Source organism: Calonectris borealis, chromosome 12, assembly GCF_964195595.1.
Source record: "Calonectris borealis chromosome 12, bCalBor7.hap1.2, whole genome shotgun sequence".
NCBI classification, from domain to species: Eukaryota; Metazoa; Chordata; class Aves; order Procellariiformes; family Procellariidae; genus Calonectris; species Calonectris borealis.
The window spans coordinates 13,499,897-13,644,075 of record NC_134323.1 but is presented as its reverse complement, the minus strand read 5'-3'; the positions used below and the strand labels follow the sequence as shown (position 1 = coordinate 13,644,075).

General features: G+C 38.4%; 1 long non-coding RNA gene across 1 annotated transcript; it reads right to left on the bottom strand.

Moving 5' to 3' along the window:
• Positions 1–30,958: 30,958 nt before the first annotated feature.
• LOC142087323 (uncharacterized) lies at positions 30,959–124,465 on the bottom strand. The gene is made up of 3 exons (XR_012675416.1): positions 124,407–124,465; positions 31,449–31,739; positions 30,959–31,169 (listed from the first exon to the last, which is right to left on the bottom strand). It is a non-coding gene; the product is annotated as an uncharacterized LOC142087323 (long non-coding RNA).
• Between the last annotated feature and the right edge of the window lie 19,714 nt (positions 124,466–144,179).

The window sequence follows — 144,179 nt, the reverse complement described above, 5'->3', positions numbered from 1 at the left end:
AAAAAAAAGAAAAATGAAACAGGAAAAATGAAGACGGATAAAAATAGAATAAAGAAAAGAAATGGGAAGTATAACAACTTCACTGCAGGTGTGAATTGCTGTTCCTTGGTGTTACATCTCAGTAAACAGAATAAATGCTTGGTGGTGTGTGACTGCTTTCCAATCAGTGAGAGCAACGTGCTGTGACTAGTAATGGGTCATCTTTCAGCCTTGCTTTCTATGGGGAAAAAAACAATTACAGCGATTATGGTAGATCTGGACTGAAAAAAGGATGGCTGGTCCATGCATTAAGTCAGGAAACTCTCTAATTTCATAAGTTAAAATCATCATTACAGTTTAAACTGGGTTTCACAATGGGTGTGACTTGTTTGTAAAAAATACTATAGACGTTAATTAACCCTTTGCTCACATCCTTCAGAGGTAGAAACACTATCCTTAGCATTCCCCTGACAGTTTTACTCAATTGTCATTTATGCCATAGTATAATAAAATCTTAGCAGAAACACTGTGTTTCCTGACAAAGACATGCTAGAGAATCACAGTTAACGATGTCTGCAGGTGCTCTATACTCTCAGTAACTATGCAATTTTGCAAAAAAGGCATTTAAATAGATGAAACTGGCACAAGCATTTACATGCTTAAAAGAAATCTAACATGCACTAACAGTATAAACCATCAGCTACAATAACAAACATGTTGCAGAGGGCCTGATTCCATGATCCTTGTCCACCATAGATGAGTTTCACTGTCAATATTTTTTATTTCTGGTAATGGCGACTTTACATTTCCTAGTGGAAGGCCCCTTCTTTTACCATGGAGAGCTGCATCCTTGCCTAGAATGGTTAATGCCAACTCACATTGCCAACAGGTGACAGGAATTTACAAAAAAGAAAATCAGTTTGTGCATTTGATTCCTGCATGAGCCAGCCCTGAGGACTCAGAAACTTGAACAGGGATCAAAGGAGGTAGATGTAAGTTTTATCTGAGTATTGAACAGTTATGAGCTATGCTACCACTAGCCATTTCTGATCTGCTCAGAGTCCTCATCCCCATTTTTATACTACTTAAGGTAGCAGTTTCATTTCTTCTCTTACAAAAAGAAATTCCAGTTACTGCAGAGCTCTGAATGATATTGAATCAATGTCAGGTGCTCAAGTTCTTTTTCATACACCAGTGTGACAATCGAAAGAAATGGAAATTTCCTTCTTGTGATCTCACCAAATCCTGATCTTGTTTGAGGGCTACAATATTCAATTTTGTGATTTTACTGTTGAGTTTTAAGTTCTTCCTATAGACAATATAGCGTAGCCATTCTCCGAAGCCTACAGAAAACTTGGCAATCAGTAGTCTGCCCGAGTATTAGGGTACGTCTTATCCTGCTGATCAATATTGTCTTACTATTGCTCTCCATTTTGCTTGTTTTGTTTCTCTGTATCTGTAAAAGTAGGCATAGAATTATGTGAAACCAAATGCTGTTTTTCCATCATGGCAACTTACTGCCTCGGGTTGCCACCTTAGAGAGAAAAATTGGATGTAAATAATGTCACTTGATGTACCAAATAACATTTATATGCAGTAAAATCCTCCCTTCAGATACTAACTGCCCACTCTCTTTTATAGGCTAACACTTAGCAATTAAGCCACTGAACATCTGGGCTTCCGATCACTCAGTAATCATTTAAATCAAAAAGAGGATCCACTGAATGCCTCGATGGGTCATAGTGTGGAAGATAAGCCCAAAGCAACATACCTATGGTACATGCGGAAGGGCACATTTTGAAAACAGCTGATGCCTCTTATTCAAAATTTACTAAAACAGTGTTGGAAGCTGAGCATCCTGATGATTTCTGTGGATAAATAACTTAGTGAGATGCAAAGGTTTGCACATCTTTATTACAATAAAACAACACCTGGTGCCCTTTTGTTACCATCTGCATGTTCAAAATAATTTGGTCAGCATTATTGGCTTGGAAGATAGCCAGCGAGTCAAATTATTCACTAAATGGTGTGTATGAACTGAGGAATTACAAGCAGGTTTTTGAAGTATGCTAACAACAAAACTTTACCACATGTTGCCCTAGCTGACAGCTTAATGGCACCAGGAAGGGAAGGTCTCCATTTATTTATGGAGCTTACTTAATAACTGCTCCACGCTGTACCTCACCTACCCAGATTTCCCATAGGAGGAAGAGGACATAGCAGTCAACACTTGTCCCTTACAACTGTATCATCTGTTTGTAAAGCATTCTATCCCAATAAGATCTGCATATCTGCATGTCTGCACTTAAGATTCCTAGTCTTTTCAGAAAGAAAAAAAAAAAAGAGTACTAATTAAAGCAACATTTTTTTAATGAAGCTTGCTACAGCCAAAACCTGTTCACAGACCTTTACCATGCGGGCAGATCTATTTGGAAAGGAGCTTAAGGAAATGGCAGTACGTTGAATGGAGGACAAGCTCTAGTCCAAATTCTCATGGAAACTTCTCCAACACTTCTATGTTACGAGCAAGCTGGCTAGAACTGAGGGAATCAAATAGCACACCAAGGAGCTATTCATTCTAACAAAATTTTTCTTCAGAAATTGTGAAAGACATACTTCCTCATTATAAATGCATTTCTTGGTTATTCAGGCATTGGTCTTAATCTAATACGGAGGCTCTTTAGCAGTTGGAATTCCACCTATTTGGACTGGACAGATGGAATTTAGGCATTTCTGTTCCTCGGCAACTGTCACTGTCAGAAGTTGTGAGCATTCAGAGGCGCAACTTCAGAAACCACCACCCATGGGCAGTGGTAGTGTTCTGCACCTCTCCCTTATGATTGCTGTTTCATTAAACGCATTTTTCAGCAATTTACCAGATTTTCACGCAAATCAAATGCAAAATGGTAGAAAGAGTCTGTGAAATGTCATTAAAACCAAAATACTTCATTTAATCTATAAATATTTTATCAATTAGACTGACAAAAAATCAGGAGATGTACAGAGGTGGGGTGTCCAGTCTGGGATCTGGCATCTGGCTCACCGTGGTTGTATTCTCCCTTTTTCCTTACAAGTAAATTAAGCAGCTGTGGAGCAACTCTGACCCTTTCACAATCCAGCCACAGTCAAGCCAGTTTAGAGACATTACAGTATCTGTAAAATTGACTTACCTTTTCTTTTCTAAGCACATTTCATGAATTACTGCCCCATCTGCTTCAAAATGCATTGACCTGAAACATGGAATACAAGTTAGTAGCCTAGAAGCAATGTTTCATGTTCATATAAAAAACACTGTAGTGAGGCTATTTTAGAGTATAGAAAACCAAAAAATCATAATTTCGGTTTCCTTCAAGTGCTCTTCTAGCAACCATTTCATAATAAGAGGTGCATTTTTATATTCAAAATCTAGTCCTGTAGTTCAAAACTTAGTGTTGGCTTATCCCCTGAAGTATTTGAACACAAAAGAGATCTAATATGAAAATTGGCCTCTGTGAATACAACATAACCAACACTAGATTTTTTTTGGAATTGCTGAAAATCCTACCAAAAAGGAAAGAACGTTGCAATATCTGCCTTTCATAACACGATGTAATTCTAGAAATTCGATGGAATCAGAAATTGGCTTATAGTGAACGTTTCCCATAACTATAAGCCTTCCTTTATTAACGCAAAAAGGTTATTTACAGTAAATGTAAATAGTAACAGAAGAAGACATAACAACAGAATTCTTGGATATCCTGGGGATAGTTTCTGCTTACACAGAATTATTTTAATACTCTAACAGGAAGCGAGAAAGGAAGGAAGAAAAAGAGAAATGCTTCTTTATTATTAAAGCATGGCTCCACTGCCCAGATGGAGGATGTAATTGAGCAAATCCACAGTTAGCATCATTGTAAGTGAGCTTATTTATACCAGCTAAGGATTGGTACAATAAATAATACATATAAAAGACTCAGATACTGCTGGACTATTCAAATTTCATTGAACTTTTTTTCTTTAGATTTCTGAAAAATACAGAGTGGAAACAAAAGAGCCACAGTCTTTGTTGCCATGATGTTCTACATAGGAAACTTGTCTCTCTTCCAGTAGCTCCACAGGAATTATATCAAAAAATGCTCAAATCTCTGATGTTCCTTGTTCATTTTCATGAGAACAGACAATGTTGGGGAAATTTGCCAAAGACAGAGTTAGCATTTCCTCTTTTTTGTTGTTTTGTTTTACCCTTTGAAAAAAGGGGCACTCTCAACCAGTGTTCCCTGTCCAATGCTGTTAAATCACACTGCTAAATATGGTTCGTGCAATTTTCCAGCACTGCACTGATCCTGCTGTGCACAGTGCCCATAGGCACTTGCTCTGCTTGGAAATAAAATTCTCTAAACCAGATTAAGGTAAATTTACAAACTGGAATTCACACAACGTCAAACCATATGATTTAGACGACACCACTCTCTAAACAATTATAAACCCTAATGTGAAATATCTATGCTGAGGAAGAATTCTCAAACTTAAGCAGTTTCAAAATTTCTCAGAAAACATTGCCAGATGTACAAATAATATTCAGTAGGTGTAACTTGGTACAGAATACAGCCCATATGGGTTCACTTGAGCTTAAGTGGAAAGTCTGGACTCTAGCTTTAGGTTAGCGAAAAAAAAAAGTGAGTTCTACATTGAAACTGGAAAGGATGTATTTATAATTCTATTTCAAAATCCCTTCCCCATATTAATTTGTCACACAGCAGTTTTCTGTTTACATCATAGATACTGTTCAAGACGTTTAAATTTTTTTTTTTTTAATTGGCCATGTACTGTGGTTTTTAAAATAACCTTTGGAAAATCAAAGTGGTTTTATGTTTTCATATGAACAACAGTAAAATTTGCTATTTTTTTTCCTATGGTCATTGACATCTGAAGGTTAACTTCATCAAATTTTGTCACTTGGTTTATTGACAGGTCTGGCATGACAGAATTAAAAGCTTGAGTGATTCACTGATGTTTAACATTATCAGAACCAATCCTGTGAAATAGTAGGGAGCACTTTTTATTCCCATAACAATGACCATGACAACAGCCTGTAGGATGACGATGAACTGATAATATGAATGAAGACTTTCAAAAATATTTTTATATGAAAAAGTGTTTGTGTCTTGAAAGCATATAGTACGTTAAATGACATAGCAAGCACTTCTCGAAACTGACTGTACCTAATACTGGCTTCCAGCTTACTCTAAAAAACGAATTGACATTTTCATACTAAAATTGCACCTGATATTCTAAGCACTGCTAGCACTTCATTGCTATCAGTGGGGTTTCTGGCTTCCAGAAGGATTATTTGTGGAGATCTTGATAAAATAGGCCCAGTAATCATAAGATACCTATTTACTCATGAAAGTAAAGATAATACTATACTCACTAGCATAGGTTTACCTGTGTGAGTAGAAGATGAAGAAAAAGATGTGTTTACAGGATCAAAATCCATAAGCACCTACCACCTACTCGCAAACAGTAAAACCACTGTGGTTTTTTTCTATTTTAAAATGATAATACAATTCACAAACATATGACTTACATTATAGAACAATGAATCTCTGGTGTCACACTAATTAAAAAGCTAGTATTACATTACTTCCTCAAGGGCTTATTTTATAATTTTTAGGATTATAGCACATTGATTAATTTATACAAGTTTTTAATCCCCTAGTATTTAATGAAGTCTAGGAACTTGGGAGTGTGTGTATAATTTAGATTTGTATAATTTTATTATATAGGAGAAAAGTTAAACTGGTCATGTACTACTTCATGTAGAAAAGTGTCTGAGCACACCAGTTCAACCATCAGCCTATTAACCATTTGCAATGAAAACATTTGAGTCTAAATTAATTCTAGGGTTATTAGATTATTTTTCAGCTTGCTAAGGACTCCAACAAGCATCGCTTGTCTTATGTGCTTGTCAACTGCCTTTTAATTAGCTACTGTGTAACAACTGAGCACAGTGGGAAACTAATATCTGTTCAAGTTATCTTCCATATCATTTAGAGCGCCTTGAAAACGACATTGTCATTATCCTGTACAGCCTCAGATTTACCCATTCTGGCACATCGAATTAGAATAGCATGCTGCAAAGAGAGGTTCATAAATGCATTGCAACTAAACACAATAGGAACTAGCAAAATAAATTGTTGAAGACAAAATATTCTACAAAGATAAAATGCTGAGTTGTGTTTTAGACTGGTGTCTGGTTCGTTTTTACAGCCCCAAAAATGCAGTTTGATCACCTAGTTGTCAAACTGTTAGACCCACCCACAAATCATAGGGTCACAAACAAAACAAATTTATTTTAAGTCTTCTGTATACAGTGTAAAAATTCTCAAAAGCTACAGTTTCAGGAAACATAATCCTGAATCTAAAACCAAGTCTTATATGTACTTCATGGAGGGAAACAAAACAAACAAACAAAATCAAAAAAAAACCCTAGGCACTGAATCCTGAAGTCATGTTTACCCAGACCTTACAGTAGGTCAGGGACAGACTCCAACTCTGGGCATTAATCAAGAGAAACAGAAAAATTCTGGATGCTTAGAGTATATTTTCTGGTCAAGTGATGGCTACAGAGAAACATTACTGAATCTCCAGCTCTCTACAAAGTGTAGATACAAAGGAAGGAGACTGATTATTTAAAGCACTGAAATAAGATTATTACGGAGGCGGAGGGGGGCACACAGTTCTATTTATAATGGCACTTCTAGACTCTGAAATCTTTTCACTTAGGGTGCTCCAAGTTGTGAGAAATAGAGAGGAGGAAAAAAAGGAAAAAAAAGGAAGAAAAAGGAGTAAACTTGCACAGTCACAAGTACAAGTTGAGCCTGACCAATGAATCTTCTTAAAGACAAGATTTATGAACAATCCGTTAATGACATGTTGCACAAAATTTTTCTTGTTTTTGTCATTTGTTGGTTTTACAGACCAGCCTTTTCAATTTTCTCCTTCTCTTTAATTTGGATTTACTGGATTTAGATGATAATAAGTAATTAAAAAGAGACACATGAATGTTGGTTAAGTAATAATTAGAATTGATAAGCACGTTGGTCTGCACTCTGAGAATTTGGGATTTGTATTCTGCTTCACATCACTTTTCTTTTTGGCAGCATCTCAACACTCCCTTCACATAGATGTAACCAACTAAACATGGCATCTGTCTTGATGGGTATTGACAAAGACATTTTCTGTTGTATTTATGTTTTCCAAACAAGTGAGCTAGCATGATATAAACCACTACTTAACACCTTGCACAGATACAACTTAACAATGTTGTTACTCAGGAGAATACCTACAGTAAGATAGGAACAGCTACTGTGTTGCTAAAGGTGGTAAGTTGTCTCTACTATGTGATAAAAGATGTTCCAAAGCCTAATAATTAACTTGAGTTAGCAGATTATTTAAAAAAAATTCTTTTTTGTTCCTATTTTAGAAAGATCTAACACTGACAGCAATGCTAAAAATTAGACTTTGGTGCTAAAAAGTACTCAGCCATAAAACATTTATCACCTCTTGCAGAGGAAACACCTTTAGATTATTAAATATCTAGGTTTATTTCGATGCATAGTGTAGTGCTAGGCAGAGAGGTAATTACGCAGCAGGGAGAAGTGTCTCTGTGAAGGCTGTGGGAAGAAAAGGTCTTATTTATTTCAACTCCCCACAATTATATTCATTTTCTAAATGTTTTTGAAAATCTTACTGGCCTGTCATGTTTCCACCTCAGATGGCAGAAAATGATTAGGGGTATGTGTAAGAGTCACGTTTTTCTTTGACAGTGAGGTGCACACTGTAAAGACAATGATAATTTTGGGCTCGGTGTCTTGGGGAGCTTAGGTACAGCACATGTAACAAGGCTTCCCTGTAACAGCTTTTAATTGCTTTTTAGTACTTTTAAATTGCAATATTTATATAGATTAAAAATTAAATTCTCCAGATATTCTCTCTTCTTTTGCATTTTTCAAATGCAGAATTAAATGCAAATAATTTTTTTTCAAAATAATTATTTGTAAGATGGAATATGCAGAAATGACACCTGAGCAATACCATAAAGCCTTTCATCACCTACACATATTCACAGGAAGGAATCTGTTTCTGTGGTGTAATTTAGCAAATCAAATAGAAAGAGTATCTCCTTGTAGACTGCACAAACTCTTTCTAATTCAAAAATTATTCAGTATTATTCTTTAGATTTCCATTAAAAACTCCATACGTTCTTTTGTAGTGCTATTACCATGACACTTCCAGCATCACCATAACTCACTATTCTCACTAGTTATCTACCCTTTTGCTACCTCTTATTGTCCAGCCATGTCCAGTCCATTATACAATAGTGGCCTGATGTTTTATGTCAAGTAAATGTATGAAGAAGCTGGAAAATTTATCCAAATTTAGACAACTTACGAGTTTGGGGAGAATTGCAGATAGCATGCTTCAAAAAGAGTGAATTGTTAATGCTACAAATTGAAGCATTCAGAAGTCAGGAGTGGCAGAACTAAGAATAAGCAGCAGCTTTCCCCTGCATGTAGGCATTGTGATTACATATCATATAGCCTTGTATTTCATAACTCAGAAGCACAGGTGACTGAATTAAGGTTGCATATCTTGCATTTCCCAAGTTCCAAGGGTTTTGTGTTGGTTGTTTTTTTGCAAACTACCTCATTCTTTTAAACACTAGTTGATTTTGTTTTGTAGTTTGCAATAAAATAGAGCTGAATGCAACATATACTTACTTCAAAATACAAATCTAGGATTCTCTGCCTAAACTCTGTTGAAAACACATAAAGGTTTCATGCTAGAAAAAAATCTAAAGCAGACACTTGATCAAACAAGCTATTGTTGGGGTGGATTGCCTGGGAGGGCTTGTATAGCTGAGTTTAGCAACATCAGGAATCCTGTCTGAAAGATGTGTTCAGCACGAGGATCTCTAAATGATTTATGAACAGCTGAATCAATAAGCAACCACTGGTGTTGAAAATGTCTTTTGAAGTAAGGTATCCCAGTCTGCTTTTACAGTGTCTGTCTAAAGTCCAAAATAAGGAAGCAGGTTGAAGATTAACATCTCAACAGGCTCTTGAGGAGTAGGATTTCCTAAGGAAATCTTTCGTAGTCATTTAACTGCTATTGACCCTCAGACAAAGGTTCTGTTAGAAGAAAATTGAAGAAAGTGTCATGTTAGAAGCTGTGGGATCTCTGTAGCACTGGTGATACAGGAGTTTCCAGTCTGCAGCTGAGAAGTGCTGGTTATTGCTTGTACAGACGCAAACAGGATTATTTTCAAGAGGAAAATGCCAACATTTTGAAATGCTTAGATTTTGCATCATGCATAATTTTTTGCTTAGATTCTGAATAAAGAATGTTCAACAAAAAACCCCACTAAAAATATTAGAACACCAAGAATACTTACTTTCCTGTTTCCCATTTAGAAATGCCACAGCCGTTGGGTGTGAACTTCAGAGGCTCTTTGGCTGTCCTTGAAATACAGGAGCAAGCTGAGAGCACTATCCCCAGAGCCAAGGACTCCCCACACACACACAGTAGTGCAAGAAGCTCTGAACAAATTGGTGGAAATCCAAGGCTTTGGAGCTTGTTGCTGAAGAGAAGAAAATCTGATGCTCCTAACTTGAGTTAGGGGTCCAAGAGCTGCTGGGTTCACTGTCACAAAGCAGTAAACTCAACATGAAGAGAAGGCTCTTCAGCGTGCAAGATTCCTTATGTAAAACTAGGATCAGGCTCCCAAGGCTTCTGGGCTACCAATCTTAGGACTAAGAGCCTGGGGCAACCATTATTAAAATCTTATCCTTCAGCTGTAAGTTCTGAGAAAGAGGACAGCAAGATCTATCAATGCACATTTCCATCCAGAACAAGGAATTGAAGTCAGAAATTCTGAGTCTTGATGTTCTTCTGCTAAGAACACCTATAAAATCTCCTACCAGAAGTTGTATCACTCCACTACCAAGAGTGACAGAATAGCAGTTTTACAGTACTAGCAAATGTGTCATATACTCATGGTTTCAACCAATAAACTGTGACAGACATCCTTCTAATAATTTTCTGAGAAAAAACTTACTGAGTGAAAATTCCTGACCCAACCATAATAATTATGTTCAAAGCCATGAAAAGTACCAGGTATCTGAACGGACTTTAAAAGTACTGAACTTCACTGACTATCAACTTCACAGATTAAAGATCTTCTCTGATTTTTTTTTTTTTTTTAAAAGGGGAAATAACACCAGACATCTGGCTGAATTTTAACATTTCTTAGTAGGGACTTGACAAGACAACAGATTCACAGTTAATGAATTCAAAGCTTCATGAATATATAACAGCTCTAGCTTTGCGAGTATAAGCACTACCTCCAGAGAGCTAAGCTACAGAGCAGTGATGCTTTATTTTGTCAGGAAGGCTACCCAGCTATGTCACCATAAAGAATCAGCTGATTTCCTTTGGGATTGCCACTGGTTCAGAACAGCTCTATCTAGTTAGGATAAAACACACCAAAAACATAAGCAAATAACATAAAGCTGATTATCTTCCCTTTCAATGAAGTTTCAAATTCCTCATGACATATCAGTGATGGATGCAAAGTTTTTAAAAGACCCTGTGGCAAGAATGAAAGCACTCAGAGTATAAGGAGAAAGGAAAAGCTCATCACAGCTTACAGAGGGAAAAAAGCTGGCACACAAAGAAGGGGTCTCTGACTCGATGTCTGAACAAACTATTCCAAACGGCAGATGGATCACTGAAAACAGAGAATTTTTGTGCTGCCAGCAAGTATTTTTGCTTAAAATGTACTAGAATCTGGAAACAATAGGAAATAAACCAGAAGAGCTCAAAATGTCATGAATAATGTAGGCATGTGTTATAATTACGCTGCACGAATACAGCAAAAAGTTACATAAATATTCACTCTGATATTTATAGACATTTGCTACGGTCACACTGACTCACCTTGCCATTAGCATTCAATAGACTGGCACAAATATTTGTAGAAAGCAATTTAGAGCCATAGAAACAAAACTCCATCTGCCTGGGTATGTTCCCTGAATTGTTTGCAGAGTCAGTCATTGTAAAGAATCAGTGCAACAATATACAATACGACACTCCTGGTCCTCTGCCACAGACACCACAAGCAGCAAGAGCGCAACCCAACTATGCATTACCACCATTTGCATTTGTGTTCAGGCAAGTGCCAAAGCATATTGGGACATTGCTATTATGAAATTTTCCTAGAAAATGAATTTAAAACAAGTGCGGCACATGAATAAATGTAGTAAACATGGATTTTGATATCTAGCCTTCACAGAAATTACAATAATAATGTTAATAGCATGGCAGAGTTTAGGACCACCAGATCTAACGGCACTCTTGACATCCCTCCTTCCCCTTTCAGAACAGGGAAAATGAGAAGAATGGTACCTGCAATACTACTTCTAAATGTCTTCCCTTTAACTGTCCCCTGTAAAGGAGAGATCTTTCACTCTACTGTTTATTCTGGACAGCAATGGGTTATACAGGGAGTGAATGGAGAACCAGATACAGATGCCCTGTCCCAAAATGTTTAAGCTAGCTCTGTGTGTACATATCCCTTCACAATGAAAAAATAAAACAGGAGCTGTCAACAAGATTATTTTAGAGGAAATCAGATAGCAAAGCATGAGTAATTACCTCACTAAATCAAGTAATCTCTTTAATCTTAAAAGGAAATTTCAAACCTGCCTTTTAGCAAGCTTTATTTCAGTTTCCATACCCAATTTAGGTGTAAAAAATGTTTGGTTTTATTTTTAAGAAATGCATAGCAGGACTGAACTCTGAAGACCGTGTCTTGTTGGGTGTGAAGAAATTATTTAAGACAAATTATAGTGCTGTCACACTCATTCCTCATAGTTTAAAGTAAATCTTGTCATCTAATTATACAAGAACTTGAGTTTGTTTAACAAATTTCTCAGAGGTATTTGTGTGGCACTACATTTCCCTTCGGCTTTGATTATAGCCTATCATTTCAGTCTTTTCCCTCTATAGCTTTCTATGTTTTATTGTGGTGTTTAACAGGTTGCATTTATTACATCTCTTCAGCTGGGCTAAAGCAGATAAACCCGTGATGTCTCAGTACAGTTCTTGGCAGTTCACAATTAAAGAATTATTTAAAAACAAAGGCATCCCAAAAAGGGATTTCTGCTCCCAAACTAAGAACTTCAACAGTAAGAAACTGGGTCTCTGAAAACAGTTTTGATGTCCCACCCACAGGTCTACTGAGAAAATTAAGGTAAAAGGAAAATTCCCCTTGTGTTTAAAGTTCCTTTCGATAGTCTCAAAATCTCAGGGCAAACTTGACTAGAATCAGCCAAGTCGTGATAATTATTTCAAGAAATTATAGTCTGCAAAAGAATCTGTCTCTTCCCTTCTTGCTTATCACTGAAGTTGGATAAGCTGTGAATTGTTCAAGAGTAGTCTTTATTGAAGCAACAGGAAGAGGGGCAAAGAACAGTCATCAGAAAAAAATAAAGTTAAGCACAGCTCCCTAGGAAGTGCTTAACCAACTTCATGTTATATTATTGCAAGAATTTCATTGACCAAAACATTAAAAACAAGTCTAAAAAATACAATAACCGGCCTCCATACAAAATGTGAAGCACTTCAGAAAGTTGGCAAGGGTCTAAGTAACTAGGCCTGATTTTGAAAGATGACATCTCATCTCACAGATGTTATTTACTGTAAGCCAAGAATAATATTTATGGCTTAATCACCTGATCATCATAATCTGGTTTCTTAGTGACTCATAACGGCAAGTACTTGTGAACATATGATTACACGTCGAGAACTGGAAGGCTGCATAAGGCCATCTTAAAACAGGTCAATTAGTGTTTTCCAGTCCATATATTGCTAAGCCACAAGTTAGGTATTTTCTAGTTCTCTGACCAATCTAACATTACATATCTCTTGAGATCAAACTCGTCCCCGTTGGTGGTTCTGGAGATATTGTATCATAGCTTGGTTCATGTGCTCACTAATTAAAGCTACCTTACAAAATGCCTCAGCAGTTAAGCTGCGGTTGACATTAACAAGCTGTTAAATTAATTTTTGATGCAGTTTTGAGGCCTCCCCTCAAAACTCAAATGCAAATGTGCCCATTTCATTAAGCAGTTAGAGATCATGTGAAGGGGAATAGCAATTTTAAAAGGGCAATTGTATTTGCTTCATTTTTTTCCTCAGTATTTTCTGACTGCTTCTTTTCTCTCCAGTGGAAGAACTGCAGCTGCTTCATCACTTCTTTCAGACAATTATGACACATTCCTATTATTGGATATATTCTGCAGGTATCACAGTCATGATATCATTGCATTCAACAATATCATTGCTGAATTCTGTAGTTTATTTTATCAGGAATAAACTGACTGTAGTTTTCTTGCTGAAGGCTTCCAGTATGGAAATTTAAACCAAAAATTGAAAAAGAAGAGAGGATATCACAGTCCCAGCTGTTTAATCTACAGTTTAATATATCCATCAAAATCAGATTTTGATGGATATATTCACTCTTTCTATTATACAGGATCTAATTCAAGATTTTTTAAAACACCACCTTTATTCCAACACTACTTCAGAATTAGAAGTAACTGCAAACTTTACTTACCATAATAATTATTAGAAACAGATCTTAGCAAAAAAAAGAGCAAATAAAATCCTAAGCAGCAAGCCTTACCCTACTACTTTAGGACTTTGAACGAAAATAATAAACAAAGGAAAATACGTGTATTTTCAATAATCAATCATTCCGCAGTAAATTTCTTTAGTTTTTAAAGAAGAATTTCCACTGAAGTCCATCTCCATCTTCTGAAGGAGTGAGAACCCAGCTAATGACTTTATTTCAGAACAAGAAAGATTTGCCTTTCCACTTTCTGTTCCATGCCTCTCCAAGAGACTTTCTTCATGTTGTTGGCGGTGATGAAAGAAGCTATTTGCTTGTGACAAGAACAAGAAAATCTTACTGATGAAAAGTGAGGCAGCTTTTTTGTTTGTTTCTCGATTAAATCAATAAAACTCAAAATGTACCAGTTTCACTTTCCATTTTGAAACGCATTGGACAGCTGCAGGGCAGAATGTTATTCCTTCATTATTCTCTCTATTAGTCTTCAAATAATGCTATTTGGGATCAATGATCACCTCAGACATGCTAATATAAACACAATTTGTTTCCATAATAATTGGCATGCTGCTTATAAACGCATTATAAACGGCTGTATAAATTAATCACAGATTCATACACTAGCTATGTGCACTGCAATTTGTCTTTACAGAGTTACTACTGTCAGATCAATTTTTTATCTATTCTTAATTTTAAGCATTTAATTACATTAGTATTCATACTATAAAACATACAAAGAGGTCTTAATTACCATTGCCCTTCATGAGATGAATTAATTTAAGTCATAAATCCACTCTCCTGTAGAAAGGAACATCCAAAGAATCACTGTTTAGTTCATGGACTATCCAGTGTTTTCTTTCTGTCTAAATGAAATATCCTCACTGTTACTCTTACTGGAGTGCACAAAATGTCCATTTGTCATTGCGCTTTTCATTTGCTTTCAAGTCAGAGGAATGACCCTTCATCTATTAGTTTATTTAAATGTCACTGAACCTTTTTGGGGATTCTGCCCCATAAGTAATGGTACACATCCTGTAAATCAAACCTGTAAAAACATCTCTGGCCTTCACGTTTTGCTAGATTACCCTTTAAAAAGAACCTTTTCTCAAATTATTGCCCTCTGTGTTTCAGCACATTTCACTTCCAGAAGCTGTAGCCATGATGGAAAAAAGCAAAGGAAACAATAGAAAGAATTCGGCATTAGCAAATTTTACAAAGAGATCTTTGACCCCAAAGTCAGACTGCCAGACTCAGAGCCTAGACCAGACTCTGCACTTTGTCTTTCCCCCAGCTGCTGTTCTCTTTTCATTGACTTACTGTACATTCCCATGCCATGACTGACTACATACAGATTAACCAATTGCAATTTTCACAATCCGCCAGACCATGCTAACACTCCTCTGTATATAATGTTTATCACTGCTCGTCTGCCTGTGCATTATGAGATGCCTTCACCTTGCACTAAGTGTGCACTGCCCACTGCCTTCCTCCATGCCTTTAGGCAGCTGCCAAACTTTAGGTGAGTGAGTGAGTAACTTCTGTGAGTATATCCAGATGCACATTCTCTTCATATACTCATTCTTCTGCATCAGCCCAGGCTTAAGAGTTGCTGACTTTTCTAAAGGGACTTATGGGGAATTATGTCTAAGTTAAGGAGGGGATACAAATAAGCTTCCTTCTCTTGTGAGAGAAAGAAGAGACGAGTTTCTAATGGTAAGAGGGAAAGTTGTGCAAGACGAAACAGAATTGGTGAAATGGATGCAGGAAGGGATTAGGGAGTGCAAAGGGTAGAGTCTGGAGCTAGCAACATGGTAGCATAACTTCATATACTGGCAGGGAAGCCAAGAGACAATATTAGCAGATAGTGGATGAGAAAGGAAAGGAAAGGATTGATAATTCAAAGCTAGCTTATAGTCGCTTAGTCTCCATGCTCAAAATACAGATAGAAATAGTGAACATTCAAAAAAGAGCCTTCCCTCCAGGTCACAGAAGTGCACTTGTCAGATACCACAGAAATGTAGAACAAGTATTTCCTCTTGACTTCCTTGTGCAGCTCATAAAAACGATTATCCAATGAATAGAAAGGTTTGCCCACCAACAGGTCTATTCTGCATCACAGACACCCAGCTAACACTCCAAAGCGTGTCTAAGAAAGAGGAGAGCAAAATTATTGCCACGCAGCTAGAAATCTTGATCTTTGAATGGTAGTTCCATGGCTGTGAGTGAGAGGGCTGCTGAGCCACGGCAGGTCCTTAAATGAGAAGCGTGACAGCTTTTCTCCTTCCCTTAGCAGGAGTAAGAAAATAAAGTTCAGCAAGCTCTCTGCTCACTATACATGACATGTTTTCTCAGTACCACGTGGTTAATCCAGGTGTCTTCATATGAAATGTATTTAAGAGAGCTTTCACTGATGCCTTTCTTCCAAAATCCCTCTAGGCAGCTATTTTGCCTCTACCCTGCTGAGTACTATTAACAGGTTTGCCATTAAGCAAGGGGATTAATTTCTCCCCCAAATAGGAGACATTGATCTAAATTTACACATAACTTATGTAGTCAATAAAGAGAGAATGATGTAAACTTGATTCATATTCTGTAAGCCAAATTCATATTCTGCTAGCAAAAGGATTTGCTACCTCTCCAGTGGCTACTGATGGTGCATAAGAAAACAAGACTCCTTTAGGTGTCTAAAGTCAAGTGAGAACCTCCAACCTCAGTACCAAAATCACTTTAAAATTTCAGAGGTAGTCCCTGAATTACTCCAGTCATAATTATAATCATAGCTTTGGTGTTGGTCTTCAGGAATTTTCAATCTAAGCAAATAAGAAATTCAAGCAACAATAACAAAACCAGCTCACAAATAAAGTAGCCTAGAAATATGTCTCAGACGATCTAATTTTTTTAAATGCACCAAGTCATTCCCTCATTTCCCATTGTTCAGATGCCCTAGTCAGCCATAAGAATGATATAAAAAGAAAGTATCCTCTAGCTATAAACTCCATCCATAGTTAAGTCCTGAAAAGAAAATATGTATACTAATTTTCTCATCATCAAGTCACTAATGATATTGAAAAAAACTGCAACACATTGATTTTTTTTTCTTTTGCCCTTGGGGAAAAAGTTTGTATATAATTATCAGTTTTCTAAGACTTTACTTGCCCTTTTGTTTTAATAATGAAAGAAACTCTTTCATCTGTCTGCAAAATAGTATCACAATGAGACAGGCTGGAGGAAATATGAAACCCAGCAATGGTTCAGGGCTCTGGAGAAAACAAGCAATATCTATTCCTAACCTCTTATTGACCTATCACTGGCCTTAGACAAACAAGTTAAACATTCAATTAGCAGAAAAGAAATGGACGTGCTGTTTATTAATTTGGAAGAGAAAATGCAATGTTGTGCATATTAATTCACCTAATATGCCACGCAGCATCTGAACTTCTGTTAGATAAATCCCATCCAGTTTCAGATACTCAGTCCTAAGAGGCAACTTGGTAGCAAAATGTCTTACACACAGGACTCTGCATATTTGCATTACACAGAGGAAATTTGAAATTAATGATTTCTCAATTTCAATATGTCTTGAACCTTGTTTATTTATCATAGATAGAAGCTGCCTAACTCCTTGATATCTATTCATTTTAACTTGTTTTCCATCCCGTATCTATCTTCCCATACTCCCTCATTCCCTGCTCTTTGCTTTGATCTTTAACTTCTATCTCTCTTCTGATTTACGTCTGTATTTACAACCACCGTCTTATAACCCCATTACAAAAAAGCCTCTTCAGCTCAACTGCCTATCGAGCTGCCTATCAAACAGCAGCTCCTTCTGCCCTGTCACCGAGTATACTGCCTTGCATCAACCGCTCCACATCTCCATTGGGCCACGTCCTCCCAGTGCAAATGCCACCAGTGCTGCTCGTGCCCCCTTCCTTCCTATGTCTTATGACAGGCTGGTATCCTTGTAGGGGCGATATGGACTGGATGGGTGGACTACAGTGGCTGTAAAACCTGGCTGGATCATCAAAGCATAGCGGTCTGGTTTGAAGCCCAGCTGGCAGCTGGTTAGCAGTGGTGTTCCACAATGGTCTGATACAGTTTAACATCTTCATCTGGAGCGTGGGGCAGAGTGCATCCTCCACCAGTTTGTGAGTGGAACCAAACTGGGGGGAGAGGGCAATATGCTGGAGGACAGGGCTGCTGGGCAGAGGGATCTCAACAAGGTGGATGAACAGGCTGACAAGGACCTTGTGAAGTTCAAGGGCAAGGGCAAAGTTTTCACCCTGCTCTCCATTGCAAGAAATATAATCTCAATGCATTCTATGCATACTGCAAAAAAAAAAAACCTACACAAAATTTTCACTCCGAAGAGTGGAACAGACTAAAACTTCTGTAACTGTCATGTAAGTCCCTCAGCAATCTAGCAGCAGTGTTTCACTACTGCTCAATAAAATATGGATATTGCTGATTTGTTATTCTATTGTCTGACCTTGAGAATATCTGATCACCACCCATCCACACAGCCTGTACAGAAATCCTCTTCCAATCTGTTGTGCACTACTGAAGTTAAGAAGTTAAAGTTCAGACTGGTTAATAAGATGTAAGAAAGAATGGGACATAGATATCTAAACTCAATATAATTCATTTCTGGAGACAAAGAGGTCAAGTGTGCATTACACTTGAGAGCTTATACAGCTTTTCTGGGTATTTATTCAATACTGTTAGTCTGAAGCTTCAATAGGTAGGCAGCAACATCCCATTTCAACGATATGCTAGGACCTGTAGGTACTTCTGGAATGACGCCACAATTTACAGTCAAAAGACAGTTTCAACACAAAGAGCTCTGTCCCACAGTTGGAATTCCAAGTATCTGTCAGCATGAAAGGGAAGCTGAATGAACAATATACGTTTCTTCCCTTGGCCTCCAAGCGAAATTTAAAAAATAATCTAGTTGAAATATATTTATCTGTCTTGTCTAGTTGGTAGCCGGCATTTGAAATATCCCACTGTTTTCACACAAACAAGATGTACTACAGGTAGACTAGGCTTGGGGCCCCATTTCACAACACCTCAGTTTTAAATGTTCAAAAAGAGTTCAAGACCCATATTTACAAATGATAAACAAAAGTCAGACTGATTCTGTTAGTCTTTGGATGAAATCCAGCACCCCATTCCTTTAGGAAAGCGAGGAAGTATAGAAATCTGACTCCAAGAAGCTAAATATATTCATGTATTGACATGAACATTTTTCACAGCAAATATGGAATCTTTTTACAATGACAAATGAATAATAAAAGTTTGTTTGTTCTTTCCTATTGTATATAGATGTTCTCTAAACTTGTGATCGTGCATATTTCGCTGCATCACCCTGCTATGAATACTGGGTTGTATTGAAAAAGATGTATCTGCTCTTAGCCATAAATTGTTGTAACACCCAAGCTTTTTGTTCTGATTTTTTAACTGCAGAACAGCATTTTCCCAGACTCCCAGTTGCATGTTTCCTTGTAATGTTTTGATATGCAGCCATTTATTTCATTGCTATGTTGCTAATTCACATTTCCCTTAGGAGGAAGGTCTGAGGACATTTTTGCAAGAATAAATTGCATTAGCTAAATTTGTATTTTTTCTCCAGAAGACAAAAAAAGTACTGCAGGTGGTTTTGTGTATACAGTTAATGTTAGGACCAATTTTTTTTTACGAAGTTCTATTGTTGCAGAGAAGTCAAGTGGTCTTGCCTTAAATTTAAAGACAATGCAGAAACCTGATGGTTTACTCAAAACTGTAATAGTATACACTAGCTGGCGAGGAGGTTTACAAAGTGTCTGTGTAACAAAGGCCAGCAACATGGAGTTTCAGGAGATCTAAATCTGGAACATTTCAACTTGACATTTCATTTGTTTGTATAAATCACTGTGGAGGATGGTTGAGTACTCAAGTTAAAGCAACACTTAGATTATCACATTCTGAAATCATGAGTAAGAGTAATCAAATTGTCTAAATAATGTGAAGCAGTCTTACTTGGTGCTCTCCTAAAGTAATTCCAGTGCCTAGTTGGTAATTTTCTCGATGCAGTAACCTCACAAGCAACAGAAGTATTTTTTTAATAATAAAAGCATACATGGCAGGATAACAATAGGTATTTTAAAACAAAATCTATTTGCAGGAATATTTATATGCTGTCTGTATTAACACTTCTTATTTTTTAGAAGATTGTCTATACAGAACAGTTTGGAACAAACAGTTAAATTTCAGAACTGTAACAGTCGTATTTGCTTTCTGTTTTGCTTTTAACTAGGTTTTGGCGGTTTCATTTCCACACTGTTTAAGTCAATAAAGCTACTTCTGTGTGTAAGAACAAGAAAGAGTTTGAGTGAGTAGGACTCACTACATGGAAATATCTGCTTGATAGTAATGTCTATAGCACAGGAACTATTAAAAAGAGTTTTCAGAATATTTTATTTACACTTGGGCACATTCTGTGGGAATCTAACCTTGGGAGCCATTGAAAACCTTGGGAAGGAGGTAAGGAAGGAAAATTGAACCATGCAGCTGCTCCACAGCCACTAGGCACTGGGCTAGCTGGACTAGAGAGGATGACAAAGACAATAACCCAGATCCAAGTACTAAAACACAAAGATGTGATTATTGTCAGAGTATTTTACCGCCATCTCTTATCTTGCGCAGACAAAATTACAGTTTGGGAAAATAAGATGGGAGGAAGCAGGAAAGATGAAACTACTTTTGCCTTATGGCAAAATTGACTTTAGTGAAAATGCGTTTTTGTCTGTGAGATACAAAAAATAAGGAATAAATAGAAAGTTCAGCTTTTCAGGGCTTGGCTGTAGATGAAACACATCTTGTACAGCCATGAAACTATACTGCAGTAAGTGCCACTGGGAAAATTAATAACAGGAACAAGTGATCGCATGAGCACTGGAACTAGTGAACCCTGGGTTTTATAGATTTAAATTGTGTGCTTGGATTCTCCGGTGTTTAATAAAGTAGAAGCTTTGCTTGCTTGTCTGAAGTCCTGCCTGCTTCAGCCTTTCCCTCCATGGTGGCATTAAACAGGCTTCTCCACTACTCCCTGCCCACATTCCTGACATCTTTGGAACTTGATAGTTTTTAGAATCTTATTATTTTATTAAATTTAGTTCCAGTTAGCCAACTGGATAGACAACCTTCCCTACCCCTGCCCCATACTCAGGGTGAGATGTTGTAAGAGTTGATTTCTTAAGAAGCAAGACTAAAAAAATACCCGCAAGCATCTTCCCATTCTACCACAACTGAGAGAAGCTTCCATAAACATCTGCCCAAGTAATGCATTATCCCCCTTCAAAACCTGCTTTAACATTCTTCTTTTCTGCGATGCTTACAAAAAAAAAGTTACAATGATTAGTTTGCTAGTGTTCTGAGACCATTGCTTATCTCACAGACCAAAAGTGCCTGATTTTTTCTTGTAGTTTTCAGTTTGTCTGTCCACTGCCTCGTCTTGGTTGCATTTAGACTGCAAACCCTTTGATACAGAGATCACCCTTTTACACCATTTGTTTCTGCAGCAAGAACAAAATTATCCATTTCTATAACCAAGATACCAGAATATTGTAATCATTCAATTAATAGATAAAAATTATATTAATAAAATGACAATTGAGCAGGATACTTTTTAGAATCATATAGTACTCATGACACTGACCTGCTATCATTGATGAGGGACTGCCAGTTGTTCTAATGCACTGAACGAGATATTATTCATATGACAAACGAATCTGTCAAATGGCTTTACCAGCCTGCCCAAATTCTAAGTGTGTTTATCCAAAGCAAACCACTGCTTAAAGTTGGCAGACTCATTATTTTTCATATTAATATGTGTACCAACTTGAGGGTTACTACTAAACTATTCTAGGCCTCCCTCTACAGATGGATTGATGATTGCACTTTGATTTATGGCTCATCACCAGGACATTATTCACAAGGCCTTGATATCTCATTTATATCAGTCAGCATGTGCATTTGACTTGACAGAATCATTATCCACATTATCACCAGAACTCACACATGGACCTCTGCCTTTGCTCTGGAATTGGTATTGGATTTGAAATCACTAAACACTATTCAATCCATTCCCCCTCCCATACCATGCTGCTCACATTGCACTGTAGTCACATAGTATCTAATGCCCATCACATTCTTTTTTACACATCCAATCTATGAACAACACTAACTTCTTACATCTGTTCTACATTACCTGATATTTGAGATGTTACATCTGTGTTTAAAGTGTAAAAGACAAAACCTTGACAAAGTCTGCCATACTATCTTTATTTGTAGTGACTTTAAAATTCTATTGCACCTTCAGGGCAAATTGTATTTTTGCATTATTTTATGCAGACCACCACACTCTATGAACTCATACTTGGTCAAACTTTTCCAAATCAGAATAAAAACATCATTTCTGAAAACCAAATTTCTTACAATCCAGAAAAACCCAAGTTCTACTCTAGCCTGTGAGGCTTTGGCTTCCACACTCATAAACACTTCAAACAGTTAAATACTGAAATGGAGAGGGAGCAGAAGAGGATGAAGGTTGTCCCTCTTCTACTATTTAACAGATTGCCTTACTGCTTTAGACCACAGGAAAGAACCAGGTATTATAAATAGGGGCTCATAAGCATATATATTTCATGTTAATGCATTTCGTCAGACAGTCTAGAAAAGGTAATATTATCTTTAAGCCGTTAGCAGCAAGAAATAACTAGACAGACTTCTTTCCCTTTCAGGCATTATTCACATTCTGTTATCAAGCTATTCAGTGCTTAAACACAAATACAAACAGTCAGTAAAGATTCGAGAGATCATGTGAGAAATTACCTTCAGCTGAACAACTAATTCTAAGCGCTCATTTGTACAACCACAATGGTCACTTTTCTATTGCTTTAGTCCTTCCTCCTGCTGCCTCTTTCAGTGATAAAAAAAATGAGAGGTGAGAAAGAGCCAAGTTCATTATTTGTAATTCTGAATGTCACAAGATCATTTCCAAAATTCAGATTATCACATCATCACTTCAGCTTCTAGAAACTCATTTATTTATGCCCTGTTTTGCATTTCTGACCTGTTTTGCTATTTATGTAAAAAGATGAATACTGTTACCTTAGCTGCCGCTGCTTCTGTGTATCTGTGCATAATATATATTTCAGTTTCAATTTATTATCATAAGCCCTAGGATTATAAAGATTTTGTTTCATGTGACAAGTTTTGCACCCATATATTTTTATTTATTGTGCAAGTTAAACTATACAGGGACTTAAACTAACTATACATATATTTTCATGAAATAACCATGGCAACTGAACATACCCCACACTGAACATATCCATCTCTTGAACATCATCTCCCACTAGATCTTCTTTAGCTAACTCAGACGTCACCACAACATTTTCAGTGTGCAAATAAACTATGTATCATGTTAATATATATTCTTAAAGTTCTAAGATAGAAAAATGTAAAAGCTAGTTTCAAATTACAATCATACAGGTATGTAAACATTCATTCCAATATGTTTAAGAATCAGGACTTCATCATGGTAATAGCTCAGTCTAAAAAAAGATACGTGAAAATTACAGCGATGGGATTTATAGAATGTCTGTGTTGTTATTTAGCAGTACAAACCAAAAATGCCAGACATGCTCTATATTTACTATAAGATGGTCTTGCCAGATGTTATAAAACATAGAAATGTAATACATGTCAAACATTGTTTACTTCTCTTATCAAAAGAAATTACTAATTTAGATTTAATATGTCTAACTCTTCTAATTATTTTACTAGTGACTGCTAGGAGAGTCCATCTAAAGCTATTAAGATTCAAAAGATGCATTCATCACAGGGCACTTCAGCAGCAACCTGAATTACCCACACAAGACAAAACCTCTGCTCATTTTTGGAATATTGTAATAAGGGAAGTAATTGTTTTTTCTACTAATGTTGATATAAACAGTCTTGACTATAACTGACTAGAGTAACTATTTTTGCTTTTATTTTTTGTGGTGTTCAAGACAGGCTCAGAAGCAAAACCCCTCATGATAATGATAAAAATTCCAATGCTACCTTCATATGAACCTGTTTTTTTACAAGACTGAAAGGGCTTTTCTCTTGCACAGGGTTATGCCCTTATATCTGGCAAAACCAAAAGAGAATTGTTTTCCAGCAGGCTGAGCCATTAGGATGAAAATCCCATCTTTTGAACAAGGCTGATACCTAATCTTTATCACTGTATTGATTGAACAGGGTTGTGAGATTTACCCATATTCAGTTTAGTTGCCTGACAGACAAAACAGAAGAGAGAGAAATCTATGCCAATCAAACAACATTTCTTATGAAAAAAGATTAATCTGAAATTAAAAACTAAAACACAATATTTTGGTTGTCTACAGAGAGGTAGAAATCCTGAAAAGTACATTTTAGGAACTAACAGGAAATTAAAGTTAGTAGTCTGTCTTAGTCCCCAGCTCAGCAGTTCACATTCTCAGGATATAGACTCAGGACCAATTTCTATGACAGGGTGATCTGCTAAAGAACTAGTATATGTGATAAAAATGGGGGAAAAGACAGTGGGAAAAACTGTCTTTCGTATTTGTGTTTCAGCCTGAAGCCTCCCTATTATCTTAACACTATGTCAGTCTTTGAGAAACAGCCAGCTAGACTGGTTTTGTAATTAGCTGAAAAGACAAAGGCTAAAGGTCAATTAGCCTAGGAGACAAAGGCTAATTGCACACATGTCTTTGGGAGACCAGCTGGGAAAAGTTAGAGCCAATGGCCAGTCAGAAATGCTCCTCCAAAGTTTGAGAGGGGATTTAGCATGAGGAGGAGGAAGAAAGGAGTGGGAGTTATTGCTGGGGTCTTTTTTTCCTACTTGTAGAGTTAAGTTACACTGGGAGTTGAAAAAAGCATGACTCATCTTGAAGGATTATTTTAAAATGAGACAGATTCACAGCTCAAACCAATCTTATGACAATTCCTTTCTCAGCCTGAAGAGACTGAATCCTGAATGCCTGAGGAGAGCTTTCACCTTCACAAAAGTGTTCTAATCATCATTTTTGCTAGTTTAAGGGATTATAATCTTTCCATTTTTTCTTAGGCAATCAAACATTTACTGGAGCAGAAACTATAAATTGAGTATTCCACTTTTTAGGCGAGAACTCTTACTATATACCTGCAAGATTCATTCTCTGGATCCAGACAAACCCAAGTGGTCCATACAAAGTAGATCAGGTTGCACTTGAGGAAGAATTAGCTAAAACACCATGGTATGGGAAGCAGGTCCCAGAACTCTGGTTGTTCATTTATAGTGAAATTGATACAGTGAAACCATTTCAACAGAAGAGTTTAAGCACTGAAAACCAATATCCTGTACAATCTAGTGCGTTAAGCAATAAATGTTGGGAGTGCCCTAAATGCTGACTTGTTGAATTCTTCCCTTAATCTTGACCTCAACATCTCTTCCCAGCTGAGTTTATTTGGCAGGCTCAAGTAGTCTCAAACTGAACAATACTTCATTTTTCTAGGAATTTGCTATTCAATACACTTAAACTTATTTTGCCCTGCTGTATTCCATAGACTACTTTTCTGCAGTTTCTAAATGTTTAACTTGCCTGTCAGGCCTCAGATGTCAGCAGAACGGTGGAGTCGTTTCCACAAGAACATGCTCTTCTATTGAGGATACCTCTCTCTCCATACCCAGGGAAAAGGGCATTATCAGATTAAGGTCTCTGCTTGGTTTTCTAGGGTTTTTTTGTAAGGCTTCACCTGCATGATTTTGCACCAAAACTGGGTCTCTCTGTTGGCATCATCAACACCATTCCTTTTCCTGTCAAAGAAGTAGAAGATATTTCAGTAGGGAATCTTGATCACCAAGATTTTCCCTGTACTGTGTAAAGATTATATATGTAGCAATTGTAGCTTAAAATCAATGAGCTTCCATGTCTTCAATTTTGTCTACTGAAAGTTTTGATCAGTTCAACATTAAGCACAGTCACAGAGTCACAGAATGGTTGAGGTTGGAAGGGACCTCTGGAGTTAATAGTAAGGAAGAAATGTACTGTAAGACCTGCCAGGTTTCCCCTTCCCTTCTTTTACTGTATGATTAGCAAAGTTCAGTGCCTCCAAACCGGCATGAAGGTGTTTAATGTCAGAGCTTAATAATACAGCATACATTAAAAGTATAAATACAACATTTTTGCAGCTTAGAGAAAATATTTGCCCAAGACAAGTTAAAACTATGTAGCCGTATCATCTAGTGTTTTGCTGGATATAAAATGACCCTTTAAAGCCTTCTGACATTCTCCTTGAAGCTGAGGATTGAGGCTATGACCTTTTCAAAGCCTTCCAAAGAGCTTCACAATCAACCAACTCTTATAGAGAAAGTTTCATTAGAAGCCAAAGACTTTTTTGATAAACATGGTTGCACAGTTGCCCTCTCTCATGAAAAATGGGCAAAATCAGTTCTTGTTATTTGAAGAACAAACAGCTGTTGGTGCTGAATGAGTTCAGACGACTTGTTTTATAGTTTGAATCCAACTTCCAACACAGGAAATTTTGATTAAATGCAAGGGGGGAAAAATTACCGTAAGGGGCCCGGGGAGGCTGTGGAGCGTCCATCCCTGGAGTTACTAAAACATGACTGGAGAAGCCCGGAGCAACGTTTTCTGCTTGGACCCACTTTTAGTAAGAGTTGGGCTAGGTGACCTCTAGAGGTCCCTACCAACCTAAATTAAACCACCAGCTGAAGTCAGCATCCCTCTTCTTCTGTATTTGCAATGCTAGGACGGGAAAAGACTACTCATAGCTGTTGAGTTGCTAAGGATGACTGAACTGCAGTAAAGGAATCTGTCAAAAATAGGATAGGATAGGATAGGACAGGACAGGATTAGATAGATCTGAAATCTGAAACTTGACACTACAGATGTCATCTGACAAAAAGGGAGGGGTTTCCACCCAAATGCAAATAGAACGGAGTGATGTGGCTACTACTATGTTCTAGTACAGATGTAGTAGAAGGGCTGTCAGCCTCCAGAGTAATGGGTGGCTTTGACTATATGCTATCACTCCCAATATACCATCCCGTTTTGCCAGTACTTACAGAATCTTTTAATTGCTATTTGCATAAGACCAGGAATAAATTGCTATCACACTGGAAGCAAAAGGGAACACAGGAAGGAAACTGAATCCAAATCTCTATATGATGGGTTTGTTGCAGTGAAATTTACAGCATCTGCTGCTCAGGTCCATCCTAAAGGCATGAACTCATCTATTCTAAATACACAACAGATAGTTACTCACATCTACAGTGGTACTGCATCTTGTGGTTATTGAATAAGGAAAAGAAGTTACCACGTGTTGCCAGTTAAACAAATGAACATAGTCATTCTCCTTCATATAGGGATTTAAACTTCCTCCCTATGTTTATCATTAGTATCGGCTAAAGCATTGCCCAAAAACAGAGACCTACGATGGGCAAAAAGGGAATCAGATCATTCTAAACAAGAGCTGTTGAAGGCCTCAAGCACCGAATCTACAAAGTAACTTCAATGCTTTAGAAGGCATTCCTGTGGGCTGCTTACTTAAATATCAAAATAAACCACTTCTCAAGAAGAAATGAAACAATCTATTTGGTAAAAGACAGCATTCAATAAATAAACTTGTGCAATAACACAGCAAATAATCTGGAAGATCATGAAGTAAATATCAGTCATCATTCTGTTTATTTTCTCTCACTTTCTGAGATCTCTCTTCCTCTCCTGAAGACTTTTTTCCAATCTTTAGTATGCATCAGACAAAGCCTTAGATCCCTAGGCTTTAACAGAGAAGCCACAGTCTCATTTTTCTATTAACAGTATCATTTTTGTTTTTGTCAGCCCTTCGGTCCTGAAGATGCCAGACCAGAGCCATTCATTTCTGCAAAGTCATTTGTGGTGGCACAGACCAGCCCACTAGGCACAGCGCGCAGTGTTTGCATGCTAATGGCATTTCACATGTACGCTGCTGTGGCTGCCATTGGTGGCAACGCCATTCAGAATCCCCTTCTTTTATTCTCTACAGTTTTGTCAATCAAAGCAGTCCATTCTGTGCCATGATACTGAGTGCCAACCTGCCTGGTTTGTTAGAAACCTGGCCAGCACTCACCTCAGTGACGCTTCTTGCGCTAATATCCTAGAGAGGCTTCTCCTCCTTGCCTCACTGAGGGATTGCCAACTCTAATTCCTTTTCCCCATGCAGGATATGTATCTAAAGTTTTTCGCTTATCATTTTTTAGAAGACGTGCTTTTATCAATAGGACACTGTCATTAGTGGTACTATCTATCTGTATCGAAGTGCAATTTCCCCAGGTAGGAAACATTTTCTAGCTGGGGATTGCTGGAATATGGCACATTATAGCTGCTTCTTGCACATCCACAGGTCCCTGTGTTGGTGGTGAAAATAGATTACTACAGTGCTGTTCCCACTGACAGTAACAGCATAGACTCAAGATAATACACATTCACTTCTTTTTATTGGCATTGCTAATTGTGAAAGAGAGTTGATTAAGCAGTTTTGCTCTCTATGTTAGTTCAACCCTTAATAAATCTAGTGAGAGTGGCAAAGCAAGCACCAATTCACTCACATTATAATAATTTCACAACCACTGTCTTCTAGAAAGAGAATCACGGCTACTCAGGGGAAGAAACAGTCATGGTAATTTTTGTTCAATGAAATGGCTATGGAAAATTCAGCTACAAATGATCATTTTCACTCTGTGACTAGCTACATCAGTCTTCACGATAGCGCCCTGCCCATCGCTGGGGCAGTGAGCTCTCAACTCTGCTCAGACTTACTGCTCACAAAGAGCTTTGAAGAGCTTCCACAACAGAAAAATAACTGTCATATGAACATCTTAGAGGTCTAACCAAAGAAAATAATTGAAAAAGAAACCTAATATGAAAACATTTCTGTGAGGAAAGAATTTAAACACAGAGAGGGCTTCTGAGTTTATTAACAGGTCTTGTTTTATCTCCCTGTTTAAATAATCTCCTTTACTGTTTCAAAAATACTCTTTCAAGAAAGATTATAAGATGGGACTGCTTCCATAGAGCAAATTACCAGTCCTAGTAGAGTAAAACTTTGGAGACAAACAGAAGGGGTTCCATCAGGGGGAAAACATAGTGATCAGTAGCACTGCATAAGGTCTGAGTGCAAAAGTGCACAGCTGCCCTCAAGCACATCCAGTGGTCTCCTGTGACTCATAGAGACTAAAAAAGAGTAGATTCAACTTCTGAAGAAGGTTGTTTGAATCACTTAATCCCTGTTCCCAGGTTCATGATCAATGGAGACTAACAAGAATGACTCAGGTAGTGTCAGGGAGGTTACGAAGTCTGGGGTGTTTCACGGCAGTCGGTTCCTTGCTGGTAAACCAACTGTGAGATGACAGAGACATTTTATGGCTTCTTTTCTCACTTAAGCACAGAACCTATCATCATTCTGGCTCTCTCCACATTGCTTTGTCATCTGTCAAGAACAGGGAGGTTCCCAGGAGTTTTTCCTTCTTGCACAGCACTGGATGAAATGGTCTCATACCAGTGCCAAGGCAGGGCTAGAAGTTTGAAACATTTGCTGAGGTCTTTAGGACTGGTCTGATCCTGGTAGACCCACCCTTAAGACCCGCTCAACTCTTTTGCTTTTTTTATATAATCACTGGAACCAGATTTAATGGGAGTAGCGAAAAAAGAAGAGGAACCTTTCAAAAGGTTTTGAACAGTCCAGGGTTCGTTCTTCTTTTTTTTTTCCCCAGAGTTTAGTAGTATGAGAAGAAATTTCTGTAAACCTGAGAGAGATGTGGCAGATTCAGTCAAAAAAAATTTTTTTTTTCTTTTTAAAGAAAGTTGTATAACAAAGGAGAGTGGTGCATAACTCTCTGAGCTACTGGCTGGCACTGAAACCTGGGACATTGATCCCTAAATCCCAGACTCTCAGACTGCCACAGAGAGTAGAAATGCCCTCCCATGGAGACTGACACAGAGGGGACTGAGAACTGCCCTTCACCTAAGTTTCCAGTACCCCAAACCAGCTCCTTTACAGATGCATGCATATCTCTGTATTGCAGTCTGCACTTTAAATATACCCTAAAGGCAAATTTAATCTCTTTCATTTAGCTTTTCCTCAATAATTTAGTCACACACATCCTTACACAGCACATCCACTCACTCACACACATAAACAAACAAATGAAGGAATGAAAACCTATGAATTAATCAAGCTATTTCCCTGAAGACTCTGAAAGAAGAAAGCAAGAGAAATTGTAAATGATATTTCTATTTGGGAGGCAGCTGGATTTTATCATGATGGGGCCATCCAAACATATAAATATCCGAGATGAGAAGGAAGAAGATGAAATGAAATGCATGGAAACATTTGTGCTGTCAGTAAGATGAAAGAATTAAGTTGTGGGTGCAACAGAAAACGATTCTTTAAATTAGACCCATATCCTCAGCATCATATTTAATATCCTTTCCACTAACCTGCCCAGAAACTATTCCTGCTATTCTCAAACTTGAACCTAAGCTTTTATTTTCTACAGCAACAGTGCTTCAATGCATAATGAATGTGTTACACCCAGCAGTTAACTAATGTGGTTGACAGCAGCCTAAGGTGAAGCCAGTACTTGCATTTCATTTGTTATTTGACAGCACTGCCCACTTGAACATTGATATACCTATTTACTGACCATTAAAATGGTTATATATATTTTAATTATAAGCCCGTGGCTTCAAATTGTATTTATAAAAAAGACATTCATTTCTATTCTATATATGACCAATTTAGTCTCAGAATGAAGCTCCAGGCAGATACTGCATTTAAGCACAACAGGATTCTGATTCTTCAACTCAGACCTGTCTCATTTTATCAATATTCTCTAAATGGCTATTTTCTGCCCTCTACACTTTTAAATTACAGGTACACAATGAATGTTTAAAATGAGCAAACGGGAGACTGAACTTGTTTTTCTAGTAAAGCATTTCCTGAAGAAAGAACAGTAATAATTTCAAATTATTCCCAGGAAGTTAAACTAAAAAAAAATAAAAAAGAAGGAAAAAAAAATGTTCCCTGAGAATTTTTCCAGACTGCAAAATTCACAAAATATCTCAGAAAAACGGATTTGGGAAAAAAAAAACCCCAAAGAATTGTAACAGTTTTGTAAGTGACTGTGAGTGTGAAATAGACAATTTATGGCATATTGCATATGCTTTGGAACTAGAAAAAACTCTTTTTTGACCAAGGCAGTTACAGACTTTTCTAGCAACAGAAACAGACACTTCACCAGAAAGGCAGATTTCTCTTTGTAGGTAGGTAGAAGACATAATTTCAAAATCGGCATCCAGATGGGTATAAACTTGAGTGAGCCTTCTAAAGGAGCCAATGTTGTGATGTCCACCAACCACCCATTGTCTGATGTAGAAATACATTTATAAATGTTGTATTCAATTTCTGCCTGCAGAAAAAAACAAGCATTTGGAATTTATCACAATTTACACACAGATCCCCAAATATTTAGTCTAAGATTGTATTAGTTACTTCTTGACTGTTAAACAAACAAGAGCCAAATTACTCTAACGGTTCCATTAATTTTATTCTGCTTCTACTGGACTACAGAAGTGAGCAAAGGTTAGAGTGCTCTGCATCTGAATGTTTAGAAGTTTGGTTATGGAAATAAGACAAAATGCTAACAATCATGAGGTAAGTTCAAACCTTTAAAAAAGATAACACTCACTTATCTCTTTATTGTGCATGCCTCTTTTTTTCTCTTTCTTATATCAGTCCTTTCCCTCTATGATCTGCAGAGGTGATCTTTTCACCTTGTTAAATCATCCTTATCAAGTCTTCTGAATGCAATAACCTCTTTGGCACATTACCTATCTTTTAGGATTTGTATTTAATATATTGTGTTCTTCTTTCTTTTTTTTTTTCCTAGTAGGTTACTCCAGAGCTCAGAATTGTTGGATTACTGATTGATTTCACAATTACTTTGTGCTATGGGTTGTTTTCATCTGTGTGACTCTCTCTGTTGCAAAATGAACACAAAACATTCAAAAAGTAAAAAGAGAGGAAAAAAATCCCTTTCTCTCTCTCACATGCACACATATATAGACAGGGTTTATTTAATTAAGCACACATTATTTCAGATTGGAAAAAACTCAGCTTCCTAGACATTTTTATAAAACAGAAGAGAATTCTGCACATACCAGATTCATCATCAGACAAATGACCTTAAGTCCTCTCTCTGTCCATCACCCATTTTGTTACAGTGTTTTAGGATAAGTTTTGTCCACTATCTGTGGAATTAAGACTGTCTACCAAGCCCTAACAATGAGCTGTACTTTTATGAAGTATAAAAACGATGCTAAAAACTGTACTGATGGTAGAGTACACCCTTGAAAAGTGAACCCTCCCCTACTGTAGTGCTGTGGTTTTATATGTGTGGTTATCAGGAAAATATGTCCCCACTTTCATTAATGCTCAATCCACTTTACAAGTCTTCTCTCCTCTTGATTTGATGCAGGTTTAGAAAAAAGAAAAATCTAACGTCAGTCTGGGATTGGTACGGGTGGACTCCAGGAGAGACAGGGGTGTGTCCAGTGTCTCATTTCTCTCTGCCTCTGCGCTGTTCATTATAAACAGAGCTAAGGAGGGACGCTGTGGCGTTAGAGAGTGAAGGTCAGTGTGACTTCCCCTGATGAATACAGGGATCAATACCTAGCTGGGTGAGATGAAGTTGGTTCTCTGCAAAAACAAGATTTCAGACTGCAACTAGTTACTCAAAATTGCTATTGAATGTTTCCAGCAGGAATATTTTCTTGTTATTTTTAAACACTTAATTGGCGGTTATAACATCAAAAACATCAGAGTGTTTTTATTTGAATTCTTACTTGGGGAAAAAATAGGTACTGGCTTTTAATAAAAAATTCCTTTTCACCAGAAACTTCATTGTATTTTCAAACTATTAGCATGAAACAGCTAAAATAAGCAATATAGAAACAGCTGAGCAATATATCTAGCTATACTTTCTTTTATATATATATCTTTCTATATGGATATGCATATAGGCAGTTCTTTGTCTAAAGGCACCCTTATCCTTCAAACTCTTATGTCCGTGCTCAATTTTAAGAAGGTAATGAGACCTAGTGACTCTGTGTCTTCCCAAGATTGCTGTATAAAATGTTTAAATATAGATGACTGACAAAGAAAGGGGAAGTTAGCTGGCTGATATGAGCATGCCATCCCCTGAAACTTTGCTTCTGTAGTGCTTTTTTTCCACTTCCACCCATATATTCTTATAACCCTCATTACTCAATCTGCTTGCCCACTTAAACCCCTAATTTCTACAGTACCGACACTCCTCAGGCATCAGTTGTTTAACAGTGGACCTGCCTGCTGCTCAGTATCTCTGCGTAATTTTTACCTATTTTCTGATGAAATACGATCTCTATCCTTCCCTTCTTTATAGCGCTTATTTTGGACTAATTATTATTTTAAAGACTTGATTGTCAGTTGAGCATCTGTCTTTACAGGAGCACTATCCCAGCAGACTGATTTGTTTCCAGTTAAAAAAAGACACTTAATAATACTACACTGCACAAAATCTCCCAACACGGTATGATTGGCACAGGTTTTTAGTGAGTGGATCAAAGCTGTTCTTTATAGAGCAGTGACTCACCATGGCTTGCATGTATGAAACCCTCCACTGGAGGGAACCAGTTCTGTGCTTGTGATAGTAAATTTATGCTGGCCAGGAGAACCATACTTTTAGACCACTATTATTCCTATTGTTATTGACATCTACAAAAAACATACAGTAAATTTAGCTGTAGAGAATTAAAGCTCATTTAATACAAAGCCTGCTTCATTGTAGACGGGTCAAGTAAAGAGTTAACTGAAAAATAGGTATATGAAACAACTGCTATAAAAGCATTTTTGTTACTATCTCTAGTTCCCATATTTAAGAAAGCTTGCAAAAAAAAAAAACAAAATGCAAGGAATGTTTATAAAAAAACAGAATTTCTGAAAAAAATCACATATTTGGGTGGAAAAAGAAGAGGGATACTGGGGAATAAAAAAAATATTGTTAACACTTGAATTATTTTTCTGTATTAAATTTGATCACTGCTACAGGCAAAATGGGGCCTCTACACCTGAAGATAAAGATGATCACAATCTCTGAGCCTACAAACAAGCACCCCAGAACACCAGAACACTCCAGCCATCCAGGCCCATTTCCAGGAACAGGACTTGACTTAATAAAACATACCTTAAGGCACTTGCTAGCTCTGACGCAGCAGCTTTCATTCAGTGGAGCACTAGTCCTGGCTGATCCACATGCTGCCTTCCATTACCCACTCACCAGTGATAACACCCAAATGTTTAGGAGCTCTCTAAAACTGCAAGTTACTTTGTATAGATTTAGTTAGTCCTTCTACACATTGGAGAGATTTTGCCCCTCATCACAGCCTCATAATGGCACCAGAATGAATGTGATATCTGAGATCTGGGGACTTTATCTGACCCCGTGTATGGAATACAAAAGCAGAAGAGAGGCCAAAACTCACACGCTTGAACCATACGAATACTGTCATTGACTTCAATAAATATACTGGTATGAAAAGAAATACTAAGAATTTGGCTCAATACGTGGAATTTCTATCCAATATATTAGGCTTTCCTGTTCTTTTAAAATAAAAAAGCACTTTGGATTTCCGTAGTATTTATGATAATATAAGCAAAGGCTCAACAGCTCACCAGAAGAAATGAATTCTTTATCTTTACATCCACAATGCTATAACTAGCACTTTTTAAATTCATAGACAGGCTTCCTATGTGATTAATCAATAGCATTAAGAAATAGAATTTTGGTATTTTTACCATTTTTGTGTCATGTTCTACAGTGAACTGTAGGTTGGTAATACAAGAATAATTTAGAGATAAATTAGCATAATAATTAGAAGCCTAGAAGTCTTTATAGTGTTTTTAATATTTATGCTTGATAAATATTGCTCTATTTGTCAGTTTATGCAGTATAAAGTGAAACTTAATATAAGAAGGTTATTAACATAAAATTAGCATAATGAGTAAAAAGCAAAACACAAAGGTAATCAAAAATAACAGAGGTTGTTTCCTCTTGCCTCTCTCAAAGGACATACTTTACACCCAAAAAACTGTGTTATGGAAAACAAATTTCATTTAAATTAATTATGAGGTTCTATTATAGCTGTGAAAAATTGATATCTTTTAACAGTTCTTCCAGAAACTGCTTTTTTGTGTCTTTCAAACTTCTTCCACACAGTCTAGCCACTCAAAGAATGAAATCATTTTGGTCACATGGTTTAGGAAAAATGAATTTTTAAAAAGGACATTTGTCCAATGTAGCAAGACCATTCAGCTCTGAGTTAGGGATGACATGAAAATGTCGTATGAAACCAAAGAGAGACTACAGATTCATACCTGTAGACCCTAACAAAAAATGGCAAACAGCAATGGGCAAATGATAGCGTTATCATTTGAAAGAGATCTATCAGCCAAATAATTACTTTTGGACTTCTAAAGTTTTAGGTGAACATAACATTTGAAGCCTCAAGTTGCATGCTTCAAAGTTCATGGAGACCAACTCTCACACGAGACACCTGACGCTTATTTTTGCTGACTTGTACAGCTTCCTAGTGATTCTCAAAACTCTCTTTTCAATCTCCTTCAACTACAGTTTCCAAAAGTTTGTCCTGTACCAGTGAAATCCATGGCTTTATAACCACCTCTCTGAGACAAGGGCAATGACTTAGCAGGGATGAGAGCTGACAGAGATGAGAGAGAATGGAAAGAGCCCAAACCATTCCTTAAGCTCCTCTGATATGACCCACATCAGGTTTATGAAGGAAAACGTTACAAGACTGGTTAAACCTGGCTAAAAGGGGCTTCAAAACTATTGAGTCATTATTCCTTGGGAATAAATGTAAGAAGCAGTTAAGCTTCTTTCTGATATCAGAAGCTGAAACAACAGCAAACATCCAGAATATATATCAATGCTCAGAATTAAGGCCTGAGAATGGAACAGCATCACTTGGATGGGTTTTGAGAAGATTTGTTTGTCTGTGAAAGACAGAAGAGGAGAGAAGCTGTGCAGACAGACATCTTTAGGCCCACACATTTAATTCTCCAAGGGATACAGGTTGCTTGAACTCACTCCGGTACAGCAGTATCACCACTACACCCTTTTTCCCTCAGCCCTGCCTACCAAGTTAAAAAACCAGGGAGTAGTCCATGGGAATCACTACAGCGGCTCTGTAGTGTTTGGAGACTTCTCAAAGCATTCTGGCAATTTCTCCACTTTTTTGATGCCTTATGAAAAAACTGGAACAAACAGATGCTTGTGCAGAGCGCTATTCTGGGGATGTGTGTCCACTTGCTACTCATCATGTGCACATGCAAAAGACCACAAAGTGCAAAGCAAGAAAGCCATGTTTGAAGACTCAATGACCTCACCCCTTACGTCATCTTCCACAACTTGATCCTCCCTATTGCTTAAAGAGAGTGACTAGCACAAGCACTCACCTACAGCTGAAAAGTCAGCAGCCGCCTTTAACCCTCTCCTCAATCTCCAGTGATGAGAATACAGGTATAACAAGGTGAATTTGCATACATGAAATTTTTTCTAACTGAAAAAAAATCACATTCTTGACATTTCTGCTGTAGTTGGTACAAGGAGACGAGGTCCTAAAGTCACTCACAAAGCCATATCTCCTTGGCAACATATACAGTAAAACACAGCTTGGAATTATTGCTTTTTTCTAATACTGTTATATTTATGGTACCCACTATAGTATTAGTCATCAGAAGGCAATTCTTGCTTTATGCTGAAAATTTATGATCCTTTTCACTCCACCAGTATTTGTGAGATATACTAATTACCAATGTAAGGATTTGTGGAAGAGATCTGGAAATAATAGAAATAAGCCTTTTAACAGGCACAGTAATTATGCAGACACAACAGATGCTAGTAACAATTTTCATTTCTGTGGAAAAATGATTAAGGTTTAAAAGTACAATAACAAAGAGGCATAAGAAGAGTACAAGGGGGCGTAGATGACATGAGACAATGTATGTGTGATCACAATTGCTAATTTAAAAAGAACTTTCACACTGGAATAATCTCAAAACCATCTCCTCAACAGCAATCTGTTTCCCTTTCATGCTATTTTCCTACTTCCTGTTACCCCAGTTCAGCTATTTACCAAAGTTATTTCAATCTCCACTTCTGTCTTCTGTCATAGGCAAAATGTCAGACCAGGTGTAAAACCAGATTCCTGAATATCTGCTTACTAATAACTCTCTCAGAACCTCTCTTAAAGTTTTATATATTTGTCTCTAGCATCCTGGTAAACTCGAGTAATTGCATATCAAATTTTTTTAACCGCCTCATACGGGTAGGGTGTTTTTTTTCACCTGGTGTCCCAAACCACTTTGTGCGATGTGTTAAGTTCCAGTGCAGAAGTGGTTATATATCAGTAATGCCTAAATAGACTCCTATAAAAATACACATATATAGAACAAGAGCCAAGTCTTCAAATTACTACCAAGCTCAGTGTTTCATATAATGAGTGGTGGAATTAAAGTTCATAGCTCCATTTGTGTTAGTGGTAGACTTCCTGTTAAGTCTAAAAAATTGTTCATTGAGATAATTAAAGTTCTGGGCCATCTCACCCATCAATCAGTCTTTCTTCTGAGCACTTAACAGTTATTGCTGAAGAGACTCCAAAATAACCCATGAACTCAGCACAGGTTTGCCAGAAACTATAGGTGCTTTGAGATCACTAGGAATTAAAGGTGGCATATAAATCAAAGACATTGTCATCATTTGATGCTCCTGAAGTCTGCACTGAAGTTACCTTAATCATTAAGGGTTGGTATTGCAGCCATTTGCATTGGAAGTCAGGACTACAGTTTAATTCCAAGATCAAAAAGGGAGGTGAACTGGCTGGTGAGGTGTTGAATCTGACATTACAGTAGAGATCCTGGCAAGGGATCCCAGAGACAGAAGTATTTATGGAGCTGTCCTTCAGAACAAAGCAGAGAGTAATAAACCTGTTAAAGATATTTTCAAATCAAACCATTTCTACCCCAAATGTTCACACAAAAAATAGCTTAGCAAATTCCATTGCACTGTGGAAGAAAGATTTGCCCCCTACGCATGCAATATTTTTTGAGAATGGTGCACGCCTCTTCTTCACACAATACACCCCAGAAGCTACTGAAAGAAAAATGACTCAGTCCACACTGTATTTAAGTGTGCTAGGTATTTTGTCAATTATTTAATGAAATAGTGGGTATGCAGGCGTGACAGCATACAAGAGTTAGCTTTAAAATAGGCACTGCCAGCATTGTGGCGATGGTAGTTTTGAATTTAGTATGAACTAGCCTCTTGATAATTTTTTTCAGTTTCTTTGGTGAAATTTGCAACTAAAGGGAATTCTTTTCATCACAGCTGCCCTGGTAATGCGGACAAGGTTCTCCAGCACAAAGTTGATTTGAATAGAGATGTACAAGCAATGCCACAATCCAGATGCCACCTCATGGTAAAATTTCACAACAATTTAAGGAGTGCTGTGTTCAGTCATACCTGCTTGTGGACTAACCCTGGGAGGGCAGATCAAGTCCCTGAGTGCTCTCATATTGTGACTTTCCCACCATCTAGTGGCTAAAAAGTTACAGATAATAAAAACTCTTACCTGTCCTGTACCTCATGGAGATTTTTTTTTTAATTTTTTTTTTGTATTAGTAAGGCTCCTTGTTTTTTAAGGAAAAGATTAAACAAGGCTACTTTACAGCGGCCATTTTCTGCTTCAGCATCTAAGTTTTCACATTGAAAAAAGTTTCTTACTCCTAACATAACATTTACAGCAGACAGGACTCCAGAATAAACTCTTACAGTGGTATTTGCCAGCAAAGGAAAACAAGAGTTTATGCCCAGTGGGGTATCAGCTTCAACAGCTTATGATACTTTAAATTAAGGAATTGGTACCTAAATCACTGCTGACTGTTACACTCAAGGGAGGACGAACATCAGAGCAGGCAGATCATATTAGAAATATTCTAGTTTGACAAGACTTTGCGACATGTTAAGGTAGGTTTGAGAGTGTGTCGCTGTCTGCTGGGCCCTCCCCTGTTCTATTACAGACTCTGGGACAACACTTGAACACACAGGGGTAAGCTGGAAGCTGTGGTTTTCTGCACTGTTTGCTGTAACATATCCAGAGATATTTATGGAATTAAAAGTTCAATCACTGCTCAGTACTTTCAGGTATGTGTTCTAGAGATGTCAAAATGGACGCTTTTAATTTATGGCAAATGCTCGCTTTATATATATCCTTCAAGTAAGTGACTTAAATCTATTCTGTGAGCATATACAAAGACTAGATATTAGCATTTCTGGTATTTACTGAGATTAATTCGGAGAGTGTTTACAGAAAGTGATGAAAAATAAGACACTGATCTAGCTTCTGTTGTTCTCTGGCAAACTTAGCAAGAACAACACATGAAATGTTCGGTCATAATCCTTTCTGTGACAGATTTTTGCAGGAGTTAAAAAGTACAAAAAATAATGCTGTTTTTCAAAAATGTTTCAGTAGTTTGTAATGTACAAAACAACCAGTGTGAGTAAATACCCCCTTTTTTTTGTATTTCCAGGTAAACAGCATCACACTATTAGCTCTCAGCTGCATCCTAATGGTGGAAGAAGCAACATGAGGAGAACACATTTTTCGTGGGTCTTGTCACGTAGAAAGTCTAATGCTACCTAAGCACTCACCCCAAGAACAGTTACTGAACGGCTGAGACTGCTTGAGAAGCCAGAGCAGTATTACAAATAAATAGATGCCTTCTGCTACATATATGCTGTAACATATACATATATGTTAGGAAAAAAAAAAAAAAACACTTTCAATTGGTTTTAAAGTTCTGTAATTTAATTCTTCTTACAGGATAAAAACATTTAACCACCTTAACAGTAAAAAAGCAAAAGTTTTGCTAACCCTATAGGATACATCTGTATTTCCCGTCTAAAGCATAACAGGTAAAATTGTACAGTGGTGTTCAAACACATATCCCACCAGCTTAGGAAAAGTTTGGATAATTCCATTTTAAGTATATTCCTCCGCCTGCCACTAGTACATATGTACTCTGGCCATCATTTTCAAGTTCAAAAGTAACACAAGATCCTCCTTTTATACTTGAACATAGAGGAGTATTTAAGGGTACATGTCAAAGGCAGTTCTTAGGAGTTTGAGCTGCTATAGACTCCCTCAGTGGAAGTCACAAGACTATTTCCTGTGGTCAAACCTAATATTGAAAAACTACAATTAAATATCCATCTGTCCCTTTCTCCTGCAGATTTTTTCCAAGTCTATAGTGTAACTTTTCTGCTTTGCCAATGGAATCACTTGTACTTTTAATTTTCTACTTTAGAATTCTCAAAACATCAGTATCTACCCTTACATTCAACTGAACATATGTGGATTCCCAGCTCCTCCTATACCCTTCTTCCTATCTATGACACTTCCATTTACTTTAATCTATATTTTCTTTCACTGCAATGCTCTACACTAACATTTTTTTGGCAGTGGTTTTGACGTAAACCCCAGTCTAAAAGTGAGAATTAGGAAGGAAACCCATTCACTTTCTTACAGAGTCAAGGGAAGAAGAGAACAGCCAGAGAGGGTCCTTGATTTAGGGTGATGAGGGCCACGTTCAGTACTATTTTGATTCATTTGCAATAAAAGATTTTAAGCATTCTCCTCTGATAGCTATGGGGATGTGAGGAAAAGGTATATCAGAAATTATTGCAAATTAAATATTATAGGTAACAGACATAAGGCAATCTCCTACGGACAGATCTTGGTATCTTACACATTGTGTATCATAACATCACCTCCTATGGTAAAAATAACTCAGGATATCAAACCCTTCTGTAGCTATAAACCGACACAGAGTTATAACTGAAACACTTCCACAAAGCTATTAAAAAATCATTGAAAGAACAGATCAGCTTTGAGGTACCTCTTGAGAACTAGCCTATATAAATATTATTTTTTTTACTGCTTTGTGCTGTGTATTTGTTTCTTTCTCTTCAGAGTTTTGGCATTAACTGGCAATACACGGCAGGGAACTGCGTGCCTCAGAGAGATTTACTGCAACCTCAGCATAATGATACGGGGTGAAGAATGCAGCATCTGGTGCGTATAGACAGAGACCTCAGTACTGCAGCGCTAAACGTGCATCAGGACTGTGGCTACACTTTGGAACAGTCCAGTTATATTTTTACTCTGACTGTTCCAAGGTTAGCGTGAGGTGGTTTCCTTCCAAAAGCCAAAAATCCATAGTGGTACTAAGGAAGGGTCCATCTTTCATGAAATATGCATAAAATTATCTTAAAGCTTATAGCTTTAAGCTTATAGGCTGTTTGCTTTCCCTTGCCAATCCCAAGCAAAAGATATCATTGATAGCATGTTCAGAGACGGCCCCATTTTGTTCTCCCTGCCAGTACTGGTAGTTTTGTCACTGGGGCTGGAAAAAACACAGATCTGATCTAGAACCATCAAATACCAAAAATTCACAGACAGCACCGAGGTGAGTATTCACAACACAGAAACTTCTAATCTGGGAAGCTGCCACGCAACTCACCACCCTGGCTCCGCTCCCTCTCCAGGTTTTCAAAATAGCAAATGTTAGTTATGAATGGCTTTTGTAACTCATGTTCTTGTCAGCAGACGAGGACTTATTCAGCAGTATTCACTGATTTTAAATAATGAATAAAGAACCCAGCAAGTTGTTACAGATAGTTCATAAACAAAAAAGTGGCAGAGCTCATTTAATAAATTATTCATTCGGAATTATTTTGCTAAATCTAATATACAGTACCTATACATATGGGAGGGAAAGTGAGAACATTAACAGCTTTTAGACATATTTTAGAAATGTTCATGTCAATTGTATATAATTTTCAAGGTTAATGGCTTTTTGATACATAATATTGGAACTCCCATTTATTGTACATATCCTAGTTGCAAAACCTGTTTCATTTGCATAATCACAAATTGCAGTTGAGCAATCCTCAGCATGTGGTTATTCATTTGATGAAAATGTAAATTTCAATTTTATTTTTGTTCAATTGCATACACACTGCATTTACTGAATATAAGAAAAAGCATTTTAATTTAACCAATGAATTCAGCTCATTACAAGCTACTAAGAATGCTGAGTAGCCCAGAATTTTTTAACAAAATGCATTTTTAAGCAATGATTTACAATTAACTTATCTTTTTATTTTATGTTTTAACACCTAGAAAAAGTTACTGTGTTTATTTTTATGCAAATAAATTCCCTTTAGAATGTAAGATTGCTCCACCATTTTAGATACAAAATTAGTGTAGTAACATTCAAAAGAAAGGCATTCAATTTAAAAAAATAATTAAAGGGAGACACTTAAAGCCAACATTGAGTGAAATCTCTGAAAAAAATATGGTTTCTTGTGCTTGGGACCTAAAAGAGACTCTGATGTAAAAATGAATACTCAGATCAACTGATCTGCTTACACAAGCTGAGAATCTAGGCCTGGCTGTGTTGGAAGGGTAGCTAAATATATGACTTTTTTACTTACAAACTGGATATATTACATAGAGGCACTCCTGCGAGACAATAGTCAGAAACTATCTTGTAAAAGTCTTGCATACAAACCCGATTCAAGAGCTTTAAATTACCTCTTTTACAGTCAAGAAACTTTAGTGATACAGAGAAACATGGAGAAAATGAAACTTCTGTCCTGCCTTCTTCAGTGATGTTACAAGCCTCTGTTACTGATATTAACGTTCACTGTCATTGAGCCAGCGAAGCAACTCTCATCATGTAGTTAATGAGAGCTCACTCCTCATCATCAGAGCTTGGGCATTTCCAAGCTACAGATGAGAGCAACAGGTGGAGACTGTGATCCTCAAAGGGACAATTTAGTTGACTGAAATTAATTTGCTCTGACATTATAACTACTACTTCTAATTAAGCCAAGTTCATGATCTTTATAGAAGAGAAGTAAAGCTTAGAAAGATGAACAAGTCCAAACATTTTGAGATAATATAAGTAAAATTTCTACTGAAGCAACTTTGGACTTAATTAAAAATGTATCTGATAATCACAGTAAGGGGCCTTATTTTAATAAATAATTTTTATTGCATATCTTGCGAAGATTAACCTGGATTCCATTTCTCTTCAGAGGTAGCACAAGTATAAGTAATTAAACTTTACAAATTGATAAAATCTAGCATTAGAATTCCATGCTTGCTTTGCTTCCTCCAACCATTCTCTCTCCCCCTCCATAAAACAAGCTTATTCGTCTGCATTGTTTAGCTGCAGTCATTGCTTTCTTCTGACTTTAGAATAGATTATCTCTAGAAACAACTCTACAACAGCCATAGACATGTAGACACACTCCTCCTTTTCACCCAGAAATCCTGACTGGATGGAAAAAGATGACTTGGGACACCTGTCCATAACGTCTTGATGTCCCACAGCTCAGTCAGGCAAATAACTAGAACATCTAGAAATAGCAGAAACATTTAGTGCAAATACATAGATCCACTCTTTGGTGATAAAGGTCAGTCAGCACGTGTGCAGTAAACCTTATCTACTCATCACACACAGGACTTGATGTGACACAGCATATGTTCAAAGCTTTCTGGGCACACGGGATCTGCTATGTATGTACTCCATCTGTGACCCACACGTATGTCCAACACAACAGGAAAATGTTGGGCTTCCTATGCATGCTTTGTAAACCAAAGGTCATCACAAAACTACGACGTTACGAGGCAACTGTAGCCTTTGCTATATCTGGTCTGATAACGTCTGATATGAATGAGCAGCAACATTTGGATTACAGCATGTGCTACGAGCCAATACTCATAACGGGACCAAGTGTCCCTGCCAATTGCTAGAATAGCTGGCTTGAACGAATGAAAAACATTCAAAAAAGGAGAATGAAATATGTACTTTGTTATGCCTTCGCTCCAAAACTAAGAAGATTCACAGTCATAAAACCTTGTGGTAGCTTGTGGTTTCCTTTGGGCAACTCGTCTCTGAATTTCATTTTCCTGACCTATCTCATGAAATTCCGAGGTATACTTCTGGCAAAACCAATGGATTTTGATGACTGCTGTACAATACAAATATCGATTACATATATTTTCCTGGTAGAAAAAGTATTTTCTTTTTTCTTAGAAGTGATAATTCTAAGCAGAATGCAATGAATTTAGAAAGTCAGAATCATCACTGAACTTGTCTACAGTATCTTTATATATGTGTGTATATATATAAATACACATATATTTAGCTACAGGATTCAAAATCCTAATCTACTATGGTGAGTTCCCTTATTTTCTAAGCACCTAAAGTAAACTGAGAAGAGATACTAGATATGCAATGGGCAAATTTCTAGAAAGAGGGATCCCTCCTAGAAAAGAGAGAGATGAACAGCTCGGCCAGCTGGCATTTCTTTCAAATGATCTGGCACAGTACCTACGCTAGCTAATTTTCATGGCCCTGGTTGAGGTCTTTGCTGGGCATTCTCCAGGCTGCTTTGCTAAGCCTCACACCAGACTGCAGGGCTCCCCTCCATCAACACGGTCCCTGGCTCTCAAAGCCATGGCACACTTTTGGACAGTCTCCCTTCAGAAGCAGACCCATGCTTTGTCAAGAATTTACTGCCTTGAGACCAAGTGGGCAGTAGCACCGTGGTAAGCAGGTAAACTGAGTGGCACCTAAAACCAGAGTGATTTTCTATGTGCTTCACACTGCATTATCCTGTAGAGAGTGGAATTGCTAAATTTCACAGAAAACAGTAAGGTGAAACAAAAAGAATAGTTCATAAAACCTACTAACCTATCACTTTAGAGGACAGCATAATTGGGCAGACCAAATTAAGAGCTCTGTATTCAGCTCCTTATGTTCTAACTCTACACATCTCCTTGTTTGATTAAGACAACTCAATTAATTTGTATTTGTCCCAGTTTCTTCTATGTGTCAAATGACAGTACTGTTACTCTGGTCAAAATGGTACAATATAAAAATATAGATTAAAGAGAAAATAAGAACTATATAAAAATAATGTAACATTGTTGATGTCAATGCCAAAAATGAAACAAACAAAAATATTCTCTTGGTGTTTGCATTAGCAGCTTCAACTATCACCAGGGGATTAAACAACAACTGTAGGAGTAATTCAACCAGTGGTTGAATAACTTAATTGAGCAAACGTGTTTAATGCTTAAGTTTTTCCATCTCATGAAATAAATACGCATTTCCAAGCCAGCAAAGCCTCCCACATCCCCTCCTGCTGGACCACACCCTCACGCACTGTGCCCCGAAGCCAGTGGTTTTGCTCCATATGTCACTGGGTTTAAGCCATCCTATTTGCTTGCATGGTGCTATTTGTATCAAATCTGTTTTTCAATGTACTGCATGATAATGACATAAAAAAAAAAAAAAAACCAAAAAAAACCCCAAACAAAACTCTGATCATTAATCGCTGCATTTCTGACAAACCTGACCAGGAAATTCAGTGTGTGCAGCTATAGCTGCAAACTGAGAGCTACCTAATGAAAGAAAATGTAATTGCTTGAGTGAAAATGGAGGCAGCATTCTCACGTAAGACCACCATGAAATGCTTCAGCATTTATATACATAATAAACCCACAGTGAAGTTTTGTCTTTGTACTTTCAAATGACCAGGGATTCTATTTAATTATGTACATAATAAATGGATAGTATTCCTTTTCTTGTACTCCATTACTGTTATTTCTTTGTTTGTTTATAAATTATTTGCCAGGTTCATTTTGGAAAGAAAAAGGATGGCCACTCCTCCAGGAAGTTTACAATCTAAGAAAGACAGAAATAGAAAATGGAGGGAAACCCTATTCCAGTTTTACTATTTTGAGTCCAAATCTAATAGAAAAAGAGGACCAGGGTATAAAATTTGCTCCAAATTGAAAGGCAGATCCTCAGCTGGTACAAAATGCAGCTATGCCAACTGACCATACCCAACTGATGAGATAGCCCTGAATTTTCATACATCCTATCAAATGCTGTCAGCAAATTCATTACACTAAAAAAAAAAAAAACCAAACCAAAAACCTAAGTAGTAAATTACCAGTGAAATAAAATAGAATACTAGATCCCATATAGTATATCACCTACACATTTTTGTCTTTGTGCAAAGCCAGGCACCAATTCTGCCATTAACAGTAGTTATAACTTCCTCCCTGAAAAGCTCTGAAAATGTTCTAGGCTGATATAGTCCCTGTTAACTACGTCTTGAAATATCACAGATATAAATTTCACTGTTTCTTTCTGCTACACTCAGAAATAAATCAAAAAGCTTGTTTAAAATAAGAAATTATATTACCAAAACAAGCCTACTTTTTAAATTTAATAAAGAGTATTCTATTGATTATTACCTCAAAGAATTTTTATGCCACAAGACTACAATGGTAGTACAATCACAATTCAGCATTAGTTACAAGGCAAGCAGCGCAATTATTCAAATGTGACCTATTTTTATCTTAGAGACAGTTTTTCAATTTTGAGTTCTGCCTTTATTGAAATGAGAATGAACTTTTTGTAAGATTTAAAGATAATGTGCTTGGTAGGACCATGGAGACAAACACATTCCCTACAGCAGCTCACGTTTCTTGCTATAACAACACATAAAATACGGTGAACCTTTATCGGCAAGATGTTTGGAGAACCTGGGCTTCCTTTAATATACCAGTATCTTTCATCCCTGAAGGAAGATAATACAGCGGATCTGGTTATGTAGGCCCGAAGCTTCAACCGGGAAAAAAGAAAAAGAAAAAGGTAATAAAAGATGCAACTGGCAGAATAATTTTAATGAAGTTGTTTCACCTTTACCCTAATGTAAAAATGTGAGGCTCTTGAATAACCATCTGGATTTACATACTGTGAGTCAGAATATAATTATGTGACCTATTCACAGCTTCAGCATCTAATCAATTGCAACATTCTCATGAACCACACACTTCAAGCCATCCTCACCTTAACTGCGAAAGCAGCTTCACTAGGTAGCACAGACAATCGAGGGTAGACAAGGTAAAATTCACATTTGGATTAGGCTGCAGGAGAATCTTTCACAATCTGACTCAGTACAAAATCTTCACGAATAAGGCACTTAAATTCAGTCATCATTTTAATAGTGGAATATAAATGGTACTTAGATTGTTTAGTGCCTTCCCCCCACATAAGGATTCCAAGGCACCTTCACATAAAAAAACATTGGTTACTCATGCATTATAAACAAAAGGACCCTCCTAAGAGACTTGGACCTTCTCAGGACCAAGTATAAGAAGCAACGACTCTCATATTTGAGAAATGCAAAATCTAAAGGGTTATATGCAACAGGATTTAGGATTTCTAAGTTATTGGGAAAAGTCATCATTCAAGACATTCTGAGTTAAAACAGAAGCAGATATTAACGATCTATGAGAAAAAAGGCCAAATCAATGTATTTATAACAATTTTTGTGTGAGCTCTTCTCAGAGACCTGATTTCAGAACTGTTGTGCTCCAAAACCAGAGGATAAGTAAAGCTTCCAGCCAAAGAAATACGACTGAACAGAAATTTATGCAAGGATCATTTGGTGGGCATTAAAATAAGCTTATGGACAGATTCATAATACTTATCATAGGCAGAAAAGTTATATATTCCAAAAGCTAAAAAGCAGGCTTCTGGGCCCAGCTGAAGTCACATTGTTTCTATTCCCTTGATCGAAAAGAGACAAGTACAGAGACTTCCAGAAAAAGCAGGTATTTTTGTATCTAAATTCAGGACCTGTGAGAGGAATCAGACTCATGATGGAGACTAGTTTCTCTAGCTGCTCATACTTGCTCTTGAGATGCACATTCTTCTCACATTTTATGGAATTTGTTAGCAAAAATAAAATTACCTATTAAGTTACAGAATCTCCTGGGTTTTTTGATAGACATTTGAAACTCTCTAAAACATTCCCTTGGCTTCTGACACGTAAATTCCATAGACGGGTAGTAGTCCTAGGCTCAACACTAGACAGTCTCCATCTTAAATCCTGTTGTTGAACTCCCCAAAGACTGATGTATAATCCCAGCATGGACATGCACAGACCATAATTCTCTACAGGAAGCTCTGAAACTTTGTTAAATTTTCCTAATTCCATCTGAACCAGTCCGTATTCAAAGAAAATTGCCCCTGAAGTCAATGGCAGTCAGAAGTGCCCCAGTAAAGACGAGGATTTAACAGTGTGTTGTTAGAAAGAAAGAAACAGAGCAAACTAAAGAAACCTCAAGTTTCTAATTAGTGAGGCTCTAAGGCCACTGCAAGAACACAACCAAATACAGGGTCTGTAAAATAACACCATGTTCTTTCCAGCACTTTATATTCTCAATGGGCCTGATCCAATCCTTATTCAGACAACATTTCACAGACTTCAGGCACGTTGCTATGCAGTGATCTGCGATCTGTTTCATTAATCCAGAAAAATTCTAACTAGCAACACAACACCCTTTGATAATCCCAAAGCACAGCAACGAAGAAGAATGTTTACTACTATCTAGCGAGCCATACATAATATAACTCATCATCAAACTTCCTTCCTGCAGCAGCAGTAAAAGAAATCTGCAATTTCTTTTACTTGAATCTTCCACAAACATCAGAGTTCTAAGTATAGAGATAACAGAGTCAAATTAGACGCTGTGCCACTAAAATAACAAATGTACCCAATAAGGATTACAAAGCAAGGCAACCAAAAAGCTCATGTGTATTTTTACACCCAGTGCATAACAATTTCGAGTCCAAATAAGCGCTCTTTGTGTGCTGCAGGAAGGCGGCCCAGCCCCCTTTCGCAGGAGAACAACTGTAGGTGCAAAAGAAACATCACGGATGTGTCCACAGAGAGAGCTGAGCTTCAGTGCTCTGCTCCTCCAGTACAAGGCCAAAGTGTATTATACCCCAGGTGGTATATGCACCTATCTGAAACAGAGAATCACTCCTAGGGCAGAGAGATTAGTATTGTGTATGGGTATGATCTATTTTCCTATGTAACTTTTATTAATATTTTAATATCGAGACTGTTTCTGCTCTATAGCATTGAGCAAGACATTTAAAGTACAGACTAATTATGACTGGCGGGCTGATTTAAATAAGAACTGGTTACAAATCAGTTTATTATAACAAAAACATAATGTTGGATTTTGGATATTTAGCACTATACCATCTATCTTTACAATTGTACATTTATAGTATTTTTGCTGAACTATGTCTGCAAATCCTTTAATGCTAAATTGTATTATAGCATCTTCCCTCAGACCTATTTCAGACACTGAAAAAAACTGTCTTACAGAATGCGGCAAACTCTTCCCTATAATGCAACTCTTTCCCTTCTAATTTTGTTCATCTGCATAAAGGTAACTTCTAAATCTGTCTCAATTAATTTTTATATACACAGTGAATATGAACTTAAACAAATAGTGCTATACCCTCACAGCATAGAGAAATGCATGTATGGAGGCAGAGCAGTCTGTCTGAAGGAGGAGGATGTGAGTTTTCAAAATAGCCCACTGCTGGTGTCCAGCATGTGTCACGAATCCTCAGTTCATTAAGGAAACCAAACACAGGAATGGTTCTCTGCAAGTAAGTCAACAAACAGAGTTTGAGTTTTGTAACCTGAGAACTATAAAAACATTGCAAGCAAGTACAGACACAGCTGAGCCAATATATTGTAACATCACTCAATTATCTCTACTCAGGACGGTAACACAAGAGATGATGACTCCGATATGCAACATGTGAGGAAAAGACAGCAATATACTTTAGCTTAGGTTCCTGCCTTTCAGTGCTCTTAGCCAAAGACAGCAAATTATGGAAGCAAAAAGGGGAAGAGAGATTGGTAATATTTCTTTGAAGCTACAATTGCATTTAGGTAGTTTGTGCTCACCTCTCTTGCATTTACATCTCATGAATGCTCTAAGAAACAAATCTGCCAACTAAATGTCTGCAGAAACTGCAAATTTTGAGTAAATGCTGGAGCACCTGCAAAAAATTAGTTCATAATTCAGAAAGACCAGATATTAACGATGGAAATCAAATTAGAAGTTTTACAGTCACCAAGCTGCAGAACACCAACTACATGACTTTTAAGTTCAATCAAAAGAGCCAGTGCAATTCAATTTAGGTAAACCAAGCACTTGTAATTGATTTCTTCTGCCTTTAATTTGCAGATACAGATTAAGATTTGTTAGTTGACATGTTTCAGGGAAAAATAAAAAGTATATATTGGTTGCTGACAATTTATAAGAAGAAAAAGTGCTGAAAGAGAATAACATAAAACACTCATTTTGAATTACAGATTTGCTCTAGAGCATCTCCTGGGAGGAATTTTTGGGTACACAGAAAACACACTTTTGTTTAATAAAATGGAATGTGCTAGAATACAGAACCCCGTATTCATAAACGCTGCCCCTTCCCACGATGTCTAGGTGGTTGGACACATCTTCTAAACTCACATGTTATAGCTAGCACAAAGTATAGCTTTATTAAAGTTAATTCTGGCTCTGGTATTTTTCAAACATGCATAGTACAAATATTTTCTGAATGATTAAATCAGGCATCTCCAAAGCTGACAGATACTGAAAAGACTCAATAAAATAGAATCACTCCAGGCTCACCCACCTTCTGTAATCATTGGGAAAAAATGTGCTTTTCCTATCACTGCTAAAAGATGTCTTTTTGAGTGGAAATTAAACTATGTGTTATTTAAAAGGCCATGAGATATCAATATATATTTATGTGTGTGTACAGGAAACATATATATTGATATTCATTAATTATTTACTAGAAGTGTTTGTTTTCTGAAACCTTAAAGAGTACCTCCATTAATGGTAAAGAACAGACAATTCTGACACAGAAACTCAATTTATAAACACCAGTGAAGGCAGTGGCCTCTAGTGAGCAAGGTAATAGATGGGGACTTGAAACATGTGGATTTAATTCAAACCTGTACCACTAACTTGCTGCATGACCAAAGGGGAATCACTTCCCTCTTCTGCACCCTGCACTCGCCCAGTCCATTCGGATGGCAAACTGCAGGAGGGTAGGGACTGCTGAACTTGCCACAGAAGCCTCCCACTCTCTGTTGGAACCTCTAGATTACAGAACTATAGTGACAGTAATCAGATGAGAAACACAGGGAATGTAAGTCCATTTCCATCACCAAAATACACCTCCATCAGGAAAACACAGTGATGCCATGTACTTTATTATAAGATTTTCTGTGATAACCAGAGACGGAGTCTAACCACGTATGTCACTGTGTCAGTACACGAAACAATTGACTCGATCCATAATCACCAGGCATCAAAGCAACAATGGGATCAGTAGTTCCTTGCACCAGAGGAAGGACACAGAGTGGAGTTTCTAAACTCCACGAGAAACATGTCTGACCTAATGCATTAGAGAGTTAGCTACTGGACTCATGAAGCTGTCAGCAGGACTTCCTGAACGGCAGTTAAATACCTCTGAGCTGCTTTTAACATGTATCCTGTTAACGTGGCAGATAGATTTTTATCAAAACGCTAAAACACTCCAAGTTCTTCCATATAAACTGACTCCAGACCTCTGCAGTGTTAGTTAATCCAGTCACTGTAACCGAATTCGTTGCCACCTGTGCTTTTTTCTTTCTAAAAGTATAGATTTTTGTCTGAAATAGAAAGCGTGCTCCACGCAATGTCATACTGACCACAGAGAGCTTTCTATAAAACCCAAAAGAAAGCTACTTTTACAAGTTCCTCCTAAGCAGAGACTAAGTTTTGGAAAACATTACAGTTAAAAGGTTGCACATATGCTTATGAATTTGGCATTTTCCCCCCTTTATTCTTTATCATTAATAACATTTACATTAATGAAGGCTGAGTAGGGGAAAGAGGTGTCCCTTTTTTCATTGTTCCTCATCTTAAGTTTTAATTATAGCTTCACAGCTCCACAACTGATTACGATGAGGTAGTGATGACTGCAAACCCAGCAGAGGAGTAGCAGGAGGAATCGCTGCATACAAATACTCTGTTACCCTGCAGTATCCTAAATATTTTTGATTTAACAAGCAAGGACAGAGGAAAAGTACATATGTCAAATAATCTGAATTTATGAAGTTTTCCATGAAATGCAAATGCCCTTAGAGGTGAAAAAGTGTTGATTAGGAGATGTATAGCATTGCAAAGATGCTGGATACGCAATATTTCTCAAATTAGATTCAACAAAGTACTCTGCAAACTATCTTCTTTTTAGAAATTCTCAGAAACTCTGACAAATTGCACTGCAGGCATGGCACACTGTAAGTCACTAATACTGTAATTAGCTGCTTTATAACACAGTGTGACTATAGTCCTCAGCTGAGAGATAATGAAATAAAACATTTCTAATATTATTCTCACAAATATTAATATGGAAAGTGGATATATTAGCTTTCAAGAGAACAGAGATTTAGCCTGGCATGGAAGCACTGTGAAAGAAATGGAAAAATAATTTCTTTTTGGCAGGAAAGAAGAGAGGTCACAGTATGAGAAGGTAAAACATACCTGAGGAATACAAATTTTTGGATACAATTTGATGATCATTTCTTTCAACAGCAGTCCATCTCTCTTTGCCTCTCTGCTCATACCACTGCATCCCTTGAGCGGCACGGCCAGCCAGGCTGAGGAACCGAGCAAGGTTAAAGCTCTGCCCCCGCTTTTCAGAGAAATCCACTGCAGCCCCTGATCCAGTCCTTGCCATGGCTCACGTAACACAGGGGGCCAGCAGCGCTGGGCTGAGGGACTGGAGGATGAGCACAACCATTCTGCTGCCCTGGGCACAGGCGATGCTGCACCTACCACCAAGCTGTGGCCCAACACAGGTGCGAGTCCCCTCCCCAGCTCTGCACCACTACTCCAACTGCCGCCCCGAGCAGCTGTTTTGGGCAAGTGTGGACAGAGCACGTGCTCCAAACTGGACAAGGGAAAAAGATACTACTGTCTGAGGCACTGGGCTGAGACTCAGAACATCTAAATTGAAGTTCTCCGGTCTACTGTAGACTTACTGGTCCATCTTAGGTCTGCCAAGCCGTCTCTCCATCTCTCATTTCCATATGGGACAAGGGACTCGGACCATTTGAGTATTTCAGCCTCAGAGGCAGGCACACTCCTTTACTCCCTGCTTGCAATGTCTCACGCAGCAGGGCCTCTGTACACTACTGTAACAGAACAACAATAAGGATCCTTTTCAAATGGCACTCCCACATATGTGTAGCTCAGGATGAACATGATGGACAGCTATACCCAAGTGAGGATTAGAAATTAAGAGAGTAAGAGAGACAAACTATCTGCTAGCAGCTGATAATACTGCAGGGGAACAGTAGGAATAAAACACTGCAGAAGAGTTGTCAACTTCCCTCTCTACCTCTGTGGTGGGATTAGTAGAAAAGGTTGGACTATACATTATCCAAGAGTCATTCTAATGATGTATCACTCAGAGGTTTCCATAAAATTAATCTCTCAATAATAAGACATAACACAGGTTTCATGCATAATAGGTAATTAAAGAGCTTGATGAATAGATGAAAGAGTGAATGTTCTGGATCCTTAAACAAATCACAGCTTTAAATTTCATTAATTTTAAATTTACTCCAAGACCTAATTTAAAATTGGCAAAGCTTCCTTACCACTGAAACCAGAAATCATTGAATAAAACTGAATTGTATTATTTATTGTTGTCTCAGGCCAATAAAATACATCAACTTACAATATCAGGATGACAAAAATATGACAAAAACTCTACAATATTAAAAATAATTTGAAAAATTCACTGCAGCTCTTGGTTGAAAATTTAAACAAGATAATCAGTTCACAGATACTTTCTCGGTCTTTTCATTTTCTATCCTGTGCCTAGGGCTACCACACTGAAAGGTTTGTAATAATTTAACCATCATCTGCTAGACTTTTGAGGGAGGGGAAGGCAAAGAAAGAGAGTACTGATTCCATCTAGTTTTTAGGCAAAGGAAACCATGCAAGACATTTACTAAAGTCTGCAGAGGATATCTGAGTGTGTGCAGCACTCTGAAATACCACGACCCAAGTAAAACAGACACTGCTTAAAGCAGTTCTTCAAGGTTTCAAATTGTAATCAGAGTAAAAACTGTAAAATGCAAATATGGAAAACCACAAGAGAACAACAATGACTCATAACTGGGAAAATAGTGACTTAAAATATCTCTTTTACTATGAAATCAGGGAAAAAACACTTCACAAGTGATTACAAAGTATCTAAGAACACAGTGTGGCAATTAACTGTGTGGGGCAGATCTTGTGGTTTGGTACCTCAGGCAGCTGTGTTGGTTTAACAGCCCGAGAGCCCCCAAACATGCCATCTCAGCTCTCCCAGCACCCCGTCCCACCCCCTGCTCTAGCCCCGCTGCCATCAGTAGCTCACTAAGCCAATAGAGAACTTTTTTCTTTTGCCGAGTTCATTTTCTGGTGGTTTAGTCAGCTGAGCGGGCAAGGAGCGCCTTGTTCAGCAACTGCGGGCTTTGCAACGTTTGCTACCCCACTCTATTAACCTTCCCCTGATCCTGCCACACACGTGCACAACCCCATGGACATTGGGGCAATTTTTGCTCTTACTGAAGGCATATTGTTGAATTAAGATCTAGCTCCAAAGCAATTAAGTGCACTCCTGCTTTTCAGAAATACAGGAGTGATTAAACTCTGCCCTAGTGCTTTTTGGAATTCAAGTCCAATAATCTTCATTATGTCTGCTCATTTTGAGATTAGTTGGTGATGTTTTTCCCACAGATGCCTGAAAAGAAATGCTCTACAAATGTATGCATTTAACACAAGAGTGGGATAACGTAAACTGCCCCTATGCTAGAGTCCTGTATGTAATGCCTTTCCAGATTCTGTGCACTTCTTTCTAGGTCTATTTTCTTTATTCGTTTTATTATTCTCAGATATTAGCTTTTCATATCTTTGCTTTTCTTCACTAGGTCACCAATAAAAGTGAACAATTTTCTTAGTCTTTTCCTTATTCTCTTATGTAAACCCATAAAATAAGATTATCTTTTACTGTTGACTTAACTCTCTCACTCATGCAAATGCAGCAGATGAAGGGAGAAGAGCAAAGAGTCTTTTCAGAAGTGGCCCCTGCTGGCAAATATCCAGCTTATAGACTTCCTATTGTTTTGCTAACAATTAGAAGCTTGAATTATCAGTTTGCTGGAGCTGCATTGAAAAACCCCTTCCGGATTTCATCACTGATAGCATCTTTTATTCGATGACAATTCTCATACCTATTTAACAATTTCTCTGAACAGAAAGACTAAAGGAGCTTAGCAAGGAAACTTTAGCACATCACTATGCTTTGGTGAACACCACTGTCTGAATGCAGCTCCCAGTCCAGCCGCTCCCAGTCTTGAAGTGTTCTTGACCAGAGCAATTTTATATCCTAAAACTGCAATAAAGCAGTTTGACTTCCTAATATTAAGAATAATTCCAAACAAACGTTCAGACTACCAAAGGGATCAAGAGACATTGAAAAAAACATCGATAAACAAATAGACTGAGAATCTGTGATGCTCATGAGATATGTAAGCTACTTCTTGCTGAAATAGCAGAAGCTGCAGGTCATCTAAGAGGATTCAGAAAAGCTATGAGGGAGTTATGATACTAACAAGAAAAAAATGAGCAAAGATGGATTGAAATACATGGTCTGCAGATCTTCAATTAAAATGTTGAAATCAGAATTCTTTTATGATTTTCATACCTGAAACACTTTAATAGGGGCTTTAAACAAGTGCTCCCGAGAGACCTATGCTATTAGCGTGCTAAAAATCAAAAAATAAAACACAATTCTGCTTAGAGGCAGTGTCCAAATGTGGATAAAGAAGAATCAGTGTGTACTCCAATCTTCCTCTATTGCCAAAAGAGAAGTATTACTTGGACCACTACTGCAATCTCTCTCACATATTCACATCTGACACCAAATTACAGGGTCAGGGATATCTAAAGAGCCAAGGTGAGTCAAGGATATCTGAGAGTGACAGAAGGGAACATCCCATTACTCGTAAGGTACCCTGAAACGTTACTGTTGCATCTATTACCTGTCGTGTGCTGAAATAGATGGAGTTAACCACGTGTATTTTCATAAGGGCCATTATTCAAAGAACGTATTATTTCATCAAAGGAATTGAATTCTGAAAAAATCCACATCTTAAACTGGCTTATGAAATCCAATTCTACATTTTTATCCTCTCTGACCCAGTTCATGAAATTGCATGTACAACGAAGCATCAGATCAAGACTGTACCTAGCTTATGCTGGTTGGCTTAGACTGAACCCAGACAACAACATGATAATAATGGTAGGTTGAAATAAGCAGCTGAAAAGATTTTATCTACCTTTTGATGGAAGAGTACATCTTCTTTCCTTACCTCAGTTCAGAGGCTATATTAGATCCTCACAGCTGTGCCTCAGTGCCCCAGTAGCAGTTCTACTGAAGATTGAGTTTTTTCCATCTGAGTTTGATGAGAAAGGAAAGACCTTTGCTTTCCAATAATGAGACCTGTATCATGCCTTCTACTTTCGCAGACAGGACTTCTTTTAGAAGTTTTAGCTCTGGATTATCACTTAAATAGCATGCACCAATGCTGCTGTTTGAGTTTGTTGTCTAGAAGTTTCTAAGTTGCATTTAAAGAGTTATATTGATTTTTAAAGGTCTCAGCCTGGCTGAGATGGCACCTATTTTGCTATGTAATGAGTTAGCAGTTACAGTCAAGAGATGCACGTAATATAGCTAATCTCCTTTCTCAAGCAGTTGTTAAATTGTTAGCCAGCATGCAGTAGTCACATGAGGATGCTTATTATTCTACCAACAAATACTGTATTTCATTCCGGTTTGCTTGGAATGAACAGTTCACAGCATATTCTTTGTCACTTAATTTTCTGTGTATATTGTGAACACTTACAAAAGCTCAGCAGGGTTCATCAGAGAAACCTAAAGAAAGAACATAGAACATTAATCAAATTACTATATTAGATGCTATTACATGTCTTCAGATTGGAATTAGCATGTACTGATTTTTACAGCTTTCTTTTTATCATATCAGAAGAGATCAAAATAACTTATTAGGTCAATTCATCCTTTTTGCTGCCTTTGCTGATCGTGCAGGAAAATGCAGGCTGTGAAAGGGGATGTGAAAAGGGGCTATGCCCAGGCATCGTGGAGAAAGGAAGGGCAGGGAAGCACTACCATAGCTCTCACTCTGCATCCTTCCTCCTCTTGTCCCCCTGGGGAGGCTGGGTTCATGCTCCCCTGGTAGCTGGGTGTGGCAACACTAATGTGCCACATACCCCTCACATACACTATTTCTACTGAGGTGATATCTGTCCCAGAGCTACCAAATCTGTCCCTTCTTTTCCTCTGTTGCTTCTTCCATCTTCCACTTCTGTGAGAAAGAGAGATCAGCAAGTGTAGAGCTTGGGCGCTTTTTCAGGCAGACAAGGATCAGCAAAGCACTTCCAGTTACCACAGTATGAAACAGACTTTCCTTGAGAGCCTACTCAGACAGCTAGCAAAACAGGGACTGTGTTGGAGGAAACACATCAACAGTCCCTTCTATCCCATCAGAAGAAGAAAAACGTATCTGAAAACCCCACTGCTGGGAAAAATGATTTAGTAGATTTTATATCTTTTGACAAATAAATTAGGCAGTTTGAACATTTACAATTAAATTAGGATGCAGCCAATTATTCTCTATTCACAGCCAGCTTTCATTTGTTCACTTCAGGAGGTCTTGAAAAGTTTTATGCTCACTGAAAACTATTCAATGCTTTTATGCAACCAAATCCCAGCTTTCCCCTTTGCATTTTTGTACCAATACCTCTGCAAATACACCAGGACTTTCCCAAAATCAAGATGAAGTAGAACACTATCACTGCAAAGAGGTGCAAGAAAAGCACACAGAAAAAGGAAAGATTTTAAGTAAGTCTTCTTGTATATTGCAAATATAAATTCTATGTAAATGGCCTTTTGCTTGCACTGCTGTTTCCTAGAGTTCAACACTGCACTTGTCTACTGGTTGCAATGACTTACAGTCAGGAAATTAACAATATTTACTGGTAATTACAAAATCTTTGGAAAAGAATTGTACCAGTGTTTCTCTCCATATTCACCTGACTACATAACCAAACAGAATTCATCAGACAATCTGTAATGCCTGTGGGAAGCACAGGACAAAGAAAATAATAGAAAAGAGTTGAAGATGATGCTTTAAAATAGAGAATATTAGTCAAAAAAGAGATAGCAGCAGAGGATCAGAGAGAGACATGTTGGATTTCAAAGGTACCAAAGGACAACGTAAGGCTAAATTGCTAGAGCCTGGGCAGGGCACATGCCTTGAAAATGCCCTGATTTTCAGAAGTAATAAATACCTATTGACACGTTGACATTTTGACATCACCTCCATGCTCCTGGCTGAAAGTCACAACTCTTACCAAGGAGAATAAAACAAAGGCTTTTAGGGGATGCTACATTTTAAAATCTTGGCCTAAAACCCAATGAAAGAAATGTATAATCATAGTCTCTGACCTGTGACTCTGTGAGGTCAGAGTCCATGTGCATGACTCTTCATATTTCATGAGAGTGAATATATCTACAAAAGTATCTGGCACTTCACCCCCGCCTTTCTGTTTGAGGGAAGAGGGTTTCTCAGTGGGCTGGCCTTTATCTCCAGCTTTCACTTCTGTCATCCTCCTCAACTAGACTGTACCAGGATTGTGGGGAAAGTTAGAGGGAACTGTTCTCTTGCATGGGTCAAAAGCAACCGTGTTTGCATTGCACTGGTTGGATGCATTTAGCAAAAGGTGCAAAGAGCAATGTTAGCAAGTAATTGATTATATTGATTATTTAAATTAAAGGCAGGAGTGTCTGTAAACCAGCTGGAGTCAGAGAGTTTATCCAAAAACCATTACTGAGGAATCTGTAACTTTGAATTCAGTCACTGAAAGAATTGGCAATGAATAATTTCAACTGACAAGGATAGTGCTTTCTGTCAACAAGTTATTTGCAAACAGGCTATAAATTTCATTAATTTGTTCATTATTTGTGATCCTTTAACAATTACCTTGTATAAATAAATTTAAACTTACAGTTAGTTGCTAAGAATGCTTGTTGTTCGTGACATGTTACTGAAGTGACGTCTAGCTTTCTAATCAGCTTGAATTTTTTAATAAGTTCAATCTCCCAAATTTCAGCTTTCCGAAATGTTTCTTCTGCATTGAATGCAGTGCTATTTATAGAGACAAATGCTTATGAATCTGAGCCAGAAAAAAATTATTCTCAAGAATAGATTGTTATAATATAACATATAATTAAATTATAACCATTTTCCAGATTTACTCAGTATGTGAAATGTCCTAGGTTAGGTTTTTACATGATATAAAACTGAGTATCACTGTCAGATGCAGAAAGAACTTACAGCTTTGAAGGAACAGGCTTGTTTTTCTCAAAAAGTGTGACTCTTATTTGTGTTCTACCTACTTCCCAAGATAGGAAACAATATTTTTTGTTTTAATAACTAAACATCGTAAAATCAAAATTCTAGAAAATTACTTTCACGATTTTTATGTTTTTCCATCTATAATCTCAATATGGAGAAACAAAAAACAAATTCCTGAATTCAGACCACATGCTTGACAGAAGTATTTTATTGCTCATAATGCTGAGTTAAATTAGCTATGGTCACTTGTACCCAAAGAATGCTAAACAGTCACAGTCTATATCCAATCTACAAGGACTGTACTATTATCAGACAGATGTTTTTTTACAACATGTACTCTAAAGGAGAGGAATGAGCAATGTCCATCATACTTCAGTTCGTTTGAGTTCATCCTACTAATTCCACAGCAGCTCCTTCTTCCACTGCTGTAGGTTTCAGACATTGCACCATAAGAAAATTGTTACTTAATTTTCTCTTGGACTGCTTAAAACAAGAAAATGTGTATATACTGTCATTTTCTCTGTTCCAAAAGTTCTGAATATTTAAGAACAATCTTGGGTAGAATTATTGCCAAAAACCACTGAATCGTCATAGTATCAGCAAACATCTACAGCTCCAGACAGACTGGAAACTGCTACCAGGATTCAAACAAAGTTTAATAAAATGAGTTGAAAATAAAGGAGACCCTACAGAATACGAATGGTAGGTCATGATAGCAAGTACTGAAAAGGCAACATAAGGTCTGACACCTATAGCCCAGCAAGAGTCTAGTGTTATTTATACTCTTATTGATTCAAGGAATCTTTTGACTTTATCAAACCCACATATACCAGCCTTCTAAGTATGACCAACTTCAAACAAAATGAAAAGGCTTTGGTGCACTGAGCTTACTACATTTCCTGACGAGTGAAAATATAGGATGAACAAATTGCAAAGCCATCAACGACCAGAGTTGTATTCTGTTGACTTGTTTCTGTCTAATGCAGGGTGGTTTCTCTACACATCATTAGACCAGTTCAAAGATCCTTTTCTCTGCATGATGTCAATAACAGAAAGAACAAACAGCAAAACAGGTTATAGTAAAAAAAACCCACCGTCATGTATCATCTCTATATTTGTGTTAGGACCCTGCACAATGGTAATCACTGAAGCTCATATATCAGCTACCTGACAGACATCTGCAAAGATGAAGAGTGGATGAAGTACACCTCTTTCAGAGCACATAGTTAAGAAATCTTCCATATCTGCATTTGAAACAAACTTCCAAGACGTAACCCACTGCCATTTTGTTTGACCTGCGCTAACCCACCTAATGTTGAAGTCTACATTTTACCTGGCAATATAATTTTCCCAACTGCAATCAACAACAGAGGTTGTAATGCCATTTTGCACATACTCAATTTGCAAATTTTCTGTTTGCAACACTTTGCCTTTCAAAAGTGGAGTCTAGGTGAGTCACATGAGTTGCTTGTTTATAGTAAAGGCTATAGTCCACTTAAGGTTATGGTCTCTGTCTTGTACAGACGCCCCGTAATCATGACAAAGATCAAAATGCTATCCATTGGTACATCATTTTGAACATACACTATTTATTTTTTGTAGGTTCCTTACCACATAATGCCCAAAAAGTTTAGTTTCTCAACTCGAAAGCCTGCAGAGGATGAACTTCCTTTGTTGCTGTACAACATAAAGCCAGCCCCACATGAGAGCTCACTGCAAGGATCATTACAACAAAGGCAAGGTGATCACTCCTTCATGGTTGTAACTGCTTTCACGCAGTTATTTACAACAGCAATCCTTTCCTTGTCAACGTTTTACCCGAAAAAAAAATCTAGGTTGGATTTTGCAATGGAGCTGGAGAGAATTACACACCCAGATCTTCCTGAAGTTGGCAGAGGCCCTTCCCCATCCTCACTGGTAAATCCCAGCACTATCAGTCATGTCTACAAAAGCTATCTGGAGAAGAAAAATGAGATAAGAAGTAAAAAGAGCACCTTAGGAAAAGAAACATAACTAAATCTGCTTAAGGCTCAGTTCCTGAGCAGATACTACAAAGGGACTAACGTATTTATGAAAGGTAGAAGACAGGTTGCAGAAGCATTAGGTAAGGGACCAACAAAGGAAAAGGCATGGTCTGTGGATTTGTTCATTTTTAGTTGTTGCTTAAAAATTATAATAGTTTCTATTTCACTGCAATCTTTTGAAAAGAAATTACATGGGTTACACACCCTGATTATCTACCAGAACATATTGTTGCAGTTAGAAAGAAAACTACCTTTTGGCCTTTGGCCAGCTGTAATGATCAACAGAATCCTAGGAATACACTTAGAATTTTTGAGAATGGGGAAGAGGGGGAAAAAACCCAACCCAAAAAACCACCAAAGAAACACAAAAGGACCCAAGCCCTTATTTATAAGCACGAATTATGAACTTTGAAAGGTTATAATGATTCCTTTTGGTCTATTGTACTATAAAAACCTGAGGGACCTTTGCTCACAGTTTACGATGCATGCTTAACTGATATAGTCAAGTCTTTGAGTACTTATGTTTACGCAGTACATAAAACATATTCCTTAAATGCATCCCAAAACAAATCTCTTAACATAGCACTTCTAAAATAAATACTCTGTTGTTCTGAATGCAAAGAATTTATTTTCCTAGTCTCATTGGCACATAATGGATGAAGAGTCTATTATCCTAGACACCAGTGCCCTCAGGGAATGCACCTTCCACACTGTTCTTAACCTTTTCCAAAAGAAATGCCATTGCACTTCTTGTAAAGTACAGCATTATGTGACAGCAGTGAATGAAACCAAAATTCTGTTTACTAGATATTACTTATGCTGTGGAAACAAGAGAATTGTGATTTCTAGAGGGACTATGAGGATCACAAACCAGGCATTTACCTGGACATTTTTATTACGTTTTCTTTAACTAGCTTTTATCAAATCAAAACTGCAGATAGGAAGATAAGATAATGTTTTTATGTCTTCTCTCAATACTAAATTTTATGATATTACACTATGAGACATGTTGATATACACTTGGCCATTGGGATATAATATATATGGTATATAGTCAGAGCTACAGATAATAAGCTGTTAACCTCACGAAAAGTTTTATAAAATGGCTCTTTCTTTTTTTTTTTTTTTTACTATACAGTGAATGCAAACAATCAACTTTTGCCATTAAAAGTAACGTTTACAGCTTTTTATTTCAAGAACTCTGCTGGTATGATGCTTTGGGGCAGAAAAATTATATTTGGCTTAAAACTCTGTAAGTGACAAATACGGTTTTCACCTGTCTATATTTGACAAAATTATACTAATTGCAATATTTTAATGGTTCTTGCTTATATCTTGAATAAGTCAATATTGACAGGAATACACATTGCTGGGTACCAAATCCTCTATCAGACCACATGGCAGACTACAGAAAGAAGGAAGACTGTGTTAAGAGGGTGAAGACAAAGTTATAGCACTAGCTGGAGGAATAGAGAAGAGTACAGATGCTAATGTATTGTAATACATTAAAAAGGCTGGGGAAGCAAACCACCTCCCACGAAGCGCAAACGGCAGTCTGGCATCTAAATGCTTCTCAGGACTCAATCTAAACCCTCAGTTCTGCTAGGTACAATTGTTAAAGATGGAGATCATCCAACTAATAATGAGGCATCCTGAGATTAACTATGAACTGAATGACAAGACATTCATTCCTTTAAGAGACAGAGAGAAGCAGAGTTGGACATATGTCACCTCTGAATGATCAGCTACATTACTGTGACTTATGTTTTCACTGCAATTCCAACCTTTTGCTACACTGGTACCTGGCAGCCTTTGCTGAAGAATTTATTTGTTGTATAATGAAGATGCATTTGCTTCAACAGCAGATAATGTTTTGTTTTGCCTTTTTATTATTAACTTGTCAAAAGGAGAGATATGATAATAATAAAATGACAAAATACCATGTTAATTGTTGAAATAAATGGCATGTATAATACATCAGGTAATGGTAATTAATTATATGGCTGATATACATAATGTCAGTTATTCATTACTACTCTCAAATACCCACAATTATCCATACTTAAAAGTATTGGTAATCATAGAAATAGTCTTAATGAATTATAATAACAATGGATTCTAACAGTAAAAAAGTAAATAGGCAAACTCTAAGCCTAGGTAAGGGGGTAGACTTCTGGGAGGCAAATTATTTCAGAGTCAGACTGGCATACATTACAGTTAAAGTCACATATTTTTCTGCCAGTTTACATAGTCCATTTGTAGCATAGTAACTGGTGAAGTTTTTAATTGACTATTAAAATTAGTCAATAGTTCTAATCCTAGTCAATAGTTTTAATAGTCTGTTCATTTTATTATTTCCAAGGTTCAACACACAGCTTCATCCTTTACTTGACCTACTTCTGAACTTTCCCTGAAGCTTATATTTTAAATATGAAAACTTGAGATACTCAGATATGTATATAACACAATATGAAAATGTAAAGTACTCTGATTATAATATTTTACCGTAAGATCCAGTTCAATCCTCCGTATTATCTTTAAGGCTTTACTTTTACTTATGAGATATATCATACTAGATACAGCTTATTTTCTAGATTAACTATGGCAACACAGTATACTTAATTTTTAATTATATTTCTGCTGCTGATATATGGATTGGTGTTTAAAATGTGTACTTTGTGGTTTTAAAATATGCTTTTATTTTATCATTTGGATGCAGACAATCAAGTTCTTTAAACTAAACGACTATTAAAAAAGATCATTTTGCAATACAAACAGATCCTATTCCTAAACCTCTGACTTAGGCGAAATTCCTGTGGGAAGACAAGATTGGAACCAAAAGCTCTATTTTTAAATGCCCCAAATATTACATGCCAGAACAGACTATAAACAAAGTTGAAGCAAAAGTTTACATAATGCAGTAGAATAGCCCCTTGCTAGGAAGATTAAATAATTAGTGCCAAAGTATTTAACACATCATAATTATATACCTATAACATATGCCACTTCAGTAATGATTTCATCTGATAACTAAAAAGTAACAGCAACTTTATATTTTTCACTGCAATTGGCTTGATGGGAGGGGGGGTTATAAGCAAACTGCTTGTTTAAGTCAGGTATTGTTCCTTTCCAAATATGTATGCAAATTTATGCACCAGGGAGCAAGACTGTGTGTCCAGTGCCAGGCTTTCAGTTTTGGCATCTTTGTCTTCAGTGCTCCTGTTTGAAAAAATCATGTATAAAATATTAAATTCTCTGAAAACATCATTTTAATTACTCTTGAAAGACTTATCCGGCTATTAAATGATCCAGGGTTAACCGAAGGGCTACTGCTATAAAACCATTTAAACAGACCATAGTGATTTTATCAAATTTCACAGCTGTTCCTGCAGCAAATGCAGTTTCTCAGAACACAAGATTTCTAGTTAATCTGTTAACAGTAATTTTGGAGAAAATCTGCATCAAAGGAGAAATTGCTACGCAGGAACTGCCTGACTGGATTGGACCGCAGTCAGCCCAGTCCAGAAACCTGTCTCCAGGATGAGCCAGCACCAGATGTTCCCATGAAAATAAATATATAAATACGTAATACACAAATGTAATTTGGCCTACAAAAGGTCACTCTGCTTAATCGCTAAGACAAGGAGGCTTTCTTTTTCTCCAATGTACTTTTATTAGCGTCGCATCATGCAAAATTCTTGTTATTCATATAGAAATAACCATACTTTGAACCTAAGTTTCTTGGCTCAAACAATGATGGAATGCATAGTTTGATAGCATGGTTTGAAGATATATCCTCCTTTATTAATTCAAGATTTTTCATATTTCTATTCTATTGTTCTTTTATTAGGTGGTAATTTCTCTGAATCCTTGACTATTTTATAGGCTTTTATCTCACTCCTCTTATTCTTCATCCTTGTACAGTGAGCAGTCTCAGTCACTTCAATTTCTCTCCACATGAGAGACTGTTTCTGTGTCTGATCTGATTCTCAACACACATAACTTCCAGCTGAGGGAAGCCATACAACACTTCCTCAGGTAATCCATGCCAAGAGAACTATAAAGATAGGACCATTTATTTCAGCGTTAGAACCACAGTTCAGCTAAACCACTGTTTAGCTGCATCTCAGATGCTGTATTTATGCTGTCTTACGGACTGAACCCAGAGGAGAACATGGATCTTCCAGCCAAACCATGTGGAATTGGCTTGTGTCCACACTCCTCTGGGGTGGTCTGACCACACTCATTTTGCACAGTACTTGGCTAAGGTATCCTTCAAGTCTAAGACAATGAGCTCAGTCCTGTATCCATGAGACATAACAACAGCAACAACAATAATAATAATAACAATAATTTTAGCTTTTTCAGCTCAGTGTACTCAAGATAGAGAAGGCAGTTGGGCTAAAGCTCCCAAGAGCTTTATCTTCCTAGCATGCTGTCAGGGCGTGTGCCAGGAATGAAGGACTTTGGATGGAAGGCCTGCTGAAATCCTGTTGGTCAATTATCTTGGTCAGAAGGAGGCAACACTTTTTCAGCTAATGCCCACCTTCTTGGAGTAGACCCTGGATCCAAAAATGCTGTGGTAAGTGTGTGGGTTTCATCCTGAAGTTTTGTCTTATTCCAGAAGGAGACCTATTCACAATGTGGAAATGATCACTCACAGAAAATAGTGAGCTACCAAATCAAGGTAGCGATAAACCTTAGGATTCCCAATCCTTAAACTTAACTCCAATGCCAAATGCAATTGCACTTGGACAACTGATCTATTGATAATAAAAGAAAATAATAAACAGCACCATGTCAACATCTGTCAGCTTCCTAAGCCTGCAGGCCTAGCAGAAATTAGCAGTGAATTTGGTCCATGGGGTTTATATTCCCAAGTCCCATATCTCACCCCAACTATAATAAAAAGGTCTAGTCGCTACACTAAAAGAGCAAACACAGCATTAGACCACACTGACCCTATTCCTAACTCTGCAGGCCTACAGAATACAGCAATAAATTGAGCTTGCAAAGCTTTTATACTTTCAAACACTAATTGTAACTCCCCATCTAACTTCAGCCCTATTGAACACTCATCCTCCATCTATCTGTGAAAGCCTTAGGATCCAGCAATAAATAGGCCTCCTGAAACTACCTCAGAAATAGGTAACATAAAGCAGCATCTTTACTGGATTCTTCTGGGTCCTTAAAACTAGGGACTTTGTGCTTTATGTTCTGCTTTATGTTCTCTCTTACAGTGAGAATGGCTATAAATTTCAAGATAATTCAACTAATTTCAAATAACTCTGCTTACAACTATATATGAAACCTCTTTCTGAGTTAGAAAGGTCTCTGGAATGCTACCCAAAGCATAAATTTTTCCTTTATATATGTGCTTCAGGAAGTCAGGCTGCATTTGGAGACAGTGAGAAAAATTGCAAACTTCCATAATTTTTTCTTCTAATTTATGGGACATAATAGGATTATCCTTCATATTATGGCTGTGAAGCTGAAAACAGCTTGTATTCCAGCAGCTGGATGAGCCTCCTCACAAAAGTTCAATCTACAAAAGCCACCCAACCCATGAAAAGTCCTCAAGCTTGATCCTATGTTAGGTTAAACATAGCATCTCTTCCTCTTGTTATCTTCCTAGATCATTATGGTCCATTAGAGAGTTCCCTTTGTTCTTACCTAGGCCAAATATTTTTGTCCACAAACAAATGTGAAGTGTAGACCTACAGCTCAGGCTCACGCCTCTGTTGTTGCGAAACTTTGCAGATAAGTTACATACATGTAAGATAGGAAAGTAGTGTAAGACATGCTTTTGAATTCTGAAATATGAAACCAAGCATTGATTTTTCCCCCTTTATGCTGCTTGTGTTTTCTTGCTTCCTCTTGCACAACCATATGCTTAGCAAATTTATAAATAAGTTCAACAGATCAGCAATTAGACCAGTGTATGCAACTAACTGTGCAACAAGGTTTATAGATGAAGCAGCACAACTAAAGATCTTCTGGTTTGCCTGGACCGCAGCAAGAAAGGTACTCTGCATTTCCTGATTGCTTATGGACAAACCGTCTAACCAAGGGGACTTCTGAGGAGCCGAGTAATTGCTTGGGTAATTATGATTCTAGTTACCTGGACCTTACCCATGTTCTGCTAAATAAGCCTCTGCCTTTTCAGACAAGCTGCTGTCTGGTCTCCTGTGAACCTGAAAGGTTATGTCTGAACTCCTCAGTGGCGATTACAGTAGGCATGATGTCAAAACTTTCTGTCAAATTACTGTATAAACTGGATATTTCAGATTCCTGAGCTGTCAGTGTTTTATACTGCTTGCTCTAAACTGTTGAATATTTCTTCTAGTCGTGCACGGTAATGCCAAAAGCCACTGTGACAAAAAATACATTTTGAACAAAGGCTAAACAACATAAACGCTTTTACTTTACAGATGGCAGTCAGAACTCAGCAGATGGTGAAAGAAATCCCACAGGATGTTCTTCTTTCTCCCCCCTCCATATATATATGAGTGCATGTGTGTGTGCACAAAACAGCAAAGTAAGTGTCCTGACAAAACACTCAAAAGGCTTTCATAGAAGAAGTATCCATCCTTTGAACAATATCCCACTGCCCATTTTTAGAACAGAAAAGATCCAGTCAGGGTTGGGTACCCGAGAGGGAATCAGGAAGCACATGTCTGTTTGTGGGTTTACCACTAACCTGTGATAAGTCTTTGGACAGGCACTTCTTTGTTCCTTTTTCTTCCCCTCCTATGCTCTGTCCTCTTTATTTTTATTCCGTGATCCTCAGGGAGGAGACTCTGTTAAGCCTTAAAACAGTGTACCATGCTGGTGCACTTCAATCCAGCTTCTGTTTCCCAGAAAGCGTTAGAGAGACAGCACACTCCATAGTATTTTCTGCATTTCACAGAACTGAATATAAAGCTCCCCATGAAATGGAGATATGCCTGATGGAAAAATATGGGCAAGGAGAAACCATAGAGAATCTACGATCCTCTTTTTGCATCAGGTCCTTTAAAAAGGCAGGGGATAAATTAAACTGGCAGAGAGCCATGCTAACAGGCACGACTGTTTCCAGTTCCCTTGGTCATGGGGTAACTCCTGCATGGCACTGCACTGTTCCACATAGTTAAGTATCATTTTGCATTTGCATCTTGAGATTTTTACTATAGTACACTTATGTGTACTTCTAATGCAAATGCATCCCAAAACACTATATATGAACTCTTTACAGTTACCCCCCCTGAAAATCCTACCCATTGTAGAAATGTCACTCATGCAGGAAGCACCAGCAGCTCAGTGGTATACAGCAGCACCAGCCACCAGTTCAGAGCAAAGAACTCCATGCTCACCTGAAACTGCAGGCAGGATTTCCAATAGGCAGCATTGAGAAATCCAGGCCTGGATTTTTCAACTGGCCTTTTACTTCCGAAAGAAAACCCCAAGCACCTTTAATGCACACAAATAATCAGAAATTCTCTTACTTGTAGTACACAAGAACCCCCCTATAAAGCAGCATATCATTGCATGTCACAGTATTGTTTAGTATTTACACATCCATACCATGCACTGACCCACCAGCCATACTCTCCATAACAATAAATTCCCTGGCAGCTTACTCTCCTGGAACAAACTGACTCATTTGAACTTGTCATTATGATCACATTGCAACTTCATGTTGCTTCTGCACAAGACCCAAGACAGCACTCATCTGTAAAGCACTGCACTTTCTCCAAAAATATAAAGCACTCACATAAAATGCCTCTCCCTCACTTACCTTCAAGGGGGTGTATTGTAGCTTGCTTTAATTGCTTCAGTTTTTCAGTCTCTGATATAGACAGTTTCTCTGATATATATTTGTGCTGATCTCTGTAGAAGTGAGTTTTACATGCACGTACAAAGCGCTGTGCAAACTTTACCTTCTGCAAACGGGAACTCCGTTGAACTCACTTCTTTGGGCAGGTAGATCCAGTGTGGTACTAGGCCATCATGGACATAACTGGTTAAACACGATAGACATCTAAGTGGCACATGCCAATATTTTTAAAGATGCCAGTAAAATCCGAAGTTGGTCACATAGTCTGAATGGACTACAGCAAGGGGAGTAAAGTGACAAGTTTAGCTATTCTCAAATTACTGAATCACTGAACAGATGGACTGGTTTGATATAAACCTACTATAGCCTTTCCAAAATAAGGAGTATCAGACATATGCACAGAAAATTGTACGCATAAAAGTGTACTCAGCTATCTTAACGCTTACAATTTTGGCAACTCATAGACAAATCTGTTGTTTAACCGGAGAGAAAAGTGATTTTTTTTTTCCCTTACTTTCATGGCAACCTGGTTGTCCACAGCAGAGATGATTTCAGGTAGAAGAAAGTTGTTATGTATTTACATGACACTGAGCACAGTATGTTGTAGGCTGAGAACACATGCCAAGCACTTCACTCCATCTACCTCCCCAACTCAGGAAAATGCTTAAAATGACTACACACGTAGTCCTCCACTCAAAGGTAAACTAGAGAAGGCGGCCTGTTTGCAACACCATTCATTAGGTCTAGAAACTGTTATGTAGCAGCACTAGGTGTACAAAAAGCAGGTCCAGAAGTGGGAGCCAGGACTACCTTGCTGTATGCCCTGAAATTGTAGATTACTTCTTGGGAATTAATATTTAGGAATGGCTTCACTTTGGCTCTGAGCTTTTCCTTCCTCACCATTTCAGCCAAGTGGCACTCAGATTTAGAATCATGCCTTCTTCCAGCAATCACACTAGACAGGTTGGCTGTTACTTCCCACGCAAAGAACTGTATCAGTCATCAAAATTTAGCCAAGCGGGTGAATTTTTTAAAAGTGAGAGATATGTATCAGCTGTGATGCTTGATCAGTTAGTCAGTCAGTTCCACGACAAATGGTACATTTAAAACATTGTAACAGAGAGAACTAAACTTCCCAATTACTCTGTGGTCCATGGACATAATCGTCCAGAGCTGGGTATACAATCCTGATCTGATCAGGACCTTCCTTTAAGTGGAAATTCAGGCCATGCCAGTTCTGGGCCCAAGAGCCCAGTGAACGCAAGCAGGCTGTTCGCTGGTGTTTCTCCCCACTCCTCTCTGTCAGCCTCAGGCAACAAGAAAGGCAGCCAGGATGATGCAGTACCAAAAGTGTGGAGTAGGAAGGAGACAAGAGGGAGCAAGGAGGACGAGAACACAGCTAGAAGTTGGACATACCAGAGACCCTCACTGCTGGCCAGACCAGGAATCAAAAGACAGAAGCAAAGATTGGAGGCACCAGTGGAAATGGAAGAAATAAACACTGAGTATTACTTAATTAAAGATTGTATTGTTTTGATATAGGAAGGGTTCAAACTCAGACTGTACAGGAAACCACATTTCTGCTATTTCCTATATTTTGCGGGTGGGCCCATGACCTTTATAAGGCTTTCGTGATATGATTATTATGGATTGGGTGTGAACTACAGATACAAAAACTCTCTGAGGTATCTGAATTCTGACAGTGTTTGGAATTTGAAACTACTCAGAGCTCAGATCCAGGGGATTTATTTGGGCTCATTTCTAGTTAAAACACTCTCAGCTGAGGTCGCGATTCCACGGAATAAGGGCAGTTTCTAAATCAAACCGCTGCAGCATTAGTAATAGATAGCTCCATCTTTCTGTCAGGAGCCTTTTTTATTTTTCCTGCCTCAAAGGAAACAACCAGAGCTGATCCTGGATGCTTCTGAGCCTGGTGAACAAGTTACATTAAACCTCTGTTGAAAATAGCTATGCTGGCTCGAACACTTTGTTTCAGAAGAATCTTACCCAAATAAGAGGCTCGTATCTCAGGAAAGATCTTACAGTACTCTACGTTAATTAAAGATAAGGTGATATCATTACAGAGAGAGACATTGTTATCTTCCCCCCTAATGTTATCAAGGTTGCTTTTATGCCTACAGATGAACACTTCCAGACAAAGATATTTTTGAAAACCTCCCATTGTGTTTGAAAGCAGCTGCTAAATGGAATTACAAAGTTTCACAGGGAAGCATATTTTTGGGTCTGATCCACAGTTCATTGAAGTCAAAGAGAAGGCATGTAAAATCATACTTAACTGTCTCTACTCTGGAAAGGTAATTTTTTTAGCAAGTGCGTGTATAATATTAAATGCATAGTGAGTTTCTTTCATTTTGTTGGCTGTTAAGTAAATGTTCAAAGGAGATACTTTCAAGAATCTACCTGGGTTAAGCTTGACAATAAACCATTACTGGGGCAAGGGAGGGAAAAAAATAGGCTGGAAAGGTTTCAGTTGCTGCCAAAGTTTCAAACTATACAGTGCTGAAAGCACTGAGAACTCAGGATGCATTTTTTTTCTTCAGCACCAAACTTAAGCAATGAATTTTGTTAAACATACCTTGACTTCAGTTAGTACCAGTATCCAAAGATGCAATCTAACTATACTTCAAATGAGAAGTTTACACACAATAGCAATGATTTACCTAACTTTACGGGGAAACACAAGCAAAGGAGTATTTAAAGTAGGTGAAAGGGGGTTCTTCGTGTTGGCTTAGCTGAACTCCTGTTAAAATTATTTTTATTATTTGACACCTAATACGTAGTCAATCTCAATATACGCAGCAGGATCCTGACTCATACATGTGCATGCACTGTAGCATGCATTCTGCTGAGGTCCATATATGGGGAAAATGCCATTATGAAACATCAGAACAGAGCAATGAATCCACCCTAATATGGGAGCTCAACCCTGTCAAGAGATGGAATTGTTGAAAAGAAACCAGTGGTGAAAACCAGATGGTGTTTATGTTAAACTTTGTATATTTACAAATGAATTCAGTTTTGCTTTATTGTTTTTCAGTTCTTTTATAACAAAGAAGAACTCTGTACAGTTGGTAAGTACACAGCATGAAAAAATCTCTACATATGTCTTCATTCAGTTAAGGAAGATTTAGAGCTATTGTTTGAATTGTTACGTAAGTGTACTAGAGCAGTAACAATTGATTAAGCCACTTTCTCTCTCAAAACTCAAAATCTGCATTTTCCCCTACAGTTCAGACAGGCTGTTAGGTGATGCCTAACAGACCTTTCGGGTTTTTTCCCTCCTTCAGTGTTAAGGCAAGCAGCTACCATGCAACTTCCTGCTTCCAGGGCTTAAGGGAAATCCAAAGGAAAAAGTACTATCTAATTTCCAGATTTAACTCCTGAGTACACTTTTGTTTGGAAAATTCCAATCATAAGCTTGAGTTAGTTCATGCCAATCCAGGTTCACAAGTAGGCTGGGAAAAAAAAAAAAAACATAGCAAGAGGAGCCATACCTTGGGAGATATGTTACCATGGTTGCCACAGCATTTCCCCAGTTCAAAGTGATCCTTTGCTCTCAGAATGCCCTGACAGTGAAAGCCCTTATACAAGGTAATAACAAACAAGCTTCATTTAGGTCTATGGAAACACTTAAAAGTGGCACAGAGGTATCCCTACCAGGAATTGTACTGCACTCAGCTATAAACCAGGCTCTGGGCTGGATGAGCTATCATAATTCCAAAATACAAAATTCCTTCCTGCTTTATTTTCAGAAATACATGGCCTGTAGCAGTTAACATGTTTCCAAAATGATTCTGCTTAAGATTTAGTGAAGGTTTCCAAATAGCACAAGTTTGGTAAAATACTAAACAACTTCCAACAATGCACTTTAGGAAAAGGGTCAGACAACCATAGTAAAAGTGTTACTAGCCTCAGCTGAAATTCTGATGCATGCCTGGCTGAGAAAGAATTCAAGGCTAACATTTAAAATGCAAGGTGAAAAACAGCTGAAATTATCATCTTTCATTTTGGAATTGCAGGCAGATTTTTGATACTTATGTGCTTTGTGACGCAGTTAGGCGTTGAGTGTTTTTTCCAACAGTATCTGAACATCTAATTGCCAAGAAGAAACACCCAGGCACTACTAAAATTCCCTAGAGACACCTATTTCTATCTCTAGCCTAAAAATCTGGCTTTTATGGATTCCATCATCCTGTGAAAAAAAGGAGCCGTGAGCAAGTGTAACAACCTGAATCTTCGGTGTCTCAAAAGAATTTGTATGCTACATAATAATAATACCATAACATCAGTTTGTATGCCAACCTATGCTGCACGTGCATGTGGGTGGATCCTAGCAGCTTGGAATGCAACCCTGAAACCTTTCTAGTGAGATGAAATTAAAAGACAGACTAGAAAGCTACTGTAAAGTAGCTGAAAGAGACATAGATTATGTTTCAATGACCTTCTTGAGATGTATTCCTTATGTGGAGCCATTTAAACATGTTTGCATCCACAAGGAATCTGGAACAGAAATTATTCTGTGCACAGAGGCCAAGAGCTGACACGGTTCACCTATAGAATTGGTGAGCTCTTGTTTGTGTTCTCAATCTCTTTTCTAAGATTTTTAAAAACCGTAGAGTCAGAGAGGTTAAAACTATTTTTTAAAGCAGTAAGTTCTTCGCAATCTCTTTGGAAATCAAAAGAAAATTCTTACAAGTGTTATATTGTTTCTTATATTGAACTCAAAAAACAAAGTGTAGAAGTGTCTTTTGGCAAATTTAGTTCTGGTTTACGGGAAAATTTTTCTATCACCATATCAGTTGTATCAGTTTCAGAGCCACACACAGGGTCAGCACAGTATTAATGACCAGGAGTGCCTCCTATCAGCATTCTCTGCTTACCTTTCCCTACCAAAACAGCTACAGCAATGTGCTGCATCTTTGCATCAGTATAATTATACTCGCACTAATGGCAGAAGAGAGGTAGGAAAGGTGCGGAAGGGAAAGAGAGGACTACTGTCTCCAATACTACCTTACTAGTAAAGTTTAAGAGAGAAATCTTTTCCTGTAGCCAACCCCTCTATGGCATTCTCTCCTGATATCCTTTTAACAGTCTTTGCTTAGGGAAGACCAATGCAGACATCAGAACCCAAACTGGAGCAGAGCACGCCTGCAGAATTAATGAAAATGGCACCGATCGTCTCCTCCCTTTAATCTCTGAAAGCTTTGGGAAGGAAGCCTCTAGTTCCCATACGATCAGGCCCTGTACCCTGAGCTGCATCCCTATCTCAAAACCAAAATATTCCTCCTGTATCCAGGTCAGGGATGTCTGCAAGCAGTGGTAGGAGCCTGGCCCAAATCCCATGTGCATAGAGAGGGAGACGTGTGCTTCATTGCCTGCTCAGAGCTTTTCCTGCTCCATTTGCAACTGTGAGAGCACCATCAGCATTCAAACTGCAGGGGAGACCTTACCAACGGGCCTTGCTCTCCTCCACATCAGCAAGTGGGAGTCTTTCACTAATCAAGGACTTCTAGGGCAGGGATGCAGGAAAGGGAGGCAAAGGGGATTATCTGAGCTGCTGCTCTTTGATGATTAAAGGTTTTCAAGTGTCAAGAGCAATTTCCAAATATCAGTTGTTTTCCTCTGCATGGCTTCACTGCCACTTTCTGTGTTTAAAAAGTTTAGTTACATATTTTGAGAAGCTCATCTGTAGAAAAGGTAAATGCCTCAGATACAGTGATTCTGATTTTGTGACAACTGACTTCTGAAAATAGTACATTTATTCAATGAGCTTAAGCACAACAGTCCCAGTTGTTGACTCTCCTCATGAAAATATTGATTCTAAGCTCCCTAGCTTATAATGTTTTGATCCACATTCTGGGCCTATTGATTTACCTTTGATACTTCAATCAAACTGTTGTTTATATCAACAGCAAATGCATCTGATCTCTCCAAAATAATTAGATTAATCACAGGAGGATCTATGAAAGCCTTGTTTTGATTGATTATGTCTTTATGCTCTCCTGGGGAAAACAGGTAAATTTGGAAATGTAAAAAAAGAGACAGTTGTTAGCCTTTTCCTTCTAGCATATTTGAAATGTTTTTAGTCCCAGTTTTCCTTTTATGATACCAGGCTTTTATAAGATTGCAGGCTTGCAGTGTGCTTAGTTATGATTTCCTCAGTGGCTGACATTTTGCAACACATAATGATTTAGCCAATCTGAGCAGAACTATCATTACACAATTTATTGTTCCCCAAAGCATTATTTGTTATAGAGACTATTAGACCTATGAGTTACATTTTATAGAATTTTTATTAGAATTATTTTAAACTCCAAGGAAATTAATCTCTTCCTTCCACACCTCCTGCTTCAAGATTTCCATTTTGCAAAGCAAAGTATTCAAGCACAAAAAAGGTGGGGGTGGTAAGTACTTCTCCTTGCATAAAAAAACAAGTGAAGACTCCAGGATTTTACTTTTAAGGGTAAATTTCTTCGCAGAAACACCAGTGTGGCCAATGGGAGTTCTATGAGAGTGCTGAGCCCAGCTGCAAAAAGAATAGTAGATGCAATGCCACTGTTCAAAAATGTATTTTTTTATTTGATGAATGAATTGCTAAAGGAAAAAAAAAAAGCACTAAAAATTTTTCCATTCTGGAAACAATGACTTTGTACAATAATCCTATTGTTCAATCATCACTACAGTCTCTATTGGAATCATGCCCAGAAGGACTAAATATTTTGTGATAAAACTGTTGCGTACCTTTTCTAGGGGCCTTATACATTAATCAATAGTTTTGATTACTCAATCCTATTATTATTCCATTTTTTGGAACAAACCGTTAGGGTTATTAATTATACTGAGAAAGTTATTTATCTTCCAGCAGAACAAAAAGAGCTCGTACTGTCACTGTCAGAGAGCTGTTTAATGCACTGTGACATGTTGAACTTCACTCAGCTTCATGCTCTTTCCCTCCCCTCTGATGGTGTCATTGAATGATAGGATCAAACCTTGGGTTATGGAGCCACAGGAGGCTTCCCTGAAGATCAAAATGCTGCTGCTGCTGCTAAAGGTCACTTCTGGGAATGTATTTCTCAATTTGAGAGGGAGCTCAGCTACTGGAGGCAGTGCAGGGAAAACAAAGCTCGTCTGATGTTAAAAGTAAGCTAGGCCAAGGGCACATTAAAAATCAGTGAACGGACGCCAAAGAAAGGATGCATATAATTGAAGAGAAGGAGGGAGAGAGGAGAGATGGGGGGAGAAAAAGCAAGTAGGAGAAACGTTGCTAATTTGGGGGGTTTGTTTTCCTTTTCATGCATGCATAATAAGGGGTAGTTAGCTCTCTATGTGAAGTGAATTTCTGCATCTCAGGAAACAAGAAAATCCTAGAATTGCTCTTATTCAGAAAGAGTAGAGCAACATTACAGAGCAGATCAGGACTGGAGTAGACCAAGAGAAACCATTTTCTGTGCAATACAGTACTGAAGTGTTGAAAGAGGAAGCAGAAGTGCTGCAATGACACACTTAATGTTTCTTGAAGATAGAAAGAGAACAAAGGAGTGGGCGGTTTCTAGACATTTCCTTTCCATACGAAAGCAGACCTGTATTTATGAAGACAGTCACTCCCCTGAAAGGACCACCTTCTCTTACCTTGCTAATTATGTAAGGTTCTTACAATTTTTTTTAGTTAAGAAAACAGTCTTTTTCTTTCATTCATAGCAAGAATTATCATATGGTTGTGCAATTCAGAACTTACAAGTCTAACAGAGTGTGGGAGCCACTCTAACAGCTTGACAGGTCTCATGCATATTCTATGCTGGCTGCTGCAGTGTGCTCAGGATGACATCATACCCTGAGCTGCTGAGCATCTGACATCACACCTTCTGGAAGAACGTCCTCTGCCTGAAAATAGCATGCGAAAGCTCAAGCCAGAACGTTGAGTACCTATTCAAAGTTTACAAGTAGCACAGATTGGACACGTGGGATCCAGCACTGCTGAAGGAGGAGGAGGACATAATAGCACGCATCTACCTCACACAGAGCTTACAAACTTCAATCCGTTAGAAGCTGCAAGTCATTTTGTAGTACCTGAATGCCAGATAATGCAAAATTCTACTGCTATTACGACGGCAAGCATAAATATTCTACCTTCATCCCTTTGAGAAGATTTCCTTTTTTCTCTTTTCCAGGGATTAATTTCTCTTTCTCTATACAATTCAGTGGATAGTGTTCTGCCTTTCTTCTGTCCTGCCAAGTGGTTTGGTATCGATACTTCAACCACTGGTTTCAGGAACCCAGGCTATCTCTTTATTCTGTGTCTCTACAGTACACAGCATAACAGAAGCCCTTTACATACTTCTAAATATTAATAAAAAGAGAATAGTATGGCACTTAACTTGGATTTGGGAAAGGCTTCATTGTACAAGATGCTAAAACCAAAGTTGTTTGTTCATTTCTGTCTGAAACGGCTGAATGTCTTGTATGGCTCAAGAAGTGAGGATAAATTTACAATCTATGGTTTTCTGAAATGAACAGAGAAAAAGGAAAATCGATTAAGAGAATTTTTGCAGCTGTCTTGGATGCACATCTCTAGTGTTTTAAACCTGTTTTTCCCTGCAATGTCTAAGTTGACAAATTCACAAATTCACATTACAAGTCAGAAGAAATCTCAAGAAAGATATATTGATTTTTATAAAGGGGGTAAACCACTTTTTCCTTATGCTACAACTAAAATGAATCTTAAATATTTTATGAGAGAAAAAAATCTGAACAGATTTGAAAGTAACACTAATAAGAAAGGCCCTGCTTAAACTCCAGTGAGCTCATTCAGGAGCTGGGGAGAGATGACTTTTCATTTATCTAAAATTTTCAAATAATGGGAAAAGTATCAAAATTAAAAAGCAAAACTCAAATGCTCACAGGTTTGCAGATTACTATGCCTTCTACCTGTGAGCCACTGGCTGCTATTGCTGGGTCCTAAACACCCAAATCACTTCGAACCACGGGATTTTAAAGGCCTGTTAGACAAACTACTTTCCCTGAATAGTTAATGAAACATAGCTCTGCACATTCCTCTGATTTCACATATGGCAAAGAGAATTGAAACCACCAGCATATTTTAAAGATTCTGTTTTAAAATGTCATCTTTTGATATGCAAATACTAGGCCAGAAATAATACCACTTCTTCCACTAATGCTTTATTCCTTAAACCGAAGGAAAAGAAGAATCAAATCAATAAACAGCTTCAATTTCTACTCATTCTGTCAAGTTGCTTTTAAAACAATATGCAGCTAAAATCCCATAGTTAAATATGCCAGGCCAATATCTTGCTTCAATTACTGTCATATAACCTTTTTCAACTTGATATCCGTTATCTTATCTCTAATAGATAAATACCCACCCTTGGGAAAGGACCTGAGCATAATAAACAAGAAAATTGAGTCGTTCTCTTAAGACAGCTGTCACCTGGCACAAAAATTGGCAATCAAATGATCCAAAATAGCACTCAAACAGATCAAATTAAGGAAAAAGCTTGCTTTTTTTTTTTTTTTTGGTCCACAGATGTCACTTAACAGGGTCAGTTCCTCTTACCTGCTGTTCCTAAAAGAATTAGTTCCTAAAATGCAAGTTTGAAACAAATGTCCTTCTCCAGCAAAGCCTGACTCCACCTCAACAGGCACTAAAACAGTGCCGGACAAAAGGAAACTAGGCAATGTAAATCATTTGTTAAAGCCAGCGCAATCTGGATAAACAGTAGATTTATATTCAAACTTGGCAAGAAAATCAGAGCGTGAGGTCTCTCCATTTTGCAGGGATCTGGAAAAAGTGAAAAGCCTATGGAAGACTAATAAAACTTTTTTGGCATACCATCTGGAAGTATCAGCAGTTTCTGATTTTGGAAAGAATGCATTCTGCTTTTAACCTCACACAATGCCTCATTTCTGCTTTCATGTACTCGAGACCAAGAAGCCTTTTTACAAACGGCCCAAAAATCAATACGTGTTATTCTGTCTCACCTAGGTATGTGCTCTTTGAAAACAAACTGAGACATCTTGCAACTTAACTAAACATCACACAATAGCTTGGCCAATTCTGCCACCAGGAAGTACAAGTGCAATACAGTCAAGACCTGCAGACTTTGGAAAGGTTGTGGAGCACTAAAAATGAATGGAGGAGGAAAAAACAAAGGGAAGAAAGCCCTTCTTATTCTTCTCTCGAGAGACATAACCTGCAGTATGACAGCTTTCACCTATGACATCAGCCAGTCTGTGCTTCAATCCAACAGAGTACTTAACTCATACTTTACTTTAAGCCTGTGAATAGACTGAATTCCTCCCGATTTTGAATAGAAATTCATATCTATTTAGTTATGAATGCCTGACTAGATCAAGGCCCAAGTTACTCAGATGATGAGGTTTATTGCCAGACTGTATAAAGAACAGGAGCAAAGGTTATATGGTTTCCTACTCCTTAGATGGAAAAAGGATGTCAAAGAAAGATGAAAGCAGGAAATCTTCCTTAAATGTAAAGCCCACAAATGGCACTACCTCCTAACAAACCTTGACGCTGTAGTAACAGCTATGCAGACTGGCTTGTGGCTGTAATACAATCAAAGTATGCTTTAAGAACTTACTCCATTCTTGCAAGAATTAAATAAAGGAGGAACCTGACGAGAATACCCCATGTGCCAGAGCCACATAATAACCATCTGATCCAGGGCAAATGGCACAGTCCTCCATGAACCCAGATGCTCCTATGCTTCGGTTTAAATCTGAAAACAGGTTTTTCACCAGTTCAATTTACATGAAGAGTTCAAAAGGCTTATTTTTCATTCCAACAGAGAATTAACACAAATGTCAGAAATTGCCAGGGAACAGACTGTCACCCTCCAACTGCTTCCCTCCCTTCAAATACTTGGAGGATATTGCACTTCGCGTATCGCCTTTTAATCCTGTGTTCTGGTGTAGGCTTTTTAATATGTACTTGCTGTATCTGTACAAAATCTGAAAATGCAGAGTAGCCTACCAGACAGAGCTTTGGCTTGGGATTTAGGACCTGCGAGCTGTTAAAAGCTGTTAAGAAGGCTGCAGTAAGTCACTTCCTTACTCTGTGCTTCAAGCTCTGCATGTTGGCAGTGTAATATCGCCATGCTTTGAAATTGGTGGATGAAAAATCTCTCAGATTTTAAAACACAAGAGAAAGCATAAACACATGCAAGAGACACTCTTGCTAGAAAGGAAAGATGCAAGCAATCCGTACAGAACCATCAAGAAGTCAGTTTGTTTCTAACAACTACAACACACAACTTCCATAGATCGTTTCTTAAGGTACACCAACCTTGCGGTCAAAAGCATTACTCTGACTGGCAGGCCACCCCACGAGCTTGCTTTAGGCTAACCAGTTCATGAGCTGCAGGGAGTCTCTCACTAGTAGTAGTGGAGTTCAGCGTGGGCTGCAAAACTCACCTGAAAAGCTTTGCATTTTCATTGCCAAGGCCACTGTGCTGCTCTTAGTGCCCAGCCAAGGTCGTTTAAAGTTAGCTCAGTTATACACCAGATTTCCATTTACAATACAGATGAACACTTAAAGAAAAGATGGTTCGGTTTTACTAACGCTGAGTCAATCTGTGCTTTACCTGAGACCCCCTGAAGACTAAATAGTCACAGCTAGCACTTAAAGACACTGCTCTAGAAGACTTTCCATTCTGGTCCACTGCACCACAGAAAATTGCAAACAAAGCTACAATTTATCACAAGCATTGTACTAAATACTCTCCAGCTCTGAGGTACTCTTGCAGGGATAAAGGAACAGCATAAGTAGTTTGTATGTCTCCACGCCTCTGCCAACTGCTTCTGATGCAGGGCTCAGAGGACTACAGCATGAAATGCCCGACTGTGGTAGGTAGGCTTAAAGTATGTTGAAAGGTAAATTGCCTTCACAAAACACTGTTTTCAATTAATTATTTACTAAAGCTCAAGTTTCATAGGTGCTTTTAAGGTAAAAGACATTGTAAAATGGATAGTATAAAGTCTGATTTTCAGCATTTAGACACAGGCAAGTCTAACTTTGCTAAATGCAATACTTCCTAGCTCTCACTCACTGTTTCTTCTATCTTAAATACCCAGCCTAAGATGGTAATTCTTTTCCCCATAATAATAGTTAGCAATGATAGGCTGTATTCTTATGGCTTGGCTGCCATAACCACACATTATGATTTCAAACATGAAAATACGTTACTAGAAAACACATCTTTAAAACTGTATGTTCAATATATTTGACGTGTGAGCCTGCAGCCTCTAGATTGTTAATTTAAATTCAAAGCAAGCTCATAGTGGAAGAAAATTCTGCCATCTGGCAGAAGTTAAAGCAATCCACAGTGTGAGTGGGCAGGTACTGACATCCCAAAAAGACTGTCCCAGGGAGTAACAGCTCTGGGCTTTCTCAGCTGAGGTACAAAGTTTGGGCAGGCTGCTTATTCCACTTCTGTAAGTGCCCAGGAGAGTAAAAGACAGTGCACACAAGCAGAGCAGGTACAGAGCCTTTCAGTCTTCTCAATGTACTACACTGGAAATCAAATGAACACTGGAAAGAGGAGGAAAACTCTTTGTTGATGAGATATAAGCTGCCTGATGTCACTTCCAGTGACAATCACATTGGGCTGACTGTGCAGATATGTGGAGAGTTCGTGTCCTCCCAGACAAACTCTGCATGCACTTATTTTCCAAAATAATCATACTGAAAGAAAAACATGCTGAATGAGTTGTACAGAAGGTGACTCCAAAATATTGTCTATGTTTTCGAGAGCCAAGGAAGAGAAGATAGACAGACAAGCACTAATTAAAGATTACATTTTGAAAGCACTATATAAGTGCAATGCCTGTGAAACCCAGGCTCTTGTCCTTCTAAAAAACAAGGTCTGATGGTGTTGCCTTCAGGAATTCCTTTTCATCTGATCCTCACCGCAGCCTTGGCTAAAGACAAAAGCAAGGCCACTCACATTTGTCTCATATCCAGATATTGCACTGGAAAAACTTTACAGGCCAAAAGCATCTCTCCAAGGCCATGTAGCACTTTTCCATATAAACACGAAGATTATGGAGCTTAGGGAGTCAGGCATCCAGTTCCTCTTACAAAAAATGGCTGGTTAGCTCCCACTGACATAGGAGCTTGGGTTTACGCAGTTCGGTAAAGTTCTGGTTTATCATTTTCGGACTGTTTAAAGTCTATTAACAAAGCAGGCAATTTACCCCCTTTGGACTTCTTAGGTTCTGGGTACCTAAATCCTTTGGGTTCTTTCACTGCAGGGGAAGCTGATATAGTAGCAGCTTACTGACATGCCACTAGGCATATATATGTATGCCACATGCTTTACATGTTACATAATTTACATACATAAAATACTCTTTTCCCTCAACTTTACGATATAATATGCACATTTCATAATTGCAATGCATTGCAGGCTGTCACGGGATGGCACAAACTGTACGGGCTGCACAACTCACCTGCCAATACAACTCACTGGAAAAATTCGTATTTCTGTCTTTAGAGATGACTGATTTTAAAAAACAAACCAACAATCTAAAATCCTGCTCCATAAGGACTTCCACGCTAAAACCTGGATTGTACTAACATATGTTTTGTGTGTAAAGTGTGACAGAGCTGTATTCAGCAGAAACTGAAATCAGAAGTAAGTACTTTAGGGAACTTTTCCTGATGTGATCGGAAAAGAATGCTGTCTGGAGAAAGAGCACTGGGCGCATATTTATTCAGAGGTCAAGAGCACGGCTCAGTTCAATGTTCTGCCTTCTAATGCACAGAGACAAGACTTTGCTGGCCAGAGAAATAGTTTCTGTACTGTACATCTGGTTATATCATCAGTGCTGCAGCCTTTTTGTTATTCATGACAGGTTTTAAAGGATTATAATACTGTTTTCTTTTTATTTCAATTATTCTGGTAGATGCTAAGTCTGCTCAGAGAGTGATGGTTGCTTTGAAAGAATTAGGAAAGCTATGCCCTTTCATATATATCAAACCACTCCATAAATGTCCTTTTGAAAGATGAGGCAATTCTGGAGACTTTTACAAACAATCCAAACAACTTATTTAATAGTAACTGAAATGGACCTGAGCAATTTGATGATTTTCCAGTGTTTAATTCCAATAGTGTTTATAGATGCATTATTAGGGAAAGTAATTCACTTTCTTCAAAAGACCAGCCTAGATAGTTTGGTCTATGATAACAAACTAGTCATTGAAACTGCAGCCAATTCAGCAGTATCTGTAACTTGCCTTCATACACACAGGCTGCTTTATTTGCCAACTCTGAGACAAGGAAAGGATGTTTGCTTTGAAGAAGTGTAAATTTAGCAGCTCAACAGACGTAATAGATGAGGGCACAATTTGGGCAGCTGTTTGTACAACCCAGAGACACTGCAGCTAGTGCTGTGCAGCAGGATGAGTGCTTTCCCAGGAAGCCAAGTATTTCATTGCCCTTCTCCATGTACTAAAGAGCCCCATGTCTCCTACTAGGAGAACCCTGAGGGAAATGTGATCATCTGACAAGTATGTTACACCTTCAAGGAGTTACCAGCTGTAGGAAACCTTTGCTTAAGGAAAAGTTCTCCCTGGGGCTCTTCAGGCCTGACAGTTTCAATGAATGTTTCACTTAAAAATTCTGCAAATGCCTTCATGACAGGAAATTACATACTTAAAATAAAAAATTAAACAAAAATCACCCAGACCTGCCTTACGATCGATCCAAAACAAGTGAGTTCCTTGGCAGTCCTACTTCTTGCTGCCCCAGCTATGCTCACAGACTGTCTCCTTCAGTGTGACACCTCAGTATGCCAGCAACCATTCCCATTTGTCTCCGACTGGGAGACAAACAGCTTGCCGCCTTTTCTGAAATACGTAGAATGTGAACTCTAAATGTTATATCCTCTAGGGCTCCATATTGCATTTTAAGAAAAAAATTTAAGGAAGTTCCTTAAGTAGATTAAAGTTGCATCGGTACAAGGGGAAATGCTCACTCACTCTATTAAAGGCTCAGATATATCCTTATAAAGGCAACTATGAATCCACTTTATATCTCTATATATTCGGTCTGGACTTCATTTTCACCACAGCCACTTGCTCCCTCCCACACACCGTGATGGATTAATAGGAAGCACAGACAGTTAGTGGAGACTTGGATACTCTTCCCACTCAACTAAAGGTGTAGAAAGCCACAGGAATAATAATTTGATAATGACAGAAAGGACATAAATTACCTTGATTCTTTTTTTACTGTACTTGTGTCTAAGTACTAAAACTAATTCCATAACTTGAAACACCCTTTGAGGAGGAAGGGAAGGGAAAAAAAGAAGGAAGGAAAAAAAACCCCAGGGTTGAATGGTATCAAGATGAGTTCTGGTTCCCTCTAACCAGAAATGGAGCCATAATGGTTGGGAGGAGCAATGGAATTTTGCGTTACTGCTCCATTTTACAATTTGCTATTAAAAAAAAAAAAAAAAAGGCATTTTCCTAGATTTTTAGCAGTAGACACTTGAGATTTTTCTGCTTTTTGTCTCCTGAAATGTCTTTCTTTGTGTTTTGCCACGTACCCTCTTCCACAGCAGGTTTCTCTCCTCCTTAGTCTCTCTATATTTGGAACTCTTTGGCCCTTTATCCATTTAAAGGAAGAGGCCTCTTACGGCTCTCACAGGCACTGTTTGCTCCTTGAATATTTAAATAGCCCTGCTCCTTTCATGAGCTGTAAGACACCTACATCAAGAACTGAAGGATCTAAGCGATGACCCTGATATTTAGATCTAAAAAGTTGTTGATAGGCAAGTTCACCCTCAGCATAGTTTTACTAAATTTGAAAGACTCACATGTGGGATACGTTTGGTCCTCTGTGTGAAAACTGTAGGGCTGATCTAGTGATACATAATAACTAAAGACATTTGAGGGAGTTCAGCATCTTCCAGGGTAAAAATTTTTAGATCTATACCTTTGTTCCCAAAAGAGTTAAATGAATAATGAAATACCCCTGCAGTGAGAACAGCTGAACTTAATTCAGAGGAAATTTCTCAAAGAACTGCCTTGGTGCCTAGCAAATGTGCCTGTCAAAAGGGTTGCTCCTTCCCAGGTATTTGTTTTAGAAATTCCCTGCCTATAGGATTACACAGGGCGGCTCGGGATAGATTTATGCTTTAAGCAGGTTTTCATTTTGTAGGCTTGAAAATTATGCTTTTTATTAGCATAAATGTGACAGCAGTTTAAAGACCAAGATTCTATTTAACAAAATGAATTTCAAGCTAATAACTCTTCAGATAACCAAAATACAAACTTCTGAAGATCAGCACAATTTCTTTGAGCAGTTAATCCTTTTTTTCCTACAATAGCAACTGTCAATTTACACTGTAGCTGTAAGATTGCCACTATATCAGATTGGATGCTTCCATTCTCAGGCTTCAAGTGTTTTGGACACATGACAAAACTACCTGGATATCTGATTACACAAACCGTATACCTCAGGAGAAAATTACACACTTTGCAATTTAGAAGGGGCCACGTTAAACCCTGGTGTCATTCCTTACAACCACAAAATTGACCTAAGAGATATGTTAGAATTCTACTCTTCTATCTTAGGCAGAAATACTAATTCTTATCTTTAATAATCATCACAGATGAATCTTTGATAACTGCAGGCTGCAAGAATACTGAAACTAGCATCAAAATTTGTAAGATACTTCGATTTTTAACTCTTCGGGCATTACAGTGCACATATAGACATTGTTTTAAAACACCACCAGCAAAAAGACATTTACAATAGTGTAGCATTTTAATTAGATTTTTCAGACCCTGAATATAGGACATTTAATCTTGATGTTTTCAGTAGGATGGCTCATCTTCTAAGCAAGAGGGTAGGTGTAGAATTACCAGAGCTGAATCCTCCTAGTGAACCAATTCCTCTGTCAATCCCCAGTTTCTTTAAAGTTTCAGAGACAATTTCCAAGCTACTATTTACTTTTGTATTTTTGTCAGCCAATCCACAGAAGGAAAACAAATTGGGTAGACTAGTTCTAAACAGACTGCCAATAAAAAATTTAAGCACCACTACCTAGAAGTAGAGTTTAAACAGAATCTTAAACTAAATCAAAATGTCAGAGTAAAAGACCATCAACGTAACAAGCTCTGATGCACTGCACTTTACCTAAGATATTGCAAAAGAACTTCCTCCTTCCCAAATTTGAGAAACTGTAATTCAAATGTTGAATCCTTTGTGCAATAGCTTGATGCTCAATGGCCTATGGAACGTATAAAAAGTAGCACGCCATTGCCTGTGCTCTGAATAGATGCCTCTTCAGCAGAAAACTTAGGCAGGGGAAATGGATTTATTTAAGAAAAAAAGCCATTTTAAGGCAGGGGAAGCCTCGAATTTCACTGTATGTGGAATTTGGCAGAGTGTCTGGGAAGAACACTTTCTTCTTATAGTCAGTAGTTTCTTTAAAACCTGGCATTTTAGGCCATGTGTCTGAGGTTTGTCTACACGGGAAATTTCCCATCAGTCATAACTATATTCTGCCAATTCTGCTATGCTATTCTGGTCTAACTCCCAGTATAAACATAGCACACAAAAGGAATTTTATTTTTTCCCCAGGATAATTAACTCCAGTCTGGATTAATCACTTTTATTGTGGAATACAGTTTCTAGATGGAAAGGTATACAGGGTAACAACTTTGCTGCATGGACAGGTCTTTAAGAGTTAAAAAAAAATTGTTCCCGAGGAACTTCCACATTTGTACAAAGTGTCAGTGCCAGCTATATGAAAGCCAACAGCAGATGAAACAACTTGGATAAAGTAGGTTGGGGGAAAAGGTTGCTTCATGGCTGTGAGACCGAAAGACAGGAAAGTTACGAATCTCTCCTTGCTATAAATCACTCAGTGGTGTTCCAGCTGAGTTGAAAAATAAAAAGAAAAGCACTGGGCTTTACAGCACACTCAGCCTTGTTTGTTTTGTCTGCCAAGACTATTCCTCTTCCTTCAATGGAGTGCTTGTGGTTTTGGAATGACTTTTTAGCCGGTTCTGTCTGTCTCTATCTGAGGCCCCAAGCTCGCATTTCTGAAGTGTCATATAAGCTGAAAGTTTGTACTTCTGTTCTCCAACCCTTAGCAAACACTGGAGTGTTTGTGTCTCAGTATTTATGCCATTTCAGCAAGTACTTAGAGAATGAAAACATCAACTCTTCCACAAAAGCAAAAAGATTCAGAAAACAAAGTTTAATTTTGAAAACACAAACATATAAAGGAAAGCAAGCCACTCGGCAATGCTGAAGCCTCCCACTAATTGGAACCATTCCTTTCCGTGCTATTTATCAACTGCAGATCCTGTTTCCTACTGCACCGCCTGCAGTCAGCACCACTAAGCTCGGTTTCAAGTTTCTCAAATCTCATAGTGCCAGGAATGACCACGTTGCCCAGACACTTTCCTGGAGTTCATTAACAGCCTTTCCCAGTGTGTAAAACGTTGCTTTTACTTTGGCTTAAAGAAGAAATGGGGGAGAACAGGAAACAAAGACATTGTAATAGTTGCCATGCTCAAAATCCCCAAATGGGTTTGGTGGGAGGCACTGCAGACAGCATATCAACCCGTTCTGCCAAACACAACCACAATCCAGGGACCCCATTTTTCCCCATCAGGATAGAAGCAGCAATGACATTGTGAGAGAAACAGAGCCTCATAAGGGTAAGAGCTGGCAGAAGGCAACCCTGGCAAGTAAGGGGGAGATTATTAGTATATCTTTTTAATACATTTTCCTCTTCGTAATGCAAAAAAAAAAAATCCTGAAACCACTATGATTCAAAAAGTGTTCAGTTTTCATGCTCTGGATGGAGGCAGAAGACTGAATACAAATCCCGTGACATGCCAGCTTCCATACTAGCTATTCCCATTGTTTACAGAGAATGGATTACTCTCAAAATGTATTTTGTAAGGAATATCAATAAGACTCATCAGACAATAGACCTCAGAATTCCAAAGATTTGTCAAAATGCTCTCCCTCTCCATCCCAGTGGAGAGAAAGCAGGGAAAACCTTTAACACTTAAAATATAATGACTGATCCTTCTTTATGTGGCTTTTGACAATGCAAGTAGAAGTATTTGTTAAAATATGGAGTATGAAACATCAGGATTCAGAACAATTCTTTGCAAAATTAAAGGAAATTTGCAACTGAATTTGATGAAAGTTTATTGTGAACCACTTTTTTCCTAAGAGAGGAGATATAATCCAACACATAACCCTTGGATAAGGGAAACCTCTAAAGAAGCAGTAACACAGATGTTCTTGGATCTCAGATCTTTTTGGTCTTTAATAATCCTCTAAAAGACAAATTAAGTTATGCTTCCATGATCCCCTCTGTCCAGGACCAACTGAGATTAAAAAAGAAACAAAAGTCATCGCTGCTATTGCCTATTTTCATTATGGTTCTTAAGAAGGTAACCTAACAGTTCAATTTTTTTCCATACTTCTTCTGTTGAGTACAATTAGTTACACTGAGAAACACTGCTCTCTCCTCTGTAAACTTTAAGGTTTGTGGACCGCACACAAAGTGTTTGTGAGGAATACCCAGGTACACAGTGTCCTTTTTCAAGTGACCAGCCTGACACAACAGTCAACCTTTATTCAGATTTTAGTATTAATGTCACTGTTAAGACACGGACGACTTACCTATTTGCATTTTTTGCTCATACAGATTTGATTTACTGAAGTGCTTCATAAGTAATAACAAGATAAGGTTTTGAAACTCCTTGTACAATAGTTAACTGTTACTAGTACTGTTATCTGGCAGAGATGACACTGAAAACTGCCTGAGTTTAGGCTATGCTTCAAGAAAATCAGCAGATCTGTGAATTTCTAATTCCTGTCCTACATTTTCTGAATTTAATTCATTAAAGCATGCTACTGTGAGAATTCACAGCACTGTGAGAGCACAAGTAACTCTAATAGATGAAATTTGGCCCCAGTGAGCAGGGTATGGGGACAGCTTGGTGGAAGATCTGCCACTGAACTCAGGGGAACCCCTGACCCTTCTATCAATCCAAAACAGGCTTCCCCTTCAAGGGCCACCCTTCCAGGCCTTCTTCCATCAGGGCAGTTCATATGTCAGCTGTAGCAATTTCCTAGTAATTTGTTTCTCAATTATTTCATACTTTGAGCAAATCATGTATATGAAATTAAAATTAATATTTCCTCACATTTCACACTTTTCTTTCTGCTGTTTTTACATATTGATTCTACTTTCTAGCTCCAATGGCACAGCTCAGTGTCTGGGCTCTATCCTGCCTCGTGCAGAAGGTTACACAGGGGAGCAGACCAGGCTTCCATGGTGCAGCCACCCTACGGTGGTCTCACCTTCACAGGAAGGACATGTTCATGTAAATGCTGGCATACAAAGAAACTGCTTTCATTTTGTAGATCAGCCTGCATGCAGAAATATGCTTATTGGAGTTTACGGGCAAGGATAGGCAAGCATATTATACATAAAATGCTGCTTTTATGTGAACTGTATGGGAACTTAACCCCAGAGTGCTCTAAAGCCTTCTGTTAACTTCCTTCTGTGGTGTGCATTTAATACTTGAAATATTCACTGATATCTCACTGCTTTGGAGAAACATTATTTATTTTAAAAGGCTTTTCCAACAACCGTGTTTTAAGTGCATACCTTGAGACAGATTCAAACTATAATTAAAACAATCTTTCTAAGATTGGCAAGACCTTAGACATTGCTAAGAGACTAGATAACACCACCATTTTGATCGTTACTAATTTACTTAAGTTTTCTATAAGTGTTACTAACTATTAATATGCTTTGTGTGCAGAGTTCTGTGTAACACACTTGCTATTATAATGAACAACTATATTAGTAAGAAGGCAGCTGGTGTTAAACCTTCCGATATTCACTTACAACCTAAAGCACCAATCCTTATAGGCACCTCTAATGTTACAACAAAAGCAGTATGATTGACGTTAACAAGCCCTTCCACATGCGCACAATTAAATATCCAGGTATATGTTACTGCAGGCGGGATACAGCGAGGTTTGCACTACATTTAACTTCCGGTGAGCCAAAGGTTTGATACTCTTCACCTCGCTGATGTAAATTAGCTTGTGAAGCACTTGATTTTTAGCTCGCTTCAAATCAATAGAATCCTTTCCGGTAATTTCACTGGGGCCTGTATGAATAATGTAACATTTGACCAGTACTGAAGTAATTTAATCTAGAAATTGTTTCCCCAAAACTTGATAATGATTTAAGTTACAAACAGTTAGAATTTTTTTGAAATCTGATAAATAATAGCTCAAAGGCAGACATCTCTAAAATTAGTTGTTATGCTTCACTGAGGCTGTCACGAAACCCAGAAAGCTTGTTCTCTTTCCTGTATTGCACCATACAGTAGGTTTCAAAACAATCTATATTTATTTGCTTGGTCTTTTTCTATAAGAAAACTAACAAATTATTACAATGCACATTTAATACATTATTAAATTAGATGTCACCTGATCTTTGAGTGAGAAGTAAAGATCAAGTTCTGTCTAGTCAGACGCGTAAACTCAATCAAGTATTAATAGCTGAATTACTTCCAGCATTAAGATACTAAGGCCAAGCAAAATGTCCAAGGTCACTACACTCCAGATGGTACACTAATGTATTTACAGGACTGATGCCTCCTGGCATTTTCAATTTCTTATGTCGGGTTGTTTTTGGAACCAATCAAACTGAGGAGCTGGCAGCTGCAATTTGGCCACAAAATTAAATTTAAAGGATTATAACTCCAGTTTTAAGCAGTGATTTGACTGTATTGATGTGAAGCCACTATTCCCAGCTCTTGATTTTCACTGAATGATGACCACAGCATATCATAAATTCAATCGGGACAAAACAGACTGGTTGTCCGTAGAGATTTTTTTTTTCCATGTTCACAGCCATTGATTTAAGCCTTAGCTAACAGAGTCAACAATCAGGAAGATAATAAAAGGGCCCTGCATAAAATAACTGCTTCTGATATGGGTGCCTAAAATATTCTGCATTTCTCCACACTAGGGGAATTTTAAATGACAGGGGTTTTTCGTATGGGCAATTATGCTCAAGCAATGCACATACACACACGATTATACATATTGATGTTCCTACCTACAGGTGTGGAATATGTAAACACAAACTTACAACTGTATACCAAAATTTTCGCATTTATGCACAAGTGAATGCACTCTTTGCTAACTGCTACCAGAATCCTAAGGATCTTCTGCCAATACAGCCAAAAAATTCCTAGAAGCTTGTCAGTCAGAGATCACAGTGCCCAGCTTTGCATCCATGCAACCAAACCCTACCTACAATAACAGCATGTTCTGGGAAGGGATAGGCACTTATCCCAGCAGTAGCCCGAGTAGCCTGCTCACGTTAAAGATGACTTGTGCAGCACAAAGAGCTCAGAGGGGCTCTAGGGTGTCCTATCCTATAGGATACTATCATGAGGTAGCAGGAAGGGGGGGGAAGTCCAACTGATTACCTAACATACAAAGCAAACACCTCCAGCTCTCTAAAAATAAACAATGGAAGATGCATCCCCAAGCTTCATTACTTGAGCTGAGCAGTGTAGCCTGGTCTTACATACATATATATGTATGTAAAATAGTGTGTGTGTGTGTGTACATATATATATTTAAATACATGTTACTGTCAAATTTTAAGTTGGAAAAATACCATTCTCAACTTATTCCTAGGCTTTCTTAGGCAGTAAATCCTGCAGGCTGCTTATCTTTAAGCACCTAGCTTTGGCTCTTAAGTTTATGGTCTCAGTTGTTTATATAGGCAGCAAGCAGAATAAGGTAGCGACAGACTGTCAGGCAACATGACTTCAGAAATAAAAGATGCAGAGCAAGGACTTTGCTTTCTGTGCTGTTACAACCTTTCCCAACAGGCACCTGAAGTCTCCACTGATGATCTCTACCGAGAAGTCCCGTGCTTTGGGAAATTTTCAGCCCTTCAACAAGTTTCTAAACTACATTCGGGAACCAAGGCAGCATATTCCTTCACGGCAAATTTCTTTTACCCACTGGCATCTTTCAGAGCAATCACTACAACTCCTGTGTTGATATGCCATCAAGTTGTTCCAAAAGATTTACCAGTAAACCAAGTAAAATGCAACTTAAAACTTCCAGTTCCTCCAGGTTATCCTATATGTTTTTTGTATTAAAATATGGACATTTAATATAGTTTCTTCCTATCCATCCTTCCAGTGACCTTACTGTAAGTACCCATATTTTGCCATATTTGGCTTTTGTCCATGTCACTGTGGGTCTTACCTCTCTGGCTTATGCTTCTGACCTCCATCAGCAGTTCCAGTTTAAAGCTTTTATTACTGCATTAGCAAATCTGTGACCAAAGTTGTTTTTCCCTTTAAATTTTTTATCTTGAAGAAACCCTTAACTATTGCAGTATGATACTGATGATCTAAATATTCCAACCTTCATAAATAAATTATCAAGAGTGTTCTATTTATATTTCCATGTACGTATACACAAATACATAGAGTTAAAAACAGAAATAGCTTTTAAGGTTTTGGTCACCTTAAATGTACAGTAGCTCCTGAGCAGCTTCAGAAGAACTAAAAAAAAACCACCGAAACAAAAACAAACAAAAAAAACCACCCTCTTTAAAAATACACATGCTGGAGTTATTGGTGCAACACACCCGGATGGAGCTGGTGCAAAGAAAATGGAGGCATCGAGGTTTTTTCTTTCGGAAAAGGCTGCCAAGATTTGGGAGAGGGGGCTGTACTGAGCAACCAGCAATTAGGCAATTTACACTAGATACCTTCAGACAATAAGTGCTCACACTCTGAGGAGAAAAATACCAGTACTTTTTCAAATGGACTTTTTAGTATTGGGCAGAAAATGAAGCACACAATGATTCTTAAGTTATTTAACTGAGAAATAATTCCCATACTTACAGAAATTAAGCCTTCTGTAGTGATGTCTTTCCAACCTCTTGCTTTCCAAGCAGGAAAAGGAAAGCAAAGATCAGAGCGATCTGCCGAAAACAGATGCCTCAAAATGTTATTTAATAATACATGGCTTCTCTTGTCAGAAATCTCCCTACTGTTACCTCAGGAGAAATAAACATTGTACAAAGGCAAAGATACACCATTTGTTTTTACCTCAGAACGTGACCCAAATAGTGGCTTGCGCCCCCACGGAACACAGGAGCCCCAAGTGGTTTTGGCGGGAAGCCGGGCAGTCCGCGGCCGAGGCGGCTCCCGCGTGAGGCGGCGTCAGCGTCGCCGCAGCGCGCTCACAGCTCTGGTCACAGCGAAGCCCCCCCGAGCAGTGTGTTCAGGACCCTCGGGCACTTTAAATGCTTTAGTTACTCACATGTTATTTTTTCCCCTGCGGTGAGAGCAACAGGCACATCAAAGCAGGTAACGTCTCTCTCTCAGAGTGGAGTTATAAAACAAACAATTCGGAAATGGTTATTCTCTCGGAGATTAAAAAATCCTGGATGAAAATTTAATTCTTCAAAGTGATAAAGTGACATGTTTTCACAACTTCTTTGTAGTGAAGATCAGGAGGCACAAACCTGACAAGGCTCGAGCATCAGCAGCACTTACAAAAGACTGTGATATGTCTTGGCCCTTTTGTATAAATGGCTCTCATGGAAATACTCTGTTTCGAAACACAGAAAGCCAAAATTCAGCTATCTTCCACTTGCAACTGCAGCACCCTGAATTCCCAAATTCAATTTGAAAGTGACCCTCAACTATTCTGAAGAGAAGGCATTGATTATATTTGTAATGCCTCTAACATAGCACTCATTTAAGAATTCAAATGCTTTCTTCAACGAGGTGTAATATTGAGCTTCAGTTTTTCCTGTATTAAAAATAAAAAGCTATATTGCCCAAGAGTGAGTGGATATAGGGATTTTACTAAGATTTGAGATCTCCGTCGAACACACACTGCTGTAGCTGGACTAACACGAGGACGCATGTGGGATGCATCACTGCATGGAACAGATTTCATAATCTCCAGATAGGAAAAGCTGAGGAATAACACCTGGAAAAGAGGAGGTTGGGAATGTTTCTTTCCAAACAAGGGGAGGGGGACCAGACATTCAAATAGGGAAATATTCTTGACTAACTTGATTAATGATGGCACATCTCTGTTCAGACCTGTGTATAATCCATGAACTTCCAGTGACAAAGTTTAGATGTCCAAACCAATTTTGCTAGATCTATCAAAAGCCTTTGAAATATGAAAGGTCTGTCAGCCCACCCTTCTCACCACAGTATCTGAGCATTCACATCCAGAAAATTTCAAAGCCACATTTTATATTTGCAGGGGAAGTGTTTGTGTCCATCTGCACAAAAATTAAGTAGCCTGGTTCAGAGCAAAGGATGAAGATCAGGAAAAACACTAAATAATATATATGAAAACAATTAATAAATATGGAGAAATTGCAGAATCTTTGACCAGAACAGAGAAAATGGATTCAAAGAAGTGTTCCTTTGCATTTTGCTGTAAATTATTCACTCGTTGCTGCATACTCAAGCCAAAGGTTCTTTGTCATGCAGGTACTATGGGAGTCTTTCGTCCATCCTAGTCAAATATAAGAAAGCAACTGAAAGGAAACCTGGAAAATTTGGGGTTGCAAGGCCAATATGCAAGCCTCCATCTCCTTTTCAGCACATTTCCCATCTTTCCCAGCACCAGGCAATGATAGACTCCCCCACAAGAATCACCTGTGATCACTACTTTTACTGTGCAAATTAAGGAGAATTTAAATCTGTGTGCTTAATCATAAGAACTTGATCTGCTAATTCTCCATCTCTCACTGCTTTCACAAGGGTCTGAGGTCCATCCTACCCCAGCTCATACAGTTTGCATTTTGTTCAATGTAGGTGAAATTCAATAAATATTGTAGCTTAAAGTACAACCAGAGCTACAGATTCCAGAGTAAGATCTCTAAAAAATCTCATCAAGTAATGCTATATAGAGAGATACAAAATCTCACAGGACATTCATATTGTGAGAGTAGAAATTAACACTGTCATTTAATGTATTACTGCCTGATAGGAATTTTCAGGTACCGTCTTTATAATAGTTACCAGCATCTCTGGATCTTACCCTATGTATTGTAAGAATCGGCACGGAAGCATTTAGGCTTTGACAGTTGTTCTTGTTTTTCAGTCCTTGCTTTGTTTCTGGATCGATGGACAGATAGCTGTAAACAGATTTTTGCAATGCTGTCTTAACACAATTACAGTACACAGAATTGATTGACTGTCTACAGGATAGGCTATTTTGTAAAGGCAAGATCCTGAAAGCAAAATCTGAATCATAGTTTGTGATGTTTGGATAGTAATGCAGAAAGCCAATCACTGCGAACTATCCCTTAAGAATTCAAAACGAACTACTGCATCACTTTTTTAAGATAGTGTGCACTGGTGATAGGTACTATTTATAAGAAAAAAATATTTTAAACTATATCATGTTCACGTTATGCTACATTTTGTCCTATTACCTTAAAGCGAGTGAGCCAGGGAAAAAAAAAGTTAATATGATGTGATATTTCACAATACAGTAACAACACTGTAAAACAAAATAAAACTTGTTCCAAAGTGTTCCACATTGTTGATTTTTTTTTTTTTTTAAGAAAATCGAGAGCAAATTCACACACTGGTAATAAAACTTTCAGCATTCAGATATGCAAGAGGCAAATGCTTTGCCATGAGTAATGAAGAGCTGTTTTGAATTTTTAAGCCTTCAGAAGGTTTTTAGTAGATGATAACATAATACTAAAAGTCATTTATACATATATAGGTAAATGTAATCATATATATAAACAAAAAATGAAAGTATATAAATATGGGAATTTTGGAGATGATGCTACCAAACTGATTTGAGAATTAATAAAACAGAAGTCAGTTGGTATTGTGACTCAGTGAGTTTCTTTGAATAAAATAACCTTTCAGTTTTAAAAATATGCTTTATCTCCACCTACACAACTATGTGACACAAACATGGAATGGAGGAGAAACTTATTTTAAGAGGACAGAGTGTGTATAATCCTACATCAGAGGATTTGCCCAAAGCTGAAACACGGTATCCCCACAGTAAACGTTTGTTTCTTGCATATCAGAAAGCCAGTTTCATTACCGGTCAGTCAATTTGGTTCTTTAGATTGAAATTAATAACAACAATACATTCTTAAGTTTTTCAGTGACTCTGTGTATAAATAGCTGATATTCTTGGTGTCCATTCTTTAGCAAGTGACAACCAGTTATTAAAGCACTTATAAATGCTCTGTCTCCCATTTTTATTTTGAGGGTATAAAAAGCTATACAACAATGATAGCACTTAGGATTCTTAATAACTAGGTTTTGCACGAATGCTTATTTTTCCTTAAGATAAGGAGGAGAAAACCATAAACTATTATCTTAACTGTAAACATACAATAGAACAATCTCTATTTAGCGTTGGCGTTTGGGGGGCTGGGCTATTTTCTTTCTTACAGAGCACTATAGGGCTCAGAGTAATCTATTTTATTCAGACTTACAGAAATGATTAAAAAAAAAAAGTCACCCATCTCTATACATCAGCTGCTCTTCACCTTACCTAGAAATATTTCCTTGTAAGCACAGCAGTATACTGGAATGCTAAAACTCTAGTCCTCTTCCCCAGTGAAATCTTAAGGGGGAGCAGGGGTGGCGTGTGTCAAGCAAACCTGTTGTGCCCTGTTTCACAACAGGATAGCCGCTTGTGGGTAGTTATCTTAACAGAGCTGAGAAGCAGATTAACTGCTCTTCTATAACCACAAGTGCTCTTCTGATTGCAGTTGTAAGTAAAAGGACATCTGCAGACTTCGGCCATACACAGGTTCTCTACAGCCTATGCACATGCTGGACATTGGCTGCACTTCAGATCTCGCACAACTAACTCAAAAGATTTCAGCAGCACAAGGGAAAAGATCAGCCCTTCACAAGTCACCTAAGAATTGCACTGGATGCAGCTTGCATGCTGCATCCTGGGCGAGACAAATCAAGAGCAAAACAGCTTGAAAAAATTATGCAGGATTTACAGGCATCATTTAGGCTTTGATATAGATTCCTATTACACAATCCTTGCACTACTGCTAGTTCAATTCATCTTTTGCCCCAATTTACGTATGAAAAATAAAAGTTCAATAAACAGGACAATTCTCGGCTGTGAAAGAATCATAGTTCCCTTCTGCTTTTAACTTTCCCCTCAAACAATTCTCGCTCTGTATCAGGCCCCTCACTTTGGGAAGCAGAATGTCTCCACGTGCATTTTTAGAAAGAGTAACTGTGATGGTTTCAGGAACTCTCTTTGCACAGTGTGATGGATAAGCCAGAATAAATGATGCATTTTTAGTCGGTTACTGAAACTGCTTTGACTGTGTATTTTAACTATTGGCCCTATGTACCAATGACCTGATAGCCTAGTTTTCCCAAAATGCTCTTGGGGAAGCATTTCATCTATCACTTTATTTTTGTAGCAGCCTTCAGGTTAAAGCACCTTGGGGCACCCTACAATGTTAAATAAAATAAAACGTCAAAGCATATAAAGCAAGTTAAAAGTGCAATCTAAGATATAACATAAGACTGCTGCCTAATTCCAAAAAGCTGCTAGTTATTCTTTAGATCTTAACTATAAGGGTAATGAATTTCTTTGATAAAAACATGAAATTTAACATGACTGAGAGCCAGAAGAAGTCATCTAACTTGTATTTTCAAGGATCATTCTGAGTGCAAAGAAATGGTTGTCAGTGAAGAGGAAAGAAACCTATAGTAATGGGTACAACTGACTGGCCTTAAGAAAGTTAATGAGAAATTACAGTAACACTTCACAGGAATCCTTTTGCTCTCCACGAAAAAAACTATTCCTATTTGAAAACTACATGTGCCTTTGGCAAGCTGAAATAGCAAACTCTACTGATTATACAGCTCATAGTTAAGAGCAATTTTGCTGATGTCTTTTCGATAACATTTTTTACTATAATGTTAAGCTCACTCGCCAAGTGCATATGCTACATAAGTGGTGTGCTTCTGTTATTGCATTTCCTTACACAATGCTGGATTTTATTTTTGTACGTCACATGTTCAGCTGGAAAGAAACAACCAACCAACCAAAACACACACTCTTTTATTCTTGTCCCTGTCAGACCGAGCAGATAGATAACATAACTCTTGTTATGTTACTTGTCATTTCTCTAGAAATGACAAAGTGGGCATTCATATAACAGATCCAGACTATATATATTACTGCTAGAAATAATCTTCAGTGTAATCCATAGTACTAAACCCAGCAGGTCTTCTAGTTTCTAAGATATTTCGATTTGAATCCAATGAGTTAACAGAGCCCATAATCAGCTTTCTGCCTCGTATTAGTTTAAGCTGTCTATATGTCCTTCTCTAATCTTATTGTGCTTTGCTGTGCCAGAGTCCCAGGCGCGCGTTCTCCTCCACCAAACTGACAATGCTAAGGACAGGTGCTAGGAGAGCTCTTGCATCCCAAAGGGAAGGAGGGCTGCTCACAGCCCTTCCTCTTCCTCATGTATACTATCCCCAGGGACTCATTTCTCATATTTGAAAAATAAGGGTTCTGTTCTAGCAAAATGCTGGCAGAGATGACTTCTTACCTCTGAGACTAACATAAATAAAAACCGACATTTTATTTTCTGGACATTTGTATTTCCTGTTCAGCTGAAGACACACAGGAAAAGATGAACAGCAAAACTGTCCAGCTGGCTTATTTTTGATGTCTGCTATGCTTCCTGACTGTAAACTCTAGGGACCTGCAAATACACTTGACCATAAACGATGAGTAACATATTAATGAATTGAAGCCACCCATATAGAATTTCAAGTGCACAGAATACAGGCTGCAAAAATACTGCACATAAGCATTGTGTCGCTTCACGCCATACACTGCTCCAAACGCCTGAGCAACACAGAAACTTCAGCTAGCACAGCAAGATCATGATGGGAGGCTGTGAGTCAACTATCACAGAAAGAGTGAATGATAATGAAATTCCTCATAATGTCAAACTTCCTAAATTTTTCCATACTCTAAGGGAAAGATCTTTTAAAGTGAATTCTGCTCTTTCAGATTTGTCAGTACTCCCACTGCGTACTCTGAATTCCTACACAAATCAGCTGCATTCATTTCACGTATCTGACACACTGACTTTATGCTGGATCATAAAGCTTACCAGATTTTGGATTTTATGTGGTCAATAAACTGTAGTAGGCACAGAAACCTAATAATATATAGAGATAAATAAATGAAATTATGTAAAGAGCCCTTTCTCAGTTTGAACTAAATGATAAACTTGCCCACATTTAAAGCCAAGCAAGAGGAAAGTGTTGATGTGCCCAAGAACTCTCACCAGATTCTTCCTAGACAACTGAAAGTTAAAACCTCTTTAAAAGGCAACAGCACACACAACACACAGGCCTAAAAGATATTCCCAGGCCCTTGAAAAAGTCAAGTCTAACTCTCTATGGGGGAAGGTTTCCCCACCAAGATTCAAATCTCTCTCTAATAGATTCTTCCTACTTTCCACAACACATGCCACACGAAAGACGCCATTTTACTAAAAGATGTGCATGTCAAAAAAACCACATTAAAGGTATTAACTACTGATTCTAAACATTGGCTGCAAAATAATCTTTCAGAACCACAGTACCCAAAGGAAGCCCTTTCTGCAATTAAAAATTAGTGTAAAAAAATTTATTTAAAGTAACAGCAAGCACGGAAATGGTGTGCTTTTGTGGGGATCTCATTTTGAAAAAGATTCTGGGCAACTATACCGAGGCTCCTGTTATTTCAATTTTATGGATAGCAAATCCTCTGCTGTTCTCAATGCATAGCCCTAGCTGGTTATGAATGTATCGTGCTGCCCACTGTTCCCAGCTCGGCTTGGCTCCGACTGAGTCAGTTGCTGTGTTGCTCTCTTCATTCCAAACATTGTGTATCAGATCACCACAGTTTATTCTAAATGCCATTTAATTACATTAGAATTTTTTCCCCAACCAGAAAAGAACTACAAATCATAAGGTTACCATGCAGCAGAACTTATGAAAATAAATGTATTTAGTGTAAGTCCCACTTAATATATCATATTCTATCACAAATATAAGACATAATGTTATTAGGAACTAAGGAAGATCTGTGCTTTCAACTCTCTCTCTCAGACACACACACACAAATTACTGATCAGCAGAAATGATCAAAGGACTCACATTCTTTTTGCATAGATATAACAGGAGCCAAAGCAACACTTTGGTGCATTTTTGACTCATTTTAATCCCAAACTCTAATCACTAGACAATAACCATGCAGTTGAAAGCTGCAGTATGAAAGTACAGTTTTATATCCACCCTTTGAAGCAAAACATGGAAAATTAACGCAGATAATACTTCAGTGTCAAAGAAAAAGCAAAGACTTTTTTTTTAGTTTGCTTTTGCAGGTGCTGTCAACAAAAGACAATAATATAGTATTTAGGCTTCACTAGGACTAAAAGTGACAACAAGCTCTACAGCAATTGCCCGCTACACTCACTTTCTAACCATTTGTACTTTCCTCCATATTCTAATTTAGAGCTGCTATAAAGCCTGTCATATTTGATGGGAAATGCCATGAAGCTGCAATAGCAGCAGCTTACATCACGAAATGGGATGCTGTTTCACTGAGGGCCACTTACCCTATCAGCTTGGGTTTCTTTCCTCTTCCATTTCAGAGCTTCTTTCTCTTTCCTCTTTGCCTTCACTTCCCAAGCAAAAGCAGGAGATAATTTGGGAATGATGCTTTTCTCGTATATATTTTCCTTTTACTGAAAATGGAAGGAACTATTTGCAGTATGTGGGAGATTTTCAGACATAACCTTTCCCTGTTCTGTTTATGAAAGAATATCACATATGCAATCATACGCACATTATGTTATTGTAAGATCCTCTAGGGCAAAAAGACACTATAAAAGAGAAAATGCTTCCAGGTATTAACCAATACAAAAGTAATTATCTGGATTCCAAATAAGTTTTTGCACCAGTAGATATGCATATGCCATTACTCTATATACAAATTATACATGCAAATGAGTTGTGATTATTTCCATATACAATTATCCTGTCTGCACCTGCAAGCGTGATATTTGCATATACGAATTAAGTTGGTGTACGGTTTTTGTTTGTTTGGTGTGGGTTTTTTTTTGGGGGGGGTGTGTGTTTTGTTTTGGGGTTTTTTTGGTTGGTTGGTTGGTTGGTTTGGGGGGTTTGTTTTGTTTTTTTAAGAACACACTGTCCACGTTTATTTAAATTCCAGTGCAATCCCAACATTTTGATTAATTACTAGCATACTCTGACAGTAATGGCAATAAAACACTACCATGTGTAACTAGCCTGTCTACACTTCCTTCAAGAAACGTAACAATAGAGCAGCAGTGAAAAACTGAAAGAACAAATGAGACACTGAGTCATAGTAGCTATATCAAACACTTAAAAGTACAAACAAAATTTTAAACATGGGTGAAATGGAGCATTTGCACCTGTTAAAAGCAAGGAAATATTCAGGAACATACCAAATACCTCTCTGACTCATATCATAAGGCAGCTCCTCTGGTAGGTGGCTTTGACTAGTGACCAGCAAGTAGACTCCACACACACCTACTCAAAGCAGGAAACCCGCCCAGCTCCTTTCAGGCATCTCTCATGCAACTGTTTTACAAGACACAGTCTTTATTTTTCAGAAAGACAATTCATCTTTTCTTGTCTCTCCATTATTACGGTTCCATATACAACACTAGAGAATGGATTTACTATGATTATTTAAGAATTAATTCTATGAGCCTACATATAGTGCTAAAGTAAATAATTTCAGTGCTTTTCCTTTTTACAAGTAACTAACTCGGCCATTACTTGTGACAGAAATAATGATTTGTGGAAACCAGACCCATGTAGTCACTAGTTTATTATGAAACAGTTTATTTCATACTTGCAATGTCGCCCATGGAATTGAAGAAAACCCCCTATAGTACAATCAACAGATTATAAAACGTTGCATCAAAGCCTGGATCTTCAGTTCATTAGAAATAAAAATTCAGTCCCATTAGCTCTCTCCTTGAAGATGCTCTCTCTTTTACACTAACCATGTTTAGCAGCAGTTTGCTCTAGCTGACCTTAATTTAATCTATTTTTCACAGAAGTATTGCTTCAGGGTTAAACATTTTTGTTGCTAACCACTGCACATGTTCTAGTACTTGGCCCTAAAGATGTTTCATCTTTCTGAAAACACCGTGGGAGTTATCATTTTTTAAAACATATAACATAATTGATTTGTAATTATCAACAGGGAGAAATAACCATTGCTTGTGTTTGCTAACCTAATTGTAAAATATATTGTTCCTTTCAAGTCTTAATGTATTGCCTCAAGTGATCACCACTTAGGCACCAACAGGCTAGAGTAAATAGAGTGACAGCAGGAAGTCAGAGAGATAGTATTACCCAGTTCTCGCCGTAATAAATGATGTTCTTTTTCTGTCTATTGTTCAGTCCATTAATGTAATTTCTGAGGGGTTTCCCCCCAGTGGGATGCAGACCAGGTGTCAGTGCTTTGAAGCAGGATCATACTTTGTAACATAATTTACCTTGCTGGAAATTTTGTGCCATATGCTTACTTAAATGTGGAGATTGTTTAATTAATGCACAAACGTCACTTTGCATGCACCCATGTGTGTGCTCCCATATGCACACACTATGGCCCTTGCTGTAGAAACTTCCGTACTTGAAACCATTTCAAACAACAATACAGAGCTATCTATCGGTCTGCATCTTACTTTTCTGATATTCTCTGTTGAGTGCTTTGTGGTTCTTAAGGCAACACTAATCTGAGAGCAGCAATTTCCTCACAGCTAAAAATCTGTCAGCATCAGCACCACAGTTAAACTTCAATACCTGTCTTTGTCACTAACAAAGAAAATAAAGAGATTAAAAAAATAAGAACTAATGGGCCTGGCGGGGGGGAGGTTCATGGGGCATACCCTACGCTGTATAAAGCCAAAACAGTACTTCAGTAGTCTTTCGAGCAGTTCCCTAGGGTATGGTTCATATTTATACTGTGTCCCCGTTTGAGTGGACAAAGTATGTCCTTAAAAAGTAGGAAAATCTCCACTTTATTTGTAGTTTCTAGATTTTTTCTTCAATATCTCCATCATCACTCTTCCAGTCTTCATTTTTTATACCAGCTAACATGTTTAACAGAGCTTTCTTCCTATTTTAGGTTCCTATAAGGGCTATGTGAAGAAAGGTCTCCCAAAGGCTCAGTTATAAGGTTTTGTTTAATTTTTATATCCTTTTAACTATTAACAAGACTTAAGCTAGAAGTCTTAGGCAACACAAATTGTTTGAGCTGGATTCCGATTCAGATTTGGTGAAAATGCAAGCTCTAGGGTTTAGTGCCCAGAACGATTTTTTTAATGCTCAGTATGAATAATTTTGGTACAGACTTTAAAAACATTCAGTTTTTTTCACCTGCAAACTAAGTTTCCAATTCACCAATACATAAAGCTTTCTATGGCAGATTGCATAAAGCAGTTTTTTCAGGCTTAAGGTGACCTGGCTGGATTCTTCCCCAAAGACAACTTCTTCATATTTGCATGGATTATCAATACAGTATTTTATGAAGAGACAGTTTTGTTTTAAAATCAAGTTCTCGTGACATAATAAAATAAATACTGCTACATGATTTATAGGAATTAGAGGTTTATTAAACATGTATAGACTAATTTCTTGTAAATATTAAGAAAAGCTAGATTAAATTCATAAATTATTCTCATAAGGCGATTTTACACCAATAGTTATTTTGTTGATATGAACAGTCTCCTCATTGCTCTGAGGTTGCCATCGCTTACTCACTGTATTCTCTCTATATAACCAGTAGCTTGCTGAACTGTGAATGCAGCATTAAACTCTAAGGGTGGGGTGAATGTAAAAGTTGTCAGTATGTTGCATTACTCAGCCAAGAGGAGATTCAAACTGCTCCGAGTACTCGACAGATATATGAGGTCACCATACTCCTATCACCATCAGACTATGATCTTTTTTGTTGTTATTACTGTACAGAAAATATGCTTAATGCTGAACTTACAGACATCATCTTGGAAGAGAGAGGCCGTACACCAAGCCAAAAAGCAGTAAAATCAGCACCTGATAGAAGTTTGTTTTTCCACAAACATTAAAAGGGCCGGAGAGACGGAAAGCAGCTTCCTCTAATTCAGCTCTTGGTGTTTGTAGAGGGGCTGCCTGAAAATCCATCCCCAGCGCCACGGGGCCCTCCCGTATCAAACCGGCGAGTGCCCGTCAGGGTGTGCGGCAGCGTGCAGCAATACGCCCCGCGAGATTCGGATACTCTGCAGAGCAAGGAGGACCTGAACAACTGTTGCTTAGGGCCGGGCAGAGCTGAGCAGCAGCACTGTTCTATGAGCAACACCAGTTGGCAAGAATGTTAAAAGCCCACTGCTTTCATCAATTGCTGTGACTTTATGGGGAGAAAAGGAAAGTTAGTTACTAGTAGTTTATGTTCTCATTGTGCTTTCAAAGCCACAAGATGCTTTAAATACGAATGTAGAAACAAGCTGAAATGCCCTCAAATGGGTTTCATCACCACACAGCTCTGCTCAAGGACAGTCTTTTAAACTGGCAAAACGCCCCGTGTAAGGGTGTTTCACGCCGGCATGCTGAGCAGCACCCCCATGCTGCTGGTGGGCTCTCACAGGGCTTCAGAAACAACACCACAGTGCACAACGTGCCTCGCTCCCCTCTGCCGCCCTCCTGCCCACCCCACGGCCGAGAAAGTCACCCGCTGAAGACCAGAATACCCTGGCCTCGATGAAGAACAACTAATAGCAAGGTCTAAATTGAAAGGGGAATTCCACAGCATTTTATACTTATTTTTCTTTTCCTCGTTTTGAGCAGTGGTCACACAGGGAGGTATGGTGCAGGGCGAGCGCTTCCCCCAGCCCTGCCACCGTACAAAGAGAGAGTCCCCCAGTCACGTGAAAAATACAGAATCAAATGATGGGAGCTGCAATGGAAAAATGTAACACGTTTTCTTCATTTCAGAAATCTTGGTATCTGACAGAAACAAAGAGACCTCACACAGAGATTTACATGTTCATAAAATACCAGTACACCTACACATCTACTGGGAAGTGATGCCTCTTCTGCTTGCTGACCTTAGCACTTGGGCTTTTTCCTGCAATTGTGCTTTAAAGGCAAGTTCTTGGCTGAACAAACCAAGCAGATGTTGGACTTTATTTTCCCCTCTTTTTTTTTTATCCTAAGAGCAACCAAAAACTGCTTGCAGTAAGGCATTTAATTTATTCATCCGTAAAGGGCAAAATATACATACAGGCTATTTTTTTCCACACTATACCCTACTTAAGTCATGCTTATATATAACACCACAATTTAAGCAAATTTTGTTTAGTTTTGAGGTTTGTTCCCCGCCCCCCCTTTTGAGGAGCACCACAGTCCAATCTCTACAGGCTGCTTTGAAAATTGCATAAAAAGCATAGAAGCATTCTTTTTATATACACATATATTTTTAAATATGATCCCACCAAGCCATTAATGTCTGCATGATAAACTAGCAACTTTAGCTTCTGCTATTAATCCAACATCTAACAGCAATTTTAGCCAACACTCGGTAACACTTGCTGCTATAAGTAATGATACAGTTCAAAAGCAGACTCTGACGGCTTAACCTGCACTGACCCAAACATAAATAAAAACTCTGGCTTTCGTGTTAGACTCTGTGGCTGATGCATCATAGCTACGCAGTAAAATATTTCAAAATATCTCTGTCAGTCCTTAGGGGATTCAAAGAACACTTGAGAATTGTTCCCACTGGTTTCTTTTAGCTATACGAATGAATATTATAATAATTAGAACAGTCTTTTCAACAATAATTTGAAAATATTCTCTTGATGTTTGTCAATAGGTATATTTTACACAGGCCCCTTTATTCGGTCTCCTCTGCCCACTGAAAACAAACCTTACGCAAATTTTACAAAAATACATTTGCGCTGTCCTGCAGAACTTCCAGTTTTGTCTTGCAAAAGAAAAAGTTTTTCAAGTAGAAGTGCTAGGCCACTTAAAATGCAGAAGTTCCCACATTACACTGGACTAGGCCAAGCATTGTCATAATTCAGAGATTGCTTCAGTACCTGGAAAACTACGTAACTCCTGTCATGTTTAAGAACCATAAAAAGAAAGCAGACATACATATAGTAAGAAGTCTAAACATAGAGACCAACAACAGAGGGAACATATGATTTTAAAAGTAAAACAGGTAAAGCTAATATATACTATGTAGCAAAGGTTTAAAAGTAAAGAGAAGCAAATATGACAAAGATGAAAGCTGTAGTCTCTCAAATGTATTACAAAAAGGGTTCTCGTGTATTCCTTTGGTAGCGCATTCAGCAAGGAAGAGAAGAAAGCTGAAACTGAGTACAGTATGTGGTTGGGCCTGAGACAATCAATACAACTTTAAGTAAATAACGAAGGAAGGACTATTACTACTCCCCTTTAACTGTTTTGCTAACATTCACACCCCAACACATTCTGGTTTGAAGTTTATTAAATGCCAGATGGTTTATCTTATTATGGAATATATTTCATTTCAGAAATGTGTAATTCTTTTCAGACTTCTAATATATTTTTATCCATTTTGTTATTTGTTAGAACTATTCACTTACCTGAATTAGCAAACAGTTTGTGATTGACAGTTAGTTACATTTTTCTGCAGATAAAATATTAGCCCTCCAAAAAAGAAAATGCCCAGTCGAGACAACTGATAAATTATCAGTTAGAAAATACAGATTTGAAATGCAGCCCTTCTGTTTGCTTTCTCAGGTCCCAGGACTTTTCACTAGAAAGATACCTGTCCCTAGCACATGATGCGGAGAGGAACACTACAGAAGAAAAGAATGCCATAGCATCCTCCTCATGGTACCAGACTGGGACGGTCAAGTTTCCGGACATGGAAAACCACGTATTGTCATACGGCCAAGAGCCACAAAACACCCGCAGGACCTTAGAGAGGTGACATCTCTGGAAGTGGCGAAAATGCTTTGCATAATGGAAAATTCACAGCTCTCCAGTCTCCCTCTCTGCCTCTGGAGGGACCTATGTTAAGACTGCAGCTGGTCAGCACAACCCCGAGATGATTTCAGAGTCACTTTCTGGCTTGTGTGTTCCCCATACTAGAGAGCTGAATTACTCAGCAGCCCCTCCACTACCACTGGCCCTTTTGGGGGAGCTGCATTTGAACTATTCAAGTTTGCAGGAGATTCAACAGCTAGAGGGTCTGCTCCTGTTGTGAGCTGTTGGTCTTCCTTGATTGTCTTAAGAGCTGAAGGGGATGAGTCCAGATGACATCAACCCTGTGCAGTAGATGCCTCTCAGAAAAGCACATCTGTACATGCAAAATATATTTAGATTGTTTTCCCATATATAATCCCCTATTCCTGACACTTTCAAGTGGTGTATGAAGTCTGGATGATCAGGATCTGAGAACATACCCCAATAAAAAAAGAAACTTTCCCTGCATTAACAGCCCCACCACGGGCTTCATCTCTGAATGGGACAGTGCAAGCAATAGCCCCAAAAGCTGAGAGCTTCTCTTTTACACGGACAGGAGCGGTTACTGCTCTGGGTAACCCTGTTCTTCACCTGCATTGTACCTTCACACATGAATGCTCAGCTGAACAGATGTAAAAATATTTTAGAAACGCTTTCAAGAAAAAGCTCTTATTAAAAATCCTAAACTGCACAGTGTGTGGAACAATAACACTGTCTGCCTGAAAATGTCATATCCTTGTCTGAACAGCCCAATACCTTATGTGCTCTGAATAAAGATAGAGATGTAATTGCTTTTCTTGTTACGACTCACTTGCGCATCATAGATTTTTTAATATCCTGCAGAACACATGTATTGTGGGAAGGAAGCAGGTGACAGCAGTAAACATATGTAATGTTATTTTTCTTTATGATAGATATGAGCAGGGAAGTCTAAATGATGGCTTAGGTTTTTAATAATCAACTATGGAATCTTAGGGGGAAAGCGTGCATTTTGCCAAGAGCAAAATCATTAGAACTTTAACTCCAGCCATTGTGGGAAATTTCATTCAGCTAATTGTAGCCATTAAGTGACAGGTTATGCAATGAAATTACTTCAGCCTCATCTATGTTTGAAAACAGGATGCTATCAGCAAAGTAGCTTTTTCTGAGAATGAATGGGGTTTAAAAATGCTCAGTGTTGTTAAAAGTCTAATGGACTGCCATGTAAGATGAGCTGAGCTGATGCTAAGCAGCTTTTGAAAAACCGAGAAGATGCAGAAGAGTTCTGAAAGAACTGCAGCTGGCAACATCTTTAAGTTTTCATATATATATGGAATGCCTGTAACTACTGTAAGCTAAATTCCTAAAATTTTGGTGAAGATTTAAAGCCAGACCACCCTACCTCGCCACTTTGCGGACTGACATAATAACAAACTGCATGAATAAATAAAAAATTCCATTCTTGCAGAACAAAGCGTGTTACTGCACAGACTTTTTGAAGATAATTTCTAACAGTCCAATTAAGCTTCCCACTCTCTCCTGCACACTGTCTAAACCCAATAAGCCCTTACTGCAGGCATGTCCCCTCTTTCATGGCTTTGGTCCAAGCCCTATAAACTTAGGCCTGTAAGAGGGAAGGGTTACAGATGAAGCCCTCCAGAAGGAAATCAGAAGCCTGTTGGTTGAAACCATAGACATGCACAGTACAGCAATGCCTGGGCTTTCCCCAGGTCTGTTCAGATAACGCTGCCCAATAGCTCCAGCTGGGCCGCCAGGCATCCTGGACAAATGTGGAAATCATCTGATTCACCTGGAAAATTTCCCAAACAGAAGCGTCCCTGTCAGCAAAATGCAGATCCATGGTAGGCTACCTGGGTGAAGGTGTATCCCTCATTCAGGCAAGTTCAATAGAATCACAGTGCCAAAAAACAGAGGGAAAGGAGAAGCTGACAGAGGTCAAACCTGAAGCAGTCACCAGACCTCTCATAGAGGCTGATGAATCTCAGATTCATCAGAATAGAGCCAGCCTCACCCCAAGGATTCACATTCCTAGCACATGCACGCAGCACTGTCTTACGGAGAAAAGAAATCCCTCATGTTTCCTGAAGCAATGAAATAATCCGAGTCTTTCTACGAAAAGCATACAAAGCATATTAAGGTGTTATTAATTTAATTAAAACAGCTAATCAGTGTTCCGCATTTGTAAATTATGACCTCAAAGTTTCTCATTATTAAACTGGAAAATCAGAAGCAAGAGGCACACCTGTATTGCCAGGATTTAACAAGTTTGCCTCAAAGCTGTGCCAGGTCAGGGAGTTCAGTCATTTATACGATGATGCTTCTGGCTGTTGTTGGAATTTCCCTCAGCTGCGAATAAATTCTAATGAAAAAGAAAGCTAAAGCAAATTCTTCTGAAATCCCCAAAGCTCTAGGCTCTTACAAATGAAAAACAGTGCTGATGAATTGAGAGAGTATGTTTCAATTCTAACCACATCCAAAGTACATTAAACCAACTGGTATTAAAATATTGTCCTGGGACAGTATGAATTCTGCTACGTACATGGAAACTAAGCAGCATCCTTCTGGGATTAAAGTCTGAGCATAGGACCTCCAAAGGGTTCTCTACACAAGGACTTAAGTGAGGGCAAACGAACTTATTTTGTTAATCCAGTGCTGATATTCAGGTATGTTAAGTCATTTATATAGATCTTATTTGGTGGTCCTAAATTCTTGTAGCTTAATCCTTATCAAAGTATTCAGCTACAGTGTTCAAAGGCAACTACAACCCCAATGGGAGATGCATACTGGTGGTTTAACTTGCTTATACACATTGCCTTCACACCTCTGGCTCAATTCCCCAGCTTTCAAAGTCCAACCAGAGGGATCCAAGGCTATATACTGTAGGCGCTTAATCAATTTTCTTTCAGCTGTACAGTAATACAGATAAATCCTGTTAAGTCCCTAATAAATGGTTTCTTTTTTTCTCTAGTCAGATCTTGCGGACTCTTCAGTTTCCTGAATATGTGCTCAACCATTCAAGCCCTCCACTTCAAATGAAGGCACAGTCTGCCTCTTCAGGATCACTGAAAAGGTCAGTCCATTACAACCTGCCTTCAGGTTTAGACTTTTCTCCTGCGAAATCAACTTGATAAAAATTGGTCTGCTTGTGAAAACACCAGCATGCGGCCCTACACCCACATATGCTCGGTGTGGGTCTGAGCCGCCCTGTTCTATGTAGGAAAGGTCACACAGCTTTGGACTGCAGCTCCACCCTGTCTCTAAAGTGAGTAATTACAGCCAGTTTTCAGGCAGTGCCAAGTGCAGAACAACATATCCCCAGAATACTTCCCCATCTCTAGTAATTTTCAGCTCGTGGGCCTCTGCAGTCACTGGTCTCCCTGTGCTTTACAGCCTGGAAAGCAGTTTTCTTTCACAAATGTTTCTTAATCTCATGTAATTTTTTTACATTGACAATATTCTAGTGCTATGCAATGAAAATGGAAATTTTAAGAATTAGATACGCATATCCAGCTGAGAATAATAAAGAAGTGAAGATTTAACTTCATTAGGGTTCTTGGAAAATTACAATTTTTAAATACTTTTCTTTTCAAAATGAAGATTCTTTCAATGAAAGGCTTCATATACAGAGGACGGTATTTCCCGGTCAGAGCAAAGGCGCACAACTGTGCAAGACAGTTACATTACTTCTGAAAAAAATCCTGCCTTTGCAGATAAACAGGACTTTACATCTCACGTTGTGTCGCTCCACTCACTGAACTTCACCTAAAAATCCGGTCTTTAGTCTCCCACATTCTACCTTACCAAACATAAAATTTAAAACCACAAAAAGGAAAAACAGGCCAGGGGTGGGGGGAATAATCTTTAAAGCATGCTAACCTGGTTTAAAAAAAAAAAAGAGTCAAAAACCATTCCTTGTAATCAGACTGGTACAAAGCAATAGCAGTTTACTAGCATTCTCAAAAATAAAAACAAAATGTTGAAAATGACTAAGTTTTAGTTTCAAGGCTTCAAAACACCTTAAGAAAATAAAGTTTAAAAATTGGGTTTAAGTGCTAAGAACTTCCTTGGCAATGCTAGAGGGAACTAGAATCATCCTGATTTAATTCCCTTGAATTTCAGAAAACTAATAATGGTTCCAAATAATTAGAAACTGTTATTACATTAAAATGCATGATACATACTGATTAGATCATATTAAAATGAAAAGAATAATTTGAATTATTTACACAAAAAACCTCAAAGTGAGACAAATCTATGGACCATAAAGACAAAGGAAAGAATTCCTCTAATAGTAACAGCTCATTGCACAAGTAACTTTCATAAATATTAGTTATGGTTGAATTGCACCAAATAAAGAATTTACACAAAAAAATACCCATATGTACTTACTGCAATAAAGTCATTTAATGCCTTGGCTATCTCGGTTCAAAACTCATTTTTAAACTACTAGATGCAACCCAGTGATTTTTCATTAAATGCAAAATATTCAGTATATTACAAATTATCCAAGACTACGATGTGAAATGCTTTTGTGACAGCAGTTTTATTTAATATTCATTGTCAGCTTCTCTGAGGATAGACTGAGAACTAATAAATTCAGAATGTATTAGTATTATAATATACTACACAATTTATATTTAGTGTTTTATAGTAGCCATAACACTTAGTACAAGCAGGTACACTGAATACAAAAGATTAGATATACAAAATATATTAAGATATTAAAATATTCCTGCTGTACCCCTAGTTTAAATCTGCCTGTTGAACATATAAGCTGGGGGCAACATTTCTGCTTTTTTGGTGACTCCTTCCCTTCTCTGTAACAGCTGAGGCAAACTCCTGGCTCTAGCTTGCTGTGCCACGGTAACACTGAAGTAAGGGCCATTATAACCTTCAGACAATTTGGTTCACCGCCCAAGTAATGCGCAAATCTGGAATGAAATTGCTAACTTTCCTCTGCAGTATCTGTGAGAAGTCTTCTGTGTGTTTTATGTCGAGTTGAACCTGTAATTGCTTAACTTGTGCTTTGCATGATGGATGTGTTCACAGTCGATAATTTACATAGCTGAAGAAACCATTTGATAAAACTTGACTAAAGAACAGAAACGCTTTTTAAGAAACAGTTTCTACATTTCTCCCTGAATATGTGTGAGCTACTGGCCAGAAGAGAGATCAGATACAGCACAATACATTTATAGGCTGGTTTCCTAAGATGACGTATGCAGCCCCATCGCCTGCTTGCCATCTGCCAGTTCTCTCTACAACCGTAACATCCCTGCCTGCTGGCCAGTTTCAGATAGGGATCTTGAGTTTCTAACAACATTTGTGACTAAATGCTGCTGCAGAGGAGAGTGATTCTATTAATGCCTACACTGAGGAAAGGCTGCTGTACAAATTCAAGCCTCCAAAGATGAGCCAGTGAATGCTCATGGCACTCACACAAACGCCACGGTCATTGGAAAGCTTCAGTCACCCCTTCAGCCTCTGTCTGGAGGCAGCAGATGCTCCAGGAGGCCATGCTGGGGGTGCTTGGGAAGGGGCACAGTGGAAGGGCAGCCACTCACCGAATAGCTGTCTCCAGTCCTGGCACGTGGGGAGGGTGGTTGGCGCTGGCCTGGTGGTGCTAGGGCACGGTAGAGGAGGCACAGCTTCTAGGACTGCAAAGCATGGTGCAGGGTGTATGGCCTCCTCTTTGAGGAGAGAATTTTGGCCAAAAGCATCAGGCACGCAGAGTTGGCTGATTTCTCAGAAGAGCCAAAGAAAGGAGAGGGATAGAAAAGACAAAAGCATTCATCTGATAGAGAAGAGAAGGAGGTCTTGCTTAAAGCCTTCCTTGCTGAACCCCACTATCCTCCAGGCCTTAGCCAGCTAGCTCTGAGCTTACCTCTCCAGTCCTCACTGGGTTGCCCGCTCTTCAGCCTTAACAACTGCTTCCTCAGCTTTACTCCAATCATTCCGTTTCTTGCCAGTTCCTTACAGAGAATCATACAAGCACATTACACCCAAGTCCTCCTTTCCCCATCATTTTTTCCACCGAGCAGCAAAGCAGCACACAAATTCCCCTCCTTCTTGCAAGCAAGTCATTCTGGCCAAAGCCTGTGAGGGGAGCAGGCACACGGGGGAAGGGCTGCAGAGGTCACTATCATATCCATAATTCAACAAGAAAGGTCAAAAAAGACTGGGGCATACAATGGGATAACAATGTACACCCAAAAGAGATGGTGGGCTGAGCGTCCTTGGGGAGTCAGAGCGGAGCAGGCCATCTTCAGGGGAGGAAGGATGTGAAGATATTCTCCATCCTGTCTCCTGGTACAGAATGGAGAGATGGCAAAAAGATGACACAGGCATTTGGGGAATCCATTCTTCTTCAGATTTTGCATTTACTGCCCAAGAAATGGCATCATTTCTTTCATCTGACTCAGTTCAATCCTGGAAAATCAGCACATTCATAGCCCCCAGCAATTTAAACCTGAGTGCCCCAAACACTTGCAAGAGGAGGCAAGCAGCTGTGCATACTGCGCTCAAGTCCTCACAAAAGAGATGCAGGGCATTAAAGCCACCCATAATTCAGAAGATATCAGGAACGTTGACATCAAGTCTGTTGTGCTGTTGTTGATCCTCCAATGTGTCAAAGTTTAGGTTCAACCACCTTAGTATAATTGATTTTAAAATGTCATTCAGCTCAGAGACAAATCTAATGGAAACCTGGCTCCAGTAGCCCTAGGGCTTAAGAAAATACTTGTTAAACAGTAGTGGTAAACTACTTATGCCTCTTTAAAATGAATAAAATTACTATTTATGTAAGAAGTAAGCAGTCAGTCTGAACTCATTTAAACTTGTGAAATACTCAGATCTCTGAATCAAGTCAATATACAAATAAATGATCAGTAGCAATTAATAGAAAAGTTTCTATTACACTTGTAGGAACATAATATATGCTTCTATTTATGACTTTGGCATTTACACTCCTGGAAAGTGTTCAGGTTAAAAAAACAAACAAACAAACAAAAAAACCCACCACAAAACACACACACCACCAAACTCCCCCACCCCTCCGAAAAAAAAAAAAAAACAACATACACAAACAAAACAAAAAATTGCTTTGTAACTGTTACAGCAGACTTAGGTCTTGTAGAACTGATGGCATGTATCTTACTCTGGTCAGGGGCCAGTTCTTTCTTTCCTCACTTTTCCACTGATAACTGACATCAAGCTGACTTAATTCCCTTGGGTGCAGATGGCAGGGACTGCTGACAATAAAATGTGTAGCAAAAGACTGGGAAGAAAACAGTCAAGGTGGGACTTCCATCAAATACAGTAGGAAAATGAAGGTAGGTCCAATGAAGGGAGATGACATCATCCCCAAAATGAAGTAGTTAATTCATTCGCTCTCATGTCCTTCACAGTTTTCAAGATAAGGGAATGATACGGTATATGATGATATTGGATTATAAGCATTTGTTCTGTCAAAGTGATTTGCACAAGTGAAAGGTTAGAGGTAGCTAGCATGCTCTGGATGTACAAATAAAGAATTACAAAAGTACCAATTCTAGAGATTCATGCAGCCACCAAAGCACCAAGTTAAAAAATAAGGCTGACCAACTCTCAAAGCACAAGCAGAGCAACTTGGCATTTGGGCAGGCTATGGCTCACCGAGATGACATTCTTTAACACTGACACATTAGCACTTTTAACAAGCAGTGGAGCAGAAGAAAGCAGAGGACATCTGCTTCTCAAAAAAGTTTGGCTCCTGCAGAACAAAGGTGGCTCAAAGTCAACTTCAGAGGCACTGGCTGACCACTTGAGAAACTTGGCAAGGTCTCCCTACCTCTTGTCCTCTTCTGCTGAATTGCTCACTAAACTAGTACCTTTTTTCTTTCTCTCTTCTTAGTGCAGTACCATTCAGCAAGAGGAACAACATTAGCCCCCAACAATAGGGGGCTTAAATCAGAATTTACTCGTAAGTATTGCATTTCAAGAAAAGTCAGGTCATACTCCAGTGAAGACAGACTGCCATTACATGAAAGCTTGGATAGTTTTTCAACTTCAGGTTGAGTTTTCGTATGACAAACCTGAGGCTGATAGCCTCTTTCACTGCACAAAATATATAGAATTGGCCATAAGTCTTTAAAGCCCTGATGTATTCCAGTCCATTAGTTTTTACAGTTCAATTTATGTTGTATTACGAGGAGATGTGCTGAACTGCCCAAAAGTACAGATTTGCGAAACTATCCAAAAATAATCTGGAAAGCAAGAAAGTCAGGATACCAGCCAAATCATAAGCAGTGTGGCCATTTTGCTACCAGTTCAGCTGGTAATAAATTTTTTAAAGCACTATTAAATGTATCTAGATGAATTTGACTTTAAATCACACTTTCTGCTGAACGTTTAAAGAACTGTCGATTTAAAATGAAACATACACACAGACAACTGATACAGGTTCACGTACCACGTGAATAATGACAACCCATACATCTTCCTCTCTTTTAGCTTTGCACAACATACAATTAACCGAGCTATTACATTGCCACACAGTAATCAAAAGTGATTACCCCTACCAGAAACACAGCTTCTAGGTGAATTCTGCAATCTGGAAGAGTTAGCTGGCAAAGACAGAAGTCTCAAGGAAGTAGAGCTAGTGAGAGAAGATGCAGCATCATTACCATCACAATACATCTTCCTACCGTAAAGGAGTGAAATACTGTTAATTAAGCTTATCTTCTGCAAGTCGAACACATGTTGGGACTTTATATTTGCTTACTCTAAAATTTGCATGACAATTGAAGTATTACCCAAATGCAGAGTCATCATATAAGCAGCAGAGAGCCTGTCTGATCACTTCCATATGAAACCATGGCAGGTAGTGAAGGTTTGAATTATTTCTGCTTCTCTTCTATGCAGTATCTGATAGAGAATTCTAGGCTCCAGGGCCATCACTGTGCTGCTTTTCAATTCATACATATTCATGGAGAGACTCTCTGCAAGTCACTTCCCTAACTGACATCTGACAGTTCTTCTCCCACTTCCAAAGTGCACAGCTATCCATAATCCCTGTTGAAAATACGGCAGATTAAAAATAATGTCAAGAACGTTTAACAAACGTTGGGCTGGCTAACTAAGTACGCAGTTAAGAGCATTCTGTAGGTATTTTACACAGCTAGGTTGTGATACATTGATGTTTTAAACTGCCATTAAAAACAAGCTGAAAGCAAGTTTGTGCTAACTAACTACAGTAAATAAAAAGTGAAGGGAACCTGCATATAGAGATATGTTTGGAAATGTGCTCTGGAAGAATACTGAACACAAAAAACTATACCAGATTGTTATTTGAAGACAATCGTGTATTAAATACCTCCGCTTGGCCAGTATCATTTATGCCATTTTATAAGCAGTTTTAGCAATCCTGCTGCAGTGAGACGTTCAAATTCATCCAAATGTAGCCTCTTCAGGTCAAGAAAATGGACTTTTAACAAGCGGCAAATTAAAATGTCAAGAGCAATCATATAGACACTTGTTTACAAGACTGTTATTATTTTGTTTTACAGGTCCAAGAAGGTTTGTCTTTCTCAGAAATTGCTGTGCTAACATTTTCACCATAAAGGAAAGGTACCAGATAACATCAACAGGTTTTTGACACCTCGACTTAAATTGCAGAATTCTTAGGCGAGGACAGAGTCCCTCACTATTCTCAAACCTTTCATACTCAATTATAATAAAGCAAAATGTTGTAAGCAAAGTGACAGGCATCTGCATTTTTAAAAGTGTATCTCTCACAGAGGGAAGATGGGGAGATGATCTTCAAATCATGCTGTTTATAGCTGTCATTTTTACGGGGCTCTTTAACTGCATTCAAAGACTTTGCTTAGCATATTCATTTTCCATGCAAAAATAGGAAGTACCATAAGTACAAATCCCAATTCACAGGCACAAGATGAACACAGATTTCAGAAAATCCTAAAGAAAATTAGGCCAATAGCATGTCCTATGTAATGTTTTACGGTAATTCACAGACTGTCAAAAGACCACATGCTGGCCCCTACGTATGCAGAGAACAATTTGCCCAGCACTGGAATCCTTTGAAGTAGCATCCTTCTTCCCTTCAGATGTCATTGGTGGATGAGAGTAAGAAATTTCTCGATGGACTTAATCTGAAGTCTATTCCGATCAAAGAGAAGAATACTATTTGGGCTACACTGAGCACTGTATCAAGATCTTCATGCCCTTTTTTCCTGAGGCAGTAAATTATTGGAATAGGATGAGAAATGATAAATATCATACTTTTGTCAGCACACATATGTTAGTGGGTAATGATTATATAAGACAAGCTTTATGCTACAGAAAAAAAGAACTACTCTGTTCTGTATCAGCTCATATTACAATGTTAATTGAAGTGATACATAGCATCACTTCAATGTGATAGCTTCCAGTAGTTAAACGGTTAACAGCTTTTACTGACAGATTTGATTTTCCACCTTTTCTACACAGAGATAAAAGCAATGGAATGTCTTGTTTTGATAGGGACTTTGGCTTGTGTTGGTCATGTATATAAAGAAATTATACCTTTATTTTAGAGGAGGTAAATCAAAGAAATACCCTTTGCAATTGGCTATGTTAGAGGTACTGTTTATGGCACTATCTTAAAAACATACAAGTGAGTCAGAAACTTTCATTAAAATCTCACTACATGGTAATCCATCCCTAGCAAGCAATCTATTTTTCCTCGAATTGACAGGTAAAAAGACCTTATGATTTCACTACTGCAACTTGCCTTGGCAAGAGTAAGGTGCTACGCTGAAGGTGGAAAACTTTCAGTGCAGTTTCTCTCCCTCCCTGCTGTTTGAATAACGGTAAACATTCTCAAGGAGAGGGCTGTTTTGTACTGTTCTGTTTTCTTTATTTCAAGCCTAAATATCCAAATCCTACAAGGGATGAGGTAGCCACTGAGATAACATGATGGGTCAGATTAAATATTTTCATATGACTGAAGCCCATATTCTTGCCTGTATTCTACTGTTTCTTCAGGAAATAAAATACAGAAAAATGCTATTGTGGCTTTTGATAAACATATTCTATTTCTTACTATGTGAACTTTTAAAAGTTTATTGTAAACTGATGTTTCATTTGTATTTTACAGTGCCCAGCCTAACCAATCCATGATTAAGATTTCTAGGTACTACAGTAACACCTGTAACAGTGACCATGAGTACCCTTAGATAAGAATTTTAAGCTCTCAAACGGTAGCTTCACAGATCTCTATTTTTCACTCAGGGATTTTAAAACATTTAAAATATTAATTACGCTTTACAACATGTTTATTTAACTAATTCTGGAGATAGAAAATTTGAGACAGGGAGGTTAAACCAGTCCATAGCAAGTAAAATTCAAATGTCAAAGCCCCTGCATTAATCACGCAATCCCAAATACACTGTGTAACATTTAAAGGTATTACATTTAGTTCTGTCAAAGACAATTCAGGGACCCACACAGAATAAGCCACAAAGCATCCTCTATGTCAATTCTTTCTTAAGGCCTCTTTAATTAGCAGGTCAGCAACATAATAAACCACAATGGCTCCCTCAGTATCCATCAAGCCAGCATGCAGAGCAGATTGGGAATGTTTTTTCTTTTCAACAAAACCATGATTATGTTCTAATTCCAGGTACTAATATTTCTTTCAGGTTTATTTGCTGAAAACTAGGTCTAGATCTGGCATATAATTTTCAAAGAGAAATCACAAGGTTGTATTATCGGGTTTGTAAATTGCCACTGACTTCACTTCCACAAAAGTGATGCTACAGTCCATAATGAGAAGGGGAAATTACAGGCAGCTGTCACATTTTACCCACATACCTTTTCATCCCAGGCTCCATGAGGAAAACACACACCTGCCTGTGTGAGATGAACTGCTGGAACAAAAAGTCTGATTACGCAGGGAGCCTCACCTACCTCTGAAGTCAGTGGGGGCTGAGACACTCAGCACCTTGCAAGATTGAGCCCAAAGGCATTATCAAGTCAAGATTTCAGGGAAAAATAGTTCCAGCTCTCAGACTTATTGAGGAATTGCATTGTCTTACTTAAACAGCGAAGAACCTTGGGGAGACTGAATTGCTGCTGTTACAATGCCTGCTGAGAAGGTCTGAATGACATCAATTAAGAAGAAACTTGGCAGGATGTAATCTGTTAATTTTATGCCATTTACATCCATTCTCTTAGCAATGCCAACTGTCAGCATTTGAACTGTTTAAGTTCTCTTTTTCTCATTCTGTCTCTGCCGCACAGGATTGCAAAAGCTTAAGTTGTAAAAGGAAGACTCGGCAGCCATTGTCATTCCAGGCTTCAGTGGATCTTTTCCTATGCCAAAAAATGTCACTGGCATCACTGTTATTAATTCTCAGGAGCACACTATTATTCCCAGTACATCTGTTATTGCCAGGATTACTGCATGCTTGTATGCTAGCTTTTTTCCCTTCTCTGTACCTCATGAACCTCCATACCTCATGGGTGCATCTGCCTCTACGTATTTGCCTCTGCCATCAGAGATCATCTGTTGCGGCACATAGTCAGTAGAACTGCTAAAAAACATGCTAAAAACCACAACATCGCAGCCCAGAAAAAAAGGGGGGTAGACATAATTTCAATGAATCAATCTCCTTAAGGAGATCAGTACAACATCATTTGGCTTAATTTGCATTTTCTATCTATTTCTGGCTGCTATGAGAAAAGCTGCTTCAGGTATACTTGCAGATAGAGCTAAATAATAATCATAAATACAATAAAAACCTGGGAAAATGTTTCTACGACAGTCATGGTCTGCCTAATGTTGGAGCAAAATACCATATCATAGCTGCAAATTATTACTGGTATTCACCAGTCTGAAAAAGTGTTTTACATGAGATCATTCTCCAGCCTCCCCCGGTACTGACACTGAAAATGGCTGCTACTACCCCAGGCACACAGTCAGGACGATAAACTCTGACCCAACAGGCCACGGTTTCCACTGGTATAAATCTGGACTTAAGTTTAAAAACACCCTTTCCCTAAACCGATAGCTCCTTTTTTCTGCCTGTAACAGCTAAAAGATAAACTAAGATACAAATACATGTGGTTTTAAAAACTCCACGAAAATAAGTTTGTATTTCCTCCTTTATCATTGTTATTTCTCAAGATTGTTCATTATTTACTACTTCTTGGGTATTTCTCATTCTTCATCTTAGTTCTTTCCTTTTTCCCACCTTTTCCTTCCCATCTCTCCATAATTTCTCTGTTTTCCCCTTTCCTCATTCCATAAGGTTCTCTTTCTTTTTTTGCCCTGTTCCCCATTCCTAATTTTTCTTCACGTGCTCCTTAACTGATTGTCTCTCATCCTTCCTGCAACCGCATGTACTCAGTTGTCCCTCCTTCCCCTTGATGGCCACTAATCAAAGGCACCAGAAATTCTTAAATTGCACCAGATATTCTCAAACCATTTATGCAAACACTACATTTCCTATTTTGACTCCAAACCTCTCATTGTTTTCCTTTCTCTTCCTCAACTAAAAAGACACTCCCTTCCCTGTTATTATCCATTCCCACTTCCCCATTCAGTTAATTTGCACTAGACCAATTTGTCTAGTTTTTTGTACCAAATTAATTTGTACTAGACCAAAGCCCTTAAACTATTTAGATTTTGGGACAGGTAAAATGGATTTTGAAGGGAAAGATTTACTACTGTGCCAGTCACTGTCTTGAACGTATTAAGGCTTCACCCAATCTCACACACACAGACACAAAGTAAAAATTTAGGAAACGGGTTTTTGCTTCAGAATTTGCAGTCTGTTAGGGCTCTCTTTTCAGTGAGGTGGCTCTGAGAGTCTAAACCCACTTCTTGGTGAATAAAAGACAAACGTACCACTGAGTCCTTCTGATACCATTGAAGACACCAGGTATTCGTCCATTTATTGTTGGGTGTTCATTTAAGCCACATACTCCTCTGAAATATTGGCTAGAAATAGTCCAGTTGCTTACATACAGGTATTGCTTAAATTCTTGTACTTCTAATGTGGGAAATAAAATGGGTGCTACTTGCTATACAGGGTAGGTACAATAAAATAGCTTCCGACTGGGCTTAGAGTATCTGGAAGAGTCTGGTGGACATCACTGCAAGCAGTTTTCATAAAGGTTGTTACAGTGAAAGAAGAGATACTGGGGTTAATATTAGAGAAGCTTTTATGTTGACTTTGTATCAAAAAACATCGTTCTGTATGATAGAGGGTTTAATAGCTTGCACTGGAAAAAGGGTAAAAATATCCCAGGCTCAGTTTTAAAATATTCAATATACACAGTAGTTTTGCTTACACACAGGATTCTTGTTACAGTTAATTCTGAGCCAAATATAAGCACTAGGAAATTAAAAGCAGGAATATCCGGACAACGTAGCATTTGGCTTTACTGCAGATTGCAATGGTTTCTGTTGACATAATTACTGCTGAAGTCTACTCCTTAGCAGCAAGCTCATTCAATATAATGCAAAAGCCAAGGGTAAAGAAAGAACAAGGAAGCCAGGTATCTTGGGTCAGTTGGGTGGCCAGGTAAGAAACTGTTACTGAGAACAGATCAGAGGAGCCTGTCATCATTCTCAACTCCTGCGCGTTTCCTTTGGAGAAGAACGCAGGAGACGCGCAGCAACGATTCACCTGCTCCCACCACCCCCCTGCACACACATGCCCACAGGCTCTCAGATCTGGAAGCTCAGAGCTCTCCCTCGGACTTCCAGTGGCTGAACTTTCCTCCTTTGTGCCAGAAGCAAGAATTGTCTCACAGAGATAAAAAGGTGTGTTTTACTGCTCAGAAAATTGAGGAACAGTAAACCAAGACTTGAAGGTTTCTATAATGACAAAGTACATGTTAACTTCTAGAAGCCTAAATTTTATACAGTTCTGTTTCACACAGACGTGTTTGAAAAGCTGTCAAAATGCATCAATAACTTACCATTATCTACCCTGCAGGAAGTATATGGTACTCGGAAGAGCTAGCATTGTAATATAAGATAACTTTCAGGTGAGTTGGCGGGGGGGGGGGGGGAAATGGTTATTCGGACACCATATTTATAGCATAAACCCTTAATATTTCAACAGAAAGCTTCAGCACAAAACAGAATTTAACCTGCAGTTTGTAGGACAGAGACCCATCACTTAAAAATTCATCTAGCTCAATTTTACTAACTAACCATCTTTTGTCATCAATTCTGGCAATACAGATTCATTTTCCCAAACACGAGAGCTTAAATCTAGACACATCCTGACTTATATTTAAGGGAGCATCTCAAACAAGTATTTACTTTAGAGTCAATAAAACCATAGTGTTAATTCAATTTCACAGATGCAGCCGACCAATTTGTTACTCCAGGGAAAAGTATTTTTTCCAACCTAATGATGAACTAAATAAGCAGCAATCTCAATTGCCCACGATCAAAAATATTTAGCCCTAGTAGCTAATTTGTAATATTTACTTGCCATGTCACGAGAGTATATCACGAGGTTGTTAAAACTTATTAGTTTTGTTTTTGTTTTGTTTTGTTTTTAAGGTAAAAGCCACCAAGTATCAGAATAGTCTCCATATTTTCATGACTTTGACTGCAGAAAGATGTGCATATGAAGTAGCAAATGGACTGTAAACATTTCTTAAAGTCTGTTACATAAATACCCAGACTGCTCCTGGACACATAACACTTCCAGGCAGGGCTTACAGGGGTTAGGACTAGTAGAAGTCCCATGAACTTCAACACTATCATGCATTAACTCACATACTTTGCAGCAGTATCATTGTCATCACTACCACAGCGGTATTTCCCAAACACAAAATGCAACAATTTTTTGAAAGAATGTATAAGGTGCAAATCAGTATTCTCGTCATAATTAAGCCTTCCAGATTTTACTGGCAGGAAGTTTTCCAGCAGCCCCCTCTGAAACGTATTTGCACTCTCCCATCCCCAGTTTGTGCTCGCTCAGTCCCTGTTAACACAACAGTTCCCTCAGAAGGAAAATAAATGACATCACTCAAGACAGTTTGTTCAAGTAATTTCATAAGATTATCACAGAAGTTTCCTGTCACTGCAGGTAGGTGACAGTGGAACAATAAGCGAAATGAACCATCAGGGAACTTCTCTTGTATAAAGCAAACAGATTGTAGGTTTTGTTAACCAAGAGTTTCCTAAATAGGGTAACTGAAGACTCGACTCTAACATGCATCAACGAATTCTCTCTCTCCCTTTTTTTTTTTTAAATTAAATCAATGTTTTACGCAGTGATTGATTTTTTTTTTTCAATTTATCCCTATGATCTAGAACCAAAGATCTCAATTACAATCTGAAGAAAAAGGAAAGATACTGCTGCTGCGTTTATCACTGACATAGAGAAGAATAAGACTCAAAACCTAGTGAAAGCGTTCTGTTCTATATGACAGATCAGACTTCCTGCAAGAAAAAAGTGATCCAGTGTCTCTGTTCAGATTAACTGTTTAAATTTTGTTGGGAATATATCACACATATCCAGACAGAAAGAACTGCATTTCGGCAAGCTTGAATACAAAACAGTCATTTCTCTGCTTCAATACCTGCGTGCACGTTGCGATACAAGGTTTCTACCAGCGTTTTTAGTCATTAAGTGTCTTCTTATGCAGCTTTTATAGAGCTTTCTACTGACATGAAGAATATGTTATGTAAACTAGTTTTTTGGGGTGGAAGGGAGGTGGCATACACGTAACTTTATGAAGAAGCCTGCAACATTTCTGTGAAAAGGCAGAATATCTCATAGCTACAGCAATGGTTCATTTTGATTCTTTTGTAAAAGCTATCAGTCAACAGCCAGTCGAGTTTGTTAAATGTATGACTCCATAAGATTTCATTACCACCAAAAATACCAGTGTCCTCAGCTGATGAATTATCGCTGAAAATTTATAGATACGTTTAGAGGAAGTTCGCTAGAACCATTTTTTATGCTAAATGTATTTTGTCTCTTACCAAATAGAAGCTGAACACCCCTTCCAATATTTCTTACCAGTCAAGTCTTTCATTATGCATAGCACTCCTTTGGGACTCGACGCTTCTTGTAACCCTGAAAGAAACAAATGTTGAATAGATTATATTATGGGGCTGAGTTTTGATACTACTTCAGATGAGCTGATAACCCTGAAAGAATATATTTGCTAGATTAATTCCCCACAAAGTTTGTGGGTTACTCTTTACTACAACAATATTCCTAGTTGTAACACGTGAATGTGACACTTTATCACCACTAGCTGCTTGTGTGATCATAGACCTCACTGATACTCTATGTGTGCTATTTTGAATGCAGACAAACACTGGCTACTTTTATTTTAATGCATCTTTTAACAAACATTTAAAATGTAGAAATTCAACATTTATCTAGAGATACATCATGCTGTCCTTTCCTATTTAACTGAGCAAACAGGTATAAGGCTTCCATTACAAGGATTTAAACCAGAAAAACATCATTCTTCCTCAAAAGTTGAAGTCCTAGGTTTTGTAGTTGGTGTCTGACCTTGTAAACATACATTTTGTGCTTGCCAATAACAGCCCAAAGTTTTGTCCCTCCGATTAACTGCACAGTTGATTCATAACACTGAGCCAGCTCATTGAACTGGCCCAAAGCGAAACATTTGAAATAGCCTAATCAAACATCTATAAATTACACCTGCAGTTAACTGTGGGTGTAAATCTGGATCACCAAAATCGGAAGCCAGATCTTACACACAGCCTTACAAACCAGAGCCACTCTCACGTCTGCATGGAAACCAACAGCCCTCTCAGCAGAAAGGGAGGCAGCTCTGGTGGAAACAAACATCCCAGAATAAAGCCAGCAATTACTGTTTTCACACAAAATCTGATTCCAGTAGCAAACAGAATAATTTTGCTCTGAATATTTAATTCACTTACTTTGTTTAGAGTGCATTTTAAGTGCTTACATTTTTAGCATCAACATGTTTTTATTAAATATCTGGTTTCCGCCTTAAATTTTGCTTTATTTGTTATTTGTTTTCGCCTTTTATTTTTCAGAGACACTGGTGCATGGTTTTAGAAAACTGAGCTGGTGGTCTCAATAATTATCCCCACCATTCTTTCTCCTTTATTTTTTCCTCCCACCAAAATTCAAAAACATTTTCTTTTTTTGAATGTAAATTTAAAAGCAAGTACAGTAACTAAAAACAAATACACCACTATTTTTTAAAATAAACACACTAACTTCCCAGTGCTATGGAAAAATACAGCAACAGCGGTGTTTACTTTAAATTCTGAAATAAAGCTTTTAAGAGATCATATTTCCTGATACATATCTTTGGGGGGGGGGGGGGAGTGGGGAGAGCTAAAAGGTACACATAGTTGATAGCAAGAAGAAACTAGAGCTGAACAGACAAACTCTTATTCACAGCACTCTGATGTTCTTGTGGTAAAAGGATGAGTCCTATTAAAACAGAACATCGGCATCAAAGAGAACGAGTAGAGGTTATAAGAGGAACATAGAAAAAAGCAATGCATCTCAAAAGAATTCCTGCCAAGGAGATGCCAGCTGTCTCCACTGCATTTTACTGTCCCACTGTTTAATAAAATACATGGAAATTATTATTTTGCAAAGAATGATGTTGTAATTAGGTGATTCTATCATATGATGCTTTTTCTTACAACACTGCAAATTAGAAATGTCACATTTCCTACAGCTAAGGAGAGAGGGAGAAAGAGAGAATTACAGATTCATGGAAAGATGGAGTACTGCTATTTTCATTCAGAGCTCATAAAACCTTATTTCCTCCCTCTTCAGTAACTGTTTTCACTCTTAGATAAACAAGGTAAACTGTGTGGAGTATCTGCCTCATCCCGTATTCCTTATGCAAGACTCCTATCAGCTTCTGTAAATCCTTGACCCTTGTGGGGCAAATACACAACCAGAGTGCCAAGTGCAGAACTGCAGCTATCTGACAGGATCATCAAATAGATATTAACCACGGAGTGCAAAGAAAAAGGAAAAAAAAAAAGAATTAAAAAAAAAATCACAACAACTTAGGCTCATGGTCAAAATGGGCAATAAAACTGATAGGTTAAAAAAAAGAAAAACAAAATTAAAATAGTTCCCCCCACCCCCGTTGCTTCTTTAACATGTTATTTTCCATACAGTACACACACAACCACGAACAACTCCCTTTCTAATTAAGATGTTGTATTTCCTCTGCCTGACTAATGAGTATCTGATCTGCACATATTATAGAAGCCTGCATCGGAGTGAAACACCAGATTGCTTCCGTGCCTGCAAATCAGACTGTGCTGGCTAGGGAGTGTTACAGTGGTGTTAGGCAAAATTTCCGTGTTCAGCCGTCGGAGTCAAGACATTATGCAGAGGCAGGCAGAAGTTTTTATCACCTTCTACTTTTACAAAGCAATGTAATTTTAAGAAGCAAGAATATTCTCTAAAATAAAGTTGAATAGTAAGAAGAATAAGACACTGCCTTAAAATGTCAATCCCAGAATAACTGCAGTAGCTAAAACATTGCACAGATTCAACCAACAACAAAAAAAACCCACCATGTTTTCCCTTGTCCACCTATTGTGAAGAATGAGTAAATGAAGAAATAAGAAAATGACTGGTTTAAGCACTGAGAGTGTCACCAGGTTTAACAGCTCAGTCATTGCTCAGCTGTGCCGAAAGTGTCACACTGTCCTTGGAGCAGAAGGCTGAGGGGGGAGTTTGCCTTCCAAGGGACAGAAATCTATCCTAACTCATCGTTGTATTTCCCCTCCACACAGTTTAACAAAGGGTCCTCTTTGCCCTGACACCTGGCTCCCTGACTACCTCCTTGGCTATACAAGCAAATTTACAATTGCAAACCCACAGTGATTAATATCTTTCCTTTCGCTCCAATTTTAGCATCCTTAAGCATGCCTTCTCCTAGTCGGCTGACCACATCACTACCCAGTAGAAGCTGTATATCCAGATAAAATATACTGCTGCTTATAAATCACAGTTGTACACATGGATCCCGAACAATTTTTTTTGTCTGCAATGTACTAAAGTTTTCAGGATTACATTGTTCGTAGTATGGACCGAACCCTAAGAGAAGGCAAGTACTCACAAGCCCACTGTTTTCACAACTGCAACAGCTAGCCAGATAATCAAAAATAACCAGGAAACTAGTGATGCAAAATGAACAGGCCTCTGTATACCATGAAAGTAAGCCATATTCTTTCCAAGGAATTTTCTTTTGCCTTATGTGCTGGTTTTGGCCGGGATAGAGTTAATTTTCTTCATAGAAGCTGGCATGAGGCTGTGTTTTGGATTTGTGCTGAAAACAGTGTTGATAACACAGGGATGTTTTCGTTACTGCTGAGCAGTGCTTACACACAGCCAAGGCCTTTTCTGCTCCTCACCCCACCCCACCAGCGAGGAGGCTGGGGGTGCACAAGAAGCTGGGAGGGGACACAGCCGGGACAGCTGACCCCAACTGACCAATGGGGTATTCCACACCATATGACGTCATGCTCAGCATATAAAGCTGGGGGAAGGAGGAGGCAGGGGGGAAAGCTTGGAGTGGTGGCGTTTGTCTTCCCAAGTAACCGTTAGGCGTGATGGAGCCCTGCTTTCCTGGAGATGGCTGAACCCCTGCCTGCCGATGGAAAGGAGTGAATGAATCCCTTGTTTTGCTTTGCTTGGACATGTGCGGCTTTTGCTTTACCTATTAAACTGTCTTTATCTCAGCTCATGAGTTTTCTCACTTTTACCCTTCTGATTCTCTCCCCATCCCGCCGGAGGGAAGCGAGCGAGCGGCTGGGTGGGGCTGAGTTGCCGGCTGGGGTTAAACCACGACAGCTTACTCCCAAGTAGAGGTCCCAGCACCAGTGCCCAGGAGCTAGATCCCAGTCCCCATTTTTGCACAGGATATTTTCAGCCATATCAGCAGCAGCCTTATCTTAGAAAGGCTGAAGCTACGCTTCCTTGTTGACTGTGAGGAGCAAACCAGTTTCAAAGGGCATTCATGTTTCTTTCTGGCTGCACAGGATGCTATACTGGACTCTCCTGGACATGTGGATACTGTTCAGCCCGCCGCTAATTGCCACAAATAACAAGCACTCAAGCGTGACCATCTAGTGCATTCAGCTGTTCATCAGAAAAAGCCTAAGAAACGGGAGCGGATCCAGAGAACAAAGAATGGGCTCCAGGCCACAGGCAGTCTTCTGGGCTCCAAATACTGCCAGGCAGAAGTTGGCCTCCCTTCTTCTGGAAATACCATTTTCCCTCACACATGCTGCCTTTGAGATTTCAAAAGCAGTAGAGAGCACAGAATAGGACAGCCCTTGGGGCAATGGGGAGGGGGAAGGGATCGGGGACATCTAGGAAGGGGAGCAAAGCAAGAGCAGTTACTTTCTTCTGAGCATAAACTCTGCTTTTTACATCTCATCCACTGGGCAGAGTGAAGTGATGACTTGCACTTAAAACACAAAGCCATTTTCCTTCCTGATGCATAGCCTTCTACCTTTGAATTCTCCACCACCACCACCTCTTTTTTTGGAAATGACACCTCGTCGCAGCAGTTTGGAGGTCTCAATACAATTATGTGTTTGTCTGTGCTCAACCCATTGCACTGACAATTCCACACCAGACTACAGTTTCAGTCAGCACAGACAGTTTGAACATCACAATGAACACATAACAGCCTGCTAACACAGCTTTTAAAACCAACTTCTTTTTAGTTCAATATAACAATTTGAGAAATCTGCCTACACAGAACTGATGGTCTTACTGCACTGTCCCCGAAAACCATGGAAGAGTTGGACGGGTCATGTACATCCAGACCAGGGAAAATGGAAGGTCACTATATATTGATGACTCCTATTCAAATGGATGCTCACCTAGGGCAGCACTCTTAAATTAGAGAGCAAATGTGTTTCTGTGGAAGCCTAGGTCTCTTAGTCACATTAAAATATACTCCATAACAAGCAAACAGTAAATCTCAGGGATCCGGAGACGGGTAATATGAATGAATGCTCATAAGCTGTTTGGGGTGTCTGAACAGGTACTTAAGCATTGAGTTGTGATATGAATTATGCCTGGATGCTTCAGCTCTCGTGTATGTGGACTGCTGCCATGGCCAGAAGGTATCATATTTATTGAGCACATGCAGTCAGTCCAAAATGCCCCAGATATGTCAAAGTTAATTCATCTACACATGTGCTATACATAAGCCCAGGCTTTGAGACATCTAGACTTGCTCCAGCCAGAAACAATTTGGTATCCAAAACTCCCAGTCACATGTGATGGGAGTCAAATCTCTCCAGACCGGGACTCCAGGCAGAGAAAAAGGAGCAGGTCAAGACAATCAGGCAGAGGGCCGCCCTGGCTTCTGCAGCTGGGGTCAAGTCCAACAGAACCACCACAAAGAAAGCCTTTACTGCAGCCAGCTCAGGCCACGGGATGATTAAAAGCACATGAGATCAGGGTTTGGGGATCTGGATGCAGCACAGGAAGCAGAATTCAACTCCAAAAGCTCTGCGGGGGTTGTGTAACAAACCTGCCAACTGCAAGACTGAGCACCTGCACATGAAGACATGCTCCAGAGAGCGACCACAAGGCCTCACCTCTGCTAACTTGCTTGACTGCGTTATATTGGTGCCTGGTTCAGCTCTTCCTCCTTTCTGAAGCCACAAAAATTCTCCCTCTCTTCCCTTCTATTCGCCTTTGTTTCTCCCCACAAATGTCTGTCACGGGTTCTGTCCAGACGTTACTGATTTCTTTCTGGAAAGATCAGGAGGTCCATCCACACATTTGTCTTCAGAAAAGAGAAACCTACTTTCCCATTTTCTTGTATTAAACATATTTTTCCACTTTGTCTGGGGATTTCCAGGCAGGCATTAGTCATACGAGTGCAAAGTATTCCCAAATGCAACTGAAATCAATGGGGTAGCAACAAGGTCTCCCTCAGTAGATTTCTCTGCCAGCGGTACCACATATAAAACATACCTGCCTGGCCTATTAATAACCTTTTAAATCCACACCCTCTTCAGTTTATTCTGAAGTTTACCGTTGTTTTCCCCGCTGTTCAGCTGACACTCCCCGATGTATTTTGAGGGGATCACTGAACTGCACCAGCACCTGCCTTCCAGGCGCAGGACCCCCCCCCGGTCGCCTGCACAGCTGCTCTAGCTCCTCCGCACTAACACAGAAGCTGCACTACGGGTTTGAGGCTTTACACACAAGTCCCAGCGGCATCTGCAGGTCCAGATCAATGGATAAGAGCAGCTTTGTGTCTAACAGGAATATGGATTCTTTCTTGCAATGGATTTTCTCATCACGTTTGTGTGAGGCTACTAAGTAAAACAGGGCAAGCTACTTCTCTCTGCCACAGTCTCCAGATTGATCTGTCCTAGAAAACTGTAACAGAGGCAGTCATTTTTAATCTGGTGAATAAGAAGGAGAAGTAGCAATTATGTCCATGAAAAGTTAACATGGTACAGGCAAACCCTGTCTCCCAAGCAAAAAGGTATAAGGTGGTGCCATGGCTTCTACAAATTTTTCTCTCACTTCAAGTTTTTAACTGTTGGGGTTTTTTTTCAGATCGGTCCTAAAAGATATCAAGATATTTGGCTACACCCTTAGTGGATATGAAAAAAGGAACAGGTAAAAGAACAAAACTTCAGAAGGGACATGCAGAAGGAGTGTAAAAGTGACCACAGACCTGACAAAGCCCAGAGGACAGTCATCACAGCCCTATCATTTTTCCAGTTGCTTAAAACAGCAAATACACTGTTTAAAATCGCTGAATTTAATTTCTTGTTTTCTCTTCCTGACATGGGAAGAAGAAAGGTGTCAGCAAAGAAAACATGAGGCATAGAATCCAATTGTACACACAGCTACTCTACTTTTAAACTTTTTAATCAAGACTCTCTCCTGTAACACTCCTACAGTTAGGTAGAGACTGGTCCAAAAGGGCACAACGCAGTTTAATTGCCTGACCCAGGGCCAGCTGACCTTTCATCAGCCAATTGCTTGGCCAGCCAATGTTTTTTTGGCATCAAAAAAGTGTGATAGTACTGAACTATAGTTAGTCACATTACATTCTCTCACCTATACATTGTGTTTGACCACTGAAGGACAGAATAATATACAGTCCTGATGCCACAAAATCCTCCAGCGTATTTCCTCCCTTGGAATGGAGAATTGCAGTGAATAGCAATGAGATTCTTATAAAGAAGGTACTCCTTTTCTGTAAAGTACACAAAATCAGAAAGGACCATTTTTTTTTCTTCTTCTTCTCTGAAAATGATTTATAAGAATAGATTTACAAGAGCAAACCCAAGTTTGCTCTAGAATGGAATATTTCAACCCATGTTCAAGGTACTATCACTATGACTTAATAATTTAAGTGCATTCAACACTCTCCTTGACATCAAAATAAAGAAAAAGCATGTGAAATATGCTTAGAACTACTTGTATTTCCCTTATTAACAGCATATTTTCCATGCTTTATTTATCCTTTCTGCTGGCATATCTGCTGCAGACTTTGAATCAAAGTAAAGCTATGTTCTTTTTATTGCCAATTTTGACTGGATCCCTGATAATAAACCATTAAAATGACAAGCAAATATATAAAACAAATGGAATCATTGATGCTTATGTATCACAGTTCTTGAATATAATAAGCACATCTCTCCCCTTTCTCTCTTGTCTTACATCTGAAGAGGATTTTTTATTTTTTAATATAAGTCATAATTCAAAATTATCCTACTTAGACATCAAATCACGTCTACAGCTAACTCTTTTTGGAGTTCCATACTACATTTCGTACAAAATTAAGTGAAGGCAAAAACAGTGCTCACATTTGTGTAAATGTTCATACTCTGTTTATAGACTACTTTAAATTACTCTAAGCTTAATGAAATTTAACACAGAAAATATTTCCTGTAAGAAATTAAATGTCCAGCAAAATTATCAATTATCAATACGATTTATTGGTCAATTCTAGGGGATGCTTCTACATGGATCTGTGTTCCCTTGGGTCTGTAGTAGGCTTTATCTTAGCCTTGTAACCTCCACCTTCCACACCCAGGGCTCCACACCCAGGTTTGCTTCTTCCAAATTTTGACCGCATTATTGAGGTTGCCGCCTCAAATCTCTTGCCAAGAGAAACACTCAGTACATTTTACTGGAAGTTACCTGACTGCAGATAAAGGAGTGAGATAGCTCGAACTGATCTCACAACCAAGGTGACAGCACTAGCCTTGCTGGAGCAATACATTACGTCTATCTACACCCACGTAAGTGTCTGTAAGCTCTCTAACCCCTACGACTTTCATGCAGCTGTCTTAGAGACTGGAACTCAAGACCACCAAAATGCAAATCCCAGGATAATTCAGGATTCAGCAATTACTGCTCTTTGAGAGCAGTCCTTGGGAATCCTCCCTTATATGGCAGGTCGCTTCAATCATATGGAAAATGAGAATTATGCCCATTAATGCTGACATCAAGCGATTACATTGGTCTGTAGTCCACAGCAGTGCATTGCAGACATCTTACCAAGCCAAGCCTTTGTTTGTTGTTCTTAGAAACACACCCTACAAGATGATTTCCAGCTATGGAAGAAAGAGATGTATTCAAAAAAAAAAGAAAACAAACAAACAAATAAACCAACCAACCAAATGAAAAAAACCCTACACCTTAAACAAGAGTTCATGAATTAAACAAGAACCTAATTATATTTGCTTTGAAAATTCATAGTGTCTACCCTCGTACTGCTCAAGAAACGTGGGCCAAATTCTCAGCATCATAAATAAATCCAAATGTAGGACCTAAACATGGAGTAGCAAAGAGTATGGGACATGCACACACATTTTAAAATTTGCACACCTGGCATACACGTAATGCATTTGTTTCTCTCAAAGCAAAATCACAGATGTTAAACAACATTCCTGATTTCTGAAATTTCTTTGCAGAGAGATCATATTCCTAGAACCTTCTAGTAATAATCTACAGCTTGTAATTTTGTTTTAAATTTGCTATAGCTTCCAATCCCCACTTAAGGTCATGGAAACATTTATTTCTCGTTTCTGTTTGGTCATTTGGCAACCATTATAGTTATTTTTCTTGACAAAATAAACAAAACCACTCAACTGGATTCAACTCAAGCTGTCTTCAGTCCAATGCACTACAGCAGCATAACCCCGGAGATGCTTTCCACTCGGCAGTACCAGGTCCTATTACCGCTCTAGCAAAAAGACACACAAAACTTTGTGACTATTTTACCATCCCATGCTCCTGAACTCCACATCAGGACTCGGTGGTCAGAATTAGCCCTAAGTCTGGCACTGGCTGGGGGCTTCCAAACGATTGTTCTGCTTTTCGAACATAAGCTTTTGCTTCTAACTATATGAATTCCCGAACCCTGGCAGATATAAAATTATATAAAGACAGAATTAGTAAACATTTTAACAGTTCGAAGGATACCTAAAAATGGCTCTTTGTCTTTACCCCATATCACATTCCAGTGTGCACTGCACAAGTCAAAAAGCCCTGCAGGTAAAAGCCCAGTGACTCGAACTGTGGACCACTGGAACAGACTGACCAGTCTGAAAACAAGACAAGGAAATGTCAACTATCTACTGCTTAAAATAAAAATCATAAAAACAAGCTGGCATGTCTGAAGCAAAAAAGTTACCACATATAAAAAGTGAATTAAAATCTCCTCTTCAGAGTTCTAGAAGACACATACATTTTTTTACTCCTATTAATTAAAATCTGTTTGGGCCTATTCCTACTGTCACTAAAGCCAATGGAAAGACACCCTCCAACCTGACTTCTGTTAGGCAGAATTGGCCTATACGTTGCAAAGAAATTAGGTTTAACATGTTCTTGCCCCTTGAAAATACATATAATCTTTCACTTAACAAGCTTTGAGTTAAAGTCTACCTTCCTATTATACACCATTCATCTGTGGGAAAGCGTTCTCAGCATTACCAAAACTTATTTCATAGAACAATCGCTTTTTGTAATCCAAAATAGCTCATCATCTTAAAAATACAGAAAGCTTAGACAGTCACACATCCACCTTCCAGCAGGCAACAAGCCAGGGGTAGGGACATCATGAAGGTGTATTTAGGGTTAAATTAAGATCTTGGAAGATGGTGGAGACAACAGCCTGATAACTATATTTTAAGTTCTCAGGATTTTTTAACCAGCTATGTTTTTACCAACAAATTCTGAATTCCCTTAAATTGGGATGCCCTTTGCCTCATTTGCTTTTTTTGCTTCTGAACTTTACGAGCTCGCATCCTCCAGCTCTTCTCCACAGCCACAGAAACAAACAAACAAACAAAAAATCTTAAATGTTACACAAGCTCAGAGTGCACAGCGCTGCAGCAGATGGTTACAAAGAGACAGTAAAGCTTACATGAAAAGGAATTTAGAAACAGAGGAAAAAGGTTCACTGCTGCTCCCATTCAGGGCAAAACCATGGTTTCCCCCCCCCCGCCCTTGAACATGCTGAGATCAATGTTCAGTTTGGTTGGGACTTACAGAAGCGCTCAAAGGTGGCCTCGCTTCCTCCTTCATGAAACCAATTTACCATGAACATGAATAGCATTCCGAGTGGTTTCCAACTTTTGTCGTTTCATAACTCAAGATACAATTTAAAGGGAGTCCCAAATTAATGTAACCAAGATCTTTAAGTCAGTCTTACAGTTTCCAAAGAACTGCCTTATGGTTTATGAAATGGGGAGGGGGGTAAGCAGTGCCATTAATCTAGCTCATTGTGTCAGAATAATGCAGAATATAGCTGTAATTAAATTACTGCAGTCTACATGTGCATAACATCACCTGTCATGTGCATAATATCACCATCAGCCTGAGAATTCTCTGCACAAAGGCCATTTTGTTTTCTTGTCTATTTTATCACTTTAAGACTTCCGACTACTGCTATGTGGTGTTTTTCCCCGTCAGTAAGAAAGACTCTCTCCCCAAGCTGTAGGGGTGCCTTTGAAATACACACATTGGAATTTATTCCCATTACAAACCTGTTGATCCAAACAAGCTTAGAAACAGCAAAACCCATGTCCTGTATTTGCTAACCTCCTCTCTATATACTTTCAGCTTCTTCCCGCGTCCTCCGATTGCCCAGCTGGTAACACGTGGTTTGGTCTGGCTGCTGCCCCTCAAAGCGAACATGGATTGAGTTCTGCCTGACTTTCCCCCTGAAGGAGCTTTAATGTAGGTCTTTTTTTCCTCTAGCTGAGGATTTTCACCAAACTTGGGGGAACTTAGTATCTCTGAAGCCTCTACAGTACTGTCAGCTTCAATGGAAACTGGCCACTGGATTCAAAAGTTATTAGCAGGGGATTGATGAAGATGCACAGGCAGACACGTCTACTGTATAAAAGCATGTCAGTACTAAAAGTATGAAACAAATTAGCTAAAATTAAAACCAACCAAACAAACAACCCACCCAAAAAAGCCCAACACCAAAAACCTACAGTCTTTTGGCTCTTAATCTGAATGTGAAGGATGTTAGGGAGTCTCCAATGCCATGACACATGGGATTTTAAACCCACAGAAGTGACTTAGAAGCCTTTTGTAAATGGCATTGAGTGTGGCAGAGAGCTGTATTCACAGGCTGTACCTGTGTAAGGGCAAGCCCAGCCCTCCCAGCTGAGGAAGCTCAGGAGACATTTGAATCTGGAGGGCAAGGCATCATCAGTAAGAATAGGAGGAGGATGAGAGAAACAGAAAGTTACACACACATTGTTAGACAAAATGGATTTGTCCTACCAAAATTTAAGTCTGAAACAGTACTTGAGCTTTTACTTTTCACTTATTTCAACATTCTACTTCATGAATGCTATAATATAAAAAGCAATTCAGCCTTAATTATAGTGGTTTAGCTGGGTTGCTATAATTTTCCTGTCCCTTAATTCTCCCCATGTTTATAACTATCTAAGAGCTTAAGCTCTGGTAAATTTTTTATTCTTCATAATTGCTAAGCCTGAGCGGAGCAGTAAGAGCTCCATGCTTAGCATTTCCTTCTGTAATCTAAAGGCAAACTGTGCCAAATATAAGCCACTTGAAATAAGTCACTGTGGGTAGCAATATATATTGCTTTAACTCATGGCGCACAAAGTATCTGATGCCGTTTTTCAAGTCACCCACATACCTATTCATCTCAAAGCCTACTCTATAACCAGACACAATTGTAACACTGCTTCCACAGCAGAAACATTCTTCTATTTTTATCTTGTTGTTATTCCTTTGTTAAGTAGTTATAACTTACTTTTTCTACATTTTTATTTTACTGGAGCAATTCAACACTTGGAACCCAAATAAAAAGAATTCCTGTATGCCACCATGTCCCTGGGACGCGGTTCACCAGACCTGTGAAAGCAAAGGATGGCAGCGCTAGGGAGTGCGAAAAAGTTAGATCCTTCACCCAGCAGCTCTCTCCTTGCAGAAGGAGGGTGATCTTCCACTATGCTCTCCCCAGGGTCTATACAGGAAAACAAGCAACCCTTTTAGCAACAACAAATAAAATATCCTATTTTTGGTCACAACAACGTGCAAATTTTACTTCAAAGAGGCAAAGAATTGAAAAGATACAATTTTTAAAAGTGGCGAAAACCTTAGGCAACATACAAGAATATGGGAGAGATTCAGAAAATTCTTTCAGATGTTGCAAGTTCCCAAATTAAAGAAAAAATAAGTCGTCCCCAACTCCGCTCGGAAGACAGACATTTCCTCAGTATTCCCATTTGACTGTGTATGAGGTGGCCACTAACAACGCAAAATAATATTTCTGCTAAACCAACTCAGATGTTTTGTGAGCGGACCGGCTTCTACACAACAAGAGAGAAGTCAGGTCCTATGTGCATGCCTATGAGATCATCTGAGCCCCTCCACAGAACCTGCCATCCAAACAGCTGTATCCCACAGGAACAGCCCTTCTCGTGCTTGCTGACCATTTTATTTCCCCCCCTTTCATGTATAACTTTAATTTTCAGAAGTTTTGCCCAGGGCCCTTTACTGGGCTCCATTGCTTTACGCGACCAGAGCTACCCTCCCGTAGAGCCCCTCACTGTCTGCTCTGCCCCTGCCCAAGCTGCTTTTTCCTGACAGATCCTCATCTAAGGCCGTGTGTCAACGTCTCACAAAACAAACGCACACTTGATACACAGGCTGGCTAGGAAGCACAGATTTCAAGGCCAGCTTACAAAGGCTTCCTCACCAGGCCTGAACTCCGACAAACAGCTTGCCGCAGCTTCAGTTTACAGAGTTTATAATTGTTCTGGGAGGTGCATTACAGAGTAATCAAAATGATAACAATTCTCAAAAATTGCAGCGGGTTGTGTGGAAAGATTAAACAGCTTGGTCATATTCTCACTGGGAAACAGGAGACTTGGCAAACACTGAATTAACATTTTTAATATTATGAAGGGGAATTAATAACATGATAAATGTGAGGGTGGAAATCAAGTAATAACCTATCAACAGCAAGTATTCTGCTGCTATCTGGAGGCTAACAAAGGAAGAAAGATTTTTTTCTTGTGAAATCTCAGTAGGGAGCAGAGCATGCATGCAAGATTCATGCAAGCAAGGCAGTAAACGCGTGGGGTAGAAGAGGTAGAGTATGTGCAGCCGTGCAAAGTCTTCACAACCGGCTACACACCAGAAACTCCATGACCCATTTTAGGGGATTCTGTACAAGTGACATTGTGCAGCAGGGGCAGACAGCTGTGATTCCCACTTGCATACATCTAGTCACTCACAAACACACACACAAGAGGCAAGTGAATGCTTTCAGCGATCTCAAATCCGTCCATCCACCCAAAACAGTAATTCCCCTCTGGAGTACAACACATACGGTACAGTCTTTGTTTCTTTTCACTTGTAAGCAAAATAATTTCCAGGCAGTGTTGCTATCATGCTTAATTTAGATTTTAAAACATTCTGAAAACCTTGACGTGACGTGAATGATGGCTTTTAAAACATACTCCAAAGCTGCCTCCTAGTCTTTACACTAAATATAAGAAATTGAGAGGAGGAAAAGGAAAACAGGCAGGGCACCATTTGCTTTCTTGTCAACTATTTAATCATAAATTTACATTTTTTTTTAAAAAAAAGAGGCTCAAAAATAGCCTTACATTAAAACTAAGTATTTGGAGTTAACACATATAGACCTGGGTAAAATTTTTTACCCCTAAACCTAAACAAGCAGCATAACTTTCAGAATCTTGCATCCATTCCTGAAAAAAATCTGCATCATCTCAGCACTGGGCCATGCAGGAATAATGCAACCTACAGCCAAGGCTGAATATATCAGCTAGTTTTAAGTCACAAAGCTTAGGTATTGCTAGTGTAATAGCTGTAGCCACTAGCATGGCTTGCCTGCTGGAATATCCATCCAGCTTCTTATAAGCAGCTTTTGCAGCTCTCTCCAAGTTCCTAAAGGTCCTTTGCTACCAGCATCAGCATTAGTAAGTTGGAGTTAGCTCAGGAGAGAAAAGGAGAGGAGAAGGAAAACAGAAGCTACAGGAACGTATATACAACCCTTTGCTTGATGTCCAAGTCTGAAATTGCTGACTTTACTAAAGCAAAAAAATAGAAATTTTTATTTCAGAGTACATTAAGCTACAGCTGAATACAGAGCATCTGTACAAAAGGGCCAAATCCTGTTATCAAACACAGTTATTGTATTGCTTTAAAGCAAAGTTGGCATGCAAGGAAGCCAGAAAGAGTGCTGTGCTCTCTTCAAGTCACCTACAAACATACCATTCATACAACACCACTGTAAACTGACAAATCCAGCTCCCCGTGCGCTGGTATTTCATTAACCTTTTAAATTATTTAAATGTTTGCAAAACTTGTTGTCATTTTACCACTTACTTCCTTTTTTAAGGTAATTCACTTCAGCTTCGTAATGCAGAAGTGACAAGATGTGCAAGAAAGGTTAAAAAAGCCAACCGATCCCGTTCTGGAGTACAATTAACACAGTACTTTACTTTCACAGGGCACTTCTGGCTTAGTAAACATAATGATAGCTTTACTCCGAGGTTAAAATGAGAGGGCATTCATTTTTATTACTGACATACCTTGACAAAGGTTCCAAGATCAAAGACAGACTGTCAGCATAATTGTAAAATAATACTTTCTTCCCCACTTTTAATTACATGAAATAGCTTTTATATTAATTAACAACATTCCCCACCATTAGAGTAAAACTTGATTAAAGGCATCGCTTTATGCACAAACACAGAGGAGGTTTGTATAACACAAGAATGAGTTAGATTTTTGGATTGCAAACAGGCAACAAAACTACGAAAACATGCTCATTTCAAATCCAGCCAAGTCCGGGCAGTTTGAGGCAAGACTCAGTTCCCTCTTTGAGAAGTTTACACCCCCAAGAGGCAGTTACCACAAATTCACCTTGAAAGGCCTGCCATGCAAATGAAGAGAGAAGTTTTATGCTCATCAAACTTCTTTTGTGAGAACACATCACCCTTCTCATAGAAGAAACTCTGTGATGCCAAGTCTGATCCAGAGCCCACTCTCTCCCCAGCTGATGGTTGGCATCCCCCAGGTATCCCATGGCTAGTTTTCCCATCACACAATATTACTCTTGTCACCCAGAAGAAACACCATATTAATACAAAACACTGATTATTAGGGGATTATACAACCCTGGCTGTATAAAAGCAAGTGACACCCTGCTGTTACTCTTCCCCAGTATCGTTAATATATCAGTAAAACAAAATAGTACTCATTGCTGTAATAATTCTCAGTTTGACATGTCCTTCTCTCCAAGAAAATGTCTTGCATTCGGAGGTTTGAAGGATTAAGTGATCTAATAGGTTTTTGCATCCCTATCTTCCATGACTTACATTTGATAGCTTTGGTCCAGCCTTAACATTCACTGAGCCACTTCTGCAGATGATTAGCTCTCTGCTGAAAAATATTTTCCATTGTTTCGATTGCATCTACTAGAGGAATTCTGTAGTATAAGACTAAAAAAAAAATAATTTACAATAAACTTTTATGGTTGCACTAAAAAAAAAAAATTTACCAAGAAGTCAATTTGCTTTCCACGAGAACGATTTAGATGTTTTTCCAAGAGACGAACAAACTGCAGTCATTTCATAATCCCCAAAGCAGTGAATACAACAGCTCACCAATGTTACAATCACCATTTATTCCCGAGCAGGTGCGAGCAAGTTACAAACTTTCATCATATTTAATGTGGTGATTACACTTATTTTTTCCAAGTTGCCTTGCCCTGTAGTTGAAAGGGCTGCCACAGTGCATCTTCTCCGTAGAGCAACATCGTTACTCCCTTAGCGGCGGATCAGAGGGGAAGCTCTCAGAGCAGTTGTGTACAGTTTCCTCCCAAGCAGGGATATAAGCACTTAAGTTATCCAATGATTCCAGTTGGAACTACTCAGACATTTATAATTAGGCATTGAACCTGCAATGTTAAGCTACACATAAAACAGTAAGCGTGTCACAGCAAATTTCTTGGTGGTATCTAAACCACCACTTTTACCAGGGTGGAAATGGGAGCAGATGAATGTGTCTGAAAGGAAACATCATCTAGAAATGACGGCACAACTTTCTTTTAAAGATTACTTGCCTCTGTGTGTAATGGCCATCCCTCGTGATGTCTGCCGACCTGTAAGTTTCAGAAAAGGACAGTGCATCTTGCATCTTACTCAGAAAGCCAGTGGTCTTAATTTCCAGTTCTGTGCCTGCCACTCTGGCACCAGCATGGAAAAGCTGCTTGAAGAGACCTGAACCTGCAGCCCAGAAGGAAAAGCTGTGCAGTGGCCAGTGCATGCCCAGCAGCAAGTCAGGGGCTGCAGCTCCACCTCCTCAGTTAGGAAAACCACCTTTCAATCAGATCAGGGCCAGACAAGCTTTGGCCTTTCCAGACCTGTGAGAGAGCCAAGACCTGAGGTGCGTGTAGTTTGACTATGCAATTTCCAGTATTTGATTTATATTCAATGGAAAAACACGTATCATTTCAGCAGTACACTCAACCTTTTAAAATACAGCCCCTACAGTACAGTCAGGCTAGTTACACTACTGAACACTGTCCCTACATCCCAGTTTGCTGTGGAAGTCCACTCTCGGATGTAACAGACCCAACTGCATTGTCACACATATGCTTTCCACAATCGCTCCTAATATCAATACGAAAGAAGGAAAAGAATCCCAAAAAGTAATATATCCCTTCTCTGGGAGGTTAAGAAGCCTCTTATGGGAGGAAAATTGGGTATCTGGCAATTTTAGAATGATTTAGGAAGCTGGGATTGTATTTATTTCCCATCTACATGAGGGAGTGAAAAGGGCTCTTCAAAAAATAGTTTGTTGCTCAATATGGTCTTTTGCAGGACTTTAAATTCCTTTGTTATTCATTGAATTTATAAGTGAAAGCTGGGAGTCACAAATGGAAAAGAGATTTGACTGGCAGCTACGACTTCAATTTGTATGAGAAATCTCTCTGGAAAACATCCTTATTTTGTCTCAGCCTCACCTCCCAGTAACAAAACCATGATGGTTATATTTGCTGTCCTCTTGTGTACCCATCCTCACACTGGAAATTACAACTAAATTACAAAACAGCTTGTCCAATACTCGTGAAAATAAAATTCATAGTCCACTCCACTACAACTAATTAATTTTCTTAAAACTGCATCCCAGAGTGATCAAATGAGACATGAGCTTTTTCATGAGAAGAAAATCCCACTAGAGTTCCTTAACATCAGGTGTAACAAACACCAGCGTTTCAACATTTGCTTCACCATGTTTGAACCCCCATGTTTGCATATGTAAGCACACATTTGCATGTAAGCATTATGTATTATTAATATTGATTAATATTATTATTCAAAGGTAGTAGTCCGCCTATGCTCTGTGTGAGGTTTGTATACATGCTCGGAAAACCGGCTCATGAAATGAAACAAAAATAGATTGCTTATGGTTAAGTTCATTAAGAGAATATATGACCATATTAAAAACCAAGCAAAAAACTGCGTTCCACCTCTCAGCACTTACTGTTCACAACGGCTCCACTGTGAAGTTTTACAGCATAGCGCTTCTTTTGTCTACCCGGTCCTGGGAACCCTTTTGCACATTTTCATATAGTTCATATTAAATATGGGAACTTTAGCTTCTCTCATGAGAGACAGTTCTACAGCTATTTTCCCTAAATAATAGCCATCTGTTCTGAATGACCTCCCCAAACAACTTGCTTTGTTAATGGCAACTTTGCTACAGTTAATACACCAGTTGGGATTACTCCAGCCAACTTTCCATGGGCCTCTATTGTTATGAAAACCTATTATCAGGCAATTAAATGACAGCAAGAATGTAATAAAGTACAACAGTTTTACTTGTATCATTATCCTGGGTGCTGATGTTAATGAAAGGCTATCGCACCCTAGACTGTAATTCCTAGATACTGTCGTACAGGAGAATAACTCCCGTCAGCAGCTATTTCCAACCTTAATGGTTTGAGCAATTACAATCCTTGCCTAAGCCCTTCCCCAGTATTTTGCCCCGATTTAAATTAAGGACAGCTCTGAGATTATCTTCAGGGCTTGCTGCTGAAGGCCAGGTGTGAAGGACAAGAGGCCAGTCTTACCTAAAGCTCGGACAGTTTTTGAAGGTATTTGTTTGTTTTCTTGTCAGACAGACAAGCCTCACGGAGGTGCCTTCACAATTGCTTGTCCTCTGTGTAAATGAAACAATAAACCAGCTTTCTAAAGTCTCTATTCTGTACTTGTCTCAGTAGAAAATAATGAAGTTGAATTGCCCTCACAGTCCTTTTGGTATCCCTCTGGCAGGTTGAATTTCTGCATGACACCCTTCCTTTTCTTTTCTCATTTCTAGAACTAAACATAAACTTAAATAAACCTCTCTGAGAAACAAGATGCACATAATTGCCACAGATACCAAAAGATGTCTAGAACATTTCATCTTTCTAAATTGTCCTGGGTTTGAAATTTATACAATCAGCATTTTGTATTTCCGATATATAACGTAGCAGTAGGTCTAAAACAAGTTCTTTTTTTCCCACTGTGAAAATAATCTAAAAATTTATGTTGACATGAAGTAGTACTTTCTCTATCACTGAGACGGTCCAACTGCAGTCATACTGTTTGGCATAGATTCAGCTAATATGCATTTATAGTTCTCCTTCCTTGACAGAAGGCAGTATATTTACCAGCCTGTATGTGCAGTTAGGCTAAAGTGTTGTTTTTCACTGGGACTCATAACCTCTACTCTTTGGAATATTTATTTTCTTCCTAAGATGCAATAAGGAAATTTTATGCAACTTACTATATCAATTCTACATCAATACTACATACAGGCTTCTTCCAGATAGCTGATCAAAACAACCAGACAGAAAAGCTCCCCAGTATAAACTACTGGATGAGAGAGAGAATATGAATGAACTCTTTGTTCATTTTTAGATCGTTTCATAATTCAGGTGGTCTTGTAGCAACTACATTAATTTTATAAGACAGAAGTGTTTGACTCAATCTAGTTACATGGGCAACACGTAAGTACACTATCCCAAGAAGGGCCCTTCAGAGGGAAATTTTTTCCAAACTAAATGAGAAACACAGGATTCAGTTACATCACCTCTTAAAGGAGATGAAATTTATTTTGTTGCACTCCTCGGGAGAAACCACAGCAGCTGCCAAGCAGGATGGACAGACTCGATCATCCCTCCAAACCCACTCCCTTTGCTATCCCATTATGCAGAGACAGAGTCAGAATCTCATTTGT